This window comes from Cervus elaphus, chromosome X, assembly GCF_910594005.1.
Source record: "Cervus elaphus chromosome X, mCerEla1.1, whole genome shotgun sequence".
NCBI lineage: Eukaryota > Metazoa > Chordata > Mammalia > Artiodactyla > Cervidae > Cervus > Cervus elaphus.
The window spans coordinates 110,789,542-110,905,738 of record NC_057848.1 but is presented as its reverse complement, the minus strand read 5'-3'; the positions used below and the strand labels follow the sequence as shown (position 1 = coordinate 110,905,738).

At 39.3% G+C, this 116,197-nt stretch overlaps 2 protein-coding genes across 11 annotated transcripts; both read left to right on the top strand.

Moving 5' to 3' along the window:
* Positions 1-8,994: 8,994 nt before the first annotated feature.
* LOC122690027 (rho-related GTP-binding protein RhoG-like) lies at positions 8,995-18,016 on the top strand. Of its 4 annotated transcripts, none has more exons than XM_043896958.1 (4): positions 9,034-9,213; positions 9,887-9,982; positions 14,036-14,136; positions 14,320-18,016. In XM_043896958.1, the coding sequence occupies exons 3-4, from the start codon at positions 14,125-14,127 to the stop codon at positions 14,908-14,910; spliced, it is 603 nt and encodes a 200-aa protein (XP_043752893.1). In that variant the 5' UTR covers positions 9,034-9,213; positions 9,887-9,982; positions 14,036-14,124; the 3' UTR covers positions 14,911-18,016. The 4 variants fall into 4 exon arrangements, with proteins under 4 accessions (XP_043752891.1, XP_043752893.1, XP_043752892.1 ...); XM_043896957.1 differs by having other exon boundaries at positions 9,035-9,213; positions 9,887-10,113; XM_043896956.1 differs by lacking the exon at positions 14,036-14,136 and having other exon boundaries at positions 8,995-9,213.
* A 12,738-nt stretch (positions 18,017-30,754) lies between these two features.
* Positions 30,755-107,374, top strand: TAF1 (TATA-box binding protein associated factor 1). 7 transcript variants are annotated; one of them, XM_043895816.1, is made up of 39 exons: positions 30,755-30,981; positions 32,041-32,155; positions 32,294-32,410; positions 42,497-42,616; positions 43,714-43,955; positions 44,352-44,570; positions 44,960-45,190; positions 45,535-45,742; positions 46,943-47,119; positions 47,479-47,606; positions 47,704-47,811; positions 47,928-48,101; positions 48,837-49,010; positions 49,241-49,345; positions 51,749-51,949; positions 52,119-52,260; positions 52,639-52,769; positions 53,444-53,524; positions 57,520-57,669; positions 57,849-57,968; positions 58,242-58,417; positions 59,183-59,361; positions 60,831-61,041; positions 61,493-61,658; positions 62,978-63,189; positions 66,498-66,606; positions 66,805-66,903; positions 67,195-67,372; positions 70,440-70,507; positions 71,839-71,961; positions 72,732-72,824; positions 72,909-72,993; positions 95,857-95,924; positions 96,467-96,583; positions 100,122-100,247; positions 101,020-101,121; positions 101,382-101,538; positions 102,094-102,271; positions 105,474-107,374. In XM_043895816.1, the coding sequence occupies exons 1-39, from the start codon at positions 30,862-30,864 to the stop codon at positions 105,691-105,693; spliced, it is 5,730 nt and encodes a 1,909-aa protein (XP_043751751.1). In that variant the 5' UTR covers positions 30,755-30,861; the 3' UTR covers positions 105,694-107,374. The 7 variants fall into 7 exon arrangements, with proteins under 7 accessions (XP_043751751.1, XP_043751755.1, XP_043751756.1 ...); XM_043895820.1 differs by having other exon boundaries at positions 60,828-61,041; positions 103,188-105,616; XM_043895817.1 differs by having other exon boundaries at positions 30,756-30,981; positions 43,777-43,955; positions 60,828-61,041.
* Positions 107,375-116,197: the final 8,823 nt, after the last annotated feature.

Here is a 116,197-nt window from a genome sequence, read left to right as displayed (position 1 = left end):
ATTTGCCATGAAGTGATGGGACCAGATGCCATGATCTTTGTTTTTTGAATGTTGAATTTTAAGCCAGCTTTGTCATTCTCCTTTTTCACCTTCATCAAGAGCCTCTTTAGTTTCTCTTTGCTTTCTGCCATAAGGATGGTGTCATCTGCATATCTGAGGTTGTTGATACTTCTCCTGGCTATCTTGATTCCAGCTTGTGCTTCATCCTGCCCAGCATTTCTCACAATGTACTCTGCATATAAGTTAAATAAGCAGGGTGACACTATACGGCCTTGATGTACTCCTTTCCCAATTTGTAACCAGTCAGTTGTTCCATGTCTGGTTCTAAATGCTGCTTTTTGACCTGCATACAGGCTTCTCAGGAGGTAGGTCAGGTGGTCTGGTATTCCCATCTCTTTAAGAATTTTCCACAGTTGGTTGTGATCCACAGAGTCAAAGGCTTTAGCGTAGTCAATGAAGTAGAAGTAGATGATTTTCTGGAATTCCCTGGCTTTTTCTATGATCCAATGGATGTTGGCAATTTGATCTCTGGTTCCTCTATCTTTTCTAAATCCAGCTTTTACATCTGGAAGTTCTAGGTTCACATACTGTTGAAACCTAGCTCAAAGGATTTTGAGCATGATATTTCTAGCATGTGAAATGAGTACAATTGTGTGGTAGTTTGAACATTCTTTGGCATTTCTCTTCTTTGGGATTGGAATGAAAACCGACCTTTTCCCGTCCTGTAGCCACTGCCATTCCAAATTTGCTGGCATATTGAGTGCAGCAGTTTAGTATCATCATCTTTCAGAATTTGAATTAGCTCAGCTGGAATTCCATCACCTCCACTAGCTTTGTTCATAATGATGGTTCCTAACGCCTCGGAAGCATCAAGGGTAGTGACGCTTGACTTGACACTCCAGGATGTCTGGCTATAGGTGAGTGATCACACCATCATGGTTATCTGGGTCATTAAGCTCTTTTTTGGGTAGTTCTTCTGTGTATTCTTGCCACCTCTTCTTTATATCTTCTGCTTCTGTTCAGTCCATGCCATTTCTGTCCTTTATTGTTCCCACATTTGCATGAAATGTTCCCTTGGTATATTTGACTTTCTTGAAAAGATGTCTAGTCTTTCCCATTCTGTTGTTTTCCTCTACTTCTTTGTATTATTCACTTTAGAACACTTTTTATCTCTCCTTGCTATTGTTTGGAGCTCTGCATTCAGATGGGTATATCTTTCCTTTCCTCCTTTGCCTCTTGCTTCTTTTCTTTTCTCAGCTATTTGTAAGGCCTCCTCAGACAACCATTTTGCTTTTTTGCATTCTTTTTCTTGGAGATGTTTTTGATCACTGCTTCTTGTACAATGTTATGAACCTCTGTCCATAGTTTTTCAGGTACACTATCACATCTAATCCCTTGAATCGAAAAGATTTGAACATGTACTATACAGGAAAGCTATATCAATAGCAATTAAGTAAATGAAAGCTGTTCAAATCATTGGGCATCAGGGAAATACAAGTGGAAACCCCCATGAAATACCACTATATATACCCACCTGAACTGCTAAATTAAAAAGACAATAGAGGACTTCCCTGGTTATCCCGTGGCTAAGAATCCACTTGCCAATGTAAGGGATACTGGTTTGATCCCTGGTCTGGAAAGATCCCATATGCTGTGAAGCCACTAAGCCCGTGTGCCAGTTACTGAGCCAGTGCTCTAGAGCCTGTGAGCTGCAACTACTGAGCTCGTGTGCCTAAAGCCTGTGCTCTGCAACAAGAAAAACCACTGCAATGAGCAGCCTGGACACCAAATGGATGAGTAGCCCCTGCTCGCTGCAATTAGAGAAAACCCACATGCAGCAAGGAAGACCTACCATAGCCACCCCCCCAAAAAAATATTTTTTTAAAAAAAGACAATAAGAGCTTCCCTGGTAGTCCAGTTGCTAAGATGTCACATTCCCAATGCAGGGGGCCTGGTTTCAATAGCTGGAACCCAAATGCCACAACTAAGAGTTCATATGCTGCAACTGAGGCTCCCACATGCTGCAATGAAGAATGAAGATCCCAAGTGTCGAAAGTATGACCCAGCACAATCAAATAAATAAATAAAGACTTAAGACAAGACTAAGTGATGGTGAAGGTGTGGAGTCACTGAGACTGTCATACATTAGCATTTTAAATGGTAAAACCACTTTGGTGTGCTATTTGATAGTTTCTCAAGATGTTAAATATTCAAAGTTAAACATACACCTACCCAATGACCCAATAATTCCACTCTTAGGTATCCCTCTAGAGAAGTGAAAATATATGTTTAAAAACAGACTGATGAACGAAATGTCCAAGCACTGAGGTATGGGGGGAAGTGATTCTGGCTTACACCTGAGTTAACTTGAATTTTATACACACAGCCTGTTTGTGGCCTATCAAGCATACATTGTAACTCTGCTTTAAGGATTAAAGAAAAGGACGCATTGACAAGAAGTAAAAAATGTCCATGTTAAAAATAAAGATTAAATTCCTCCCTTCCTTTCAAGATAAGACGTCCTTACTGGTGCTAAGGCCACTAAGGTGTGCATGCTGATCTGTTTTATTGGTTTGTTTTTGAAAGCCTTAAAAGAATGTATCCATGACTTGTTTGATGTTCTTTGCTCTGGCAAGATATAAAATTGTGCTGAAAACCATACTTATCTGGAGCAGTTCCTCAGATCTGAGAAGCTGTCTTCAGGGCTACAGTTCTCAGTTTGGCTCAAATAGAACTCTTTTCTATTCCTATTATTGTTTATTATTTTCGTCAGTAAGACTTATACACAAATATTCATAGCAGCTTTATCCATAATGGCCCCAAACTGGAAATAATTTGCATATCCTTGCTACTAAGCAATAAAAAGGAAGAAACTACTATTATGCTCCACAACATTAATAAATCTCAAAAATATGCTGAGCAAAAAAAGTGGACACAAAAGAGTAAATGCTTTATGATTCCATTTATATGAGGTTCTAGAAAAGTATAATTAATCTTTAGTGATAGCAAGCAGAACAGTGGTCGACTGGGGGTGGTAAGGATTGACTGCAAAGAGAGACAAAGGAACTATTTGGGGGTAATGGAAATGTATGTCTTGATTGTGATAGTAATTACATGGTGCATACATTTGTCAAAAGTCATCAAACTATAAACGTAAAATGAGCTTATTTAATGTCATATAAATTATACCTATATAAATCTGATTTAAAAAGAAAAAATATAATTTAGCAATAAAAAGGGATGAAGTATTAATACATGCTACATTGTGGATGAAACTCAAGAACATCATGCTAAGTGGAAGAAGCCAAAAACAAAAAGATAATATATTGTGTGATCCCATTCATGTGAATTGGTCAGGAAACACAACTTTAGAGACAAGTAAATCAGTGGTTGTTGCCTGGGGGTTGGGAGCAGGGAGTGACTGTTACTGGGCATTAGAGATATTTTGGGGTGATGGAAATATATTAAAATCAAATTGTGATGATAATAGCACAAAGTTTTAAATATACTAAAATTCATTTAATTGTACACTTAAAATGAGTGAATTTATGGTATGTAAATTATATTTCAATATAGCTGTTTTAAAAGATAATTGACCAGCAACCACACTCCTTGATATCTGTCCAACTGAGTTGAAAACTTATGTCTGCACAAAAACCTGCATTTAGATGTTTATATTGTTTTGTTCATAATTGCCAAATCTTGGAAGCAACAAAGATGTCCTTCGGTGAGAGAATGGATAAACTGTGATACATCCAGACAATGAAATATTCAGTTCAGTTCAGTTCAGTCGCTCAGTCGTGTCTGACTGTTTGTGACCCTATGAACTGCAGCATGCCAGGCCTCCCTGTCCATCACCAACTCCCGGAGTTTACTCAAACTCATGTCCATGGAGTCGGGGATGCCATCCAGCCATCTCATCCTCTGTTGTCCCCTTCTCCTCCTGCCCCCAATCCCTCCCAGCATCAGGGTCTTTTCCAATGAGTCAACTCTTCGCATGAGGTGGCCAAAGTATTGGAGTTTCAGCTTCAGCATCAGTCCTTCCAATGAACACCCAGTACTGATCTCCTTTAGGATGGACTGGTTGGATCTCCTTGCAGTCCAAGGGACTCTCAAGAGTCTTCTCCAACACCATAGTTCAAAAGCATCAATTTTTCGGCGCTCAGCTTTCTTCACAGTCCAACTCTCACATCCATACATGACCACTGGAAAAACCATAGCCTTGACTAGACGGACCTTTGTTGGCAAAGTAATGTCTCTGCTTTTTAATATGCTATCTAGGTTGGTAATAACTTTCCTTCCAAGGAGCAAGCGTCTTTTAATTTCATGGCTGCAATCACCATCTGCAGTGATTTTGGAGCCCCAAAAAATAAAGTCTGTCACTGTTTCCACTGTCTCCCATCTATTTCCCATGAGGTGATGGGACCAGATGCCATGATCTTAGTTTTCTGAATGTTAAGCTTTAAGCCAACTTTTTTACTCTCCTCTTTCACTTTCATCAAGAGGCTTTTTAGTTCCTCTTCACTTTCTGCCATAAGGGTGGTGTTATCTGCATATCTGAGGTTATTGATATTTCTCCCAGCAATCTTAATTCCAGCTTGTGCTTCTTCCAGCCCAGCGTTTCTCATGATGTACTTTGCATATAAGTTAAATAAGCAGCGTGACAATATACAGCCTTGACGTACTCCTTTTCCTATTTGGAACCAGTCTGTTCAGTTGCTCAGTCGTATCCCAACTCTTTGCAACCCCATGGACTGCAGCACACCAGGCTTCCCTGTCCTTCACCATCTCCCAGAGCTTGCTCAAACTCATGTCCATTGAGTCGGTGATGCCATCCAACCATCTCATCCTCTGTCTCCCCCTTCTCCTCCTGCCTTCCGTATTTCCCAGCATCAGGGTCTTTTCCAATGAATTTGCTCCTTGCATCAGGTGGCCAAAGTACCAGAGCTTCAGCATCAGTCTTTCCAATGAATATTCAGGGTTGATTTCCTTTAGGATAGACTGGTTTGAACTCCTTGCATTCCAACTGACTCTCAAGAGTCTTCTCCAATGCCACAGTTCAAAAGCATCAATTCTTTGGCGCTCAGCCTTGTTTATGGTCCAGCTTTCACATCCATACATCACGACTGGAAAAACCATAGGTTTGACTAGACAGACCTTTGTCAGCAGAGTAATGTCTCTGTTTTAATATGATGTCTAGGTTGGTTATAGCTTTTCTTCCAAGTCTTTTAATATTATTGCTTTTCTTCCCAGTTTTAATTTCATGGCTGCAGTCACCATCTTCAGTGATTTTGGAGCCCCCCTCCCCAAAATAAAGTCTGTCACTGTTTCCATTGTTTCCCCATCTATTTGAAGAGATGGGACTGGATTCAGTGATCTTCATTTTTTGAATGTTGAGTTTTAAGCCAACATTTTCACTCTCCTCTTTCACTTTTGTTTCAGAGGCTGTCATTTGTGTATCTAGGTTATTGATATTTCTCCCAACAATCTTGTTTCCAGCTTGTGCTTCATCCAGCCTGGCATTTCACATGATGTAATCTGCATATAAGGTAAATAAGCAAGGTGACACTATACAGCCTTGACGTACTCCTTTCCCAGTTTGGAACCAGTCTGTTGTTCCATGTCCGGTTCTAACTGTTGCTTCTTCACCAGCATAAAGGTTTTGCAGGAGGTAGGTCTGGTGGTCTGGTATTCCCATCTCCTGAAGAATTTTCCACAGTTGGTTGTGATCCACACAATCAAAGGCTTTAGCATAGACAGTGAAGCAGAGGTAGATCTTTTTCTGGAATTCTCTAGCTTTTTCTAGGATCCAACTGATTTTGGCAATTTGATCTCTGGTTTCTCTGCCTTTTCTAAATCCACCATGTATATCTGGAAGTTCTCAGTTCACGTACTGTTGGAGCTCTGCTTGAACAATTTTGAGAATTACTTTCCTAGCAGGTGAAATGAGTGCAATTGTGTGGTAGTTTGAACATTCTTTGGTATTGCCCTTCTTTGGGATTGGAATGAAAACCGACCTTTTCCAGTCTTGTGCCATTGTTGAGTTTTCCAAATTTGCTGTCATATTGAGTGCAGCACTTTCACAGCATCATCTTTTAGGATTTGAAATAGCTCAACTGGCATTCCATCACCTCCACTAGCTTTGTTCGTAGTGATGCTTCCTAAGGCCCCCTAGACTCCACACTCCAGGATGTCTGGTTCTAGGTCAGTGATCACACCATCATGGTTATCCGGATCATTAAGACCTTTTTTGTATAGTTTTTCTCTGTATTCTTGGCACCTCTTCTTTATATCTTCTGCTTCTGTTAGGTCTATACCGTTTCTGGCCTTTATTGTGCCCATCTTTGAATGAAATGTTCCCTTGGAGTCTCTAATTTTCTTGAAGAGATCTCTAATCTTTCCCATTCTATTGTTTTCCCCTATTTTTTTGCATTGTTCACTTAGAAAGGCTTTCTTATCTCTCCTTGCTATTCTTTGGAACTCTACATTCAGATGGATGTATCTTTCCTTTTCTCCTTTGCCTCTTGCTTCTCTTCTTTCCTCAGCTATTTGTAAGGCCTCCTCAGACAACCATTTTGCTCTTTTATTTCTTTTTCTTGGGTATGGTTTTGATCACTGCCTCCTGTACAATGTTACAAACCTCCATCCATAGTTCTTCAAGCACTCTGTCTATCAGATCTAATCCCTTGAATCTATTTGTCACTTCCACTGTATAATTGTAAGGGATTTGATTTAGGTCATACTTGAATGGTCTAGTGGTTTTCCCTACTTTCTGCAATTTAAGTCTGAATCTAGCAATAAGGAGTTCATGATCTGAGCCACAGTCAGTTCCCAGTCTTGTTTCTGTTGACTGTATAGAGCTGCTTTATCTTCAGCTGCAAAGAATATGATCAATCTGATTTCAGTATTGATCATCTGGTGACATCCATGTGTATAGTCATCTCTTGTGTTGTTGGAAGAAGGTGTTTACTAGACCAGTGCATTCTCTCGACAAAACTCTGTTAACCTTTGCCGTGCTTCATTTTGTACTCCAAGACCAAACTTGCCTGTTACTCCAGGTATCTCTTGACATCCTACTTATTCATTCCAGTCCCCTATGATGAAAAGGACATCTTTTTTGGTGTTAGTTCTAGAAGATCTTGTAGGTCTTAATAGAACTGTTCAGCTTCTTTTGGCATGCCAATGTTTATCACAGCATTATTCACAATAGTCAAATTTGGAAATGACCCAAATGTCCATCAGTAGATAAATAGCAGCCAGAAAAGTTCAATCCATGGAGAGAGAAAGTAGATTATAGGATGACTTACAGGGGCTGTGGGAAGAGGGGAATGAGCAGCTATTGCTTAGTGGGTAGAGTTTCTGTTTGGGGTTGTTAGGTAGTTAGAATAGGAAAAAGGTGTCCAGAATGGCAGTGGCTAAAAGACAAGGAAGGGAAAAGCCTGGGAAAATAGAACAAAGGAAGGTCCAAGGACTGGAGTGAGGACCTCAGGTAAAACAAACAGCACTCCTGGCTAGCCCAATTTACATAGGGCAGGCCCAGGGGGAGGAGAAAAAACATATAAAAAGAGGAGCCAAAACTGGGCCGGGGGCCTCTCTTCTCTTGGAGTCTTTTGGGTAGGCATGCCCTCATGCCTTGAGGATGTATTTTTCCTTTAAATAAAACTGAGTTGTAACATGGAACTGTAACACTGGTCCATCCAAGGGTTGTATTGCTGGTCCGTCCATCACTTCAAATTTTTGTTGCGATGAGACAGAATGGAGGAAATTACAAACTCCCTGACATCGTGACAAAAAAGTTTCAGAAACAGACAATCCTGATGGTTGCACACATTGTGGATGTACCAAATGCCACTGGATTATACACTTTAAAGTGGCAAATTTTGTGTTATATATATTTACTACAATTTTTTAAAATTAATAGTGTAGTATATCAAAAGCTATCTAATTGTACAATTTAAATTGAATGAGGAAACAGACAGAACAGGCTCCATCTTGAGAGCAGGACTCCATCTTGGGCCAGACTATGGACTTTGAGCTATATGCCCAGTATCTATGGAAATGACATACCAATGGAAAACCAGACCCCCTGGATGAAGGAGCCTCAGGACTTGTACCTAGATACTCTGTCACCTAAAATAATATACTAATTATCTCTGTAACAGAGCAAAGTCATAAATCCCATTATGCTTATCAGTGTATGACCACAGGCCTATTGATAAATGTTCACTGTTTAACTATCTAGGCTTATGACACATGAATCATGGGTTAACTTCGATCATATCTCTCTTTTACCTTGTCCAGACTAGTTTCAAGGAATTTGGGGAGGTGGGTTTGAGCACATACACTTAAGGTATATAAGGTTTTCACAAAAACTGGTCAGGGTCCTTGGCTAAGAGGATATTCTGCCTTGGGCCCCACGGTGTAATTAACTGCACTCCACTATCTGCATTGTCCTTCTGAGTGAGTTTGTTTCCCAGAATGCGTGGCTACAAAAAAATGAGTGAGCTGTATGGTATGTGATTTTTTTTTTTTTTATAATATACAGAGAATTTTCTTTTATTTTCAAATGATTCTGACTACCTTTTCTCGTGATTCTTTAACTAATAAAAATAATTGGGAAAAAATAAAAATAAAAAATAAATAAAAAAAGAAAAAACAATGTTATGTGAATTTATATCTCAATAAAGCTGTTAAAAAAAGACTCCATAGTTTATGATTTCATTTATATAAAACTCTAGAAAATACAAACTTATATATGGTGACAGCTGCCTTAATTCACTACCACATTTTCTTTTGCTGCTTCCATTTTTCCTAACACTTTTTCAATTCCCTGATTGCCTCTTTATGTTAATATTTGTCTTGAGAAAACACGGGTCTGCGGAGGAGGAAGTGGTCTCATTTTGCCACAGGAAATGTGAAACTTGGGGACTTCTGAACCGAGGAACTGGTATTGGGTTCCACACCCCAATGATCCTTGACTACCCAAAAGTGTAGTTTAAAAGCTAGTGGCTCGCAGACCACGCGGCGGGCGCTAGAACTCCATTTCCCAGGAGGTCTTGGGGCACAGGGTAGCGACTGCGCCTGACGACACGGGTGGGACTTGGTCGCTGCCGGAATGAAGCCGGGCTCCCTCCTTGTTCGCTCAGCCTTGAGAAACCTGGGAGGCTATGTGAGCTGCGGTTGAACGGCGCAGGAGGACGACCGCTTTGCCAGGTAATCCTTATCGAGAACCACCCGCTAGGCGGGCCCCTTGTTCGCTGTTTTCTCATTGAGTCTCCCCATCCCCAGGACGGTTGGTTGCCTTAGTATGTGATCCACTTCCTTGGATGGAAGGGATTTGAGAATGGGATGAATTGTATATATTCGGGGGAGATTGAGCCTGCTCTTCCTATTGCGTTAGGCACTTATCTGTCCCAGGATCACGAGTCCAACCGAAGTTCCAGAAGCAAGTACCCCTGGTGGAAAGGCTCCGAAGGAAGTGCCGAGCGGGCTTGTGGTAGCTATGGATGGGTCACTACAATTGCCTCTCTGGTTTAAGTTTCCAGGCACGGGATAGTCTCCCCTGGCTCCGAGTTGGGGAGTGTTCACATGGCTTCCTTCCTCCCCGAGATTCTCGAAGTTGTCTTTGACTGGACTTGAACCAAAAGAATCAGTCTTAAATGTGAAAAAGCTTCCTGGACTTAGATAACTAAGTTGCAGAAAGTAGTAAATAAAAACGAGAGTCTTCTGAATTGTTTTGTTTCAGAAAGTTGCAGAGTGATTTAAAGTGGATTAGACTTCTGGAAAGGGTGAGACTTAGGGGAGAATGTGCTAGAAATAGTAACACTTTGAACTGCGTTCTTGTCCTGATTGTTACTGTGTCTTTTATATTGTGTGCCTAACCTAGGAGAAAATTGACTGCTGAGCAGTGTACATCTGAAGAAGGATGCTTTGTCAGATGAGATTGGAAGATTTAGAAGAAACTATAATTCCAAGGTTAAAAGTGAGTGCCTTCTCAGATGTTGATCTCTGCAAATTGAGGCCACTTCCAGTTTCCAATCTTAGAGGCATACTTAATGATCTCTGAACTGAGCTGGTATCTACTTCACATTGCTACTATGAAACTTAAATAAGGTATGTGGAAGTATTTTACACAATGCCTATAACAGGCTTTGTTTTAAACTTCCTCTTGCTTCCTCATACCAACTATTTCCTCTGGGCCATGCATTACTGTGTATTATTGTTTACCTTTTTATAAAAGTCCTACCTTTACCATAAAACTATAAGCTTCTATTATCATTTGTTGTTTTTAACCCTTTTTTGAGTCCCTTCTAGCAGTACATTGTGCATAGTAGTACCGGGGAGAGTAGGTGGATAGTGGTGGTGATGAGAGGAAAGCTATGGGTCATCTGTAAGGAGAAAGCATTGTGCTGGATCCTGGAGCTGAAAGAAACAAGCTTTTCTCCTAACAGTGATAAACAGAATATTTGCCTCCTAGCCTTCTCTCAGAGCTCCCAGCCCTTTAAAAAGTATTGTTTTTATTTTCAGTATTTTCAACCATTTTAAACTGTACATTAACTGTATGCACATTTTTGTGCAACAGATCTTTAAAATTTTTTCATCCTGAAAAATTGAAACTCTATACCCCTTAAACAGCTCCTCATTTCCCCTTCCCCCAGCCCCTGGCAACTACTATTCTACTTTCTGTTTCTATGAGTTTGGCTATTCTAGATACTTCATATAAGTGAAATCATGCAATATTTGGCTTTTTATGACTTGGCTTATTTCACTTAGCTTAATGTCCTCAAGGTTCATCCATGTTGTAGTGTATGAAAAGATTTCCTTTTTCTTTTGAAGGCTGATCTATCTATCTATCTATATGTGTGTGTGTGGTGTATATAGATAGATAGATAGATAGATATTTCTTTATATGTTATCCATCGATGGACATTTAGGTTGCTTCCACCTCTTGGCTATTGTGAATAATGATGCAATGAACATGGATGTGAAATTATCTTTTTGAGATCCTATCTTCAGTTCTCTTGGATTATATTTTTTAGTATTATTTTTAAACTTGTTGACTATGGAGAAGTTCAAATATACACACAAGTAGAGAAAATCGTATAATGAATATGTGGGCTGGATAAATGAATCAGCTGTACAAAGCACCTCCCTCCTTTTGCTGAACCCCTCCCTTTCATTGAGAGTCTGCTCCAGGTGATTATGTTTTGTTTTGTTCAGACCTGCGATATTCTAGGTACATTTCATCATCTAGGCCCACCATCAGTGTGACTTGAGTGCCTATCTGCAGATCATTTTATTATAGATACCAGGAATACTGGTAGATGTAAACTAGTAGAAAAGAGTGTAGTTAACTTTTCCCAGTTATAGAGATGAGGAGCTAAACTTAGGGTGCAAAGTGGTCTTTGTGCCTGAGAGTTTTGCTCTGGTTCAGTAGCACTGCCCCCCCCCCCCATCAGATGCACTATTGTCCTTAAAGCAGTTACTCTGAATGGTACCTAGAGGAGGCTGAGAAGATGAGTCACACAGGCAGTAATTGCTATCAGAGGAAAAAGAAATTAATCCAAACTGGGAAAGCCAAGGAAGGTTATTTTCAAGGAATGCGATGGTGACTTTGCCCTATTTCCATTGTTGTTGTTCAGTTGCTAAGTGTCCAACTCTTCACGACCCCATGGACTGCAGCACGCCAGGCTTCCCTGTCCTTCACTGTCTCCTAGAGTTTGCTCAAATTCATGTCCATTGAGTCAGTGATGCTATCCAACCATCTCATCTTTTGTTGTCCCCTTTTTTGCCTTCAATCTTTCCCAGCATCAAGGCCTTTTCTAATGAGTTTGCTCTTCACATCAGGTGGCCAGATTATTTCCATTGACTTTGTATGTTTGATCCTCATGTCTATTCCTAGATGGAAAAAGACAGAGCTGATGATCAGTGAATACTCTGGGATGGTTGCCTACTAGACTCTGGACTTTTAGCTGTGGGACCTGTGCCAAGGAAAGGAAGACTTCTAGGGGGAATGCCTCACTGGTCAGAATTGGCTGTGTGAGCGAGCAGAAAGCCATTCCTAGTGGGCCTGTGCAAAGCATACTGAGAGGGCTAACTTTTCTTTAAGGGAAAGTGAAGTCACTCAGTTGTGTCTGACTCTTTGCGACCCCATGAACTGTAGCCTACCAGGCTCCTCTGTCCATGGGATTTTCCAGGCAAGAGTATTGGAGTAGGTTGCTATTTCCTTCTCCAGGGGATCTTCCCGACTCAGGGATCGAACCCGGGTCTCCTGCATTGCAGGCAGATGCTTTACCCTCTAAACCATCAGGGAATCTAACTTTTCTTTACCTTGACCCAAAATGAAGTGTTTGGTTTGGTTTGGTTTTTGGCTATGATATGGGCCTAAAAAGACAACAGGATGGAGGATATATCTATTCCTCTAAGTTCCCAAGGTGAGAAACTGATTCTCAATTTTTTTTTCTGTAATCAAATACATATGATAATGTATCCCCTTTCCTCCATGTTCTGATACTTGAAGTTAATGCTATGAGGATCAGGTCTGAAATTAGGGCAGTAGTTAAGAAGCTAAAAAAATGGAGTGCTGTGGGGGCACTGACACAGCAGGACATTGACTGGATATTAATATGGGGGTATAAACATGGATGTGTGCATGCTAAGTTGCTTCAGTCATGTCTGACTCTTTGCAACCCTACGGACTGTTGCCCGCCAGCTTCTTCTGTCCATGAGATTTTCTAGGCAAGAATACTGGAGGGCTTGTTATGCCCTCCTCCAGGGTATATTCCCAACCCAGGGGTCGATCCATATTTCCTGTGTCTCCTGCATTGGCAGGCGGGTTCATTAACACTAGCACTACCTGGGAACATGGGAGCTCATAGTAAACATGTTCCTTGGAGATCATCTGTGTTTCATCATTAACTCGCAAATACTCGATTCATGAAGAAATGGACAAGAATATAGTGGTGTTATGAACTGTAGTTTTACTCAGATAAGGACAGAAGGGATGAGACAGAAGGGTTTGTCTAGCGTTGTAATCACATTATATAACTTTTGCCTTCCCCAGCAGAATAGTAATTTTTGCGAAGTCATAGTAGCTTCTAACACTTTAATGAGTACTTCCTATGTGGCAGGCACTAATGAGTACAGCACATGCATTCTTTCATTTAAGCTTCAGGTTAAAAACTTGCCCAAGTTCACAGAGCTTAGGAAGAGAGAGGACTGGTTTTTGACTCCAGGTGATCTGACTTCAGAGTCTGCACTCTTAGCCACTTCTCTCTATGGCTGAATCTGACTGGCCTACTTTTCTCTCCAGTATTTTGATGCCACTATGGTTTTTGCAGTAGTCATGTACAGATGTGAGAGTTGGACCACAAAGAAGGCTGAGCGCTAAAGAATTAGTGCTTTTGAATTGTGGTGCTGGAGAAGACTCTTGAGGGTCCCTTGGACTGTAAAGAGATCAAACCTGTCAGTCCTAAAGGAAATCAACCCTGAATTTTCATTGGAAGGACCGATGCTGAAGCTCTAATACTTTGGCCACCTTATGCGAAGAGCTGACTCACTGGAAAAGATCCTGATGCTGGGAAAGATTGAAGGTGGGAGGAGAAAGGGGTAACAGAGGATGAAATGGTTAGATATCATTGATGGACATGAGTTTGAGCAAACTCCTGGAGATGGTGAAGGATAGGGAAGCCTGGCGAGCTGCAGTCCATGGGGTCGCAAAGAGTCAGACATGCTGAGCGACTGAACAATAACAAACAACAGTTTTTCAGGAACAGAGTGTATCTTTGCTGAGTCTAGTCACAGATCTGAAGTGAGAGCTGTCTTTCCTTTTGTTTCAACCTTGGGAATCTTCTTTCTGCACTGATTTTAAAAAATTAGTTAACATTTATTTAGTACCTATAATATTTTAGTAGCTTTGATACAGTGTATGTGAGAACTTATGACAATACTGTAACCTTTGTATATAATAGTTTTTAATCTTGTGGGGCTCACAGTCCTTTTTGAGTCTGATGACAGCTTTGGATCTTCTTTCCAGAAAAATTTACCTATGCACATACACATAATATTGTGCACAACTGCAGAGGTGGCTTCTAGAATCCTCTGAAGCCTATCTTCTAGCAGGCCATGGACTCCATGGTAAGAACTCTTGCCCCATACAACCTTTCCCAGCTTCTATGGTGTTAGGAGGCCAGGTAGTGGGGGTGGAGGGGGGAGGGTCTTATCTCCTTTCTTTCTTCTCAGGGAGAAATATTTATATAGCTTAGGCTCCCTAGATTAACCAAATTCTATGAACATTCTTTCCTTCTCTCTTATACATAGGACTCCAAGGGAAGAATGCAGACGATCAAATGTGTGGTTGTGGGAGATGGGGCTGTAGGTAAAACCTGCCTCCTCATCAGTTATACAACAAATGCCTTTCCTGAGGAGTATATCCCCACTGTCTTTGACAACTATAGTGCCCAGACATCTGTGGATGGCCAGATCGTCATCCTGAACCTGTGGGACACAGCAGGCCAAGAAGAATATGACCGACTGCGAACACTCTCCTACCCCCAGACCAATATCTTCGTCATTTGCTTTTCCATTGGCAACCCATCTTCTTATGCCAATGTGAGGCATAAATGGTACCCCGAGGTCTCCCATCATTGCCCCAACGTACCTGTTTTGCTGGTAGGCACCAAGAGGGACCTGCGGAGTGACCTTGAGACAGTTAAGAAGCTAAAGGAACAGAGCCTAGTGCCCACAACTCCTCAGCAAGGCACTTCCCTGGCTAAGCAGGTGGGGGCTGTGAAGTATCTGGAATGTTCAGCCTTGATGCAAGATGGGGTCCGTGAGGTATTTTTGGAAGCCATCCGGGCTGTGCTTTACCCTGCCACAAAGAAGAACACCAAGAAGTGTGTCCTCCTATAGCTTTTGGGATGTTGCCTGGGGACTGCACCCACAGAGAAAAAGGGGAAATTCCCTTGATAGCATTTAACATTGCCAGCATAAGCCACTTATCTCTTCTCCTGGAAACCCTAGGCTCCAGGTTATTTGGTTTTTGGAGGAATGAAGAGAGGCTAGTTTGTACTTGGCTGCTTTGAAATTCAGTCTGAACCTTTTAGAGAAAGTTTGAGAGTGAGAGAGTGTGTCTCTCCTGTCGAAGTGATGAGAGGAGACGTCACCAGATGTTCTTTTTGGCACTGGCCAGGCCACAACTAAGCAGATCAGCCTAGTACTATTCTTTGTAGGCTTTTGCCTGACTGTTTGAAATCTAATTTCAGCTTTCCTGGATGTGTTTATCGTTGAGCTAGTACCTCACAGATGGACAGGGTTCTCCAAGTTTTCAAATCATTGCCTGAGGCTTTCTGATAAACTAATTTTTGGAAACCATTTTAGGTGTGATTCCTGGGTATTCCCAGTGTTGACATGTTCTTTCCATTCTTGAGATGAGATGCTTTTGCAATAATGGTTAAGCACCATTTCTAGAGTTCTGTGAGATTGTAACAGATGTTTCTTAAAAGGGTTCTATGGGCCTCTGGCCTTTTGAGATGGCTCACGCTCCATCTGTGGAGTGTGTTTCTCTCTTAATAAATCTGCTTCTTACCTAAAACAAAAAGCGGTTCTGTGGTCAAATAAGGCAAGAATCATTGATTTAAATAATGCTAAATAGTTTCTTTTACTGCAGGAAGTTTTGTAACTTTTAATAAGTATGCAATATTCCCCAAAGTTATTTCACTGAACTTTTTTTTTTTTTTTGGCCCCATGCAGCACCTATTAACATCTCTGGGAACACAGTTTCAGAGATGCTGGGTTACTGGGGACTGGGTATTCCAATGGTGGAGACTTAAAAAAGCATAATGTGGTCCTATTCTTTGTGATGTTTCCTTCTCCGTGCCTTTGAGAGGAATGTTTACCAGCCACGGCCATGTTATTGATTCCTCTTCCAATCCTCAGGAGGTGGGTTTGGCACTTAGTCATAACAGTACATTGGCTGTGGGATCTGATGTTAAGATTTGCTTTCTGATTCTGCTAGCACTCTGGGCCCTGTGAAGTGAAAAACTGTGTCTCTGAGGCTTCTGTGTGGCCCTTTCTTCTCACATCACCCTTCCACTGTAAGGAAAGACCACTGAAGATTAACCCTCTAAATAAAACCAATGAAACAATCAAACAAGTAAGATGTCCTGCCAGTCCCTCTCAAGGGGTTCTGTGATTCCCTCTGAGATGTCTCTTCTGCTGTCATTCCTCTGAGTCATAAAGTCATTCCTCTGAGTTATAAAGGCTACTCTGCTCTCTTCCTGTTCCTCCCTCCTCTGTATGTCTCCCTGTTTGTGTGTGTTCAGCCCTGTGTGCCTTTTGAGTTTGCTCTAAGAGTGTTGGAGTTTGTTGGGTTTCCAGGCCGAAGGGGCTGTCCTCACCCTTGTGGCAGTTTTGTTGACTTTCCTCAGTCTGCTCCGGGGTGAGATGAGTTGACTTCTGTATCCCCGTGGACCTGCTGCTCCTTCCCCCAGCTGTATTTTTGACCTTCTTCATTTGATATGGAAGGAAAACTTCTTTACCTGGCAGATAGTGGTCAGGAACTCCACCATGCACATGTCCTCTCATCCTGCCAGAATAGCATGGGATTTTTGAGAGTTTGGGAAATGGAGCTAAAAGGATCTCATACCTCCCCTTGGGGTGGGTGAAGTGCCTGTGCTTTGCTCTGTGATTGTCTTGCTGTTGCTCTTTGACAGGATATGATCAGAGTAACCTCAAGCTGACTGAACCTCCTGGATAGGGTTGCCAGATAAAATAATTTTTTTAACCAATTTTTTAGTGTAAGCGTGTACCGTGCAATATCTGGGACATACTTAACACCAAAAAATTATTTTGTTTATCTGAGATTCAAAGTTAATGGGGCATCCTGTATTTTTATTTGCTAAATCTGTTAACCCTACTCTTTGAGAATCTGGAACCTGGAGGTCAAGCAAATATCAAGTATTGATAGAAGATAAAAGGTTATTTAAATACTCTATTCTTCCTCCTTTTCTTCTGGTTTCCCTTTCCCCTCACAGTGGACTAAAGTGCTTTTTCTTTTTCCTTCATCACTGTACCCGCCACTTCATGCAATATTCCATTGGTGTGTATGTCTACAATGTTAATTGTCTGAAGCTGTGGAGGATCCAGGATGAATACTGTTGTCCAGCACTTCCCTTCTCAGTTCCAATGTACTGTATCTATTTTCCAGTGTGCAACTCAGGTCTCCTGAGGCTGGCAGGGATTCCGTATGAGCAGTGTGTTAACTGGAAGAGGGTGAGCGTGGCCCTCTTCAACTAAGGCTCAATAGCACTTTGGAAAGGGGGGCTATTACCATAATGTGGCTACTGTGGAGGTCAACTGGCTTCTGGGCGCTGTGCCCACTGCCCTTTTGTAAAGTCACTGGGTTTTTCCAAAGACAGTCAAATGGAAGTGTATTCCAATCTCATGATGTTCTGATTGATGCCACTTTGGGTGCTCATAGGACTTCATGGTTGAAAGGGGCTAGAAACATGACTGTCACCTAGGTCTCTGGGAACTTTCTATTTAGCTACTGAAATCTTTTAAGTTAGCTTTTAATAGTGCCTCCTGCTCCTCCTTTCCCTGTCAAATTCCCAAATGTAAGCCTGGGTTTGGTTTGGGCAAACTTGTGTTCTCTAATAAATGGAGGTGTGATCCACAAGTCTGAGTGAGTGGTCTTGTATTGCTCTGATTTAATAGTCTTTTTTTTTAAAGTCTTTATTTAATTTGTTACAACACTGTTTCTGTTTTATTTATTTTTTTATTTTTTGACTGCCAAGCATACGGGATCTTAGCTCCCTGGCCAGGGATGGAACCTGCAGCCCCATGCATTGGAAGACGAAGTCTTAACCACTGTGCCAACAAGGAAGTCCCTGATTTAATAGTCTTAAGTATACACTGACATCTTGGTTTTTATATTTAATTTATATGAAGACTAACATGCTAATATCACTTTTAAATTTTTTCATAAGGAATGCTAATAAACTTTTTTCTGATTTTACTGGGTCTGTTGCTTTCTAAAAATCCAAGCAATTCCTCACCACCACCCCTTTGTCTTGTGTATGTGTTAATTGTTATCTTGTCCAACTCTGCAACCTCAGGGACTGAAGCCCACCAGGCTCCTCTGTCCATGGAATTCTCCAGGCAAGAATACTGGAATGGGTTGCCATGCCCTCCTCCAGGGTATCTTCCCAACCCAGGGATCGAACCCAGGTCTCCTGCTGTGGCAGGCAGATTCTTTACCATCTGAGCCACCAGGGAAAGTGAGTGGTTTTTAAATGCTTTTCAGCTTGCAAAGGATGAAATAACTATAATTGTCATATTGCACATGGCACCTATGTGTAACTGTACTTATTTTTCTACATCACATAATCAGCGTAAGGAATTGTCTGTCCTGCTAACACTGATTCTCTAGTTCCTGCCCACCCCTCGCCTATTCATCTCCAGGATTTAGCTTCATATCCTGGTTTTCAATAGTGATGGACCAGTTAGTTCCCTGTTGGTGATTTTTCCCACTTATTACACTATATTCAGTAAACAATTATCAAGCTCCTATTATGTTACAGGCTTGACTGTGCTAGGGGCTAGGAAAGATTTTGCATTTAATATCTTTTGCCTCTTCCACTTATCTCAGGAAAATCTCCTCCTGTTTGTTTTAAAAATGAACTAAGGAATTCCCTGGTGGTCCAGTGGTTAAGACTGTGCTTTCACTACTGAGGGCACAGGTTCGATCCTTCCTCCTCCCCGCAAAAGACCTAATCTTGGCTGGCAACTGTAAATAATGCTGGTATACTAGTAAGTGCACAAGGAAGAGCAAAACCATGTTTTTTGTTTTTAAAAACCACTTTATTGAGGTATAATTTACATACTGTACAATTCACCCATTTTAAATGTACAATGTAACAATTTTGAGTAAATTTACTGAGTCATGCAGCCATTACCAAAATTCAGTTTGACAACATTTCCATCACTGCAAAGAGATCCCTCATGCGGTTAATCCCCTGTTCCCACCCCCAGTCCTTCATAAAAATGGAATCAAATATGTGGCCATTTGGAACTCTTCTTTCATTTACCAAAATGTTCTCAAGGTTCATTCATTTTGTAGCAAATATGGGTAGTCATTTCTTTTTATTACTGAATAATATTCTACTGTATGGGGTACACCATATTTTATCTACTCATAGTTGAGGGACATTTGGATTGTTTCTACCCTTTGGCTGTTACAAATAATGCTGCTGTGAACCTTCATGTAGGTTTTGTGTGTCCACTGTCTCAGGTATATACCTGGGAGTGGAATTGCTGGGTCATATAGTAAATTAATGCAAAACCACATTTTGAGTCAAGAATGGCATCTTTAATATTTATAGTAAGTGAAATCCCCTTCCACATTCTACAAGTCTCTACCTCATTGAACCTGCTTTTCCTTAAGCACAAGATTCAAGGGACTATATAAGATACATTAAAAAGCATTCCACTTTGCTTTTTTTGTCTTATTAGTTAGGCAATAGTATTCTATCAACTTTTCATTACCAAAATGCATTTCAGCTACATGCAGGTTTTGGCAGACTTGTCATCTGGTCTAGAAATGTAACTACTATTAAAATATTCCAGTCTCCTCCTGGGTTTGTTTTCTGTTTTCCTCTCTTGTTCTGACCCAGACCAACATTTGTCTCTGAGAAAGAAAAATTCCACAGAATATTCATACAATGAAGTAATAAGCAGACATAAAAAAACCAAGGAGGAATGCTACTAAGTGGCACAGTGTGGTTTCCAGACTATATTAGTAAGTGAAAAAAAAAGCAAGGTGAAAAGAATATATATAGTATGCTATCTTTTGTGTTTAATGACAACAAAAAAAGAATAGATACACTCATTTGCATATATTTGCAGAAAGAAACACAGGAAGTATAAGTAGTGAATTATGCTGTATACCTGAAACTAATGTGTTAGTGTCGATTATACTTCAACTGAAAAAAAAAATAAACACAGGAAGGATAAACAAGAAATTAATGAAAATGGGTACTTACAGGGAGTGGATGGCAATGGGGCACAGGGCATGGGAGCAAGACTTGTCTGGAAATAGCTTTTCTTTTTTTTGGAAATAGCTTTTTATATAGTTTTGACTTTGAGCCACATGAAAGTTTACATATTTTAAAAATAATGTATCATTTTTACTAAAAAGGATGATAAAAGCAAATCCTAAACTTGAATATAAATGGAAAAAAACTCCACAGAGGAAAAAAATGATTCATGTAATTTTAAAAAATTTCTTTCTTATTTCTGGCCAGGATGCAAGGCATGTGGGATCTTAGTTCCCCAACCAGGGATTGCACCTGCGCCCCCTGCAGTGGAAGCATGGAGTCTTAACCACTGGACTGCTAGGGAAGTCCCTGATTCACATAATTTTTTTTTTTGATTCACGTAATTTTTAAACAGTACACTGTATATCCTTAATAGGATATAGTCTAAGGACAGAAGACTGCAAAGAACTAAGGAACTTTACTTAGGTTAATTGTTGGTAGTGGTGTTGGTCTTTTTTTTTTGTTTTTGTTTTTGTTTTTTTGGTATTGGTCTTATAATTCTGAAGAGTATATATATATATATATTGGTGTTGGGGACCAGAGTTTTCATTGTAAGAGAAGCAAGATACAAATACGAAATGGGGGAAGACGAGGGGGCACCCTATGGTGTTAGATTTGAATTGAAGGTATTATTATAAAGTCATTCTTTTTTTTAAGCTCTCTCCACTGAAAGGGCCTAAAAGTGATGACGATCCAGTTTCTAAACACCATTCCCCACTAAAAGGAACCAGGGCTCCTTGGACAAATAACATACCAGGTCCGGGACAGGGAAGGCAGAGTGAGCCTGGAACATCTTGTGTCAAAAAGCAAGGAAGTGCTCAAAGACTAATGGAGTCATGCCAAAAGGACACAGGAGCCAGAGTGACAAATTTGGAACAGTTTGAGGATCAAAAAGGAAAATGATGGTGTTAGACTGTAACACATTAAAATAAAAATGCAAGAAAGGAGGTAAGAAAAGGGAAAGTTCTTCTTTACTGAGTAAGTCCGATTAATAAAGGTAGGAAGAATTAATAAATGTAGAAGGAAAAATCACCCTTTGGCACTCACACTCTGTTGAGTCCTGTCCCAGGCCACAGGTGTGAGGCCACCAAGGCCTCAGCAGAGCCCAGAACCAAGGTCACCTCCAAAGCTGACTGAACCCCTTTGTAACCTTGCCAAGAGCCCCCTGATCATCACTAACAAGCTTCTTTACTCCCACTTAAGCAAAGATGCCCACGCCAGTAAATACTCTATAGTGTCCCAATCAATCACCTAACGTCAACCTTCTAGCAGGAATTTTGTCTTGAGGCTATCTGTACAAATTGGCTATTAACCTATGAAAAAACCATCAACTCTCCCTGGTCTGTCAGGAGGTCTGCCTGCTTCACTTGCAGTGCCCACTTTATCTCTGTTCTTTGTTTTTAATTAATTCACTCCCTTCTGAAATGCTCTGTGTCTGGAAATTCTTTTCCAACCCGTGCTTGGAGTGTCTCAACATCTGGTGGCCTGTACAGGGACTACTCTCCCCGTGAGAGAGCCCCCACTCTCCTTTCCTCTTTCCTTTTTCCTTGGGCCCTCTGCCAACAGGCAAGTGACTGTGGAAGCAATTAAGGAACTCTGCCAGTTACTCTCTGGTGTGTTCCAAAGGCTCCACTGCCCACAGTACCCCAGTAGCTACCACCCAAACGGGTGAGGGCTCTCTTTTCCTTTTTCCTCCTTCTCCCTTGAGCTGAGGACCAGGCCAATAAAACTGTGCAGGCACAGGTCAGGCACTTAAAAGCCACTAGAAAAGACTCCCATGGCAGGATAAGGGGGTCACGGAACAGACCAGGCTATCAGAGCATCTGCCCTCAGCAAGACAACTTCTATGCATCATGTCAGGCACATATTGGTTCAAGCAAAACACTGAGCCCATTCCCCAGGCCACCGCCTTCCTGGCAGGACTACAAGGTGGATTCCTCAGCCTGTCTTCCTTCTCTGTCGCTTTCACTTTTCCTCTCTCTGTCCGGATTAATTTACAGGAACCTAGGAGCAACCTCTGAATCATCCTAGAGAGTGCCTTCCATGTTTCAGAGAATTGCTAAAAGGTGAGTCACTGTTGGTTCTGGGAAACTCTTTTCTGTCCTTTCTGGCCCTAGTCACCATGTACATTTTCACACTGTTTGTGCCTAGGCTTGTTCCTAGCCACAGGGTTTTGTGCCACTCCGTGTCACATGTTCAGGGGTCACCTCTCACTACTGGACGCAACTGTTGGGACAGTTGGCCATTAGCCACACGGTGCCTTCTTGCACGCAGAGGGTTCACTGGGACATGTGGGACTCTTTCTGTGGCCAGTGAACTCTTGGTACCCCTATTCCAAGAATGGGCTCAGGTATGTCTCAAGAACCACCTTCAGACTCACCTCTGGGTTGTATTCTCAGGACCTGGAAAAAATTTGACCCTGAAAATCCTAAAAAAGAAAAGGCTCACATTCTTTTGCAAGAAAACTTGGAGCCAGTACAAATTGGGGAAGCAAGAAAAATGGCCTCTGAATGGCATGCTTAAATTAGAACATAATTCTCCACCTTGACCTCTTTTGCTGTTCCTTATGCTCAAACCTTTATGGCACTCAGTCAGAATCTGGACCTAAAGGATTCATGCCACATGTCTTTCTGTTGCTGCCCTATCCCCTTGTCCCCCTCTGTCTCTCCCTCTCCATCAGACCTCCTAGCTCAGGACTTTCTCCTATAATCAAAAGCCAGGAAAAAAACTCTCCTAACATTCTAAAGAATCCCCTTCTAACTCCTCCTATCTCTAGGGGTGGGGGCGGTGGGGGGAGGAGAAGAAAGTGGGAAAAGAACCAAGCTTCCCCTAATCCTTCCAGTTCTCTTACTCCTTCAGATTCTTCTGATCAAACTAAGACCCTACCTCCCCAGAGAAAAAAGTCCCTGCGGGGACACCATCTTATCAGTCAGTCTGCCCCTGTCATCAGAGCCAATTTGAGCACTCTAATTTAAATTTAGCTATGAAACTATGACTACGAAAAGGAGAGATGACATTTTTGACACTGGATTGCCATGATATTCTTTAGACCCAGGGGGGAAAAACTGGTTAAAATGAAATCTTTTTGAAATTATAAAACTGGTTCTTTTTGTACATGCAATTAATTAGGAAAAAGCCGGCTTATTAAAATACCTTTTTTTTTTTTTTTTTTTTAGAGCTCTGACCCTACCTGAGAAAACAGAAACATACCTAGGAAAAAAAACCGAGGTTAACACCTATCATGTCTTTGAGATACAGAGCCCACTCTGCCTGAGACTCCAGCTGTGAGCAAATTAGTAGAACTTCAAGCCAAGGCGAAAAAAAGGGCAAACAGACATTTTAAATCTGAAGTGAAAACTGTGAGATCTTGGTCCAGATTTATGTATGTCTCAGTGTGTGTCTTTATCTTTGACTAATACTGCTGAGGTTATTTTGTCAATGAGCTCTATTTAATTGGCCTAAAGACAAGTAAGTGCTTATAAATAATTCTAAATTCAAGAAAAATGAAACTAAATGAATTTCAGGTTCATGTGAACTGGGAAATATTCACTATTAAATTAATACCTGGTATTAACGTTTGTTAATCTGATTAACATAGACGTATCTTAAGAACTCACTGTGAAGAAACTTTAAGGAAAGAAAATGCAAATAACATAAGAGCTTTGGGTGATTTATGTTTACCAATCTACAGAATGATGATATAAAGGACAGTTCATGGTTGCTGAAGGAAAGTAGGATGTGTGTTTTTAATAAAATGGTATAAGGAATGGAATTTAATTCTATTAAGGGAAAATCAAGCAGGGCAAAGGCTAATAAGAGTTCTGCCAAAAGAACACACTGGTCATAGCAAACACCCTCTTCCAGCAACACAAGAGAAGACTCTACACATGGATATCACCAGATGTCAATACTGAAATCAGATTGATTATATTCTTTGCAGCCAAAGATGGAGAAGCTCTATACAGTCAGCAAAAACAAGACTGGGAGCTGACTGTGGCTCAGATCATGAACTCTTTATTGCCAAATTCAGACTTAATTGAAGAAAGTAGGGAAAACCACTAGACCATTCAGGTATGACCTAAATCAAATCCCTTGCAATTATACAGTGGAAGTGACAAATAGATTCAAGGGATTAGATCTGATAGAGTACCTGAAGAACTATGGGCGGAGGTTTGTGACACTGTACAGGAGGCAGGGATCAAGACCATCCCCAAGAAAAAGAAATGCAAAGGCAAAATTGTTGTCTGAGGAGGTCTTACAAATAGCTGAGAAAAGAGGAGAAGCTAAAGACAAAGGAGAAAAGGAAAGATATACCCATTTGAATGCAGAGTTCCAAAGAACAGCAAGCAGAGATAAGAAAGTCTTCCTCCGTGATCAATGCAAAGAAATAGAGGAAGACAATAGAATGGGAAAGACTAGGGAAATAGAATGGGAAAGAATAGGGAAAGACTAGAGATCTCTTCAAGAAAATTAGAGATACCAAGGGAACATTTCATGCAAAGATGGGCACAATAAAAGACAGAAATGGTATGGACCTAACAGAAGGAGAAGATATTAAGAGGAGGTGGCAAGAATACACAAAAGAACTATACAAAAAAGATCATCATGACCCAGATAATCAGGATGGTGTGATCAGTCACCTAGAGCCAGATATCCTGGAATGAAAAGTCAAGTGGGGCTTTGGAAGCATCACTGCAAACAAAGGTAGTGGAGGTGATGGAATTCCAGTTGAGCTATTTCAAGTCCTAAAAGATGATGCTGTGAAAGTGCTGCAGTCAACATTCCAGCAAATTTGGAAAATTTGGCAGTGGCCACAGGACTGGAAAAGGTCAGTTTTCATTCCAATCGCAAAGAAGGGCAATGCCAAAGAATGCTCAAACTACCACACAATTGCACTCATCTCACACGCTAGCAAAGTAATGCTCAAAATTCTCCAAGCCAGGCTTCAATAGAACGTGAACTGTGAACTTCCAGATGTTCAAACTGGTTTTAGAAAAGGCAGAGGAACCAGAGATCAAATTGCCAACATCTGTCGGATCATAGAAAAAGCAAGAGAGTTCCAGACAAATATCTACTTCTGCTTTATTGACTACGCCAAAGCCTTTGACTGTGTGGATCACCACAAACTGTGGAAAATTCTTAAAGAGATGGGAATACCAGACCACCTGACCTGCCTCCTGAGAAATCTGTATGAAGCTCAAGAAGCGACAGTTAAAACTGGACATGGAACAACAGACTTATTCCATATCAGGAAAGGAATACGTCAAGGCTGTATATTGTCACCCTGCTTATTTAACTTATATGCAGAGTATATCATGAGAAATGCTGGACTGGATGAAGCACATGCTGGAATCAAGATTGCCGGGAGAAATACCAATAACCTCAGATATACAGATGACACCACCCTTATGGCAGAAAGCAAAGAAGAACTAAAGAGCCTCTTCATGAAAGTGAAAGAGGAGAGTGAAAAAGATGGCTTAAAACTCAACATTCAGAAAACTTAAGATCATGGCATCTGGTCCCATCACTTCATGGCAAATAAATGGGGAAACAATGGAAACAGTGACAGACTTTATTTTTTTGGGCTCCCAAATCACTGCAGATGGTGACTGCAGCCATGAAATTAAAAGACGCTTGCTCCCTGGAAGAAAAATCATGACTAACCTAGACAACATATTAAAAAGCAGAGACATTACTTTGCCAACAAAGGTCCACCTAGTCAAAGCTATGGTTTATCCAGTAGTCATGTATGGATGTGAGAGTTGGACTATAAAGAAAGCTGAGTGCCGAAGAATTGATGCTTTTGAACTGTGTTGTTGGAGAAGACTCTTGAGAGTCCCTTGGACAGCAAGGAGATCCAACCAGTCCATCCTAAAGGAAATCAGTCCTGAATATTCATTGGAAGGACTGATGCTGAAAACTGACTCATTTGAAAAGACCCTGATGTTGGGAAAGATTGAAGGTGGGAGAAGGGGACAACAAGAGGATGAGATGGTTTTATGGCATCACTGGCTCAATGGACATGAGTTTGAGTAAACTCTGGGAGTTGATGGACAGAGAAGCCTGGCATGCTACAGTCCATGGTGTCAGAAAGAGTTGGACATGACTGAGCGAGTGACTGAACTGAACTGACTGAAGGGAAAATGAAGTAAGTCTGAACTTACTGGTGGCTGTTCTCTGAATGGGCAAATAAAGTGATGAATACAGAAAGTGAAAGAAAGTTTTGTGGGAAGTGGACTCCGGGAAGAGAGTTTTGTGCATGGTACAAGTTTCTTAAGACATTAAACTGCTTTTGAAATCTTTTATTGTTACTGTGGCTAAGTGAGTAACTATTGTTTCACAGTGAATATAAGTTGGTACCAAACTGGAGTTTGGTTTTCTCTCCCTGTTAAATGAATGAAGTTTTCTTAGAATGCTGCTTTTTGATAACAGACTATTTAACTTTCTTTGCCTTTAAGTGATTTATATTATTTTTTTAAATCTTTTGTTACTTTGGTAAACTGAGTATTATTTCACAGTGATCTGTGAAGACTATGGCACACATAGACAAAGCTCATTCCACTTCTACAAAAATTAATCCCTCATCTACTCCTAAATTAGGGAATTTAAAATGCATAAATAATGGCTGTAAATCAGGGTTATGGGAAATCCAAGACAGCCGCTTGGCTTTTCCTGGCCCCCTGACAAACCTCACTTTTATTTGATGGGATAAAGTCTTTCCTAACTTCAGGGTTAATGCTTTCACAACAGAGGAAAAAATGGTTAAAAATGTGCTTTGCACTTTGGGTATACTTTCTACAATCTCCAGTGATCAAAGCACACACTTCACTGGGCAAATCATACCATCATTAACAAAAACTTTTCAAACTTCTTAAAACTATCACTGTCACTATCAACCTCAATCATCAGGCAAGGACAACAGAAGAAAAACTAATTACATGAGATTAAATAAACTGCTAAATATGATTACAATTTTCATGACTTTTCATCTGACATATTACTGGCTTCTGATCTTTGTTTTCAGATATCAAGAAGCTCTCCTCCTCAAGCTACTTATGGTTTAAAACAATTTGGTAATCTACACCTGTGGGTAACATTAAAACATTTTTCTTTTCTCTCTGCCTTGTCCCTCTAGATATTGGAGACACTTGAGTTCTGAATAGATTTATCAGGTAAATAAAAAGATTGTCTCCTGACATATACAGACATCTCAAAGTATAGTGGGGACCTCTAGAAGAAAAAAATCCACCTCGACAAAAACTGATGACAGGCCTATGGCATCTATAATCAATGGACCAAACTTATTTTAGAAACAAATTAGTCTTGGCTGTGTTTTAAAAAAATGGGAATAATTTTAGAAAAAAATTATATTTCACTGAATATTAAATTCTAGTTTTGTTAGTTAAGGTCTGTATTTACTAAATACTCACTTCTCATTTAGTCCCTTGCTGTTATGTTATACTGTTACAAGATAAAAACCAGATGCTTCATGATCTACAACCAGGAGATTAACATCAGACTATAGTCATTCAACAAACTAAGTCAGACAACATGGTATATACTGAACTACACCTAAAAAAGTTCTTAAATTCTTACTTGTGAACTTACTATTACTGCAAACTATATTATTTTCCATATTGCCAGTTTTATAAGACTATTCTCTTACATTACCAAATGTGTGACTGGGCCTCTAATAAAATGATGATACATAGTTTCATATGAGATCAATGATTGTAATAATGTAACTCTAGATGGGAAGAAGTAACAAGAGGGAATATTTTCCTGGACTATAAGAAACTATTAGTAACACAGATAAGGTGCAGGACTTTTGCTACTTTCATGGCCTAGTCCAGTAACAGCACATTGAGTGGCCAATCAAAAAATCTTCGCTAGACTTGGGATGAGCATTCCTAGCAACGTGGGACAAAATGATCATAAAATGCCCCTAAACCAATGGTCAAATTTAAGGCAGTGAAGGGGCCCTGCCGACTGAAAACTGGCACTTGTCACCTGCCTCTACAAAGAGTAAATCAGGAGCCATTCCAGTTGCTGACTTTCAACACCCCCTGAAAGGAGTTCGGGGTAGAAATCATGAATGAGGCATTCTGTGCTCTGGGGAAAACTGGCAGGACAGGCCTTCAAATTGTTATATATTTTCAAGAAAAGATTTTCATGAGCCCAAATTCTTGCATCTTCTCATACCTAGAGAAATACCAACATCACAAGCCAACATCTAGCCCTGGTTCTTCTGGCTAGCCCCTCTTCCAGGCCCCTTAGCAGCTTTTCTACTTCTGTTCATCTTGGGGCTATGTATCTTTAACTTCCTGTTAAGTTTGTCTCTTCTAGAATATGATAAATAAATCTCCAGATGGTACTACAAGGATATCAGCTGGCTGACATATGGATTATGTTGGAACAAGTGGTCTTGTCATTCCATGGACTCTCATCTCCCTCCAAATGCACACTCTGACAGAGAGTGGGTATCGGGACCCAGACCCCATGATGCCCCTGTCCAGCAGGAAGAAGCCAGAGCAGTCTCTGCCTCTTTCCCCAGTGACCTGCGTCCCCATGTCCCACAGAGATAGGCAGGTAGTTAGACACGAGCAGGGTGTTAAGGGGCCAAAGATTTGGCCCATTAATAAGAAGGGGGGAAATGTTGAATCCTGCCCAAGGTCATAGATGTGAGGCCTTGCACCAAGGCCTCAGAAGCAGAGCCCAGAACCAAAGTCATCTCTGAAGCTGACAGAGCCCCTTTGTAACCTTGTCAAAAGTTCCCTGATCATCACTAACAAGCTTCCTGACTCCCAATTAAGCAAAGATGCCCACTCCAGTAAATACCCTATAGCATCCCAGCCAATCACCTAACGTCAACCTTCCAGCCAGAATTTTGTCTTAAGGCTATATAAATTGGTTACTAACCCACGGTCTGTCAGGAGGTCGGCCTGCTTCACTCATAGTGCCCACTTTTATCTCTCTTTGTTCTTAATAAACTCACTCCCTTGTGAAATGCTCTGTCTGGAAATTCTCTTCCAACTGTGTTCCAACTGCCTGAACACTCTCCTAATATAATTGATTCAGGAAAGGATCATCGACAGATTATACAACCTTTGGGTATAAGGACAGTGGGGAACATAATGTTCACACAATTTCAAAGGATCACCCCCATGGATTATTTACTAATTACAAAAGGAAAAATGTGCCATTGCAATGGAGAGATCTGTTGGGCACCACTTTCCTGAAGTGCTCAAATTTGGCATTATCAACATTGGGACAACCTGACATTGTGCCTTCTGATGGCCAGTAAGATATTTAACCAGAATCACTTTGAAGAAAAGACTACACGAATTCATAGTATAGAATATTTTCAAGACAATTCCCCTGGATTCTTTCAAATAGGTAGTGTCATGCAATACAAAGAAAAATGCTGGTGGATTCTGAATTCAGAGGCTAAAGAAAGATAAATGCAATGGATGAAACTTGAGTTGATCTCGGGTTGAAATGTAAAATGCTGCAATTAAGACAACTGAGGAAATTTAAATGTGGATTGTATGTTAAATGATATGGACTTAATGTTAAGTTTTAAAGATGTGCTAATAGTATTATGGTTATGTAGAAAACTGTTAGTCACTCAGTCAAGTCCGACTCTTTCAAGCCCATGGACTGGGACCGACCAGGCTTCTCCATCCATGGGATTTTCCAGGCAAGAATACTGGAGTGGGTTGCCAGTCCTTTCTCCAGGGGAACCTTCCCGACCCAGGGATCAAAACCGGGTCTCCCGCATTGCAGGCAGACTCTTTACCGTCTGAGCCACTTAGGGAAGACTATTTTCAGGGTGAAGAATCACAGTATCTGTAACCCACATTCAAATGGTTCAAGGAGAAAAAAAATAGCAAAACGTTAAAATCGTGAATCTAGGTGAAGGGTCGGCTGTTCATTTTACTCATCTCTTACTTTCATATTTTCCAAAAAAGGAGGGGAGGAAGTCTATTTTTATAAGGGAATGTCAATTCAAAACAACTAACTTGCACGAGTACCTTTGGCACAGTGCGATACACGGCCAGTTTCTCTTTGGGACGGTGCAATAAAGGCGCCGACAGCACAGACGGGAAGAACGTGAACGTGCGTGCTCAGTCGTGTCCAACTCTTTGCAAACTCTCTGGGCTGTAGCCCGCCAGGCTCTTCTGTCCATTCCAGGCAAGAAAACTGGAGCGGGTACCATCTCCTCCTCCAGGGAACCTTCCCAACCCGGGGATCGAACCCACGTTTCCTGTGTCTCTGTATTGCAGTCAGAACATTCTTTACCACTTGAGCCATCCTGGAAACCTACAGAACCGAAAAACCGGTTCTAATTCTCACATAGTGTCTTGAAGCGTGACAACGAGGAGGTCACGTGACCCATGAATCACCTTCTGATTGGAGAAAGATCCGTCGCTCTTCCCCAAGGTACTGAGACAGCGCCTGCGCAGATACGCAGAGGCAGGAGGGACCAAACAGTCTCTCCGACCAATATTTTTTCACAGATCCAGCCTCCTGATCGCGTATTGTCCAATCAAAAGCCCCTAGTAACGTTGTGTCACCAATTCTCCCTTTCTCATAGGACGGGAGGTCTTTCCGGTTCTTTATTCCGCTTCCGGTGGGAGCTGGTCATATCCAGGAGCTCAGTGAATTATTTCTGGGCGATTGGTTTTTATTTCCGGGCTATGGGACAAGGCAGTGCCTAGCGGCCGCCTGTAGCCGCTAAGACAGCTCCGCCGCCGCAGCCATCATGTCAGACACGGATAGCGATGAAGATTCTGCTGGAGGCGGCCCATTTTCTTTAACTGGTTTCCTTTTCGGCAACATCAATGGAGCCGGGCAGCTTGAGGGAGAAAGCGTCTTGGACGATGTGAGGGGATGGGCGTGGGCATAGAGCCAGAGGGTGGATCGGCTGAGGAGAAGGTGGCGTGAGGAGAGTTTGGGGTGCTTGGAGAGTTGAGAGGGCTTAGGAAACTAGAAGAGAGGACGATGTGACCCTCCCTTAATGAGAGGGCGCACTTAACGTACGCGAAGAGAGAAGCGGTTGCCTTGCTAGTAGGTTGTGTAGTAACAATCTACTGGCAAGAGAGCGAGGGGGCTCAGTTCTGGGCGAGGGTGGGGACAAGAGGTGAACGGTAGGCCAAGCGGCGCTGATATCGGTGGCTTTGGAGGAAAAATAGCCGAAGCTACTGAGAGTACTTTCAGATCGTTGCTATGAGAACCTTCTTGGAGATTCTTTAAACTGTCTCCATTTGTGACATCACTGACTAGAGATGGCTCTAGAGCGAGAGGACAGACCGGCACCAAATCCTGTGGTTCAGGCCCCGGTTCTTAGAACAGCCAATGTTCAGACCATACAGGGCAGGCCCCTTCTGGTCTCAGTGCACACTTGCTTACATAGTTTTTCCACCATTCACTGACATTCATGAAATTGTTTCCTGTGCCCAGTCGACACTTAAACCTATCATCATTAAAGTTCATTTTCTCAAGGAGAAAATACTGACCAGTATTCCTTCTTCCCTGCAACACACAGTAAAGATAACAATAAAGTTCTTGATTTGTTTTCTTTCTTTTTTAATTTTTTTTTGCTTATAAAGATTTGTTTTCTCTAGTCGGAATTACCTGTTTTCTTAGACTTTATTCACGGATCTGCTATTTAATTTATTTAATCTTGGTGGTGGTTCCTTGAATAATTTTTCCTTACCTTACTTTAAAGGATGGTGATGAAATCGAATATGATGTGTTATATCTGATCAGTGTGGATGTGGAATATGTACTTCCCAGTTCTCAAATGTGATGCTTCTTTTAGCATGCTGTGGAGTCATTTATATGGGTTTATAACTTTGTTGTGGATCTGGAAATAAACCTTGTGGTGTGGGAAACTTAGGTTTAGTTATTGTGTTTAACTCTGGTGCTGTCCCTTTTTCAGGAGTGTAAGAAGCATTTGGCAGGCTTGGGGGCTTTGGGGCTGGGCAGCCTGATAACTGAACTCACAGCAAATGAAGAATTGACTGGTACTGATGCTGCCCTGGTAAATGATGAAGGTGAAGTCTGGGTCATGGGGAGTATGGTGGGGGAGGAAGCTAGCCACTTACTATACATGTATTTTTCAGTGGGAATTATATAAGGGACTGAGAGTTACTGGCACATTGTTTAGATCTACTCTCCACTTTTATTTATAGGATGGGTCAGGAGTACAGAAGATGCTGTAGACTATTCAGACATCAATGAGGTAGCAGAAGATGAAAGCCGAAGATATCAGCAGACAATGGGGAGCTTGCAGCCTCTTTGCCATGCAGGTGATTCTTCAGTGCTATCAATAAGAGCATTCCAGTACTTTTTTTCCTTTTTTTAAAAAAAAGATTTATTTATTTATTGTTTTTTGTCTGTGCTGGATCTTCATTGCTGCATACCAGCTTTCTTTGGTTGTGGTAAACAGTGGTTACTCTTAGTTGTGGTGCGCCGGCTTCTCATTGTAGTGGCTTCTCCTGTTGCAGAGCACAGGCTCTAGTCACAGGCTTCAGTAGTTGTGGTGCATGGGCTCAATAATTGCGGCTCATGGGCTCTAGAGCAAGGGCTCAGTAGTTGTGGCACACAGGCTTAGTTGCTCTGAGTCATATGGAATCTTCCCAGATCAGGGATTCAACTCGAGTCCCCTGCCTTGGCAAATGGATTCTTAACCACTGGACTACTAGGAAAGCCCCTAGTACATTTTCTTGCTGTGTAGTTCAGTTTGTTTCTATCCAAGCTTTCTGTCATTGTTCTTGCTCTTTATGTCTTTGCTTCTCTCCCTTTGTCAGCTCAGTTCCAAGTAGCTGCTATCCTTTTTTGTGTTCTGGGACAGCATTATTATACTTAGGCTTTTATTCCTCATACTGGTTAGTCCCAAATTCTTAGTGAATGCCAACTAAGAATGATAATGCTTTCCTCCTTATAATCTGGTATTTGAGTTCCTGTGGGGTTCACAGTACTAATTTAGATGCTATTTGAACCCAGTCTTTGCCCTCAGGGAATTGTTAGTTCAAGAAGGATTAAGTATCCAGTTTATATATAAATGAGCACATGTATTTATTGGTTCAGCTTCTGTTGATCACTCACTACCTGTATGCTGACACAGTGCACTTAATGCTTGCTCACAACATTGGTTTTCCTTCCTGGTATAAGGTGCTACATTATAGAATCAGAATGTTAGAGCTCAGAGGGGTTTTAGTGATTATTTATTCTTAACCTCATCATAGATAGACTTGAACTTCAGAGAACTTTAAAAAAATGTGGAACTTTATTAAAAGTTCTGTAATTAGTGGCAGGCCTTGACTAATTAAACATTTCAGTTTATTAGACACTGAGCACCCATTATATGCTATAAACTGTAATAGTATAGTACAAAGATAATAAAATCCATTTTCTGATTTTTGAGGAGCTCGGTTCTGGTCATAGTTCATTCTTTCCACTGCCCTATACTATCTTTGGACTTTTTTTTAAATATTTATTTTTATTTATTTAACTTATTTAGCTGCACAGGGTCTTAGTTGTGGTACATGAAATCTTTTAGCTGTGGCATGTGGGATCTAATTCCCCGACCAGGGATCGAACCTGGGCCCCCTGCATTGAGAGCTCATAGTCTTAGCCACTGGACCAGCAGGGAAGTCCCTATCTTTGGACTTTTGTATGAAGTTGCTTATTGTTTATTCATTATCCATTTCTTTAAATTAGATTTCAGCTTGCAGAGAAATGTAGGTAAAACCTTGATAAATAGCTGAACTTAAGTTTCTTCAGAGTCAGTTAATGAATTTGGGTGCTTCTTTTTTTTAATATATTTATTTTTATTTACTTATTTGACTGCCAGAAGGAAGAGGCTAATATTCCCTGGGTTATGCAGCCGGCTTTCACGCTCCAGGGAATCAGCCAGAAATAGAGAAAGAAAGAAAGAAAGACACGGGGACCAAAGCTCTGATGGAGCAAAGGTGTTTTAATCAACATGGTGTGGGCATATATACTGTCTTACAAGGTAGTTATTCTCAGCAAAGATAAAGATTAAAATTACAGACTTACAAAACACAAGGCGATCCCTATTAAAGAGAGAAGAGGGTACTTATCACCATGAGAAACTAACAAAGGAAATGCTCGGATTCCTCAGCCCCGGGAAAGGTGTGCCTCTCCTCTTAATTCCTGAATATTCAGGAATTAATAAGGGCAAAGGTTTCCTGACAGATCCAAAACAGCACACAGGAAGCCTCCTGTTAAATGCTTCCTGACAATTCCCCCTATTTTATTATATTTGTTAAAAAAAAAAAGGTCCTGACCAAATGAGTTTGGTTAGTATTGACCAACCTTATAGAAAGGCAACAATAAACAACAAATACAATTATCAAGACAATCACCAAAGTTACAGTCCCAGACCCGATGCTTTGGGTAATACTTTGAAACTATCCTCGTGGGTCTAGCCTGGATAATTTGTTTCAGCTAAAGTTTCCAAATTGGTGGAAGAGGGCAGACGTTTAGAAAAAGTTTCAAAGATTCTCTTTTGCAGTAATTGTACATTCAGAGAGGCATTATCATGTAAATGAAATTTGATTTGTTCCCAGTTGTAGGTACTATGATTGAATTGAACAAGAGTAACACAAAATTGGCAATTAATACAAGTTACAGATTAAATTGTAAGTGGGACACAGGCCTGTATAAAATATGACTGATTATAGTGAAAGAAATAGTTCCTATGACCACGACTAGTCTCTGTGAAATGTCTAGTCCAAGTTTCAAGTTCTAAGGTGCTGGCAGCAAGTTTCCTGATGTCCCATTGTTTAGGCCCACTTTGTTTATCCAGGACGATTTGAGGAGGAGGGGGCGATGCCATTCTGTGTCAAGCCAGCCTAGAGGTCCTTTGTCATGGTAATATTTCAACCTCATGTTAGTAACATTTTACATAATGTTTTTTGTTCTTTCCCTAACTCTTTCACTAAAGTTTCAGTAGTAAACGTGGTTCACAGACAGAAGAAGGGCAGCAATGTCCGAAAGTCTTCTTTTGGAGGCAGGAAGCCCGTTTGTCAGCCAACTTTTATGCGTAAGCCCAGTGGAAGGCCTAAAGAAATGTTAATTAGTTTTCCCTCTTCCCCAGGGTGTGAGGGTTTCAGGGAGGGGGCATATGGGTGGAGTCATTGGTTGATAGGTCTTTTCTCCATCTATTTTATGACCTGTAATAAAGGGGGGTTGGGTAAGTAAATTAGTTAATCCACCTCGAGCAGGGGTTGCGCAGGCCAACAGAGCCTAGCGATAAGAAGGTTTTCAGGACTCTGAGGCATTCCCTGTTGAGAAATCATATTTTTAACTTGATTAGTGAGGGTTTTTATTTGTCCCCAAGCGGGAAGATCATAGGGTTGATGTCGCCGAGGGCGGTGCTTTCTGGAGATCTTTAGAGCTGTCACGGCCCATATTGGAATTTCTTCCTCCTGGGGTTCTTGTTGTTTCGTCTCCATTTTGAATGTTGGGGGCCCCCTTGGGTCGAATTTTCCGAGGAAAAAGTTTGTTGGATCCATCTGGGGAAATACAAGCATATCCCTTTCCCTGTAAGATTAGTTTCCCAGATTTCCATTGTTTGTGAACCCGTCTTGATACCAAATGGGCAGAGGAAGAGAAGTGTCCTTCAATTCCTTGAAATGTCTTTCTGCTCTTGTTAAAATATTTCCCTGTGGTAGGTTTAAAAAATTTAAAACAAATAAAGCTGTGTTAACAATAATTGTAGGTTTAGAAAATATCTTATGTTGGAATCTAGTAAAGTCTGCTTTAGATAAGGAAGACAGTAGTGTACCTGTGTATTCCCCCTTCTTTAATTTTTTATTTGTAACTTTAGTGTGTGATGTGTTCGTTCAACTATGTCTTGTGTCTGTGGATTATAAGGAATACCTGTAATATGTTTAATAGAAAAAAATTGTAAAAATTGTTAAAAGTGTCTAGAAATATAGGCAGGGCCATTGTCTGTTTTAATAGAACTAGGAGTTTATGGTGGAGTTTTCTATATTTTTTAATACAAAAACTGAATATATAGAATCAGAGACTATATTAATGGGGTAAGGATGTAGGCAAAGAACTTGAATAAGAGCATATAATTCATTTTGTTGAGCAGAATGAAATTTAGTATAAAAGACTTTATATTTTTTAAGAGACCAGAATGAAGCTTTGGCGTTTTGAGTCCCATCTATATAAAAGAAATGTGAGAAATAATAAATTCAGTGTTTTTGAAGAAATTCCACAGCTTACCAGAAGGATAATGAAATGATATTTTTCCAAAATATTTTAGAAAAGCTAATTGGAAATCAGTAGAAGTTTGTAATGTGTTCTCAAATTGAGATTTATATGTAATAAAGTTTTATTAAAATATAAAGGAGATACAGAAAGCCTCTGACATAGGCATCAGAAGGGGGCAGAAAGAGTGCCCTCCTGCTAGTCTTTAGCCAGGTGTCATATAACTACTAGCAGTCTGCTAATTAGAGAAAGGAAATATCTCAAAACCGAAGAGAATAACACCAGGCCTCTCATACACAACATGCATTTTGAGATAACTTTGGCACCAGGTGAGTTGTCCCGGGCCACAAAATGATTGACATGAATCTTGAAGGAAGGCAGGTTTCCAAGCAAATACAGTTTCATTAACATAGCTTAAGAGAACATTTGCATGAGTAAAACATACTGGTTTGTCAAGTCGGTTCTGAGTCTTAGGCAGAACCGACTTGAAGAAAGAATCTAGGGTAAGACAAACATTTCCATAAGAAAAATGCATTGGTTAACTCAGGGTTTGAGAATAGTTAACTTCAAGTGAAACCAGGTGTCATTATGGCAACACAGTATTTTAAGAGAAACCTCCTTTTAATTTTGTATAGAGAAGGAAAGTTTGTTTCCTTCTAGTTTCCTTCCTGCTAGTTTGTTTCCTCCTACCGCTTAAGAGAGAGAAAAATGTCTGACACTTGCAGCCTATTTTTTTCCATTTGGAGACCCCTGGCCTTCCTGCCTGTTAAGTCAAACTATATTGGCCACGTAAAAGACCGAAGGTTTGTGGGAGCAGGGGCCCAAAAAGTCTGGTAGGTATTCTAGAGGGGACTGCTTGAGGGTAAAGGAGAAGTCATTTAGGGCTGGTATATCGATGGCAGCACTGCCGGATGTTGAGGGTTTGAGGGAAAAGGTGGAATTTGCCCCTGGTTTTTGTTGAAGGGGACCTGGGGGGTCTCCTGCTTGGAGTTTTCATTAATAGGTTTCCCTTCAATATCAAATTTAGATCTACACTCTTTGGCCCAGTGCATTTCTCTACAGCAGCAAGGGCAGATTTTTGGAGGTTTTTTTATTAGCTTTCTTAGGGCAGTCCGTTTTTAAATGGTACTATCTCCACATGTAAAGCATCCTTCATTTTCTTTTCTTAAAGCAGCAACCATTTGAGCTAGCATTTGCATCTTTTGAGTTTCTGGTCTTAGATTGCAACAAGCCTTCAAATAATCAATAATAGTCCCTGTCTCATGAATTGGAGCTATAGCCTTTTGACATAGTTGATTTGCATTTTCATAAGCAAGTAATTTTTTAGTTGCCTTTTATCTTTTTGTCTGACTATAGTACGGGAAATAGCAGTTTCTAATCTAGCTAAAAAAATAAATAAGTGATGAAGTAAAGTAGAAAAGTGAGGGGGCTTTCCAGGCGATTGACCCATGTCTTAGTACTTACTGGCCTCAATAGGCCTTGGGGGTCACTCCATCCGAATCTGTCATGTGTACCAACTCCCTGTTTCTGGGTGCCACTTGTTGGTCCTTTACTGGACCGGAACCTGGTGGTCCAGAGTCGGCAATGAGAGAGTGAAAGAAGGAAAGAGGCTAATATTCCCTGGGTTATGCAGCCAGCTTTCACACTCCAGGGAATCAGCCAGAAATAGACAGATAGAGAGTAAGAGAGAGAGAAAGAAAGACACAGGGACCAAAGCTCTGATGGAGCAAAGGTGTTTTAATCAACATTGTGTGGGCATATATACTGTCTTACAAGGTAGTTATTCTCAGCAAAGATAAAGATTAAAATTACAGACTTACAAAACACAAGGCGATCCCTATTAAAGAGAGAAGAGGGTACTTATCACCATGAGAAACTAACAAAGGAAATGCTCGGATTCCTCAGCCCCGGGAAAGGTGTGCCTCTCCTCTTAATTCCTCAGGAATTAATAAGGGCCAAAGGTTTCCTGACAGATCCAAAACAGCACACAGGAAGCCTCCTGTTAAATGCTTCCTGACAGATACTTAGTCGCAGCATGTAGGATCTAGTTCCCTAACCAGGGATTGAACCTGGGCCCCCTAAATTGGGAGCACAGAGTCTTCACCACTGGACCACCAGGGAAGTCCCTGGGTGCTTCTTATATAAAGAGATTAACTGCACTGTATACATAAGAAGTAACTTAGAAAAACTGAAGATACAAGCTTTGCTTTCAGGGATATTATTATCATTTGGGAAAGGCAAAATAAACGAATGCTAAACATAATTATTCACAATAAGAAGACATAAACCAGTTGCCAGCTCATATTTCTGTATAGAATGCTTTATTTAGTTCTGAGAGGCTGCTAGACTAGCTAAGTCAGAGCATAGCTATTAGTTTTAGCATCCTGACAGACTGAGGGGAAGGTGGTAGCAGCTCTGATTTTCAGGGAATGTTATAATTTTCAAATTTGGATTTGTTGTTGTGGCTAGGGATAGTAAGGAAGAAACTAGATAAGGGGTTCTGAGTTGGGTTGTATGAGTTGATTTCCTGGAAAAGGAGGATGCTATATTTGATAGTGTTGGTACTCTGGAAGCTCATTTCTAAGTTATCTTGTCTTCCGAGGGTACCTTCATCTATGCCCTTAGTTTCCTCCTTCCCTGGCATTGGCCCCTTCACGTGGCTTGATTTACAAGAGTGTTTCTTTGGAATAATTAGAAGTAGGTATAAGTCATTCTAGAGGCTTCATGGAGGTGAATTTTGAAAGATAAGGTTTGACAGAGAGGAGCAGCAGGACATTCTGGTTTGGTAAAATGGCTTCTTAAAGGTTTGGAGATAGAAATGAGTAGTGTGAAGGTAATTGGCCAGCAGGTTTTCTTTCTTTCTTTTTTTGGGTATTTATTTTATTTATTTATTTTTAGCTGTATCAGGTCTTAGTTGTGGTGCGTAGGCTTAGTTGCTTTGTGCCATGTGGGATTTTAGTTCCCTGACCGGGGCTTGAACCCACTTCCCTGCATTGGAAGGTGGATTCTATGGTGCATGGACTTATTTCTGGATTTTCTGTCCCAATCCATTGATCTATATTTTTATTTTTGTGCCAGTACCATACTATATTAATGACTATAGCTCTGTAGTATAGTCTGAAGTCAGGGAGTCTGATTTCTCCAGCTCCCTTTTTCTTTATCAAGATTACTTTAGCTATTCAGGGTCTTTAATGTTGCCATACAAATTTTGAGATTTTTGTTGTTGTTGTTGTTCTAGTTCTGTGGAAAATGTCATTGGTTATTTGATAGGGATTGCATTGAATCTCCAGATTACCTTGGGTAGTATAGTCATTTTGACAATATTGATTCTGGAAGGCAGATTTCTTTTTTCTTAAATTAATTAATTAATTTTAATTGGAGGCTAATTACAATATTGTAGTGGTTTTTGCCATACATTGACATGAATCAGCCATGGGTGTACGTGTGTTCCCCATCCTGAACCCCGCTCCCACCTCCCTCCCTATCCCATCCCTCAGGGTCATCCCAGTGTACCAGCCCTGAGCACCCTGTCTCATGCATTGAACCTGGACTGGCGTTCTTTTTCACAAATGATAATATACAGGTTTCAGTGCTGTTATCTCAAATCATCCCACCCTCGCCTTCTCCCACAGAGGCCAAAAGACTGTTCTTTACATCTGTGTTTCCTGCTGTCTCGAGTATAGGGTCATCATTACCATCTTTCTAAATTCCATATATATGCGTTAATATACTGTATTGGTGTTTTTCTTTCTGGCTTAACTTCACTCTGTTTTCATCCACTTCATTAGAACTGATTCAAATACATTCTTTTTAATGGCTGAGTAATATTCCACTGTGTATATGTACCACAGCTTTCTTATCCATTCATCTGCCGATGGACATCTAGGTTGCTTCCATGTACTGGCTATTGTAAACAGTGCTGCGATGAACCAATTGGGGTACACGTGTCTCTTTCAATTCTGGTTTCCTCAGTGTGTATGCCCAACAGTGGGATTGCTGGGTTGTATGGAAGTTCTATTTCCAGTGTTTTAAGGAATCTCCACACTGTTCTCCATAGTGGCTGTACTAGTTTGCATTCCCACCAACAGTGTAAGAGGGTTCCCTTTTCTCCACACCCTCTCCAGCATTTATTGTTTGTAGACTTTTTGATAGCAGCCATTCTGACTGGCGTGAGATGGTACCTCATTGTGGTTTTGATTTGCATTTCTCTGATAATGAGTGCTGTTGAGCATCTTTTCATGTGTTTGTCAGCCATTTGTATGTCGTCTTTGGAGAAATGTCTGTTTAGTTCTTTGGCCCTTTTTTTTTTTTTCTTTTTTTATTAGTTGGAGGCTAATTACTTCACATGGCCCATTTTTTGATTGGGTCATTTATTTTTCTGGAATTGAGCTGCAGGAGCTGCTTGTATATTTTTGAGATTAATTTTTTGTCAGTTGCTTTGTTTGCTATTATTTTCTCCCATTCTGAAGGCTGTCTTTTCACCTTGCTTATAGTTTCCTTCATTGTGCAAAAGCTTTTAAGTTTAACTAGGTCCCATTTGTTTATTTTTGCTTTTATTTCCATTATTCTGGGAGGTGGGTCATAGAGGATCCTGCTGTGATTTATGTCAGAGAGTGTTTTGCCTATGTTTTCCTCTAGGAGTTTTATAGTTTTTAGTCTTATGGTTAGATCTTTAATCCATTTTGAATTTATTTTTGTGTATGGTGTTAGTGTTCTAGTTTCATTCTTTTACAAGTGGTTGACCAGTTTTCCCAGCACCACTTGTTGAAGAGATTGTCTTTTCTCCATTGTATATTCTTGCCTCCTTTGTCAAAGATAAGCCTTGGGGCAAGGAAGCCCACATGCCACAGCTATTGAAGCCCTCTTTCTCTGGAGCCTGCATGCTTAGAGTCTGCTTCGGGATGAGAGATGCCACCACAGTGATAAGCCTGTGTGCTGCAATTAGAGAAGGCCCACACAAAGCATCAAAGACTCAGTGTGGCCAAAAATAATAAAGGAAAAGGATAAAGAGGCCAACTGAGAGACTGTTTTTGTGAGCTAGATGTAAAGTTACCAAAAGTTACCAAGGTCTGGAGTAGGGTGACAGTTGTGGAAAATGATAGGCAGGGTCAGACTTTAGAATTGCTGATAAAACATCAGTAGAACTTGGTAAGAGAGGAAGTGTGTTGGAAAGACACTTTGTTGTTAAACCAGGCTTAAATTCTGACTTTGTCGCTTAAAATTATATGACCCTAAGGAAGTCACTTAACTTCTGTAGCTCAGAATAATTTCTGCTTTGTAGCGTTACTGGGAGGATTATAGATAAAATAACTAAAAATATCTGGCACATAATACCTGGAGCTCAATGAATAGAAGTTGCCTAATGATTGCTATTAATGATTGATTGGAAAAGATGTGTTGGGTGTAAGAAATTGATGAAGGAGACAGGAGGCTAAAATTGTAAGCTGGGAAAATGAGGATGGAGGTGGTATTGATAGTAACAAAAGGGAAATAAAAAAAGTTTAAGGATATTTCAGTATGATAGTGAAGTATAATTGTTGAATATCTGAATGGAAAAGCTCTTTAGGCAGCAGAACATGTAGTACAATTGTAGAGGGGCTAAGTCAGGGCGAGACATACAGGTTTGGATTTAGTCTAGATAAAGGCGATTCTTGAGAAAAGGAATGAAGAATTTTATAGAGGAATAAAAGCAGAGTGTTCAGAACGAAGTACTGAGTGATGCCAGTGGTTGAAGGTTAGTGGAAAGAATAACGGGCTACAGAAGTCAGACAGAAAAAAATGTGTCAAAGACTTGGGAGGTGAGAAGAAAGTCCAGTTTTAAACTGACAGAGAAAGAAGATTGTTAAATTTAATTATGAGGTTGAGCAGGTTGAAAAGAAACAGTGTTTGACCAGGAGAAAGAGCAGAGGTTTTATTAATAAACAGTCCTTGGGGGCTCCCTAAATTCCTGTATGAGATATACATAGTGTTACAGCATTTGGCGATACGGCGTCATCTCTTTCTGAAGGCAGAAGCTGTACCTCTTGTGTGTTCTCAAGGAATCTGCATAGTTCTTCATATGATGCTTTAAAATATTGAGTGACAAGGGAGCTCAAGGTTGTTGTGTGACATTCTGGATATTGAAATCACTTTCTTGGTTTTATTAGATTATGATGAGGATGACTATGATGCTGATTGTGAAGACATTGATTGCAAGTTGATGCCTCCTCCACCTCCACCTCCAGGACCAGTGAAAAAGGATAAGGACCAGGATGCAATTGCTGGTGGTAAGTAGAGACTTACTTTTATCTAAGGAGCAAGTTCTATTTCTGGTCCAGATTTTTGGCATGCTCACAGGGGGCTATTCAGATTAAGCGGCTAGGAAATGATACAACTTCTATAAGAGATTCATACAATTTTCAAATTTCAGTGTTAAAGGGAAACTTTAAAACATTTGACAACAGTATTTTAACATGGGCTCAGGAAAAAGTAGTTTAGGTTGATGTGGTTCTCAAATCTGACTGCCCATCATAGTCACCTCAAGTCTTCAAAAAATTGCAGGTTTCTGGCTCTCACCCCTGGAGAATCTGATCCAGAAGATCTGGGGTAGAGCCCAGGGATTTCACAGAATTTCCTCAAGTAATTTCTGATGCAACTGATCTGTACTGGTATTTGGAAACTACTTGTCTAGATGATTCTCTTTAAAAAATGATTAAATGAGAAGGCACCTAGAATGGGTATAAATCATTTACAGTCAGCTGTCAGATTCAGAGATTTCAAAGGCAGGGACTTATCTCACCTATTCCTATGTCTGCAACTGTGGTAAGTAATCCTGTTCTAGGCTGGAAGGTTGGGGAAGAGCAGTGTCTTTGATCTCTAGTGTTTTGAGGCTTATGTCAACCTAAATGTCTCCTAGTAGAGTTTTAAGCCCTTTCCTTTTTAGTGTGCAGGCTAAGTAGCATTTGGTAACTTTGTGTCTTAGATCTTGTTTTACTCTAAGTAATTTCATCATTACCCCGTGGGCTTAAATGTTTCCAGTTTATGAGTCCCTGAATCGGACATGATAAGGCCTGATTGGTATAAAAGTGTTATGTAATTTTTCTATTGGTCACATTTCTTTAACCTAATATAGAAAGTAGTAAATGTAGTAATAGTGTTTGTTTTCTCTTATCACAACCCCAGGGTACCAGGTACAAGGTGAGTTGTGGATGGTGGGAGATAATGAGTTGGAATGAGTTTTCCGGGTTGCATACCTCGTAATCTGGGTGCTTAGAACTGTATTCCCTGCCATTGAGCCATGCTTAAGCCTAGAGTGGGTGTTGGCTGAATTTGAGGAAATATGCTCACGGTTACATGCCAAAGGGGTTTCTCTTCCTTGTTGCAGTGTCTGAAGATGGAGAAGGCATCATCTTGCCCTCCATCATTGCCCCTTCCTCTTTGGCCTCAGAGAAAGTGGACTTCAGTAGTTCCTCTGACTCAGAATCTGAGATGGGACCTCAGGAAGCAACACAGACAGAATCTGAGGATGGAAAGCTGACCCTACCATTGGCTGGGATTATGCAGCACGATGCCACCAAGCTGTTGCCGAGTGTCACAGAACTTTTCCCAGAATTTCGTCCTGGGAAGGTACTTTCGGTGGGGAATGCCCACATTCCAAACCACTGCCCTCTTGTAAATACTGAGTTGTGTTGTTGAGATATTGAATATAGAATAAGCAGAAAGTAAAGGTTTCCTTATTCAGTGATATTGTATTGGGTCTTTTTTAAAGGTTTATGCCTTGATCATATTAATACATGTGATTTATATAGTTCTCGTTAGGAATTGTCCTTTCCATCTTAAAGGAACTAGTCCAAATTATTAAGGAATACTTTACTTTCTTGGTTGGTATTGTAAATCTGAGTTTGGCATTTCTTGATCCCTCCCTCACAGTTGAGTAGACTTCTCAAAGGAGTTCTAGCTCAGAGCTACTGTCTTCCTATCTGACATTGGGTCTCTTACACAGAAACATGTTTTGTGTTTTAGGTGTTGCGCTTCCTACGTCTTTTTGGACCAGGAAAGAATGTCCCATCTGTTTGGCGCAGTGCTCGGAGAAAGAGGAAGAAGAAACACCGTGAACTGATACAGGAAGAGCAGATCCAGGAGACGGAGTGCTCAGTAGAATCAGAAGTCAACCAGAAATCTTTGTGGAACTATGACTATGCCCCACCACCACCTCCAGAGCAGTGTCTCTCTGATGATGAAGTAGGCAAAATAGAGATCTGGAATTAAGACCCAGGAGGGCAACAAATGAGTTCTTCCTAGCTTATGTCTAAATTGAAAGTAACACCTTAGTGTCCTGTGCCGATTATCGTTAAGTAATCATGATTTCAGCCCCAGTAGCTGTCCCTTCCCTGTTGTATTAGAGAAGTATTGTGGGCAGGCAGATGGTGATATACTGGTGAATAGGAAAGTTGAATGATAGGCAGAGTGTGCCATGATATACCTCCATTGTTTGCATTTTAACCCCAGTCCTGTTCAAGAATCATCCTTATGGCTCCTCTAAGTTCCCCCTCCTGCCTGTTGACTCCCTATAGCCTTAGGGCATCTGGGATCAGGATGTCTACCTCCCCTTCTACTTTGTTCTGTTACAGATCACAATGATGGCACCTGTGGAATCCAAGTTTTCCCAGTCAACTGGAGATACAGATAAAGTGACAGACACCAAACCAAGAGTGGCTGAGTGGCGTTATGGGCCTGCTCGACTGTGGTATGATATGCTGGGTGTCCCTGAAGATGGCAGTGGGTTTGACTATGGCTTCAAACTAAGAAAGATGGAACAGGAACCTGTGATGAAATGTAGAATGATGGACGTAAGCAACACGGTATGTAAGAAAGGAATCACTGTGCCCAGAGCCCTATCAGTATTACTTTACAATTTGGGAGACACTGAGTAGGGTTTCTTTGGTGGGAGATTGAGGTGTCTAAACCTTTTGTTTGGTGTGGTATATCACCCTGGCAACTTGGCCCTATTGCAAGGATTCTTGTTTGTGAAATGAGTGTTGTGCCAGACTAGGAGTGGGAGGAGGCAGATACTCCTTCATTATCAGGTGTGTCTCTCAAGTCAGGACCACATTTGATGTATCTGATGTATCTGTTGTGGGATTTGGAGTGGGAACTCTGACCAGTGACCATTCAGGGATTTGTTGTTCTTCCCCTACTTCTGTAGGAATACGGGATACCTGAGGAAAGCAGTGGCACTGATCTTCTGGCCGATGAAAACTTCCTGATGGTGACACAACTGCATTGGGAGGATGATATCATATGGGATGGGGAGGATGTCAAACACAAAGGGACAAAACCACAGCGTGCTAGCCTGGCAGGCTGGCTTCCTTCCAGCATGACTAGGAATGCCATGGCTTACAATGTTCAACAAGGTTTGCATCTGTGCCCACTGTGTCCAGCACACTGTCCTTCACCTCAGTCATCCTAAGTAAGCTTAGCTGTGATCTTTGCTGCTGAGAGACAGTGAAATGTTTTGGATCTGAGCCTTGATTCTAGTCTGTGATTTTTTAACACTATTAATGAGCTAGGATGGACTCTGATTTCTCATTAGAAAAATGTGAAAAGTACTTTGAAGTTAAAAATATTTCTGAGATATAATAATGGTTTTATCTTTATAGTCTACTTTTGTTTCCAAAGACCCCTTTATCATTCTAGAATTTGCTTTTTCCCTCCTTAACTACACATGCACACACACAAAAAGGTATGCTATGCTTAATGTAGAAAACTTTGAAAATATAGTGCAGTGTCAAAAATAACTGGTAATTCTAGAGACAGTCAGCTGTACCTTTTTGGTGTATTATGCTTTCAGTGTTCTATCTTGTATGTGTATGTAGCTGAGCTTATTCCTAGAGGTACAGTTTTACGTGTTGTGCTTTTTACTTAACATTATTTTATGTCATTTAAAATTCTTCATAAAAATGTTTAATGACATGGGAAACTCATTTTAAATGGAAAAAAAAAGCCCAGATATGAAGTGGCATATTTAATATCCTGTTTGCATAAGTGAAAAAAAAGCACACTATATAAACAGAAAATTTACTGAAAGGGAAAATACCATGGGATTCACAGTGGTTCTTTCTAGTTTGTAAGATCACAGATAGCTGTGCAGTATTTTTTATATCTTTTCTGTCTTTTCTAAATTTTCTTGTGTTAATCTGGATTTCTTTTGTAATTCACTGGAAAACCAAAAATGTCTTATTTTTTAAATATAAGAAATAATTTATTGATTGCATAGTAGTCATATATGGATATCTTCATAATTTTTAGTTGTTGTATTTTAAATATACTTTGTTACACTTGTTGTTAGCATATCTTGCCGTATTATTTATTACCATAGTTCATTTAATCAGTCTGATGTTAAATATTTGGTTGTTTAAATTTTGACTATTATAAAAAATACTGCAGTGAACATTTTTGTCTGCAACATTTTTTAAAAGTGAGAAATACACTGTTGCAGTAGGTTCCTTTTCAGTAGCTACATGAGTAACTACTAGCATTTACTCCTTTTCCCTTTGCTAGAATTGAAGGGAGCATGAAATGTTTTGTTTATTCTTTCCTCCTGTTTTGATTAGGTTTTGCAGCAACGCTGGATGATGACAAGCCTTGGTACTCCATTTTTCCCATTGACAATGAGGAGCTGGTATACGGACGTTGGGAGGACAATATCATTTGGGATGCTCAGGCCATGCCCCGGTTCTTGGAGCCTCCTATTTTGACACTTGATCCCAATGATGAGAACCTCATTTTGGGTATGGTACTGGCTGGGTCAGTGTTCCTTCTCCATAACTGATAGCTTGCTGTCCTAATGTCAGCGGGCAGGAGGAAATCAGAAGGGTTGGGAAGGTCAAGACTGGAAGCTTCTAGATAGCAGTTTGAGACAGCAAAGTTGTGGCTGTCAATTTCTAATATTGTGTATTGTTTTAGGGAAAACTCATAACGTAGAAATGTTGGAAAGTAGTGCCTTGGAGATGTCAGGAGTGTAGTTTGATTGGTTGGATTAGAAGTGGTCTTGGGGGAGATGAAAATCTGGTTAGGAATTGCAAAGGTGTCAGTAGGAAAGGTGAATCTTCAGGGATAACAACTCCAGGGTAACTTGTTTCCTCCTTAGAAATTCCGGATGAGAAGGAAGAGGCTACTTCGAACTCTCCCTCCAAGGAGAGTAAGAAGGAATCATCTCTGAAGAAGAGTCGAATTCTGTTAGGGAAAACAGGAGTCATCAAGGAGGAACCACAGCAGGTCTGTGAAGGGAAAAGGGATTTGGTGTTTAGAAGAACAAAGAAAGGTAATGAAGAAGGGTAGTCTGACTAAGGTTTATTTGATAACTTGTCATTAGAACATGTCTCAACCAGAAGTGAAAGATCCATGGAATCTCTCCAACGATGAATATTACTACCCTAAGCAACAAGGTCTTCGAGGCACCTTTGGAGGAAATATTATTCAGGTAAAATTAGCATTTTTTTCTGTGGTGAATGGGAACCACTGTTTTGTTTTGGTGTAGACATGAGTAAATCTTGCTTTGACTGGAGTTCAATTTGAACCCTTATATTTCTATCTTAGCATTCAATTCCTGCTGTGGAATTACGGCAGCCCTTCTTTCCTACACACATGGGGCCCATCAAACTCCGGCAGTTCCATCGCCCACCTCTGAAGAAGTACTCTTTTGGGGCACTATCTCAGCCAGGTCCGCACTCAGTCCAGCCCTTGCTAAAGCACATCAAAAAGAAGGCAAAGGTATGATTGAATCTTGGTTAGGAAAAAAAAAGCTATAAAAGGCATTGGAATACCAATGGGTGAAATGGACTGGATATTAGATACTTTTAGGAAATTGTCCATTTTCTTAGAAGTGATAAAATATTATTGTGGTTATTTAGGCGAACATCCTTATTCTTGGGAGATGCATGTGAAAATACAGTAAAATGTGTCATGATAACTGCAACTTTAAAAAATGGTTCATGGACTACTCTGGTGGTCCAGTAGTTAAGAATCCACCTGCCAATGCAGGGGACATGGGTTCAATCCCTGGTCTGGAAAGATCCCATATCCCACAGAGCTGCTAAGCCTGTGCACAACTACTGAAGCCTGCGTGTTCTAGGTCCAGTGTTCTGCAACAGGAAAAGTCACCCACAGTGAGAAGCCCACACACCACAGTGAAGGAGTAGTCCCCACTCACTGTAGCTAGAGAAAGGCTGTGCACAGCAACCAAGACCCAGCTCAGCCAAAAATAAAAAAAAGGAGAAAGGTTTCAGCAAAATCTATTGATATAGCTAAAACAAATATGCTAAAATATAAAGTAATATATAAGTGGTGGGATAATAAGTGTTCATAGTTTTGACTTTATGCATAAACATTTTTGCAATAAAATAGAAAAAAAAGCAAGTAAAGTTTTTGATGTCTCAATGAACAATATCACTGTGTGTAATTATTGTCCTGTCAGTAGCTGTACTGTATTCTCCTTGTTCTTGGCAGATGAGAGAACAAGAGAGGCAAGCTTCAGGTGGTGGAGAGATGTTTTTCATGCGCACACCTCAAGACCTCACAGGCAAAGATGGAGATCTTATTCTTGCAGAATATAGTGAGGAAAATGGACCGTTAATGATGCAAGTTGGCATGGCAACCAAGATAAAAAACTACTATAAGCGGGTGAGTCTTCTCAGAAAAATCTTTGTTGTTAATAAATAATTGTAGTTAAATATTCAGTGACCATAAGTGAACATATATATATTTTTAATATTAGAAATTTACTGGGAGAAAGGAATGGTATCTGTTTTGCAGTTAGTAATATTAGTAGAATGCTATGCTCATGGAATGTTTTATTTAGGCTTATTGATTATATTCTGGGATAGTAACTCGGTCTGTTGCATTCCTTATAGAAACCCGGAAAAGATCCTGGAGCCCCAGATTGTAAATATGGAGAAACTGTTTACTGCCATACATCTCCTTTTCTAGGCTCACTCCATCCTGGACAGTTGCTGCAGGTGAGGAATTATTTCCTGCTATATCTTTTTCCTAAGGAAATTGACAGATGAGCTAGTCAGCTCAGAAAGAACCAATTCTATTTGATTAAGATACTGTTTAACTAAAGTATGGGAAAGAACATAGCCTCCAACTAATAATAAAAAAATTTAAAAAAAAAAAAAAGAATAGCATAATTAAATTTATTCAGCAAATATTGATTGAGCATCCAGCATGTGCCAAGCACTGCCTAGGGCATTCAATGATGAGCAAAATACAACGGTCCTTTTCTCAGAGCCTGCAACTTAACGAAAGATGCTGACAAGTAAACAGACAATTACATACGAGTGATAAAGACTGTGGCTGAGGGCGCTATGTGAGAGGCACCTGGCCAGAGTTTTGTAAGTTGGGGTAGACATGAGGCATCAAGGAAGACTCCACCAGGAAGAATGGACCTGATGTAAATGCTTCCTTAAGCACCAAGGGGGAAAAAATGTTTTCAGATTAAAGAGAGTGATTTTTGGTAACTTTTCTGTCTGGCAGAGAATTTTGCTTTTAAAAAATTAAGAAGATTGGGGGCTGAATGGGACAAATTGAGAGATTGGGATTGACATATATACACTATTGATACTATGTGTAAAATAAATAATGAGAACCTACTATCTAACTCAGGGAACTCTACCCATTGCTCTGTGGTAAACTAAATGGGAAGGAAATGCCAAAAAAAGGGGATATATGTATGCGTATAGCTGATTCACTTTGCTGTACATTAGAAACTAACAGTAAAGAAACTATACTTCAATAAAAATTAATTAAAAAAAAAATAAAGTATGGGAAAGAACAATATAAGCCAAAAATCATTATAATCCAAAAATTTGTTTTTGCATCTTTTTATTAAAACTGGCTCCTAATTACGTTATTCTATAAGTTAAATTTTAAATAGTCTTTTGGAAATACATAGTGGTAAGAAGTCCAGAAACATCTGGGTGGCATAGGGAAGTCAACTGGATTAATAATTTACTATAGTTAATTTATGAATGTTTCATTTGTATGTGTAAGATTGGTGTGTTTCGATTATATTAGTTGTGGTCATTTTGAGTATTGAACCACACCCCAGCTATAGTGAAATGGTTTTTCCCCTCTCTGTTCTGATGGGTATGGAAATGCCTTCTGGTAACCTGGCTTTTACATACTTTGTTAAGGGAAGGTATAGAGGTCCACAAATGATGTGAGGAAATCTTTAGCACTCTACTACCTTGTTTCCTCCCTCACCCCCTCCCCAGTTTATTTCCCTTGGCAATCTTAACCAATTTAACTGTTCTTGTACCTAGTTTATCCCATTGTTTCTATTGCTTATTCTCTTAAAGCATCTACAAAGCACATTTTTTTTAATCCTTTGCATCTGTAATCCATTTCCACCAGATTTTGAGTTATCACCTTCATACTGTTCCTAGAGTTCCTGTCCCTATAACTTTCTGTTGAAGTTTTCTACCAGTTCCTACCCTTTTGTGGCTACTTTTGTAGTCTCTCAGATATCTTTTTCATCTTCCCCTGTGACTCTTTCCACATTAGAATGTTCTTTCCACACCTATGTACTGAAGATCCTCCCTCTTTCTGTCTACTTCTCTGATTTTTTAGAGAAGTCTTTCCTTAGAATCTTAATGACAGGTTCTTAATGACAGTTTGATCCTCATCTGGCTGCCACTTAAACAAGCTCAAATGTTTCCGTCCTGCATCTTCAGTTTGTCTTTTTTAAGCATAGTTTCTAATTGATTAGTTGTTTTTTAATTAATTTACTTAACAAATGTTTTGATTTCACATATTATGTCAGGGGTTCTGCTGGGGTCCAGGATAAGCAGTATGGTACTTTTTAGATTATAAAGTGATTTTCAGATGTAATCTTCATGGTAATCCTGTGAGTATAGGAGTTTTAAGTATCTCCATTTTGTAGATGAGGAAAATTGAGCTCATAGATATTAAGTGACTTATCTGACATCATACAGTGAGCTAGCATAGCCAGTGTCATCTATAGTGTCAAATCCTATAATTTCCCCACTACTGACTCTTAAAGGTGACCAATGGGTAAAAAATTATCTGTCTAATCCCATTTGATATTCCATATTTTAATTTATGTTAATCGATAGACCTTAGATGGTATAATGGGGATGGAAAATTATCTGTCTAATCCCATTTGATATTCCATATTTTAATTTATGTTAATCGATAGACCTTAGATGGTATAATGGGGATGGAAAATTATCTGTCTAATCTCATTTGATATTCCATATTTTAATTTATGTTAATCGATAGACCTTAGATGGTATAATGGGGATGGAGAGCCAACAAGCTTGATTTTCTGTTCTCATGAGTTTACTAAATTTCCAGGGCTTCTCTTTATATTACTTTTGTGTTTTTATTTTTGTTAGGCATTTGAGAACAACCTTTTTCGTGCTCCAATTTATCTTCATAAGATGCCAGAAACTGACTTCCTTATCATTCGCACAAGACAAGGTTACTATATTCGGGAATTAGTGGATATTTTTGTGGTTGGCCAGCAGTGCCCTTTGTTTGAAGTTCCTGGGCCCAACTCCAAAAGGGCCAATACTCATATTCGAGACTTTCTCCAGGTAAGAACGGGAGGATAGGGAGGGGGTCTGGATGTACATAAAAGGATATTTGGATTTGGGGCCATATCAGGGAAGATAAAGCATATCACGGGCTTAGCAGGGGAAGGGGCCCTGGTGAGGAATTTTATCCTTATTTTGCCAAATAAAAAAAATTTGGTATGTTGAGCAGGTTTTTATTTATCGCCTGTTCTGGAAGAGTAAAGATCGCCCACGGCGGATCCGAATGGAAGATATAAAAAAAGCCTTTCCTTCTCATTCAGAAAGCAGCATCCGGAAGAGGCTAAAGCTCTGCGCTGACTTCAAACGCACAGGTCATCAGTTGTGACTGATTATATGTTCTCTCTGCCTCTTTCCAAGAAAGGATTAAGGCTTCCAGTTAAAGGATAAGCATACAACTAATAAAATAGAAAAAAAAATTGAAGTCATCAAAAAGGAGGTAGCAAATCTTCTAATTATGGAGGCTCTGATTGCTAATTTAATTTTGCCTGTCAGGAAATTCAGTGTGATTGTTGATGTCTTAGACATAGGAAACCTAGCAGCAGGATTTTTCTTGGCCAGACATTCAGACTGGCTAAGCCCGATACCTTCTGGGACATTGCCTGGTTCAGTCTTGGTTTGCTGTCCCTGTTAATGGCAATGAAAGGGCCTTTCGAATTCCGAATGGTCTCATTTTCTCTTATCTTTTCTAGGCATGGATTCAAACTGGTGGGTGCTGAAGTCTGATTTTCGTTTACCAACTGAAGAGGAGATCAGGGCTATGGTGTCTCCAGAGCAGTGCTGTGCTTATTACAGCATGATAGCTGCAGAGCAGCGACTGAAGGTGAACACTTTCCTTTTAGGCACCACCTATGCCTGTGGGTGTTTTTCAGAGAGATGAGGGTGAAGAACTTTTCTCACTAGCTTAGGAATGATGCATACTAGATTACTACTAATTATTTCAAAAGTCAAACTGTATAAGGTACTCCGTGTATACCCATTCTGGGGTAAACTACATTGTAGATAAATACCAGTGGAAAGGCTTAGTGAAGGACTTAGGGAATATTGTTTTGCTTTTGAAAATGGTTGCTCATTCATTTGGGTGATGGCTTTAATCTCTATTCTTTGTAAGACAGGTGTATAAGCAAGGAAAGCGCTTCTTAGTTGTTTTCCACAGCCTTCCAGGTGGGCAGAGATGCTGATTGTGCTGGACGTGTGGTTTGGAGAAGCATAATGTCCTTATAAGGCCAAAATAGGAAAGATCTAGCTGGGGTGGGACAGCACAGTTGTCTCCCACTGAGTTAATGAGCATCTCTATTCAGCTTCCTCATGGGCCTTAACTATCCACATATGTTAGCTTAAGGATGTAGAGTGGTGATAGGTATACCTAAGACTTTACAGATTCCATTCTCTATGCAAAACTGTGCGTTGGTGTTCTGTACTTGGTATTTGGTGAAACTTGTGCTTTGCATTTTCCAATTTATCGATTGACTTACACACGGATTTGTCCTCTTCCAGGATGCTGGCTATGGTGAGAAGTCCTTTTTTGCTCCAGAAGAGGAAAATGAGGAAGATTTCCAGATGAAGATTGATGATGAGGTGAGATTTTAATCTTTATTAGTATATCCCATTTATCCTTAAAAAAAACAGGCTTATTGAGATGATTGACATACAGTAAATGGCACATGTTTAAAGTGTACTATTTGATACGTTTTGATGCATGTTTATACCTGTGAAATTGTCATGACAAGATAATGAGTTTATCTGTCACCTCCACAAGTTTGTGCCTCTTTAAAATCCCTTTCTCCCCTCTCCTCCTTTCTCTCTAACCCTCCCTGTCCCCTGACACCCACTGATCTGCTTTCTGTCACAGATCAGTTTGTATTTTTTAGAGTTTTAGATAAGTGAAATCATACAGTTATATGTACTCTTTTTTTAAATTGTGGTAAAATACATGTAACATAAAATTTATCACCTTAAACCTTTATGTGTGTAGTCAATAGTGTTAAAGTACATTCACACTGTTCAGCCAATCTCCAGAACTCTTTTCATCTTGCAAAACTGAAACTTGATTACTCATTAAGTAGTAATTCCCCTATTTTTCCCTCCCCCAGTCCCCAGCAACCACCCTTCTACTTTCTGTCCCTATGAATTTTGCTACTCTAGGTAGTTCGCCTAAGTGGAATCATACAATATTTGTTTTTATGTCACTGATTTATTTCATTTGGCATAATATTCTTAATACTCATTCATATTGTAGCATATGTCAGAATTTCTTTCCTCTTTTACGCCGAGTAATATTCTCTGGTATATATGTACACACACACAAACCATGGAATATTGTTTTGGTTATCCATTTGTCCATTGATGGACATTTGTATTATTTCCATGTCTTTTTTTTTTTTTTAATTTCCATGTCTTGGCTGTTGTGAATAGTGCCGCTGTGAACAGGGGCATGCAAATATCTTTTCAAAACCCTGCTTTCAATTCTTTTGCATATCTACCCAGAAATGGAATTACTGGATCACATGGTGGTTCTATTTTCAGTGTTTTGAGGAGCCTCCATAATGTTTTCCAAAGCATCTGCACTGTTTTACATCTTATCAATGATGTATAAGGGTTCCAGTTTCCTCACACTTTAACCAGCATTTGTTATTTATTGTTTTTTTAAAAGTAGTCATCTCAATGGGTGTGAGGTGATGTCTTGGTGGTGTTTCAATTTGCATTTCCCTGATAGTTAGAATCTTTTCATGTGCTTGTTGGCTGTTTGTATGTCTTATTTTGAGAAACGTGTATTCAAGTCCTTTGCCCATTTTTGAATTGGGTTGTTTGTTTTTGTGATTGAGTTAGTTGTAGGAGTTACATATTCTAGGTATTAACATCTTTTCAGGTGTTTGTTATGCAAATACTTACTCTCATTCTGTAGGTTGCCTTTCACTTTGTTGTGTCCTTTGATGCAGAGAAATTTTACATTTTAATGTAGGCTAGTACAGTTTACCTATTTTACTTTTGTCCCTGTGCTCTTGGTTCCACATCTAAGAAATCAATGCCAAATCCAGCGTCAGGAAGCTTTTTCTCTGTTTTTTTTTCTTCTAAGAGTTTTACATTTTTAGTTCTTACATTTCAGTCTTTCTCACTTTGAATTAATTTTTGTATATGGTGTAAAGTAAAGGTCCATCTTTATTATTTTGTACGTGAGTATTCTGTTTTCCCAGTACCATTTGTTAAAAGTATACATTCTTTCTTGTCTGTGTTCTTCACTCTAATTATGCTGAGATTCATCCAGGTGGTTGTGTGTATTAATAGTTTGTTACTCTTATTGCTGTATAATATTCAATAGTATGGATGTATCACAGTTTGTTTAATTACCTGTCAAAGGACATTTTGGTTGTTCCCAGTTTTTGGCTATTATGAATAAAACTGCTATGAATATCTGTGTATAAATCTTTATATAGACATATGTTTCTTTTTTTTTCCCTTGGGTAAATATTTAGAAGTGGAATTGCTGGATTGTATGGTAGCTCTGTTTTACCTTTGGAGGAACTGCCAGACTTTTCCACAGTGGCTACACCATTTACATTCCTACTAGCAGTGTATGAGCATTCCAGTTTTTCCACATCTTTGTCGACACTTGTTATTTTCCATTTATTATTATTATTGCCCACCTATAGTGGGTGTGTCATTGCAGTTTTAATTTGCATTTCCCAGATAGCTAAAGATGTTGAGCATCTTTATGTGCTTATCATCCAGTAATCTTCTTTGGTTGAGGATCTATTTATCTCTTGCCCATTCTTATTTTTAATTAGTTACTTGTTTTCTTCTCGAATTTTGAGAGTTCTGGGTCCCAGTCCTTTATCAGATATATGATTTACAAAGATTTTCTCCCAATCTAAGGCTTGTCTTTTAATTATCTTAGCAGTGTCTTATGAAGAGCAGAAGTCTAACTTGTAAATCTTCTCCTTTGATGCGTATGGATTTTGTGTCAGGTCAAAAATTTTATCTAATTCAAAGTCGCAAAGATTTATTTTCTTCTAAAGGTTTTATTGTTTTAGATCTTAGGTTTAGATTCATTTTGAGTTAATTTTTGTTTAGAGTGCAAAGTGTTTAGATTAAGGTTCATCTTTTTGCATATGAATGTCCAGTTATTCTAGTACCGTTTGTCAAAAAATTAATTGATCTTTTAAAACAAAAGTTTGATCATATCACTCTTGCTCAAGGACTTCCTTTGGGTCCTCATTTGTTTTAGGAAGTAATCCGTAACGTTATTCACAAGACTTTATGTGATTTTGGTCTTGTAATATAGCTCTCATCTCCTCTCATCTGTCACTGACCATCTTATACTCTTAAGCTCCAAACATACTAAAGTTCATTCAGTTCCCTAAATTTATTTCTGCTGCTTTCTAGTATTTTGCAACTGTTATTCCCTCTGCCTAGAATATTTCCTTTTCACTCCTCTATCATCTGACCTTCATCTGGAAGTTATATTCTTTTGGAAGTTTTCCCTGACTCTTGCCCTCACTCCTACCCTTAATTTAGATTGGATCACCATCCTTTCCTTCTTTGTATACATATCCCAGGGACAGGGGAGCCTGGTGAGCTGCCGTCTATGGGATAGCACAGAGTCGGACATGACTGAAGTGACTTAGCAGCAGCAGCAGCACTTTTTGTTTTCCTGTCATGGCACTGATCATGCAGTATTGGATCCGGTTGGTTTATTTGTCTCTCCCTCACTGACATTAGGCCCCTGAGAAAGTAGTGCTTGACATGTAGATATTCAATAAATATTTGTTAAATGAGTGAATGCTTGTCAGTGAAGTCAGGCAGAGTGAGTAAAGAAGCATTGTTGTATGTACTGTACTTTTGAGGTTGGAGTGAACAATGAGTGGATGTCAGAATCTCCGAAATGAAAGATTCTTTTGAACGGCCTTCAAGATTGAATCTTGAATAGAGAATTGGCCACTTTATAGCTAAGCTAGTTATATAAACCTTCTCTGGTCTGTTTGGACAAGCACATTCCCCTTGTCTTAATTGCCTGCTTATTTTATGTGTCAGTAAACACCATTTATGGTTCTAGGAGAGGACAGGTCTTTTTGACCAAACCTGTGGCAGAGGTGGAATACACTTTGGTTTATTGCTACTGAGATTGGGGGCAGTACTTTGTAGAGCTTGTTTATCATCTAATTGGGAGAGTATGTATATGGGTCATTCTAAAGAAGGTATTTGAGCAATTAAACAATCAAATGTGGTCATCAGTCTAACTTAACTCTTTGAAAATCATGAGGGTGGGGACAACACTATCTTTGAGAACTCTCAGTCAAACCCAACGGATATGGAGCTGAAGAGGAGGGTACCGCTTTTCCATATATTCCTACTTAAACTGACTGAGACTTTGACCTCTTACTTATTATCATGATTTAAGTACCATAGAAAAGAACAGGCTGTGTCCTAGGCAGCTTTATGTAGCTATTGATCTCTGTGAACAGTTTAAGAAAGCATCAGATTGTACATTATTGTTATTATCCCCACCTTCTAAGTGTGGCTAAATATATAGCAAATGTTTTTCACCACCCCTTGAATCTTTTTTCATACCTCAGGTTCGCACTGCTCCTTGGAACACCACACGGGCTTTCATTGCCGCCATGAAGGGCAAGTGTCTCCTGGAGGTGACTGGGGTGGCAGATCCCACAGGATGTGGTGAAGGATTCTCCTATGTGAAGATTCCAAACAAACCAACACAGCAGAAGGTGAGACTGTCTGAATTTCTGGAAGGTGAAAAATCAGGGAAGGAAGAAATAGAGGTTAAGGGATGGAGATGAATGGATGGTGATCTGGGAAGCCATGGAAATGTTAACAGTATATCTTAGATGCCTATTATAAAGAGTTCAGCTTACTAGGATTCTTTCTTGTTTTGTTTCTGAGGTAGGATGATAAGGAGCCTCAGCCAGTGAAGAAGACAGTGACAGGAACAGATGCAGACCTCCGTCGCCTTTCACTGAAAAATGCCAAGCAACTTCTACGTAAATTTGGTGTGCCTGAGGAAGAGGTGGGCATGGAAGAGGAACACTTAGAGGCTCCCTGGGGCTCTTTATAGAGAGGGGAAAGCTTGGAGGCAGATATTAGGAACTATCTGGAGAATTTTGTAGTTTAGGTTGTGGTAGACTGAATCTTAGAGACTTCTTCAGGAGTTAGCTTTCTCAAAGCTTTCTGTCTAACCTGCTTTGGGTGATTTTTTTTTTTATCTAGCTTTCTAACCATGTGCCCTGGTTTTTTCCTTTGAAATCTCTGAATGATTTGTGTGTGTGTCTCTCTCTTGTAGATTAAGAAGTTGTCCCGCTGGGAAGTGATCGATGTAGTACGCACAATGTCAACAGAACAAGCCCGCTCTGGAGAGGGACCCATGAGTAAATTTGCCCGTGGATCAAGGTTTTCTGTGGCTGAGCATCAAGAGCGTTACAAAGAGGAATGTCAGCGCATCTTTGACCTGCAGAACAAGTGTGTTGTTTTAGTACTGCAGGAGATCTAAGCTGGAAAGGGGAGGGGGTCTCAGACATTATTTTATAGGGGAGAGAAGGTCACCTAAAATGTGACTAGGTGGTCAGGTATCTGAGATTTCAGGGTGATATCTATTCATGATAGTGCTGTGGTACCTACTCTCTTCAAAACAATAGGCAAAGTTTTTGTTTTTTGTTTGTTTTGCTTTTTTAAATTTTGTATTGGGATATAGCTAATTAACAATGTTGTGATAGTTTCAGGTGAACAGCGAAAGGACTTAGTCAGCCATATACATGTATCCATTCTTCCCCAATCTCCACTCCCATCCAGGCCTGGCAGAGGTTTTCAGTGGCAAGAAGTGCTAGGTTCCATGGCAAATCTTGTGGCCTACTTGAGCCTGGCAGCCATTACAGTGGTGATAGGGGATTGTGGGGGTTTTTTTTGGAGGCTTAGTGTTTAGAGGATGATAATGCCCTATTAAAAATAACCACTGTGCTGATTTGTTGTTTCTCAGGCTTTTTCCAAGAATTCTGAAAGAGTTGCTATACTATTTCATATTTTGAACTTGCCTCATTGACTGAATTTCTAGGAAAACTTGTAGAGCTTTTCTGTTCAGGGTCCCATGTCTTAGTGGATTTTGAATATTTCTCTTTTAAGGTTGATTTCTCAATTTCCTACTCTTGCCTAAACTAAAATTGTTTCTTCAGCTTTTTAAAAACTTATGTTTCCCCTCCTTTTAAATTTAATATTATTTTGTCTTTTTAGGGTTTTATCATCAACCGAAATCTTATCAACTGACACAGACAGCAGCTCAGCTGAAGACAGTGACTTTGAGGAAATGGGAAAAAACATAGAGAACATGTTGCAAAATAAGAAAACCAGCTCTCAGCTGTCACGTGAACGGGAGGAGCAGGAACGGAAGGAACTACAGAGGATGCTATTGGGTGAGGGTAGTGACTTTACAGATAGACAGACAAAAAAAAGAAAGATTGAAAAATTGTAAATAACTGCCCACTAATTAATAACTAAGGTAAAGATGGAGGCAGGAAAAGTAGGAGATGAGTATAGAAAAGCCCATAGATGAAGTAGAGAGATGCTGCAAACTGGACTCTAGATATGTCTGTGGGGCACAAATTGAAGAGATGCTGCCAGTCTGCTACTGCCTTTGTATCAGGCCTGGCCAAACCAAGACGATCATGGCTGTACATCACTTGAGCTTTCTGGGCATTCATCCTAGAGGGTAAGAGTTTTTAATAGATTTGGGGGTTGTTCATGAACCCTCTGAAATCACATGTAGAAATCAGTACAGGTGTACTTTTTCTGAGGAGAAGATCCATGGCTTTCAGAAGATTCTCAGAGGAGTCTTAGATTCTAAAAAGAGTTTAAACTCACCAACCCTAAATTGCATAAATTGAGGGTGGGGATGATGAAGGCCTGAACTGGTTTGAGATGTGGTCATTAGGAATGACCTAAAAAAGGAGAGAGATCAAAGTCATGCTAAGGTTTCACTCTGGCTTGCTGTAAAGATGGTGGTACCATTAATTAGGGTAGTACATTTCAGAAAAAGAAGCAGGTTTAAGAAGGAAAGGTATAATATGTGGATTTTGAGGTCCTTATGACACTCCCCAGTATAGATGTCAAAGAGGCAATTGAGAACTTGGATGTAGATACTGAGAGAGGATAAAGGCTGAAGATGAACGTTTTAAATGACTACACTTACAGTAGTCTTTCCTTTGTTTTCCCTTTGTAAAAGCTTTGTGTGATTCAGTTGTTCTGACTACTTTGTAAAGATGTGATAAAGCCTTTCCTCGAATTGTGGTCTTGGACCAGCAATGTCTACATCATGTGGAAGCTTGTTAGAAATGCAGTCTCAGGTTTCACTCCAAACCTGCTGAATTAGAATCTGTATTTTAACACGATCCTCAGATGATTCCTGTTCATTCATATTAAAGTTTGAGAAGCATACTCTAGGCCTTAAGACTCTGGAGTTTTTCTGTGGTGTCATTTCTGCCTGCCGCGCCCTAGCCCCTACCCCCGCCATCCCCAGTGCTTGGGTGCTTTTCTATAATGTGATCATCAACTACTTCCTGCTTGGATTTTCCTTTGGTGCATTTGTTCAAAGAAATCAAAATACAGCTACTGCTCTGCTGTCCTCCATATGACAAACGTGTGTCTTTGAGATCCTCTCAGAACTTTCTGTACTTATAAAAATGGGAGCATTGACAGTGATAAAATGAAAATGAAGTCAGGAAAGGACAACTAGTGTATCCTTGGGGCTGGTGGTGACTTTGATGCTTTCTATAGAACAATAGTTCTGTGGCATGTTGAGTTTGGGGGTCTCCACTCAACCCCAAGAAACTAGCCATTTAGGTGGTAGGGGGACTGTGTAGAAATCTTTTTCTCCTTGCAGCAGCAGGCTCAGCAGCATCAGGAAACAATCACAGAGATGATGACACTGCTTCTGTGACAAGCCTTAATTCTTCTGCCACTGGCCGTTGTCTCAAGATTTATCGCACGTTTCGCGATGAGGAGGGGAAAGAATATGTTCGCTGTGAGACGGTCCGAAAGCCAGCTGTCATTGATGCCTATGTGCGCATACGGACCACAAAAGACGAGGAATTCATGTGAGTTTGACTTCCCACTCGCCAGTGTGATAAGGAGAATGATAATGATGGGGAAGGGGGTGAGGATGGATACTTGATTTTAGTGACAAGATTCTGCACAGTTGTCCCTGGAAATCTATGTTAATTGAGAACCATCTTGCCTTTAGAACTTTGGGTTTGAACAGAGCCAGACCACAGGGAGAATCCCCAGTTTGCTGTAAAATAAAGGCATGTTTTAAGTTCTCGCTGGGTCCTTTGTGTTTTTGTTGGTTGATTGGCAAAAATCTTAGGGGGTCCTCATTCTGAGAGAGGTACCTCTGCACATGGAAGACTGATGAGCAGGTTAAGTGGGAATGCCATGTAGCCCCTTTTGTTTCAGTATTATTTTAGTTCTGAGATGTTTGCTATCAGGACAGTTTTCTTGGTTTTAAGTTTGCTTATGGATCTGTGAATTTTTTTCCCCTTTATATAGTCGAAAATTTGCCCTTTTTGATGAACAACATCGAGAAGAGATGCGAAAAGAACGGCGGAGGATTCAAGAGCAACTGAGGCGACTTAAGCGAAACCAGGAAAAGGAGAAGCTTAAGGGTCCTCCTGAGAAGAAGCCCAAAAAAATGAAGGAGCGTCCTGACCTAAAAGTAAGTATAGTGTAATATCATAACTAACAAAGCAGAGAAAGAAAGCATACCTTTTCCCTTAGCTTTTGGCATCCTACCTTACTGCGAATGAAGGCAGTATTATGGAAAGCTAGTTTGAACTGATGTGGCCACTTGGGTGTTATAATTACAACTGGAACTGATAATACCAGATTTAATCTAGTGTCACTGGGTGTCATTTTATGCTTCATCCATTGAAAATATTTTCTATGAGTTGAGACAGGTGTGGTGGGTTTTTTTGACATGTATATTTATGTACATCTGTAGACACATCTTGTTTTTAAATTGCATGTATTAAAAGCAGTGACTGAGAAAACATACAATACAGGTTGCTTTGCATAGTTTAGGTATCACTGTGCAGTGCATCACAAAATGAGGCAACTGTGGTACAGTGGAAAGAGCCGTGGACTTGGAAACAGAAGATCTGGGTTCAGGTTCTTGTTCTGCCATTTAGTAACTCTGTGACCATAACCTCTCCAACCTATTTTTTCTTCTTTAAAATGATACCTATCTCACAATGGTATTGTATTAAGGAATGTAATACATGGGAAGCATTTTATACCTGGTAAAATTCTCAACAAATGTGAACTGCTGTTGACATGTACTGAGCTCATTAAGTATTCTAATGTTTCTTGTATGTGATATTATGTGATACAGTATTGATCCCATTTTACAGATGACAGGGCAGTTGCACAACTAAGATGGAGACTTGTTTTGTTGTTGTTGTTTCGGCTTTTTATGTGTGTGGAGTGTTGTGTGTGTTTTTTCACTCTCTCTCTTTTTTTTTTTTTTTTTTTTTGGCTGCACTGCATTGCCTGTAGGATCTTAGTTCCCTAACCAGGGATTGAACCCAGGTCCTCTGCAGTGAGAACAGAGTCCTAACCACTGACTGCCAGGGAATTTCAAGAGACTTAGTATTATTAAGCCTTTTCCTTGAGACTGGGAATATACTCATTCTGGCTGCCTGTGCTTCTGAATGCAACCTTGGGCTTCCAATAGCCTTCTGCATTTTTAATGTTTGCATAGTTTACAACTTAAGTTGGGTTAAAAATCCTCTGCCTTTTCTTCCTCATTTGATTTTTAAAGTAACGTTCAGTCTCTGGATTTCATTTTGTTTTTAATATGTTATTTCCATACATGTACTTTTGTTCGGTGGCTTCTGGTTGAAAGGTGTGTACCGAGTCTGTGAGAATAAAAGTTCTGGGCCTGCCTTTCTTTCTCTTCTGCCTTCTGTGTATTTCTTAAAGCTAACATGAAGAAGCCTGCTTACCTCTGACATGTTGATACTTTCCCTTTTACAGCTGAAATGTGGGGCTTGTGGTGCCATTGGGCACATGAGAACAAACAAATTCTGCCCTCTTTATTATCAAACAAATGCACCGCCTTCCAACCCTGTTGCCATGACAGAGGAGCAGGAGGAGGAGTTGGAAAAGACAGTCATTCATAATGATAATGAGGAACTTATCAAGGTTGAAGGGACCAAGATTGTCCTAGGGAAACAGCTAATTGAGAGGTAAGAGCAGTGGGAGAGATCTGTTGGAGGTTGGCGATATTGGTGGGGGTCAGGGGTGGATGTGATGTGTTCTCTGAAGTGGAACTGAGGACATAGGAACTTTAATGGACTTCCCTCAGTAATTGTTGCCAGTAATGGAAATTATAGTCTTGTAAAGCACTCATTAGGCTACACCACCCACTTGCCCTTGGGCACGCTACTCAACTTTTCTGAGTCTTAGTTTCCTTATTTGCAAAATAAAATCATCCTTTCAAGGGTAGCTATGAAGATAAAATGAAGGAGACTATATAAAGCAAGTAGTACAGTACCTGGTATGTACTAAATGCTCTTCCTGTTCTGATTCCAGGCACTTGTAATATTTGTAAGGTCCCTGATCTCAGATGTTCTGATAATGGACCAGCCAAAAAGATTGAGGAGACAGACTATGCTTACACTTACCTAGCCCTTGTCCTCAGAGAATTTGATAATCAAGTAGAAAAGTTTTTTTCTAACTGAATATTTATTGCCTTCGGGTTCAAACAAATCAGGCAAAAACCACTACAATATTGTAAAGTAATTAGCCTCCAACTAATATAAATAAATGAAAAAAAAAAGAATAGAAAAGTTTTTTTTTTTAATTCATTTTTTACAATGTTGTATTGGTTTCTGCTGTACAATGAGAAAAGTTTTTAAATTAAAAAAAGAATCCCCCCAACTTTTTAGTTTGAAAATTGCAAACCTACAGAAGAGCTGAAGGAATAATATAGTATGTTTTTTCTCTAAATTCACCAGCTGTTAACATTTGTCACATTTGTTTCATCTTTTTGTATCTAAAACGTTTTCTTTTTTGCTGAAACATTTGGAAGTTGTAGGCATCATGACATTTCTCTCAAATTCTTTAGCACACATCTCCAAAGAATAAGGATATAACAAACATGATACTTGGAGAAGGAAATGACAACCCATTCCAATATTCTTGCCTGGAAAATCCCATAGATAGTAGAGCCCGGCAGGCTGTGTAGTCCATGGGGTCGCAAAGAGTTGGACATGACTGAAGTGACCTAGCATGCACAAACATGATACTATTACTACACCTAAGAAATTTAACATTAGTTCAGTAGTATCTAATATTCAGTCCTTATTCAGATTTCCCCAGTTGTCTCAATATTCTTTATTGCCTACACCCTACTTCCATTCAGGATCAATTCCAGTTCAAACATCAAGTATTTTGAATCTCTCTTAATGTAGAACTGTCTTCCCCACCTTGTTTTTCATGACATTGAATTTTTCGAAGAGTCCAGGTCAATGGTCTCATAAAATATTCCACATTTTAGATGTGTCTGTTTTTGTGTTGATGTATATTTATCTTTGGCAAGATTGCAGCAGAAGTAATATTATGCATTTACCGCACCACATGAGAAAGCATATAATGTCAGTATATGCTCCTCAGTATTTTGATCATCTTATTAAAGTGGTAATACTCAGATTCCTCTATAATAAAGATACTTTTTTTCCCATTGTAATTAATTTGTGGGTGAATATCCTGTTCTCTTACAATATTTCTCTCAATAGTTTTAACATCCATTGATGATCATTACCTAACTCATTTATTACATAGGGGGTTGCTTCATTGTTTTTCTAATTCTATCATTCTTTACACTAAGTGGCATTCTGTAAAGCAGGGCTTCTCCCTCTTTTTTTGAATATTACTATGGATTCTGAAATTCTTCCTTTTGTAAACTATAATATATTAAAATCTGTTAACATCATTATTAATTTGGTTGCTCAGATTGTCCCAGATTTGATCCCTTCAAGCCAGAACCTGTGTCCTTTTGAAATGAACCTATAAATTTTGCAAACTTCTTTGCTTTCTGGCACTAGATGTCAGGCTTTCCTTGAAATTTCTCTGTCCCAGACCCAGAATCAGCTCTTTCTCAGGGAGTCCTGGTTCCTTTTATTGGGGAATAGTATTTTGGAACCAATATCTAGGTGTTAAGTATCCTCATTGCCACTGAGATGTCACTGCTTCTAGGTTCTTAGTAGATAGAACTAGGAAATATACAAATATTGTAAGTCACAACCTCATATCAATACTTCCAAAACAAATTATATCTATTGATTCTTCATCTTTTTCTGTTTTTTAGCTATAGTTTGCATTTTATTTTTAGCTTACACTTTTTAGGTTCTTGATTTAATTAAAATCAGTGAAAACATTGTATCACCTCTATTTGTACATCATTTAGTTTTATTCTTTTTCTGTTTTATATTTATATCCTCTTGGTTCCCAGCATCAGTGTATTTATACATTTGCCCATCCTGTGATATGTGCAAGATAGTTTGAGAATTTGGAGAAGGAAATGGCAACCTACTCCAGTATTCTTGCTTGGAAAATCCCATGCACAGAGGAGCCTGGCGGGCTACGGTTCATGGGGTCGCAAAGAGTCAGACACGACTGAGCAACTGAGCACACATACTACTACCAACAACAAACATGTAAAGTAGATTCAAGATATTTTCTGTAATTTGTTGTCCTTGGATTATATGCCACAGGACTTGACAGTCAGGGTATTTTTTTTTTCTTTTTTGACAGTCAGGGTATTATATTCAAAATATATTTATTTTTTGAGTATGTAATTTTTAATTTAATATGTAGTTATATTCACTTATTCTGTTTAGATTTGAGAGTTTTTTCCTATCCTTGTTAATTTATCAACATCTATAGTAGTCATGTTTTAAAGCACATTAGAAAAAGGAAATATAGTATCTTGATCTCATATGATTAAAGGGAAGTAGGTAGTTGGGCTTTTAATGATTGAGGGAACTCAAACTATTTTTTTCTCTTCTTTTCGGCCACTCCGTGTGGCATCCGGGATCCTAGTTCCCCAACCAAGGACTGAACCCATGCCTCCTGCAGTGAGAGCATGGAGTCCTAACCACTGGACCATTAAGGAAGTCCCTAGTTTTTCTTTTCAAACAAGCTTTAATTTCTTCCTTGTTTCTATTCTGAATAAGTTAAATTTCCTAGCCCTTTTATCCTGAGATAGAATATTCGAGATGGAAAGACTCTGGAAATTCCTTTAGCCTAGTTCCTTTATCTTCCAAGTAGGAAACTGAGGTGAACTTGTGGCTTGCTTAGTTCTTTATTTATTTGGAGATACTATGAGGTCTTGCCCGATCTGAGCCTTAGGATGTGGATGTCTGGCCTTTAGTTTGGCTTTTTACTCCCCAGGCTCATGCTCAGGTACTTTGGGCTTTTTCTTTGTGGTTGCTTTTTTTCTGGGGGCTAGAAATAGGGACTGCATGCTATGAAAGTGTTATGATTATTACAGCGCAGATGAGGTTCGCAGAAAATCTCTGGTTCTCAAGTTCCCTAAGCAGCAACTTCCTCCCAAGAAGAAACGGCGAGTTGGAACTACTGTTCATTGTGACTATTTGAATGTGAGTATCTGCATTGCTGCTTTCTGACCAGATGGGATTCTCATTAATTCCCCCAGTCCTAAGCCCTGGCCCTGATAACAGCCTTAGATTCTCCTTGTGGTATTGCCCTGAGAATTACATGTACTGCTCATTACAAGGTTTCCAAAATGTATTTTTTTTTTATTTAAAGAAGCATTCTGATATTTTGTTTCTCCTTAGAGACCTCATAAGTCCATTCACCGGCGCCGGACAGACCCCATGGTGACATTGTCATCCATTTTGGAGTCTATCATCAATGACATGAGAGATCTTCCGAATGTGAGTTCACTGCATTCAGGTCTACAGTATGGATGGCAAGGCCCTTTGTTCTGTCTGATTTCAGATAGAGGCCAGTATAATCCTAAGAACCTCAAACTCCTTATTCTTTGGGATTTAGTTTGTTTATTTTTTAACAGTTAGTAGAGGAAACAGTCAGACTTGCTCCATCTAGAGAGATTCCTTTGAGAGTTGATGGCCAGGTAGAGGCAGGTAAGATGTGAGAGAGTCTTGAGGAATTGGTTATGGCAAATGTTCTTTGCTCATGGATGGTGCTGGCTCTTGTTTGCACAGACATACCCTTTCCACACTCCAGTCAATGCAAAGGTCGTAAAGGACTACTACAAGATCATCACCCGGCCGATGGACTTACAGACACTCCGTGAAAATGTGCGTAAACGCCTCTACCCATCTCGGGAAGAGTTCAGGGAGCATTTGGAGCTAATTGTGAAAAATAGTGCAACCTACAATGGTAAGAATCATCTGTCTTTGACTGCAAAGGTCACCTTTCAGATCCTTTTTTAATTCCTTACTAGTCCTAGATTCAGACTAGATTGGACTGATGGAAAGGACCTACAATGTACTAGTGAATTTGAGGGTTATGAAAATCAGATAACGTATGTTTTTAATCATTTAACAGATATTGTTGCTTTTTATTCCCACTTAATGTATCCTCTGGAGAATTTGGAGTCTTAATCTGTTGAAACAATTGCATGGGGAGTATGGGAGGAAGAGGTGAGCCTAGGTAGATAGAAGAGGCATTCAGTGTGGATGGAACCCCCATAAAGTATGTGCTTGTGACTCTATTTATCTTTGATTTGATCTACAAATATGTTATAGGGGCTGTTATATGTCCACTTTGCTCAAAGACTGAAAAGACAAGGAGGAAGAAATCTATTTTCTGAGTCTTAAAGAGTTCAAGATATAGTACATACAGCTTCTGCATGTAAAGGATAAAATTTTCTGATTTCCAGTTGTATCCTTGAGCACAGATTCGTCTATAAGTGTAGAGATTAAGGGTACAGATTAACTATGGCACTTAATAATTGAATTACCTTAGATGTCTTATTTAACATCTTATAACCTTTTCCATTTTCTTACCTGTACACATGGGACAATAGTGTACCTAGATTTTAATACCTTTCACAAGCAGGCCTGACCCATTTATCTAGTCTCATCTCCAGTGACTGGCTCCTATACCTACTATAGATATAGATTCCTGCCACACTCAGCATTGTATTTCACTAAATATCCTATCCCATGTCTTCATTCCTTTGCACAGTCTTTGCCCTTTGTAAGGAATGCCCTTTATTCTCTTGCCATTCATATTTCCAGACCAGCTCATATCATCGCTTCATGAAGATGTATTCATATTGCCCACGGTACCCATTTTTCAATCATCTGTGCCTCCTTAGCACAATTAAATCAACTTTTATAGCTCTTATTGTGTTACATATAATTGATTATATATTTGATTTTCCTACCACTTTGTGACCTCCTAGAGAGACTATTCATCTTTCTATTCCAAGCGCCTAGCAGAGTACCAGACACATACAAAGAAAGAATAAATTTGTTAGGCCCAACTATCATTCAAGTTGGCAAGCATAAATGCATAAAAAAAATCTGCTTGGAAGGGGAATGGGAGGTAAGAGCTGACATTGAAAATGCAGAGCTTGAAGTACCTGTGGGTCATTTAGAGGCAATGTTAGTAAAAATTTGGAAATGATTTTCTCCTTCCATCTCCCTCTATCTCAATCTTCTTTCTTCCTTATACCCAAATGATGATGATAATAGTACCACCATCAGTGGTATTACTATCCTTCTAGTTATACAACCTAGAAATATTGGTCATCGTTGATTCACTCTGCCTCTCCTGCACTCGTAGATCACTAAGTTCCATAAATTGTACATTCTAAATTTTGCTGGAACAAATTCCCTTCCTTTTGGTCTCCATTGCTACTGTCTTAGTTGAAGCCCTTGTCATCTCTTCTTTGACCTCTTGCAGTTGCTTCCAGACTTTCTCTCTGCTGCCTGCCTTAATTCTTCACACTGTTGACAGGGTATTTTTTTTTCTGATATACAAGTTTGAAAAATTACTCTCTAGCTTAAAATCTTCAGTGCCTTTGTATCTCCTATGAGACCATTGTAATATGTCCCATTCAGCCTTTCCAAGTTCCATTTCCGGTTTCTCTTCCACACACATACCTGTATTCCAGTTGTACAAAACTACTTGTAATTTCTGTTGTGAAATGTGTTGCTTCATGTTTCCATGAATTTGCTTACTTAAATGTTTTTGCACACTTCTTCCTCCCTCTGGAATGTTTTTCTACAATACTATCTACCTGGTGGACTTCTCTTCATTAATGATACTGCTCAAGTGTCAGTCACAACAAGCCTTTCCTGTTCCTTCCTGGTACTCAGATTTAATTGTTTTGAAACTGTTACAAACCCTCCACAGTTCATAGTAATCAGTATATTCCTCTATTTGCACTTACACTCACTTTTTAAAAACTTTTATTATGGAAATTGTTAGGCATATACAGAAGTAGAGAGAAAGTAAATAAACTTCACTGCACCTATTCACGCAGTTCAGCACTTACCAACATATGGCCAGTCTTGTTCATTATTTATATTTCCAGATATCATATCATTTCACACATAGATACTTCAAGCACTTATACCTTGTCATATAGCAATTTATTTTCATGTCATTTTCTTTGACTAAACCAAGAACTCTCTAAGGTAGGACTTGTGTCATATTTTCCCTTTAATCTCATCATTGAACATGTCACAGTCATTAAACAATTGCTGAATGAATAAATAAATGCCTGCTAATTAATTAATAAGTAGTTGAGGATAGAGCTGAGGTTTAGGCTCTGGGGAGCACTTACTTTGAAAGAATTGACAGGAAGATAAACAAAGGATACTGCAAGGAAACAGAATTACTGTTTAGAAGAAATGTTTTGACTTTCCCTATGATGAGCTTAAATTAGGGTAGCCATAAGCAGGGAATGTAGGTGATAGTTGGAGGATTTTGTGAAACTCTTGTTAGGGACTTCAGGGAAACTAAAGTAGTAGTCTGAGCTAGGATGGAGATTGTTTTCTGACAAAGGCTTTGGATTAGCCATATGTTAGACGGACATCACAAACCACGAGTTCTGCAAACAAAAATTGCCGTCACAAATTTTGAATGCTAAATATGGAAAGATGATCTCCTTAGTCATCTTTAAATAAATTGTCATTTTCCTATCAATGGTATTATTTTCAAGGTATTAAAGGCAGCAGTATCGAAGGTAGTATGCTGTGTATCAAAGGTAGTACTGCTGTGTGTGGATATACACAAATAAGGGAGAGAATTAAAATTAGTTTATTCATCCATATTATGTATCTGCTATGTGTTAGACACTGAAAAATGGAGGTAAGACTGATGTATCTGTCTGACTCAGCAGCTAGGTTGGTGCAAGTCTGGAGAGGTGCTGATACTCTTGCCTCCCATGTCCGTGGTCTCATCTCTTCCTGTTTGTTTCTCCGTAATCTAGGGCCAAAGCATTCACTGACCCAGATCTCTCAATCAATGCTAGATCTCTGTGATGAAAAACTTAAAGAGGTAAGACATTTAAAATGAGAGAGAGGTGGTAGAATTTGAAGCTGGCAGGTACCAGAATTGAGGAAGTAGGGAATGTAACAGAAGATTAGAGAAATGAGAGAGAAGCAGGTCTTTCGTACATTAGAGTCTGGAGGGGACCTTAGAAATCATATAGTCTAATTCCCTCCCTTTTGTTGATGGAAAAACTGAGGTCCATAGGAGAAACTAACTTGTCTTGGGCATCATGGCTGTTAAATAGTAGAACTAGGATTAAAATCTAAAATCCACATAACACTTTAGAAAGGGCTAAGGAAATTGACTTCCTGGAAAGCCAGCTGAAGCTAAGAGACTATTTTGCCAGGGAGAAATTTTAATTTTTAAAAGATAATCTCTATTTTATCTTCTTAACAACAACAAAATATGGCAGCTGTACAGGCCTAAAAAATATAAATGTGATGATGTTAATATTGAAGTAGAAATTTCATAAAAGATTGCCAAATGGCCAATAAACATGAAAAGATTATAAGTTTGGTTGATCATTGTGGAAATAAAAATTTAAACCAGTTAAGCCAGTTAATACTTCACACCCACTTAGAAAGGCTAAAATTAAAAAAAAAAAAAAACTTAAAAGACATGGTCTTCCCTGGTGGTCCAGTGGTTAAGAATCCAACTGCCAATGCAGGGGACACGGGTTCGATCCCTAGTGGGGAAATATTCCACATGCCACAGGGCGACTAAGCCCACACACCACCGCTGCTGAGCCCAAGCTCTAGAGCCTGTGCTCCACAACAGGAGAAGCCATTGCAATGAGAAGCCCATGCACTGCAACTAGAGAAAGCCCTCGCACAACAACAGAGACCCAGTGCAGCCAAAAATAATTTTTAAGAAGATTTTTAGTGGGTTAGGACATGAAGCAATTGATACACAGACTTTTTCATAGTATAGTCTAAAATGAATTTATTGGGTTAGATTCCCTTGTACAAAAGTTACTAATCAACAATAATGTGTCCAGTGTTTTCAGTGATAGTTTTACAGCAAAAGCAGTGTGATATTAAAACTTAATTTGGTGAAGATGTTTTTGTTGAGGGAGCTAAGCTATTGTTGCCCAAGAGTGTATATTTTTGATCATCTACAAGAATAGAAGGTAGAATACCTATAAGAGTGGTTGACACATCTCTTTTGATCCTTTTACTGGAGTATTATTTCTTATCTGAATTTTTGTCTAGAACAGATGAGTTTACAATTCAAAGTTAGACTTTTTGGGACAAGAGAAATATTAATTGTCCTTAATACTCTATGATGATTATACCTCAGGGAAACCTTTATGTTTCCTTTGCTTTGTTTCATGTCAGAAAGAAGATAAATTGGCTCGTTTAGAGAAAGCTATCAACCCCTTGCTGGATGATGACGACCAAGTGGCATTTTCTTTTATTCTGGACAACATTGTCACCCAGAAAATGATGGCAGTTCCAGATGTAAGTGGTCTGTATGTTGAATATTGTGAAGACAGTACAAAGGAAAGGAAAGGACAAAAGAGTGTTTGCATGTGTGTGTATGACTGGGGAGTCTGGAGTGTGGTGTTTGTCAATTCAAACTGGTATGTAATTCTTTTCTTCTTTTCAAGCTGGTATATAATTTTAAAAAGAAACCTTTTTGCTGTATGAGTGCATTATCATTGAAATCAAAGAGGCCAGGAATCTGTGATATAGAGAGGTTCTTTATTCCTGTTGACATTCAGGTAGCTCGAGAGAGAAATTAGGATGCCAGGTAACATGGGAGGCTTTGGATTTAGAGGTGCTTCTTGACAAACGAGAGTTTGATAATTACCCAGCATTTGTTGTCTTTTGTTTCAGTTTTTCCCTTTTGCAACTTTATGACAGGGCTCCCATGTTGGGTCTCTATATCATTTTGTTATAATGATCTTCCCTAGGGAATTCTGAACTGAGTTTCCTTTTGTGTTTTAGGCATATGTTGTGTATGCAATAATGCTGTGAACCCTCTACATGGGACTAGGGGATGAGAGATTTTAATTGTGAATATAGAGCAGGGGTCCTTACCCTGTCAGGGCACATGAACCCTTAAAAGAATCCATGAACACATGCAAAGTTTTGTGTGATTATGTGTCTTTCTGGGGAAAGGGTCCATAGCTTTTGTCAGGGTCTTAACATTATGATCCAGTGAAGGTTGAGAAGCTCTGATATAAAGAATGGTTTCTATTTAATTTCTCATGCTTTCTTTTTACTAGTCTTGGCCGTTTCATCACCCAGTTAATAAGAAGTTTGTTCCAGATTATTACAAAGTAATTGTCAGTCCAATGGATTTAGAGACCATACGTAAAGTGAGTGATTTGGTTTAAAATGTCTTTTTGGAAGCAAGTAACTTTATATGTGTATCTCAGTCCCTTGATCTCTTTTAATCACAGAATATCTCCAAGCACAAGTATCAGAGTCGGGAGAGCTTTCTAGACGATGTCAACCTTATTCTGGCCAACAGTGTTAAATACAATGGTGAGTATTTCTCCTTTTTTTCTCTTTCCATCAGTATATCCACCCAACATTAGTTAGCATTATTAAAAGTTAAGTGCATAAAGCAGGCTTGAGCTGTGATAGTCAGCAGAGTCAATCAAGTGACTTAACTCTGCATTTTAAAAAAAGACATCTTTTAGTGTGTTCTATAAAATTTGCTAATAATGTTTAATGATGACAAAGCAATGTGCATTTATTTTCTAAACTTCAAAAGCACAGAAAAATGAGATGAGAATAAAAATCATATAGATGTCACTTTGGGCCATCACTACTTTCCATGAGTTGTGAAAGCTTACCTATTCCCCAGGCCCTTTGATGGAACTTAGGGAAATGTGTTAAAATAGACCATGGTGTGCTTCCTCAGAGCATGGAATTCCTGCTCAGTATATGAACTGATTGAATGATATGTGTCAGGTTCTATGCTAGCTACTCAATCTACTGATGGGAAAGACATCACTGTCCTCATGTAATTCACAGTCCAGTCGGTGAAGAGAAACAGTTAAAATGCAGCTTATCAGGGGCTATATTAGAAGGATGTATGAAGTGCCCTAGAGGAGAGGAAGGAGCACCTTCACCTAAGGGTTAGGAAGGCTTTGTAAACAAGTTAATAAAGTTCAGTTTTGAACAGCTCACTTGTTAAATAAACATCTATTGAGCACCTAGTATGTGCTGGCACTGATAGATATTACAAATATAAAATAAAATTAGATATGTTCTCTGCCCCCAAATTGGTTATAGTTTAGTTGGGAAAACAAAAGAAAAATCACAGAACTTAGATGTAATGCTGGATGCATGCACAGAGTGCCAAAGTAAAACAGAAACAGAATATCTTAATCAGAGTGGAATGAGAGGAAGCTTCCTATAATAGAATTTTCTTAAGCTGAGTTCTAAAGGATCAGTGGAGTTTACGAAGCAAAGGATGTGGAGGAGACAGCATTCTCGGCAGAGAGAATAGCAATATGTGAAGGCACAGAAGCCTGAAATTACATCTTGGGTTTAAGAAACGAGTTATTGGGGTTGCAGTTAAGTGTAGAGTTAAATTTAGTGAATGACTGGTTATATGTAGAGAAGTAGATGTCAAATCATAAGAGGACCTAGTGTATGCCATATGCCATACTTAAAAGTTTTTCAGTTCAGTCGCTCAGTCAATGTCCGACTGTTTGCGACCCCATGGACTGTAGCATGCCAGGCTTCCCTGTCCATCATCAACTCCCAGAGCTTGCTCAAATTCATGTTCATCGAGTCAGTGATGCCATCCAACCATCTCACCATCTGTTGTCCCCTTCTCCTCCTGCCTTTAGTCTTGCCCAGCATCAGGGTCTTTTCCAATGAGTCAGCTTCTTGGCATCAGGTGGCTAAAGTATTGGAGCTTCAGCTTCAGCATCAGTCCTTCCAATGAATATTCAGGACTGATTTCCTTTACTTTATCCTAAATGGAAGAATACTGAAAGAATTAAGCAGCAAAATGACAGTCCCATGTAACTGATGAAGCAAAAAAGAAGAGGGCGCTAAGGGAATTTAAGAGCATTGCCTAGGTTTCCGGCCTTCCCCAGCTTAGGCTGAGGCAGCGGCTGACAAAGGGCTCGCGCCGGTGCCGCCGCCCTTCTCATGTAGTAAGATATAATCTGTCCTAATCAGAGATACAGACAAAGCTATTCACAATAATGTCATTTATATTAATGAGAAATAACTTGAATGGTTAATGTAAAGGGAATGACTAGTTAGTGTACCAACTGCATGATAGATTATTGTGTAAAGATGGAAAGCTTATTCTAAAAAACTAATGACAAAAGTGCTTAGAATATTAAGTGAGAAAAGTAAAACACCTAACTTTAATTTCATCTCAGTTATGCTTTTTATGAAAAGATACATTAAAAAGTGATGATAATAGTGGTTATTTCTGAGATGTAAGGTTAGGATTATCTTCATGTTCATCTTTTGTAGTTTTCCAAGTTTTCTACTGGTATGGAAAGCAGGAAACTCTTTCAAGAGGAGGTGGTTTTTGAGCTAAAATTTAAAGGATGATGATTATTGCAGCTAATTCCTTATTGAGCACCTGCTGTGCTGAGCAGATAGTCAAGTGGAGAAAGGTAGGGAAGAAGTTCCGGATTGAGAGTGCAAATGCTAGAAAGATGAGAGCACCTTGAATAGGGAAGTGCAAACAGTTGAGTTTGGCTATGGTGCAGAGTGGGAGCTAGTTTGGCTGTGAATAAAGGAGTTCTTAAAGTTAGGTGGGGCCAAATCATGACAGGCACCTAGTATGTCTCACTAAGCCTTTAAAAAGACAGATCACCAATAAAGAAACTATTGACAAGAGTCCAAGTTAAAGTACTGAGAGCTTGAACTAAGTTACAAAGCAATAAAAATGGAAAGATGGGGACAGAAGGTAGAGATATTGAGGAACTAGGCTTGATAACCTTCATAAATGGTTGGAAATTCAGGGTATAAGTAAAGGACAGGGAGAATTTAAAATGATGCCAAGTACTCCTATTCTCTTGGTGAAAACATAAATTGGTACAAACTTTTTAGAGGACTATAAATGTGTATTCCTTTTGACTAAGCAAGTTCATCTCAGGAATATTCCGTACAAGTTTGCAAAGGCATATGTGCCAATGTACATGTGTTTGTAATTGCAACTTTGTAATTAAGAAAACAGCATTCTAAAATATTCAACAATAAGAAATTATTAGTAGTTAAACTATGGTATATCTATATGATGGAATACTGTTTAGTCATCAGAATGGTAGATTAGCTAACAAATAAAGCTGTATCTTGTATATGCTGATACCCAAATATATCCAAGATATATATTGATGAAAACTAGATCACTCAACAGTATATACAGAAGAATTTGTAAATTTAGATCTTATGGAGGCCAGACAGGTAACATAAATGAGTGAAATGGGCTCAGTAGTAATGATGAACTGAAGAGCCCATCTAAAGGGCTCAGTCACTATTTAGTTCAATTGTTGTCATAAGGCAGAATTACTAAAGGGAGAGGTGGAGTATAATCTTCACTTTATGCTTTTTTGTACTTAGGTGTTTGAATTTTTAAAATTGAGCATGAAGTGCTTTTGTTAATTTTAAAAATCTGGTTTTTGGAAGGGTGGATAAGTCAGATGACATTCAGAATTCTGACTTGGGCAAACTGGTGGAATCATTGACTAATATAGTCATCCCTCGATATCCACGACTCCCAAGGATACCAAAATCTGTAGATGCTCAAGTCACTTGTAAAATGGCGTAGTATCTGCATCTAACTGTCACACATTCTCCCATATACTTTAAATCATCTCTAGATTACTTACAATACTTATACAATGTAAATGCTATGTAAACAGTTATAAATACATTGTAAATAGTTTCCAGTGTGCAGAAAAATCAATTTTTGCAATTTGGAACTTTCTGAAATTTTTTTCACAAATGTTTTTGCCCAATGATTCCATCATTGTGGAACCCATGGATACAGAGGGCTGACTATAATAGGAAATAAAGGAGGAGTAGTTTTGGAGGAAAAGTGGTAGAGTTCAATTTGGGCTGTGTTGTATTGAGGTAGGACATCCAAGTAAAGACTTTGAGTAGATAATAGAGGTCCAGAGCTTAGAGGAATAGTCTGTACTGTTTGTATATATGGATATTTTTTCAAATCATCAGCATATACAAATATAAGTAGATGAGTTCAAATAGGGAGTCAGGTACATTCCTTGAACCCCCTGATGCTGTAGCTGAAATACAATTGTATGTTTTTCTGGGTAGAAAGACCATAGCTTTATCAGATTATCAAAGTTATATGTGTCCCAAAAAAGTTAAGAACCACTGTTAAGAGAGAATGTAGGATGAGAATATATTTGACAGATACCAAAGCAGCATTTAAGGGATAGGGTGGAGAATACTGGGGAGTGACCAGGATGAAAGAAGGAAAACCAGAAGAGAGTAATGCCCTAGAAACCTAGAGAATAGGAAAATGGCCAGCAGATAAGTGCTACAGAGAAGACCAAAGAGAACGGTCATTAGAAGAGCTAGTTCAGTACAGTGGTAGAATCAAAAGCCAGACTACAGAGGATATGAGTGAATGAGAATTTAAAAAGTGGAGGCTGAAATTTGCCTATGAAGGGAAGAAGGAAGACTGTAATCAGTGTGTTAGAAGGGATGAGTCAGTTGGACAGAGGGGACCTTTGTATAGATGAAAGAGAAGAAAATAAAGAATATGAGATAAGATTCCTGTGAGAATGGTAATATAAACATTGAGAATTTCTCTGCCCAGTAGCCTCTCATTTTCTCTGCAAAATAGCAAACATGGTCTTTTGCTAAGAATGAGTAAGGTGGTGGGAGAGAGAATTTGAAGAGAATGAATCAGCCATGGTTTTACATGTGTTCCCCATCCTGGACCCCCCTCCCACCTGCCTCCCCATCCTATCCCTCTGGGTCATCCCAGTGCACCAGCCCTGAGCACTTGTCTCATGCATCCAACCTGGACTGGCGATCTGTTTCACACTTGATAATATACATGTTTCAATGCTCTTCTCTCAGATCATCCCACCCTCGCCTTCTCCCATAGAGTCCAAAAGTCTGTTCTATACATCTGTGTCTCTTTTTCTGTCTTGCATATAGGGTTATTGTTACCATCTTTCTAAACTCCATATATATGTGTTTAGTATACTGTATTGGTGTTTATCTTTCTGGCTTACTTCACTCTGTATAATGGGCTCCAGTTTCATCTATCTCATTAGAACTGATTCAAATGTATTCTTTTTAATGGCTGAGTAATATTCCATTGTGTATATGTACCACAGCTTTCGTATATGTTTGGCTGGAATGGAGGTGCAAACCATTGGCATGAAGATTTGCAAGGATTTTGGATAGGTGGTACATATGAACATTAGAGTAACCCATCATAGTGGAGAGGGATTTGGAGCCAAGAAGATTGTGCCAGGTGTGTAAGTCCTTGGTGAATGTGAGTTGGTTAATGATGGTGAGTAAAGGTGAAGAGCAGAGATCTCAAACTCAAGTGGCCTATAGGGGCCAGGCAAGTAATGTAAATGAGTTGAGGTGGGCCAAGTGTGGATTGTGGTAAACTGGAAGAGTATGTATATTCCATCTAAAGAGGCTTGTACTTTACTGCATCTGATTGTTTCCTAAGGAGATGAGTATCCATGTCACTTGGTATCTTAATTTTTCAGGAGAAGCTGAAAATCTGGATTTTGTGTACGTGTGACATTTCCCATTTTTACATATTTGCAAATTGTTTAGAAAAAATTTTTAACTCTGAAAGCCAAGTAAAAACATCTATCTGCTGGCCAAATCTAGCTCCAAGGCAGCTCGTTTTCAACCTCTGGCATGGTAGAGAACAAGCCTCAAAGTAGGAGGAATTTTTTTTCCCCCAAGGGGAAGTAAATAATAATTTGGTAGCAGCAGTAGACAGCCTAGAAGGCTGTCTTCCCCTCATCCTTAACCAGTGGATGAGAGTATAAGAAACCTCTGAATAGGGCAGAAAGGGTTAGTGGTGTCATGTGATAAGAAATGTGCCCCTTTTTTGTGCTAAAAGGATATCCATTATGGAGTTGAAGGCACATATGAGATGTTTCCTACCATCAGGTACTATATACAAAATAATACTTTTATTTAAAACTGTGTTGGTTGGCCAGATATGAACCTGCCTCTATTTCTAATTAATAGTAATAAAATGTGGAATCTATTCCCTGCTTTAACCTTTTTATTTCAAAAAATTTTACTAGCAAAGTTAGAATGGTATCTCTGGTTAACATTATTTTGACCCTTTCCATTCAAATTCTTCACACATATCACACTGCATAATGGCATATTTCTATAGCGTTTTACATACTTTCATTATCATGTATATAACATATGAGCTAAGTTGTACATAGCTAGAATGCTTAGCACTAAGGTCAGGATCATCGAGCAACAAGTGAAAGATAAGTAATACTTCACCTAGAAGTATGCAGTATATGTTGGAGGACTCAGGTCTTGTACTAGAGGTGGTGGTGATAGACTGCACACTAGTATTAGAGTTTAAGCCTTTAGGTCTGTTCAGCTACCACATAGGTGCTGAATCAATCGCAGAGCCTCTGTTCATGTTCAGATTACATTTGAAGGAACATTAATAATCAGAGAAACCCAAAACTTGGGATCAGAACTATTCGCAATAAAAGTCATATAACATTCCATGTTGGTGAGAATAATACAGATAAAGAAATCCTGTCTGAAAAACACAACCCAAACTTTATACCAGTCTTAGCAAAACCGTAAAGTAGTTGGCAGAGGCCTTAATACTTAATGTTTGATTAAATTTAAGATAAACTGCATAGTCTATGGGCTTCCCAGGTGGCTCAGTGGTATAGAATCCGCCTGCCAATGCAGGAGACAGGAGACACAAGTTTCATCCTTGAGTCGGAAAGATCCCCTGGAGGAGGGCATGACAACCCACTCCAGTATCCTTGCCTGGAGAATCCCATGGACAGAGGAGCCTGGCGGACTACAGTCAATGGGGTTGCAGAGAGTTGGACATGACTGAGCATGCACACACGCCCGCATAGTCTGTACCAATAGATGATGCCAAACTATTCGTGATGAAACCCCTTTTCCCAAAGAATTTCCTAGCAAGTTCCTCCTCCAGTGTTCTTCAAACCAAAAATTAATAAGAAGCCATCTTATCTATGATAAATAGATCACATATCATAAAATCTGAGTGCCTGAAGTTTTAGATTAGATAAAACAATAAATTTACCCTAAAAATCTCCAGGGAAGTTTTTTTCTACACTTTTGTTTGAGTAACTCCCAACCCTGTGTGATCTCTAATAGTTCTGTGTATAGGACTCTTTTGTGGAGCTCATCGTATACACATGTGCAGCTTAGCATTCAGCTGAAGATTTAAGAGAGCTTTTCTGCAGATCTTAGATTGTCTGGAGTTCCCTCCTCTCCAGTTCTGTCCTGCAATTTCCAACTGTTCTAGCCTCCTCAGACTCCAGTATCTGTTTCTATGGCTTAGTCAGACTGCTGTGCTTTTCTTGGATTCAGCAGAAAGCCAAGGACAATTGTAGGGCTCACTTCCTTTATTTCCTTTCTCTCAAGAATGACAGTCCTATACTTCTTGGTCAGAAACAGTTGGTTCATTTATTTTTTTTGCAGTTTTCTGGTTACAGTGGGAAGACTAATTCAGTAGCAATTACTCTATTGTGCCCAAGAAGGTCTTTAGGTTTATTGTATTTTCTGAGATAGAAATTTCATTTTTATGTAGTTATATTTATCAGTCTTTGCTGTTTAGATTTCTGTATAATTGTTTAAAAGACCTTCCCTACTCTGAGATAGCCAACTATATTTTCTTCTAATATGTATAATATTTAAACATTTACTGATTTTTAAAAATAGAATCTAAGATATAAGGTAAATATCTAACTTACTTTCTCTTCCAAAGAATTAGCCATAGTGTCCAAGTTGTACTTATGGAATGGTCTGTCCTTTTGTACATTAGTACAAAATGCTACCTTTATCATGTAGTAGATTCTTATATATTCTTTAACCTATTTTGGAGCTTTCTGTTTTATTTATTTATCTAATCTGCACTATTATCACCAGATAGTGTCTCTGATTATCATTTAGACATTATAATTTTAAATTCCTCTGATGTGACTATCTTTCCCCAATTAGCCTAAATAAACTCTAGGATCATTTTTGTTAAATTCTAACTTGTCAGTGACAGATAATTTTGAAATCTTATTTTAATTTATGGATTAATTTGAAGAGAATGTATATCTTTGTAATATGTTTCTCCATCTAAAAGCTCATGTTTCTTCATTTATTCACTTGTTCTTTTACCTTTGTCAATAAAGACTTTTAGGTTATGTTGTATAATTTCTAGGCATCTTTTGTTTATTTCTTTATGTTTTATAGTTTTTATTGTTATTGAGCATCTACTGTTTTTGTTGTTGAGTTTATTCCTGGCTAATTTAAGAGTTTTGCTACTATTGTACATGTGCTCCCCTCCTGCAAAGTGGTTATTAAATCTAAAGGTTTCAATCAGTTTGAAGAATAGTATTGTTAACAGGTTAATATAATGCTTAAAGTATTTTTGTATACTAGTTTCTAAGTCTGTCTGTAAGTTTGGCCATTAATAAATATTAAGGTTCTTTTTTTCTGTCAATAACTTTCCTTAGATTGGGGCCAAGGTATAAGTATTCCTACATGGAGGTTAAGTCTCACATCATTAAAGAAAATAAAATCTCTTTTGATACCGCTTCAGGCCCTTGCTGCCATCCATTCTTTTCATAACTGACTTTTTGTTTGTTTTTATTGTGGTAAAATATACATGACATAAAAATTTACCTTTTCACCCATTTTTAAATTTACAATTCGCTGGCATTAAGTACATTCATAATGTTGTGCAAGCATCACCACTATCGGTTTCCAGAACCATTTCTTTCTCCCAAACAGAAGCTCAGCATCCCCATTCTACCACCCCCAGTTCTTGGTAAACTCTACTCTACTTTCTTTCAGTGAATTTGCCTCTCCCAGGAACCTTATATGAGTAGAATCATACAATAAATAAAATATTTGTCCTTTTGTATCTGGCTTTTATTTCACTTTGCATAATGCTTCCAAGGTTCAACTATCCATGTTGTAGCATGGATCAGAATTTCTTTTTTTTTCTTTCTTTTTAAATGAACATGTAATGTGTCTCTCTATTCTTTACCTGCCATCCGTGTCTCACTCAGCTTTAATCTAGTTTCTACTCTGCCAAGCATACCAAGTGAACAGGATCACATAATTGCCAGGTATAGTGGGCACTTTTCAGTCCTTATCTTTACCTCACCCCACTCTTTGACATCATTGAGCATTTCTTCCTTGGAATTATAGTATGATTGGCTTCATGACAACTTTCAGCTCTTACTTTCCTTCTACCTCTTAGACCATTACTTTTTTTTTCCATTTATTTTTATTAGTTGGAGGCTAATTACTTTACAATATTGTAGTGGTTTTTGCCATACATTGACATGAATTACCATTACTTTTCAGTCTCCTTTACTGAATGTTATTCTGCTTGTTACTACAAGTTTAACCACCACCTCTTTCTGATGACTCTTAACTCTATTCTGGGCAAAGATCTATATATATCCCAACCACCTGCTGAACATTTCCTCTTGGATGTCCCAGTGGAACTTGAAACATGCTTCAAACTGAATATTCTACTGTCCTTCTGCATTCCAACTTTCTCCCTGTGTCCTTTACTTGACTCACTCCTTTACTGTTTCCAGTCTGGATTTAATGGGTTACTAGCATCACTGAGTAGCAGCTGGAAACCTCACAGGTATTTTTGATTCTTCCTGTTGAATAGATCCCTGACTTCCAGCATATCACTAAAACCCTCATTATATTTTGCCTAAATTAGTACAATAAATAGTCACCTGGCCAATATCCCAGCCTCTAGACTTCTAGACTTACCTCTTTCTAACCTATCATTTGCATTTTTGTCAGATAAACCTCTAATTGGAGAGGGAAATGGCAACCCACTCCAGTATTCTTGCCTGGAAAATCCTATGGACAGAGGAGCCCGGTGGATGGTCCATGGGGTCATGAAGAGCCAGAATGACTGAGCGACTAAACAACAGACCTCCTTAGTAATTCATACTTCTTATAAAAAAAGGTCAGATGATACAGAAATAGATAGAATTAAATATTAAAACTTCCAGAGACACTGCTTTGGGAAAGATCCCCAGTGTTCTTACTTGCTGCAAGTAATAAATCTTTCCTTCTGCAAAAGAAGAGAAAAGCTTCTTCCTACCCGCACACTCCTATTTCCATGGTTTTATTCCCTAGAGGTAACAGTTTGGTGTATATCCTTTAATCTTTTTTTCTGTACTTACTCAAAACATGGTAAATAATTACACATTAGTTTTTAACTGTTTGTCTTTTTTTTTTTTTTTGGCAAAAATGGACATTTTTATAGATACTTACCCTTTAATTTGCTCTCTTTGTTCATGAATATATCCTGATCCTCTTTTTTTAAGCTTCTATTTTGAAATAATTTAGACTCAAGAAATTACAAAAATAGTCTGTAGAGACCTGTATAACCTTTATTTTATGTACCTTCCTCCAATGGCAACATCTTAGATAGCTGTGGTTCAATATCAAAATCAGGAAATTGATGCATTATCATTAACAAGATTACAGACTTTATTCAGTTTGCACTTTGAAAAAAATCTATATTCATCTGTGCATGTATATTTTTTATCCAGTTTTATGCCATCACCTAACCACCACAATCAAGGTTTAGAACTGGTCTGTCATCACAAAAGAACTCCCTGATGATACCTCTTTGTATTCCTGTCCCTCCACGTGCACACACCTTTCTCCTGGTTCCTTGGCAACCACCTAGCTGTTCTCCATCTCTATACTTTTGATACTTGAGCATCTTATATAAAGAGTAGTACAATATTTTTGAGATTGCCTTTTTTTTCATATGCCTATGAACTAGGCATAATTCAAATTATTGTATGTGTCAGTAGTTCATGTTTTAAGTTGTTGAGTAGTGTTCATCATACCAGAAGTTGGTTCAGCTATTCAGTCATTGAAAGATATTCAGTTCTCCAGTATTTTGCCATTATGAATAAAGCTGGTATGAACATTCATGTACACGATTTTGTATGAATGCAAAATTTCCTTTCTCTGAGATAAATGCCCAAGAATGAGATGGTAGATATATGTGTAGTTTTCTGAGAAACTGCTCTACTCTTTTCCAGAATGCCTGTACCATTTTGCATTTCCTCCAGCAATGAACCAATCATAGTTTCTCTGCAGTATTTAGTATTACCACTATTTAAATAAATTGTATCTGTTCATCTTTCTCATTGTGTTTTTACTTTGCATTCCCCTAATGGCTATTGATACTAAATATCTTTTCATGCGCATATTCACCACCCATGTATTTTCTTTGGTGAAGTGTCTGTTTCTTTGCCACAGGTTTTGTTTTGGCTGTACTGGGTCTTTGTTGCTGCTCGGGCTTTTCTCCAGTTATGGCGAGTGGGGGCCACTGTCTGGTTGTGGTGTGCCAGCTTCTCATTGTGGTGGCTTCTCTTGTGGAGCACAGGCTCTGGAGTGTGTGGGCTTCTGCAGTTTCAGCACGTGGGCTCAGTAGTTGTGGTGTATTGGCTTAGTTGCCCCACTGCACGTGGGATCTTCTGGGACTTGGGATCAAACACATGTCTCCTGCATTGGCAGGCGGATTCTTTACCACTGAGCCATGAGAGAAGTCCTGCCCCAGTTTTAATTGCATTATTAAGATTAATGAGTTTTAAGGGTTCTTTATGTATTCTAGGTACACTTCCTTTATTAGATATATGATTTACAAAGAATTTTTCTAGTCTGTATCTTTTCAGTCCTTGGACAGTATTTCTGGAAGAACAGAAATGCTTCATTTTGATGAAATCCAATTTATCAGTTCTTTCTTTTTGGATTGCGCTCCTGGTACGTCTCTAAGGAGTTGTTGCTTTACTCAGGATCACAAAGGTTTTCTCTTATATTTTCTTTTTTAAAAAATTTTTATTATTTATTTTTGGCTCTGCTAGGTCTTCGTTGCTGTGCAGGCTTTTTTCTAGTTGTGGCTAGTGGGGGCAACTTTCTAGTTGCAGTGTGCAGGCTTCTCATTGCGGTGGCTTCTCTTGTTGCAGAGCAAAGGCTCTAGGCTCTTGGGCTTCAGTAGTTGCAGCACATGGTCTCAGTAGTTGGGGTTCCCAGACTCTAGAGCACAGGCTCAGTAGTGCGGTACATGGGCTTAGCTGCTCTGCAGCATGTGGGATCTTCCCAGATCGGGGATCGAACCTGTGTCTCCTGCATTGGCAGGTGGATTCTTTACCTCTGAGCCACCAGGGAAGCCCTCTTATTTTTTCTTTTCTAAAAGTTTATAGTTTTAGTGTTGTACATTTAAATCCATGATCCATTTTGAATTTATATACAATATGAGATTTAGACTGAGGTTCTTTTTCTTTTTGCCTATGGATGTTCTACTGTTCCATTATTGTTTGTTGAGAAGGCTATTGTTACATCAGTAAATTGCTCTGAGCACCTTTGTGAAAAATCAGCTAAGTACATGGGTCTTCTGGGTTTATTTTGTTCTACTGACCTATCCCTCTGCACACTGCCGTGATTACTGCAGCTAAGCTACTGTAAGTGTTATCATCAGGTAGAGTGATTCCTCTCACTTTATTCTTTTTATAAATTGTGTTCTTATTCTTTTGCCTTTCCACATAAATTTTAGAAGAATTTTGTCTATATCTACAAAAAAAAGTCTTGCTGGAATTTTAATAGGAATTGAGGTAAACCTATAGATCAATCTAGAGAGAATTAACATCTTTACTGATCCTGTCTTATTGTTGGTACATAGAGATCTCTATCATTCTTTTTAATGTATTCCATAGCATATATTTGTATCATATTATATATACATATATTATATGATACAAATATATATATGATACAATATATATTGATAATATATATACATATATTTGTATCATAATTGATATCCTTGTACATTTGTAGGAAATTTTGATAGATGTTCTAAAATTGTGTTCTAAAAGGGTTGCACCTGTTTATAATAAAAATGACAGTGAAGGAGAATGTCTGTTTCCCTACAATCTTTCCAGCTCTGGGAATTATCAGTGTTTTAAAATCTTTGCCAAATTATGTCTGTAAAATTCAAGTATATAACTTACACTGGAATTTTCCATCATAAAAAGTTACATGTGCATTAAAAAAAAATCAAACCATATAAAATTGTATAAAGTGAAAGGGAAAAATCTCCCTGTCCTTCTCCTTTTCCCATCCTGTTCTCCAGAGTACCATTAGGTTTGGTGTGAAGCATCTGGGCCTTTTTTGTACATACCATATATTTTTTTTCTTTTTTACAAATGAAAGCATATATTTGGTTGTACAATTTTTACTTGACATTGTTATGGACCATTTTTCTTTCATCTAAGTATGTGATATTGATTAAGTAAATTCTGTTTCTATATGACTCAAAAAGGCAAAGAATGAACTATGTAGCATTATGAATGCTTCAGAAAAAAATTGAATTTCTGCTTTGCTTTTAAAACTGCTGTGGCTGCTGATTATGGATAACAGTATGGAGATTCCTTAAAAAATAAAAATAAACCTGTTTGCAAAGCAGAAATAGAAACACAGACTTAGAGAACAAACATATGGATACCAGAGGGGGATGGGGGGAAGGGCGGGGTGGGTTGAATTGGGAGATTGGGATTGACATATATACAGTATTGATACTATGTATAAAATAACTAATGAGAACCTGTATAGCACAGGGAATTCTGCTCAATGTTCAGTGGTGACCTTAAGTGGGAAGGAGATAAAAAAAAAAGAGGGCATATATATACATATAGCTGATTCATTTTGTTGTACAGCAGAAACTAACACAACATTGTAAAGCAGCTATATTCCAATAAAATTTTTCTAAAAAGAAAAAAGAAAAATAGAGTTACCATATGATCTAGCAGTTGTACTCCTAGGCATTTGCCTGGAAAAGATGAAAACTCTAATTCAAAAAGATATACGCACCCCAGTGTTTATGGTAGCACTGTTTACAACCAGCCAAGACATGGAAGCAACCTAAATGTCCATCAACAGATGAATGAATAAAAAAAGAATTTACACACACACACAATGGAGTATCACTCAACCATAAAAAAAGGATCATATGATACTACTTACATGTAAAATCTCAAGTGATACAAAAGAACTTATTTACAAAATAGAAATAGACTCACAGACATAGAAAACAAACTTACAGGGCTTCCCTGGTGGCCCAGTGATTAACAGTCAGCCTGCCAGTGCAGGGGACACGGGTTCAATCCCTGGTCCAGGAAGATCCTACATACCATGGGGCACCTAAGCCTATGCACCACAACTACTGAGGCTGCATGCTCTGGACCCTGTGCTCTGCAATAAGAGAACCCACCACAATGAGAAGCCCATGCACCATGAAAAGAGAAAGCCTCTCGCAGCAGCAAAGACTCAGCACAGTCAATAAATAAATAAAACATTAAAAAAAGAAAACAAACTTACAATTACCAAAGGGGAAAGGTGGAAGAACGGATAAATTAGATGTTTGAAATTAATAGATACACATTGCTATATGTAAAATAGCTAAATATCAAGGATCTAGTATATAGTACAGGGAACTATTAATATATTCAATATCTTATAAAAATCTATAATGAAAAAGAATCTGAAAAAGAATGTATATAAATAAATGAATCACTTTGCTGTATACCTAAAACTATCACAATGTTGTAAATCAATTATACTTCAATTAAAAATATGCTGTGGCCTCTACTATGTATAAAAAAGGTACAAGGATATATTGTATAGCACAGGGAACATCAGCCAGTATTTTATAACTAAAGGGAATATAATGTATAAAAATTTTGAATTACTATGTTGTACACTTTAATATAAATCAACTATGCCTCAATAAAAAATATGTGGGTGTCTACATATATATTATGGAGAAGGAAATGGCAACCCACTCCAGTATTCTTGCCTGGAAAATCCCATGGACGGAGGAACCTGGTAGGCTGCAGTCCATGGGGTCGCAAAGAATCGGACATGACTGAACGATTTCATATTAAACAAAAAACTGTGTCTGAAGTAAAGGAAGAATGCCCAGTGGTAATTGTCACTTGACATTTCTGTGAGAATATTTATTTGTTGTTCAAGAATTCAGGTTCTGCTTAAATTTGACAAGGAGTAGACATATGATGTCCATAACTTATTAGTCCTCTTTTCTGATGTACTGTATTGAGCTAGTAAATAGTGATATAGCAGTCTGTTACAAGGCAACATCTCACTGAAAGTCCTATGCTTATGGTGAGTGAGATATTATAATATGCTGGTAAACAGATATGCACCAGAAAATGTTAAGGCTTCAACAAAGCCCACATTTTCAAAAACATTGTTTGGGAAAATAAAGATGATCACTTGTTAAAAGAAAAAGGAGACATGGAAAAACAGGCTTTCTTTTTAGCCTGGGAGTTTTTATAATATATTTTCAAGGCAATGTGTTTTCTGTGGTGCTAGTAGAAACAAAACAAGACCTTGTTACCATGAGGGTTATAAATCAATGTTAACTTTCCTCATTTATTCTATATAAGCTATTATAGTTGGTATCATGTACAATTAGGTGAGGGCTTCCCAGGTGGTGCTAGTGGTAAAGAACCTACCTGCTTATGTAGGAGACATAATGAGATGTGAGTTCAATCCTTGGGTCAGGACGATCCCCTGGAGGAGAGCATAGCAAACCACTCCAGTATTCTTGCATGGGAAATTCCAGGGACAGACGAGCCTGGCGGGCTACAGTCCACGGGCTCGCAAAGAGTCGGACACAATACACACACACACACAGAGTTAGGTGAAGAATATAGAAGAAAAATGGGCGTAGAAAGACTTAATGGCCTAAATCTAATAAGTGATTGCTGTAAGCTCCATGGAAGCAGAAACCATGTCTGTTTTATATCCACAGTGTGTAGGATAATGCTTCGCACATAGTAAAGACTCCATAACTATCTATTGAATGAACTAATGGCCAGAGAAAGAGGTGCAATACCAAGAAAAATTGGAGATGGTGCTGTAGAAGCACAAGTTTAGAGAGTTTCAAGGAAGAAGTGAATGTCAATTGCAAATGTAACATGGTACTGCTTGGATTTAGTCTGAAAAATATTCAGTGGATTTGGCAGTTAGCAGTTTGTGTATATGTTATATTCTGTGAAGCCATGAAAGGACATCAAGGACAAGGACTTATGTCTTGGCTTTTGTCTTTTTTTTTTTTTTCTTAATCTTTCTATCATCAGAAGCTGGCACTGTACCTGGCTGATAGCAAGTACTTAAAAATGAAGTGTTAAGATGTTATAAATTTTACGCTACAGGAAAAGGTGTTTTGAATTGTCTGTATTGTTCTTTTTCTGATTGTAGAAATATTAGATGAACGGGTTTAGCCAAGGTTATGTGTATATTTTTTAAGTTGCTAAACGGAATGGTTCATTTGGAGGGGAAGTATTTTAACATTCTTTGGGTCTTTTTATCAAGTAGGTCCTGAATGTAAATCCTTCCCATGTCCAGTGAGATTTATTATCCCAATTCCCCTCTGGATAGTTTCTAGCTTCTTGAGTTTCTAGTCCAGATTCTGAGTTTTGTTACTCTGGTTTGAGAGCTCAAACATCTTATCTTGGAAACTAAACATCTTAATCTGCATTTGATCTTAATGTAAAGAGCCTAACTACAGTCTGCAAGATTAAATTCACTTCTCTTTTTACCTTTTCTGGACCTGGGTGTGTGTTTGTAGCTCAGTTGTGTCCGACTCTTTGCAACCCCATGGACTGTAGTTTGCCAGGCTTTTCTGTCCATGGAATTCTCCAGGCAAGAATGCTGGAGTGAGTTGCTATTCCCTTCTGCAGGGGATCTTCCCAACCCAGGGATCAAACCCAGGTCTCCTGCATTGGCAAACTCTTTACTGTCTGAGACACCAGGAAAGGCTTTTTCTGAACCTAATTTGAGATAAATATCTATCTCAGAATTGAGAGAGCCCAAGCCTATCTTTTAGGGATCTGTTGACTGTGCATAATTGAATTTAGTAATTCTAGTTTCTTCAGGAATTAGCTGTGCAGATTTTTTTTCTTTTTAAATCTGGCACTGATTTTTTAAAGCTTTCTACTGCTACTGAGATTTTATTTTTTAATTTTAATGATTCACATTGCAACACATGCATGTCCCCTACACTGTTATGCTTGTTTTGACACAGTGCTCATCTTTTTAGGAGGAAAGTTATTTTTAGTATTTGTGGAAATGTTCTCAAAGGAAATGTGAGCTTGAGAGTGATTACAAACCCCCTTCTCTTGGTTGTGCAGGACTGCTAACTCAACTGGTATTTTTCCTCTGAAACCTTTTAGATAGCAGTAATACTTGTTTGCTGTCTCACTGCTAGAACTACAAAGCTTATAGCTTTCCTTTCTTCTCCTGACATTACTAAAGAGTGAAATTAACTTAGAAATGACAAAAGGAATTTTCTTTGATTTTAGTAAAGTATCAACTTTCCAAAGCTGTCACTGGAATTATCACTATTTAGGGACATTTGAATTTGAATTACATATGATTCTGTGCCGAGGTCCAGCCCCAGCAGGATCCAGGGGAACCCTCAGGATGAACAACGTCGGGGAGAGAGAGACACGTAGGACCGGCCTTGATAGGGTCAAGTCTGCTAGAGGGAGAGAGAGAGAAAGAAAGAGACCAGACCAGGAATATGCAGCAGAGTCTGGCAGTTGCTTTATTTTTCACCGTAGCCTTTATACCCTAAGTTGATACATTTCTAAGGGGCAGATAAGCATACAGACTTAGGTTAACATTACATCAGCTTGTCCTTCACGAAACCAGGTGTGCTCTGTATGTTTTTTGTTTATGAGAGTCTTTTCCCATAGATTTTTTGTACATTATCTTCTGGCCTTGAGGTTAGCAGAAAACAGAAAAGTGGCAGTCTCATGGTACAGCAAGTTGTAACATAATAGACATACAATCTTGTTAACATAAAAGTCAGTCTTTTTGCAGAAATTCTCAGCTAAATTTATCTATAAAAAGTTTAACACACAAAGACTCTGTGGCTCTGGTGAGGCAGCCCCTGTTTAGCGCTCTTGGTTAAAATTAATAATTATCTTATTGTTTTTACACTAGGGCTAAACTCTTATTTTACTATATCTTTAACCATATTAACAATAGTGTCCACTGCATAACCTCAGCACGTTAACATCAATCAAATGTTGATCTAATAACCACTTTTAAAACAATATTTTTTGTATTTTCTAATAGGGCTTCCTCACCCCCCAAAGGGCTCTGTGCCTATTAGGGCCTTTTTAATGGTTAATCTCTATGTATAATATCTTTTGGCTTTCAGGCCTGTTGACAATTTATGGTTTGCACCTGGTGCAACTTTAAGCAACTTCAGTAGCCGACCCTGTCTTTTTTGTGGTTAATCTATTTTCTTTCTATTAGGTGTCATCTCCAAGGGAACTAGATAGGACTCCATTTTTTACAGAACAGAAATGCAAAGGATTTCAAAAACAGCAGATATGGCACAAAACAGGCTCTTAGTCTAAAAGTTAATTACCTGCAAGAAGTCGCCAGCTAATCTCTATCTAAACTATTTTCTATTAGGCACATTTGTGGCTATAATATTTGTGGAGCTTTTTTCACCCCGCGAAGGGGCCTATGCTTAATAGTTTCTTTTGTTAGCGTACTGTGCTTAGGATGTTTAGAACAATCATGAGCACTTTGTGCAATGAGAGCACACATTTATCAAACAAGCCAGAATGCCAGTTAAAGGGTTTGAACTGAAGCATTTCCTTCATCCCTGGCCCCTTCATAGGGTACCAGCGTCCAGGAGATTTATTAATTAGGGTTTTAAGTTGGTTCTCATTCAGTGAAAGAGGAGCAGGAGAGCTCTCGGCAGGCAACACAAGAATCCGCAGCAGGGCAAACAAGAACAACAGCAGAAAAGAGGGGAGGATATAGGGTAGGGTAGAGGCCGAGGCCAACCTGGAGGGTCCCTTATCCTAGACGGCCTTGCCTGTCAGGTATTTTCCTCATGACCTCGTCATGGATGGGGTCTCAGACGGCCTTGCCTGCCCGGTATTTTCTTCATGACCTTGTCACGGGCGGGACCTCCCATAACGGCTCCCGACAATTCTGTAGGCCACTGCCAGTCCTTATGAATGAGGCAAAGTATAAATATAAATATATTTGTTTACATTTGCAGCTGCTTTGCCATGATTACTAAATAAGGAGAGAGGAGAAAAACAAAACTTTTCTTTTTTGCAAACAAAAGTAACGTTTCTTTTTTGCAAATGGGTCACTTGTTCTCTCGTAAGGCACAGTGGTAATTCATAGACAGCCTTATATTTCATATTCATTTTCATGCCATTCTGAGAATTATTCTTGCTAAATTCTGATTTTCTGTATAGTAATTCTTTAGGGACTGGGAAATTGAAACTCAGTTTCTATTTACTCTCTTCTCCCCCACAACAGCCCCAGCATCTTTATTATTCCTGCAGAGGCCCTGTTGTCTGTGTATGTCTTTTCATTGGATGACTCTTTTCTTCCTAAGCTGTGAAACCTAAAGCTGATCATCCTACTTTTAGTAAGCACTTGATTACTGCAGACTATAGAGCACAATTTTTAGCTTTATGGAGGTGGTTATGGACCCCTTTGAGAATCTGATGGAAAAGCGTGGATCTTCTACTCAAAAAAATACATATTACATACAAAATTCTGTTTGCAGTTTCAGGGGGTTCATGGATCTCTCATTTCCTCCCCATTCAAGAATTTCTGGTATAGGCATAGATATCTGGGTGTTTTTATCCTTTTTTGGTGGTGTTAGCAGTGGTTTGCCAACTCCGCCACCATCTTTCATCAAAAATACTTCAGTGCTGTGGAGCTCTACTCAATGTTATGTGGCAGCCTGGATGGGAGGGAAGTTTGGGAGAGAATGGATACATGTATATGTATGACTGAGTTCCTTCAGTGTTCACCTGAAACTATCACAATATTGCTAATTGGCTATACCCCAATACAAAATAAAAGATTTTAAAAAAACATTAAAAAATACTTCATTGTTACTTTTCATATATGTAGAGTTCAATAGCTGAAATACTTGTAACTCCTGAGAGCATGGACTGTCAAAAAACTGAGAACAGACACAGCTAGTAATCAAAACACATAGAGAAGTGTGTTAGCTATATAAATAAGTATATTTTTTATATTCTGGAGTATTATTAGTGGATATTTCTTTAGAGTTATGTGTTGCAAAGAAAATGGGGAATGAAGAAGTCACATCTTTAACGTGGTTTAAGGGAGAAAACTTTGCAAATGTATAAAATTAATTTTTCCCTGCATTATAAATGAGAACATTGAGATATTGAAAGGGTTGGTTTATGGTTCAGTTTCAAAACTGAAGAGCTGAATTCTTAATCTGTAGGCTGGAATTTTAGCGATGAGTCAGGTTCTTGTAGGTGTATGAGCCGGGATACTGCCATAAGCTGCTGATGTACTTGCTCAGTAAAGGAAGCCTGTGACTTGTATGCAGCCTGTTTTCTCTAGCATCATGCATTTCTAATCAGCATGAAAGCTTGTGTGATAACTTTTGCAGTCTGTCTCCATCAGTACTTTGAGGACCAACCTACTGGTGGCTTTAGGAGATTAGAACTCAGAAACTTCAGCTGTGGACTCCTATCTCTCAAAACTATTCCTGACTGTGAGCCAGCTCTGGCTGTCTTTATGTCCTGAATATCTTTTAGTTGACTTAAGTTTTCCTTATGGTTTGGCACAGGCAACTTGTGTGAGGACACAACTTTATTTTACATCTTTTATGAAGAATAGATGGACCTACGCTGTGAGAAATTTAATCTGAAGTGAACTTATTTGTTTCTATAAAAAGTATAAAGTGTTAGTTGCTCAGTCATGTCCAGCTCTTTGCAACTCCATGGACTGTAGCCCACCAGGCACTTCTGTCCATGGGATTCTCCAGGCAAGAATACTGGAGTGGGTTGCCATTTCATTCTCCAGGGGATCTTCCCAGTCCAGGGATTGAACCTGGGTCTTCCTCATTGCAGGCAGATTCTTTACCAGCTGAGCCACCAGGGAAGAATAGCTTCATAACAATACTCAGAGTAGTTATGTAGTTATGGCATGAAAATGTCACATGGGGTCTATTTTTTATACTATACATCCTGATAAATAGTAGGTTTAATTCAAGGATTACCTCCTCTATGAAGCCTTTCCTAATTCTTCTTTCCCTCTTCCATCCCAGCATTGGTCACTTCCTCCTCTATACCTCTACTAAACCCTCTTAGGTATTTTTTCACTGCGTTGTATCACCTCATTTGTTTATAGTCTGTCTCACCCTGGTAGCTCAAACTGTAAAGAATCTGTCTTCATTTCAGGAGACCCGGGTTTGATCCCTGACTTGGGAAGATCTCCTGGAGAATTCCATGGATAGAGGAGCCTGGCAGGGTGACAGTCCATGGGGTTGCAAAGAGTTGGACACGACTGAGTGACTAATATACACACTGTGCTAGACCATAAACTTCTTGAGGATATAGTCTGTATCTTACTCATGTCTGTGTATTATGCCTGGCACCTAGAGGTGCTCAAAAATGTTTTACAAATGAAGAGGTAAATAAATAGTATATTAAAGAATATTATAGAGCACTTAAGACAGGGAATAACAACTCAGATGCCTTCAGACTCCAGGCATAAACAAACAAAGCAGACCTGGTAGGGGCTGTGTGAAACACTTGCCTTATCTAAAAGGGGCAGCTGCTACTCAGATCCAGCCCATTGGTGCTTCGTGAGAATGCTGACTGTGTGTTGCCACCTTTTAATTTTTTGAGAGAAGCCAGACATTTGGGTTTTTATATGAAATCTCTTGATTGTTAAATGTTGCCACTAATTAAGCTCTTTTTAAGCTTTTAATTGAGATATAATTTACATACAGAAAAGTGTATGAGTACACAGCTCAGTCCATTTTCACAGACTGAAGTGATTTTTAAATTGAAGTATAATTGACCTACAATATATTAGTTCCAGGTATATAATGCAATAATTTGGTATTTCTTCACATCACCACCTGAACTGATTTTTTGTGAGTGAAAAAAAAACTGGATTGACCTGCAAGCCACCAGTTTACAACTTATAACAAAATCTGTATGGGGAACTGTGTAGTTTGCTTAAGAATCACCCAGTTGGTTAACTATCTTAAAGAGACACATCTGTCAAATGCAGTGTGTGGACCTTATTGTGTGGACCTTATTAATTGGATTATAATTCCAAAAAAAGAGCATTTATAAAACAATTGGGGAAATGTGAATGTTGACTGGCCATTTAATGATATTAAAGAATTATTGTTAGCTACCTTAGGTGTAATATAGTTTTTTTTTTTTTTTTTTTAATTTTTAAAAAACATTCATTTATTTATTTGGCTGCACTGGGTCTTAGTTGTGGCATGCAGGCTCTTCGTTGCAGCACATGAGGTCTAGTTCCCTGACCAGAGATCAAACCCAGGCCCCATGCTTTGGGAGTGTGGAGTCTTAGCTGCTGGACCACCAGGGAAATCCCCAGTAGATGTTTTTTTTAATAGTTCTTACTGTGTTTTATTTTTTAGAGCAGTTAGAGCAAAATTGAACAGAAGGTACAGAGTGTTCCCATGTACCCTGTGCCCCTACAAGGTGCACAGCCTCCCCTGTTATCCACATCCCCCACTAGAGTGATACATTTGTTACAACTGATGAATCTACATTGATGAATCTACATCATTAGCACCCAAAGTCCATAGTTTGCATTAGAGTTCAAGCTGGGTATTGTACCTTTTATGGTTTTGACAGATGTATAATGATATGTATCTACCATTATAGAATCGTCCATGATCATTTCTTTTAAAAAGTCCTTTAAGACACATATTGAACATGTTATTTATGGATGAAATGCTAGAATTTGCTTCAGAATAATTTGGGAAGACTGTGAAAGTTGGTGTGTAAATGAAACAGGATTGACCATCTATTGATAATCGTTGAAGATGGGTAAGAGGTACATGGCAGTTCATTATGTTAGTGTCTCTGGTTTTGTATGTGTTTGATATTTTCTGCCTCCAAAATTAGAGCAAGAGTCCAAGTTAAAGCTGAAGCATGATTTTTTGGACCTAGGGCAAGGGGACACCACTGCTGGTGACAGGAAGTGCATTTCTGGAGCTGAAGTAATGACATTGTCTTTTTTCATTTATAGGGCCTGAAAGTCAATACACTAAGACTGCTCAGGAGATTGTGAACGTCTGTTACCAGACACTGACTGAGGTAAGTGAAAAAGAGGAGGTCCCTGTAGGATCTAACTTTTTGGAATCCTTTTTGGAATCCTTTTGTTCCCTAGGCCTTCTCTGCCTGTCCTTTTTTAAAATGTAATATTCCACCCCAACCCTCAACCCACAGTCTGTATTCCTTCCCTGCTTTATTTTCTTACCCAGCACTAAATGTTTTTAATAAGCTGTATAATTATTTACTTTATTAACATATGTATCCTGCCACTAGAATAGAAGCTTCATGAAGACAGGGATTTTTTTCACAGGCTGGCATCACTTTAGTAAGTTCATCAGAAAGTGGTTTTTATAAACATATTTTTCTGTGCTCATCTTTTAACTTTTTAAATTATATTTATCTTTAATTGACTGATGATTACTTTACAATATTGGTTTGATTTCTGCCATACATCAACATGAATTCGCCAAAGATGTACACAGTCCCCTCCCTCTTAAACCTCCCTCCCACGAAGACAGGGATTTTTGTTTGCTGCTCAATGTCTAGAACACATATTGAATGAATTCACTACTTTTCTTTCTCAGTATGATGAGCATTTGACTCAACTTGAGAAGGATATTTGTACAGCTAAAGAAGCAGCTTTGGAGGAAGCAGAATTAGAAAGCTTGGACCCAATGACCCCAGGGCCTTACACACCTCAGGTAAGTCTGAGGACTAGAAACTTCCTCTTACAGTTTTCTTATTGATTTTGGAAATTGGGAGCATGTTAACAGATGTATTTACTGAGATACCCTTCTTCTCTGTCCTTCCTCTTCATATGCCTTTCGTGTGCTTTCTTGTCTTCTCAAAGGCTAAGGTGAGTGAGGGCCATGGGTCTTGGTAGCCTTGTTGAATCCAAAAGAGGCAGGTGTGGGATGTATGAATGGGGTGGGGTCTTAGTTGTTTAGGCAGTATTTAGGAATACCAGACTCCTGACTACCATGGCCAAAGGCATCCTCTTGAATCCCTGGAGTTCCTTTGCCCCCAGCATTGGGGTTCTGTGTATGCTGTGCTAAGTCGCTTTAGTCGTGTTCAACTCTTTGTGACCCTTTGAACTGTAACCCACCAGTCTCTTCTATCTGTGGGATTCTCCAGGCAGGATTACTGGAGTGGGTGGCCATTCCCTCCTTCAGGGGATCTTCCTGACCCAGGTATCAAACCCGCATCTCTATATCTCCTGCGTTGGCAGGTGGGTTCTTTACCACTAGCACCACCTGGGAAGCCCCATTGGTGTTCTATGACATCCCAAGAGTATAGACATGGGCCACATTATCCCCTCTGAAATATCTTAGTATAGCTCAGACGTCACCCATTTTCCTGGCTTGACTTCCTCTCCGTATAAATGAAGAAGGTAATGTTTATAATGTTCTTAAATTTCCATGTCAAAGACTAGAGAGCAAGATTAATAAGAAATTTTTAGTCTTTCTGATCTGACCCTTGAATATACTAAGAGTATTTCATCTATACTGTACTCTTAGAGGGCCAGCATATTTGAAGACTAGGACTTTACCGGACTATAACTGTGTTGGAGGCACTATGGTAAAGTGGAAAATACATGAAGTTTGGTATAAAACAGTCCTGAGTTTGCGTCTTAGCTCTGCTGCTATCTAGCTTTGTGAACTTGGGAAGTTGAACCCTCTAATCCAGTTTCCATTTCTCTAAAATGTACTTTTCAAGATTTTTGTAAACATTAAATGAGGCCATTTGCCTAGCACACAGTAGACATTCAGTAAATGTTTATTTCCTTATCTGTATGAAAGTCATCTACAGGGTTCTCAGAGGTTCTTTCAAATTTAACCAAATATTCTAATGCAAGTTTCTCCCAATTCCCACTGGAAAACTTTTTCATTCTGTTCAGGTTTCACTCTGAACTAATAAATGCAGCCTGTGTGATCTCTGTTGGATAATTGCTGTCTATATCTCATTCATACAGTCTCCCTATCTATCTTTTACTCTCTCTTTCACCCTAAAACCTAGGTCACTGAGGGGCCAAATACAAAGAGCCCTAAGATACTTCCTCCAGGCCCAGAACAAGGAAAAGCTCTAGGAGTATGTGGGCAGATTGGGTCAAGGGGGCTTGGGTGAGTGATGTTCCCCAGGAAGGTCCTATTTGCTAATAGGCCCAACAGCTTCCACAAGACCCTTTCTGGTAAGTTAAAGCCTGGGTTTTAGCCATCATTCTTCAGGAGAGTCTAACCACTGAGCGACACATGGTTTGCTCTGGTCTATGATAGCATCAGTCTAGCCCTGTGGTGAGTCCTTCCCCTCCCATACTGTCTCAAAAATGGCTGAGGAAAACCTGGCAACTGTGCTCCCTCCTGAGCAGTAGCTGTTTGGTGCAGTGAGAGGATCTCCTGGTAAGAGTAGGATGTAGGTATTGCCTCTTCATTATTCCAGTTCACTCTCTTATCATTGCCTTCACTCATATATACACATTTAGTAAGCCCAGTTCATACCTCTGAACATGAGGAAGATGCATGTGAGTGATTGTTCTTACTTAATATTACTCTCAAGCCCAAATTCTATTAAATATTAAAATGTGTATAAGTTTAACCTGTCATAATACAATTTTGTTGTGTAGAAATATGACAGTAATCATACTTTACTTCCACCTCTAAATGGGTGGTAATAAATGTATTTTCACTCAACTATTTCTACCCAGCTTATATTGCACTATACATTCAGCTTGACATGTTATCTAAAATTGCTTGCTTTATATTTTCCCACATAGTGTTTCATTCCCTAATTTTCTCTTCTTTTGTTCCACAACTACTTTATCTGCACTTGTAATCCTTTTGAATTCAGTTTTTCCTTTCTCCAGAACCCTGTTCCCATTCAGCCTTGTTTGTTTGCTTTAAAAACAAAACCAACAGCAAAGTAACATATGTGGGTTCTTTGTTGATAAAAGTAACATGTTCATTGCGACAAATTGGAAAACACACAGAATAAATAAATTACTTAAAAATCAAGTCCACCACTGAGAAAGAACCAAACCACCGTGAACATTTTGGTGTGTTTCTTCAAATCTGTAATGTGTATGTGTGTGCATTTATAATGTGAAATTGGTCATCATTATTTTGTGTCTTGTTTTCGCTTCACATTATATTATGAGTATTTTATTTCATTAAATGGTCTTTGAAGACATTTTTAATAACTGCATGATATTTCTACCCTCAGCCAATTTTTAAAGAGCCCTTTCCTAAATGAGCAGGCTTTGCTAGCCTGTTAAGTTTTAGTCCCTCCTGCCCTCCTTTCCCAGGTGGTGTTAGTGGTAAAGAACCCACCTGTCAAAGTAGGAGACATAAGAGACTCGGGTTCAATCCCTGGATCAGGAAGATCCCCTGGAGGAGGGCAACCCACTCCCGTATTCTTGCCTGGAGAATCCCCATGGACAGAGTAGGATCTCAAAGAGTCAGACACGACTGAAGCTACTTTGCACGCCCTCCTTTCACTGAATAGTCCATTTGCTAAATCCCTCTTCACTTTAGGAGAGGGAAGAGGGACGGGAGCTATAATTTTTTGACTGCCATGCATGGGGTAAGGAGCATATATACACATCTCTTAATTTTCCCAACAACCTTGTGAGGTGCACATTACCATCCATGTTTTAAGGTTGAGGAAACTAAGACTTAGAGACATTAAGTTATTTGTTTAAGTTACTCAGCTAGCAAATGGTGGAGCCAGGACTCAAACCTAGGGCAGTTTACTCCAAAGCCCGTGGTTTTTCACCATGCTATTTTGCCTCATATTATCCTCTGGTGAGCTCATAAGCTATTACCCCTTTCCGTGTTCTGGTTGGAATTGACATTTCTTTATCCCATTTTAGATGTCTCTACACCAAAACAGTCAGAATAGCAGTGGTGTGGAGCCCTGGGCCTAAAAACAATAAGACCACGCTTAGAAGAAATTAAGGTTATTGACCAGAGAGGCTATTAGGACACAGAATTGTCCCATAGCTTGGATGCTTTTCTGCTTCAGGCTTCTGATCATATAAATCAGATGCCTCTTTGCTAGAATGAGCAATATTTGTGAGATCCCCCAAAAGTTGCCCATAAAGCTGTGTCAAAACCATGTTTTTTTTTCCCTTAAATGGATTGTTCTGCATGACCTTTTTCTACAGTGAATGGTCTAAAGGGGAGTTCTCTGAATTTTTTACTCCCTTTACTAAATAGAAGCTAAGTTGTATGATTTGTGCCACAGCCTCCTGATTTGTATGATACCACCACATCCCTCAGTATGTCTCGAGATGCCTCTGTATTTCAAGATGAGAGCAATATGTCTGTCCTGGATATTCCCACTGCCACTCCAGAAAAGCAGGTGACGCAGGTAGGATAGTCTTTTTCTCTTAGTGAGATTGGTAGTATGCTTGGGGATGGGTGAGTGATGGTGGTGATATATGACGTGCGTCAAGGATGATGATCAGACCCCTTGGCCCTGGGAGTGAAAGCCTGGAAATGTGATTTCAAGGTGGGATGGTGGCAGGTCACATGACTGGCTTGTCTTCTGTCATCATGGGCAGAGTCAGGCACAGCAGAACTTAAGACACAAGTGTGAAAAGTGTGTGAGGCATCAGAGTAGCCTGACTGGAAAGACCAGCTGCATTCAGAGACATAGTTCAAAATAATTGCCCTGCTACTTTACTGTACATGTGTTATCAAAGTTGTTTTTAAAATTAAGTTTTTTAAATTGGCCTTTTCTAGAGGTATCAGCAGATACTCCTGATCTGAAGCCAGAAATCTTATCAGCTGATCTCGGTCAAGGTTCCACTGGCGAGTGCAAAATCCAGGAGGGTTTTTCTGTCCCAAAGAGTCCAACACAAGCTAGGGAAAGCTTGTTTAGAAAGGAAGTCTCCTTGTGATGCTATACTAATAACAGACCAAGGACCTTCCTATTCTTTGGGTTTAATTTTTACCCTACCTGTGATTTCCAAAGCATGAATGGGGGAAAATGCACATGCTTTGAGCTGTGTAACAGCCCCTACTAGCTGTGGGGTTGGCCGGGATATCAGGGAGGAGCATCTGTCCTGGGTGAGAGCCCCTGGTTAACTCCTCCTACCGGCATGTCCCTCAATGATGTGCTATTTGTGTTCCTTACTCAGATGCGCCAGGGCCGAGGTAGGCTGGGCGAGGAAGACTCTGATGTAGATATTGAAGGGTATGATGATGAGGAGGAGGATGGGAAACCTAAGACACCAGCCCCAGTGAGTATGCTTACAGAAAGCTTATGGTTACATTATACCTTTATATGGTAGGTGCCCCAGAAGTACAGGACAGGCCAAGTCCCCAGGCGATACCACAGAGTCTCTACAGTGAGGCCCAGTATGACTTTAATCCGTGGAACCAGCTGACCAAATCTATCCACCAAATTTATTTAACATCTTGCAAGGCAGCAAGGGGGCGGCTGGTGGTGGCTTCTGGTCTCTTAGTTGATCAGTTAATGGTCTCAACTGGTCTCATTTAGGAATGTGAAGATGCAGATGGTGATCTTGCAGACGAAGAGGAAGGAACTGTGCAACAGCCTCAAGCCAGTGTCCTGTATGAGGATTTGCTTATGTCTGAAGGAGAAGATGACGAGGAAGATGCTGGGAGTGATGAAGAAGGAGATAATCCTTTCTCTGGTACATAGCTCACCATAGCACACTCAGGGCTCAGAGGAAGCTCTGGGCCACATACGCTGTTACCAAAAGCTGTTCTTTTATTGAAGTCCCATTAATAGACCTCAGGGTGCTAAGCATTCACTCATAGGATGATTAAATTCATTGGTCTTAGAAGAGGTGAAAAAATACAGCATAGGTAGAAAAAGATGACAGTCAGAAAAGCAATGCCGAAGCAGCAAGTTTGATTTGAATACTTGATAAAAATGAGAAAGATGTGTTATATGTGGCATTAGGGAAAGAAAATTAAGAAAAAAGAGATGTTTTGTGAATTAATTGCAGTGGTAGGGGGAGAATATAGAAGGAGATGATAGGGGAAAAAAACAGATTGCACTGAAATGGTTTTTTGATATATTTTCCAAACTATAAATCTTGTCAATGTTGACCCTAGGCAGTCCTCTGAGGTGAAGAGTCCAGGCAAGATACCTGTGTAGATGCATGGGATTAACTAGTTCTGGAAGACTAAGCCAAAGATGTTAATTCTGTCAAGCTTATCTCAGGATTTCTCTCTTTTCATAGCTATCCAGCTGAGTGAAAGTGGAAGTGACTCGGATGTAGGATCTGGTGGGATAAGACCCAAACAGCCCCGCATGCTTCAAGAAAACACAAGGATGGGCATGGAAAATGAAGAAAGCATGATGTCCTATGAGGGAGACGGTGGGGAGGCTTCTCATGGTTTGGAGGATAGCAATATCAGGTAATCGATAGCAACATGCTATGGGAGCTGTGGCATCAGTGCTCAGCTATGATGTCAGAGGGCCCAGCATCATATTACTTTCATCCATCAAACATTGCTTGAGCACCTACTAGGTCCAGGCACTATGCTAGGCCCTTGGGGATACACAAAGGAGCAAGACATATCCTGCCCTTGAGGAGCTCACAGTCTAGTGGAAGAGACTGATACAAAATCCTTGCAATACAGTGTGAGAAGAGCTATATAGCGTAAGTTTAGTACAAAGTGCCAAGTCACACTGAGGAGAAGGAAGTGTCTCACTCTGCTTGGAGTAATCAGGGAGTGTCACAAATGAATAGAAGTCTGCTAAATATATAAGTGGTAGCAGGTGAGGAGATCCTTAGAGGTGGAACAGTATGTTCAAAGGCACAGAAATATAGCAAAGAAATTCCAGACCAAAGGGAAGTTGTTGGGAGTTGTGACTCTAGAAGCAGCAAGGGATTATGTTGTTAGAGGACCTTAACTGGTGTGCCAAGACATGTGGATTGTGGTTAATGAGAATCATCACTTTAAGGAAAAGAAAGTAACATCAAGTTTATGTGTTAAATAACTCTAGGCCAATGATTGGGCTTCCCTGATAGCTCAGTTGGTAAAGAATTGACCTGCAATGCAGGAGACCCTGGTTCGATTCCTGGGTTGGGAAGATCCTCTAGAGAAGGGATAGGCTATCCATTCCAGTATTCTTGGGCTTCCCTTGTGGCTTAGTTGGTAAAGAATCCTCCTGCAATGTGGGAGACCTGGGTTTGATCCCTGGGTTGGAACGATCCCCTGGAGAAGGGAAAGGGTAACCACTCCAGTATTCTGGCCTAGAGAGTGCCATGGACTCTATGGGGTCACAAAGAGTCAGACATGACTGAGCAGCCTTCACTTTCACTTTCAGGGCAATGATAAAGAAATTCAACTAGGATCTGTTAGGAGTGGAAGAAAGGGAAGGGACATATTTAAGAGCTGTTTAGAGGACAGATCATTTGGATTTAAGAGGTAAGGAGATTAGATACATAATGAATGGGAATGTCACTGACATAAGAAAGAGGGAAAACAGGTATTAGATGGAGTGGGAAAGGAGGCAAAAAATGAATTTGTCTTTGGATACGTTAAGATGCATATGATACATCTAAGCCAAAGGTATCTAGCAAGCTTCCCTGGTGGCTCAGACCAGGGAAGAATCCACCTGCAATGAAGGAGACCCAGGGTTCAATCCCTGGGTTGGGAAGAGCCCGTGGAGGAGGGCATGGCAACGCACTCCAGTATTCTTGCCTGGAGAATCCCCATGGACAGAGGAGCCTGGCGGGCTACAGTTCATAGAATCACAAAGAGTCGGACATGACTGAGCAATTAAGCACACATCCGTCAAACAGTTTAGAGTCTTAATTCATCGAGCAAATATTTGTTACAAGTATAAAAGCAACTAGGATGTTATCCCTTCCTTCAAGGAGTTCGGTTTAGTGGGAAATCTAAAACAGGCAAACAGATGATGATCACAGTGTAACATGAAAAGTGCTGTGATAGGAAACCACAGGATTTTTCTGGGGCTTGGGTAGGAGTGGAGTAGGGGAGCTGGTTAGAGAAACTGAGCTGAATCAGAGTAGGAATTAGCTAAATGAAGAAGAAAGGGAAGGGCATTCCAGAGACCAAGAAGAGCATGTATGAACGCACAGAGACATGAAACACTTCTCAAGAATACAAGTAGCTCAGTGTGGTTGGTGCTTTTCATCATGATCCGTGTAATAGAGACAGTTTAAAGAGGTAGGTAAGGGCCAAATCATGAAGGGCCTGAGAATTTTGGGCAGACATTGAATGAGAGTAGTATGATCAGATCTGTATTTTAAAAAGATTGCTCTCTACCCCAGAAGAAAGATGGACAGAAGCCATGAATTAATTCACAGAAGAAATGCAAATGGCCAATAAATTATGAAAACTTAGCTTCCCTAAGAATCAAAGAAATGCAATAAAACAACCAAGTGTAATTTTTTACCTATCAGATGGGCAAAGATTAAAATGAATAATAATGTCCAGTGTTGGAAAAGACGTGAGTAAAAGGATATTCAGAAACCACTGGTTGGTAATATTAATCAAAAAAATGGGGTAGGTGAGAGAGGTACAGCAATTTATCTTACAAATCAGAAACTTAAAAAATGTACATCCTCTTTGGCCTCCCAATTCCATATCTAGGGAGTTATTCCATGGGAATAATAAAATAACCTTCATCGAGATGTTTGTACAAGGATGTTTATCACAGCATTGTTTCTAATAGTGGAATAATTGAAGACAGGTTAAATGTTCTAGTGAGAAACTGAAATAAATCATGTTACAGCCACACAGTGGAATACCACACAGCTGTTAAAATGATGCTATCGATGTATGTTTATTGACTGGGAAAGATGTTCATTATAAACGTTAGTGAAAAAGCAGATTCCTGAAGAGTATATAGAGCATTCCAATTTTGTAAATTAAAAAAAAATGTTTATAAGCATCGAAGTAAACTACATAGAAAAAAATTTGGAAGGTCATATACCAAAAGATTATCTCTGGGTAGTAGAGTTACTGGTGATTTTTTTCTTTTTTTTCTGGTGTATATTCTAATTTTTTTTTAAACCAGTAAACGTGCATTACTTGTGTGATTTTTTTAAGTAAAATTAAGAATAAACAAACAAACAAAAATAAAGAGCACTCTGGCAGAAATGTGAAGAAATTAATTGGGGAGAGCAAGACTGGAAGAAGACTGATTGCAGTGGTGCAGGCCAGAGATCTCAAAGAACGAAGCCAAAGCAGGCAGAATAGGGCTGGAAAGATGGGGATAAAGGTGAGATGTATTGAAGAGGTAGAATCTTTAGGACTGTTGACTAATTGGATATGTAGATGAGTGAGGCTATAAGTAGTCAACAAACCTACAAGGCTTATCAGAGCATTTATGGCCATGTAAGCTGACAGTGTGTTGTTCAAGTGTAGGGGAGTTTCATTCAGATTCTTGTGTATATGAAGTTGGCAAGTTGATGTTTTAGAATAGGATCATTTTTCTCTCAGGTACCCGTAGAACAGTCCAGAGCCATCATTTTAGTGGCCAGGGGAGGTGATGATGGGCTGATCCCTTGGTGGCACTGAGAACGGGACTGGTCAGCTAGAGGATGGTGTCCGAGCTTGAGAGATGACATGTTTCTTTTCTCAGTTATGGGAGCTATGAGGAGCCTGATCCCAAGTCGAACACCCAAGACACAAGCTTCAGCAGCATCGGTGGGTATGAGGTATCAGAGGAGGAAGAAGATGAGGAGGAAGAGCAACGCTCTGGGCCGAGCGTACTAAGCCAGGTCCAGCTGTCAGAGGACGAGGAGGACAGTGAGGATTTCCACTCCATTGCTGGGGACAGTGACTTGGACTCTGATGAATGAGGCTTCCTTTGGGCCTCCTTGGTCCGCCTTCCCTGTTCTCCAGCCTAGGTGGCTCACCTTTCCCCCATTTGTTTATATTTATTTGTTACAGTGTCTGATCCTGAAACTACCAAATTAATTAATACTGTAGCTTTTTAAAAAATAATAAGTATATGATAATAAATTAACTCTTATGATCTTCCTAGGGCAGTGCCACCCTTTGATTTAAAACCAGGCGACCCCCTTCCCCTACCACTAACAAAAAGAGAGCACTCTCCTCCTTCTGCAGTGCTCTCCTTTAACTCTATTAATTGTTCTTGGTATCATTTTGTTCCTGGGGAAGGAAGAGATATTATGAAATAGCTAATAACTTTATGTCCTCTTGATGTATTAGAAAATTTCCAAGCATGATATCATTTCAGTTTTCTAATTTGCAGGCTGTAACCATTGACAGCCCCCTGTTGGGACAGAGAATTGTGTTCTGGTGGACTCTGTGCCACACTAAAACCATAAACCTATTGGACAAACTGAACTGCCCATTATTTATTATTTATTTGGTTATGAAATGCCTTGTTCCTAAGTGGATTGGAGGCAAATAAATTATAAATCTTTGAAACAGCATATATGTCATAAATGATATGTCGCCATGTAAATGTGTTCTGTCCCTCCTCCCCCCAGGGGAAATGGTAGGGAAATGGTAAGTTCTTTAGGGCAAAGACTATGTCTTCTGTTTCTTTTTATGCTTAGGATATGGTTCTGTGCAGAGTAGGTACTCAATAAATGTTCCTAGAATCATAAAATCCTCAACAGATTTTTTATTAAGCATCTGCTCCATGATAAGCATTCTATCAGCTCCTTGGGATGAAAAATTAAATAAGACACATTCCTTTTATTGAAGGATCTCACCATTAAGTTGGGGGAAGGGGAGTGAAATTCAAAACATGTTAATAAATCATTACAGTACTGTAAGATAAGTGCAATTAAGCTAGATATAAAACATAGGAGAAAATAGAGGAGCAGTCATGTCTGAAAAAGTCAGGGAAGTCTTCTTAGAGATAATTTTTAAGCTGACTCTTGAAGAATTAGTAGGAGCTTGCCAGATGGAAAAGTCCAGCCAGAGTGTCACATGAAGTGAAAAGGCCAAACTCCATGGCAAATAGCAGAGTGTGTTCCTTGTTTGTTTGTTTGTTTGTTTGTACCTGCCTTGTTCCAGAAAGGATTTAAAGTGGTTTATGTTCCAGTCCCTCCATGCTGGAATGGCTCTAGGTGAGACTGAAAGATGGACAGGAAGCATATCATCAAGAGCTTTGAATTTGATGCTAATGAATGTGAATTTTATATTAATGAGAAATGAAATGTTCTAGTGGAGTGATAAAATATGATATGTGTTTTAGAAATTCTCAGTATATTGAATGAAGAAATAAATTGAAGAATCATGTGTAACAAGTGTGATCCCATTTTTGTAAATGATAAAACCACATGTATGTATTTATATGTGTTTATATATACTTGTATATGCAAAGGAAAAAGTCGGAAAGGATTTACACAAAATGGTTCACAGTGATAACCTCTGGGCAATGAGATTGGAGGGGAAGGTGCTATATGCTTATTTGTATACTGGGTGGGGCACTGTGCTTTTATTTCTGTATTTGAATTTTTATAAGAACGTATTATTTTTGTAATAAAAATTTTTTAAAAATAATTTCAGTGGTAGTGTGGAGAATGGTTTGGAGGGTGGCAAATGTAGTTGAACTAGGACTGTGGCATTAGGATAGGGAGGAAGGGTGTGAATTTGAGAGATATTTAGGGGACAGATCAACAGGACTTGATGACCAGTTGGCATTTGGGGGAGTGGAGAAGGAAAAATGGAAGGTGACTTCCAGAATTTTGGTTTAGGAGATTGGATGGGTACATTCATTCAGCATTTATTCATTCATTCATTCAGCATTCAGCATTTATTGAACCACTGGGCTTCCCAGGTGGCACTAGTGATAAAGAACCTGCCTGTCAATGCAGGAGACATAAGAAACCCACGGGTTTGATCCCTGAGTCAGTAAGATCCCCAGGAGGAGGACATGGCAATCAACTCCGGTATTCTTGCCTGGAGAATCCCATGGACAGAGGAGCCTGGCAGGCTACAGTCTATGGGGTTGCAAAGAATCTGGCATGACTGAGCCACTGAGCACAGACGAAGGTCCCAGAGAGCTCTATATGCAAAAGAATCTGGACTTAATCCTAAAGACAGTAGGAATCTATTGAAGGATTTGGATAATTTTAGCAGCAGTTTGGGCTATGGACTATAGAATAGGACTGGATATGGTTGTGAGTCATTTAAGCAAAGTATGAGTCAGTTCTTATGCAAGAACAGGCAAAGATTTGAGAGAATTGAGGGGAGGTAGAATCTACAAGTAAGTGATTAAATGTGAGGGATATTTCAGTTAATTAGTGAAGAAACATTGATTGAGCCTAGTGAGCACCAGGCATTATTCTTGGTGCTCTGAATATAGCAGTGAATAAAACATACCTCCTTCCCTCATAGAGTTCTGGATCTAGTAGAAGAGGAAGATAGACAAGTGAATGAGAGTGAGAGAAGTACTCTGAAGACAAAGTGATATGAGAGGGTTTGGGGTGAAGGTTCTAATTTAATGGTCAAGGAAGACCTTGCTGAGTAGCTGTCATCGATGTATAAATAAGCATGTGTTGCTGTCATAAAACATTTTTTAAAAGTCTGAAAAAGCAATGAAAGAACCAAGAAAGTTACTTTGAAAGACTGGCCAGAAGTATAAGGAAATCAGGATACACTTTTGTTATTGTTGTTCAGTTCCTAAGGTGGGTCCAACTCTTTGTGACCTAGCGGATTGCAGGCTTCCCTGTCCTTCGCTGTCTCCCAGAGTTTGCTCAAACTCATGTCCATTGAGTCAGTAATGTCATCCAACCATCTCATCCTCTGTCTCCCCCCTTATTTGCAGAAAGGTCAATCAGATAAAGACTGAAATTTGTCATTTGGACTTGGCAGTTGGTGAGCCTTGTGAAAATAGTTTCCTTGGAGTGGTGGGTGCAAAAACCAGATGGCAGGTGGGTTGAAGAGCTGAATGTGACGCAGTAGAAACAGAGCTTGATTTGATTAAATAATAGCTGCCATTCACTTTGCCAGCTTCTTGTACAGAGAGCTCTTATCTGATCTCATTTGATCCTGAACCATCTGAGATTGGTGTTACTATTCCTGTTTTACTAATGGGGAAACTGGACTGGAGAAGGGTCACCTTTAAGACCAGAAAGATGAGTATTGGATAGAGAAGCAGTAAGAAGGAAACCATACCTCTGGGCATTTGTAGACCCTGGTAAGAAGTTTTGTCTATATCTTGAAAGTAGTGGGAAATTTTTCAGTGGGAGTAGAATTGAGCTTGAAAAGGTGACCTCAAGATTGTGTTTCCAAAACATGAGTTCCATATCAGTGTAAAAATAGCCAGTCTTTTCCTATTGGTTGTTAAGCTTCTTTGGCAATTCCAGGGTCTTAGGAATTTATGTTGCAAATATTTGCTGAATATAATAATCTAATATTCCCCCCTGACTTTGAAGATAAATCACTGGTGTGCTTAAGGAACACTGATTCCTAGGCCCCAGTTCAACCTTCTTGAGTCACAATGCCTAGGGAAGATTGGTGGTCTGTATATTTTACAGATACCCCATGTGATTCTTTTCTTTCCAAGTGATTTTTCCCCCCACACCACATGGCTTGAGAGATCTTAGTTCCCTGTCATTGAGTCCCTAAGTCATGTATGACTTTTTGTGACCCCATGGACTGCAGCATGCCAGGGCTCCCTGTCCTTCACTATCTCCCAGAGTTTGCTCAGACTCATGTCCCTTGAGTTGGAGATGCCATCCAACCATCGCATACCCTCTGTCGCCCCCTTCTCCTCCCCTCAATCTTTCCTAGTATCAGGATCTTTTCCATAAGTCAGCTCTTTGCATCAGGTGGCCAAAGTATTGGAGCTTCAGCTTCAGCATCAGTCCTTCCAATGAATATTCAGGACTGATTTCCTGATTTGATCAGGACTGATTTGATCTCTTTGCAATCCAAGGGACAAATTCTCAAGAGTCTTCTCCAGCACCACAGTTTAAAAGCATCAATTCTTCAGTGCTCAACTTTCTTTATGGTCCAACTCTCCCATCCATACATGACAGCTGGAAAAACCATACCTTTGACTAGATGGACCTTTGTCAGCAAAGTGAAGTCTCTGCTTTTTTTTTTTTTTTTTTTTTAATTTTATTTATTTGTTTATTTACTTCTAACTGCACTGGGTCTTGCTCGCTATGCACGGGCTTTCTCAAGTTAGGCAAGCGGGGGCCACTCGGCAGTCTCAGGGTGTGGTGACTTCTCTGGCTGTGGAGCACGGGTTCTGGGGCACTCGGGCTCAGTAGCTGCGGTGAACAGGCTTAGTTGCTCCACAGCATGTGGGATCTTCCCGGACCAGGGATCGAACCTGTGTCCCCTGCCTTGGCAGGCAGATTCTTAACCACTGGGCCACCAAGGAAGTCCCAAGTCTCTGCTTTTTAATATGTTGCTAGGTTTGTCATAGCTTTTCTTCCAAGGAGCAACTGTCTTTCAATTTTATGGCTCCAGTCACCATCCACAGTGATTTTGGATCCCAAGAAAATAAAATCTGCCACTGTTTCCACTTTATCCCCATCTATTTGCCATGAACTGATGGGATCTGATGCCATGATCTTAGTTTTTTGAATGTTGAGTTTTAAGCCAGCTTTTTCACTTTCCTCTTTTACCTTCATCAAGAGGCTCTTTAGTTCTTCTTCACTTTTTGCCATTAGAGTGATGTCTTCTGCATATCTGAAGTTGTTGATATTTCTCCTGGCAATCTTCATTCCAGCTAGTGATTCATCCAGCCCAGCATTTCACATGATGTACTCTGCATATGAGTTAAATAAGTAGCAACATTCCCAAATTAATGCTATCCTTTGTATCAGCTGTTTTTAAAACAAGTGTTACATCAATATGGAAATAGGGGTTGCTTATTGTAAATTTAAATTCCTGGGCTTGAAATGTTCATTTTTAATATGCATACCTATAATTCTGATGCACATAGTCCTTGTAACAGTATTCATAATGATCCTTTGGTAAACACAAGTGTTTTAGAAAAAATATAGAATTGCAATTTTTTAATTACAGGTCATTGGACAAGGGAATGGCAAACCACTTCAGTATTCTTGCCTTGAGAATCCTATGAACAGTATGAAAAGGCAAATAGATAGGACACTGAGAGATGAACTCCCAAGGTCGGTAGGTGCCCGATATGCTCCTGGAGATCAGTGGAGAAATAACGCCAGAAAGAAGGAAGGGATGGAGCCAAAGCAAAAACAACACCCAGCTGTGGATGTGACTGGTGATGGAAGCAAGGTCTGATGCTGTAAAGAGCAATATTGCATAGGAACCTGGAATGGTAGGTCCATGAATCAAGGCAAATTGGAAGTGGTCAAACAGGAGATGGCAAGAGTAAACGTCAACATTTTAGGAATCAGCAAACTAAAATGGACTGGAATGGGTGAATTTAAACCAGGTGACCATTATATCTACTACTGTGGGCAGGAATCGCTTAGAAGAAATGGAGTAGCCATCATGGTCAACAAAAGAGTCAGAAATGCAGTACTTGGATGCAGTCTCAAAAACAACAGAATGATCTCTTTGTTTCCAAGGCAAACCATTCAATATCATGGTAATCCAAGTCTATGCCCTGACCAGGACTGCTGAAGAAGCTGAAGTTGAATGGTTCTATGAAGACCTACAAGACCTTTTAGAATTAATACCCAAAACAGATGTCCTTTACATTATAGGGGACTGGAATGCAAAAGTAGGAAGTCAAGAAACACCTGGAGTTACAGGCAAATTTGGCCTTGGAGTATGGAATGAAGCAGGGCAAAGGGTAATAGAATTTTGCCAAGAGAACACACTGGTCATAGCAAACACTGTCTTCCAGCAACACAAGAGAAGACTCTACACATGGACATCACCGGACGGTCAACACCAAAATCAGACTGATTATATTCTTTGCAACCAAAGGTGAAGAAGCTCTATCCAGTCAGCAAAAACAAGACCGGGAGCTGACTATGGCTCAGATCATGAACTCCTTATTTCCAAATTCAGACTTAAATTGAAGAAAGTAGGGAATACCACTAGACCATTCAGGTATGACCTAAATCAAATCCCTTGCAATTATGCAGTGGAAGTGATAAATAGATTTAAGGAACTATATGTGATAGACAGAGTGCCTGATGAAATATGGATGGAGGTTCGTGACATTGTAGAGGAGACAGGGATCAAGACCATCCCCAAGAAAAAAAATGCAAAAAAGCAAAATGGTTGTCTGAGGAGGCCTTACAAATATCTGTGAAAAGAAGCGAAGCGAAAAGCAAAGGAAAAAAGGAAAGATATACCCATTTGAATTCAGCGTTCCAAGGAGAACTCTTGGAGAGATAAGAAAGCCTTCCTCAGTGATCAATGCAAAGAAATAGAGGAAGACAATAGAATGGGAAAGACTAGAGATCTCTTCAAGAAAATTGGAGATACCAAGGGAACATTTCATGCAAAGATGGGCACAATAAAGGACAGAAATGGTATGGACCTAACAGAAGCAGAAGATAATAAGAAGAGGTAGCAAGAATACACAGAAGAACTGTACAAAAGAGATCTTCACAACCCAGATAATCACGATGGTGTGATCACTCACCTAGAGCCAGACATCCTGGAATGTGAAGTCAAGTGGGCCTTAGGAAGCATGTCTATGAACAAAGCTAGTGGAGGTGATGGAATTCCAGTTGAGCTATTTCAAATCTTAAAAGATGATGCTGTGAAAGTGCTGCACTCAATATGCCAGCAAATTTGGAAAACTCAGCAGTGGCCACAGGACTGGAAAAGGTCAGTTTTCATTCCAATCCCAAAGAAAGGCAATGCCAAAGAATGCTCAAATTCCTGCACAATTGCACTCATCTCACACACCAGTAAAGTAATGCTCAAAATTCTCCAAGCCAGGCTTCAGTAGTACGTGAACCATGAACTTCCTGATGTTCAAGCTGGATTTAGAAAAGGCAGAAGAACCAGAGATCAAATTTCCAACATCCACTGGATCATAGAAAAAGCATGAGAGTTCCAGAAAAACATCTATTTCTGCTTTATTGACTATGCCAAAGCCTTTGGCTGTGTGGATCACAATAAACTGGAAAATTCTGAAAGAGACGGGAATACCAGACCACCTGACCTGCCTCTTGAGAAATCTGTATGCAGGTCAGGAAGCAACAGTTAGAACTGGACATGGAACAACAGACTGGTTGCAAATAGGAAAAGGGGTACGTTACACTCTGCTTATTTAACTTATATGCAGAACACATCATGAGAAATGCTGGGCTGGATGAAGTACAAGCTGGAATCATAATTGCCAGGAGAAATATCAATAACCTCAGATATGCGGGTGACACCACCCTTATTGCAGAAAGTGAAGAAGAACTAAAGAGCCTCTTGACGAAAGTGAAAGAGGAGAGTGAAAAAGTTGGCTTAAAACTCAACATTCAGAAAACTAAGATCATGGCATCCAGTCCCATCACTTCATGGCAAATAGATGGGGAAACAAGGGAAACAGTTACAGACTTTATTTGGGGGGGCTTCAAAATCACTGCAGATGGTAACTGCAGCCATGAAATTAAAAGACGCTTGCTCCCTGGATGAAAAATTATGACCAACCTAGACAGCATATTAAAAAGCAGAGACATTACTTTGCCAACAAAGGTCCGTCCACTCAAGGCTATGGCTTTTCCAGTAGTCATGTATGGATACGAGAGTTGGACTATAAAGAAAGCTGGGCGCCGAAGAATTGATGCTTTTGAACTGTGGTGTTGGAGAAGACTCTGGAGAGTCCCTTGGACTGCGAAGAGATCCAACCAGTCCATCCTAAAGGAAATCAGTCCTGAATATTCATTGGAAAGACTGATGTTGAAGTGAAACTCCAGTACTTTGGCCACCTGATGCGAAGAGCTGACTAAAAAGACCCTAATGCTGGGAAAGATTGAAGGCAGGAGGAGAAGGGGACAACAGAGGATGAGATGGTTGGATGGCATCACCGACGTGATGGACATGAGTTTGAGTAGGCTCCGAGAGTTGGTGATGGACAAGGAGGCCTGGTGTGCTGCAGTCCATGGGGTCGCAAAGAGTTGGACCAACTGAACGACTGAACTGAACTGAACTGAATTATCAGGTACATAGTATTACAAATTTGCTTTTTGGTTCATAATAACTTAATATTCAAGGTTTTAAAAAATAATAAATTACCCTTAATGGTATGCATTCAATCTATCATTTTAAATGTTATGCATAAAGTGACAGTTTATATTACATATAAATTATAAATTCTGAAAGTTGTTTTAAATAGATGTGAGACTTTCAAAATCATTTTTTTAACATTTTGCCTGTATAGGTTTGGATTTTCCACATTTGAGGATCTCGAAGTGCTGTATTTTTCAGTCAACTCTATATTATAGCTTTTAAATAGCCATTCATCCTGATTTACAGAAAAGAAATGTGTGATTGTATCCTGTCACTTATATAGTACAAATAAGACCTTGTATTAACCAAAATTTTGACTCAATTATCTTTAAAAGTGGTCAAATAACAGAATAAGCAGAATTAAATCACATTTTAGTAGGCAGAGGGTATGTCATATTAATGATCGCAAAACTATTCACTTTTTGCGTGTTTCCGTCTTTTGAAAACATGAATACTTTAAAGGGAGAAAATGGTTATGTGGGAAAGCTGGGAGCAAATAAATGCTCAAAACTGGAGAAATAGTTAAATACTTAGAAAGGAAAAAGAATTTGTCAATGAGAAGTGAAGGTTGGTTGGGTGCCGATACATTTTGCTTCAGTTTTGACAACTGTACCAGGAGAAAGTATATTAGAAACTTTATTTTAGACAACTCACTTCTTAAATTTCTTTATGCTAAATTATGACAGTCTGCCTATCTTTGAAAATAACATCAGTTAAGTGCTAGGCACCTATGACCCTGAAGGCAAGAGTTTAAACCAGTCTTTTTGTTTCTTTGTTTCTTCCTCAAATACAGTGGGAGTTAGGATAGGCTTTTATTAGTAAACAAAGGTTCTAGATTCTGGGAGGGGTGTGTGAGGTAACTCCTAGGTATGTAGTGGTGAAGCTCACCAGTCTAGAAGGAGATTTTTTTTTAAAGCCTCCCAGGTGGGCTTCCCTGGTGGCTCCGTGGTAAAGAATCTGCCTGCCAATTTGATCCTGGGTCAGGAATATCTCCTGGAGAAGGAAATGGCAACCCACTCCAGTATTCTTGCCTGGAAAATCCCTTGGACAGAGGAGCCTGGCAGGCTACAGTCCATGGGATCACAAAGAGTCAGACAGGACTTAAATCAAAAAAACAAGTGATAGGGAGACTTGTTCCCAGCCCCCGACCCAGGCCCCATCCTTGTCTAATCCCTGATTTAGACAATTTGATAAAACTTTTCCAGTATTACTGATACATTACAAAAATTCCTAGGCCAAAAAAAAATTCCTAGGCCTCAATATGTAAACTTAAAACTAATTGATTTCTTATCAGTAAGGAATTTTCAGCCTTTTATCATTGTTCTCTTATCAAACAATGGTTAAAATAATGGATCTTACTCAGTTTGGGGAGTATGGACAATTTTGAAAATAGGGTAAAAACTGAATTTTCCCTCCACAAAAAATATAAATACATGTAAAGTTTTTTTATTTAAAGAATTTTTTAAGTTTTATATTGGAATATGTTAACAGTGTTGTGTTAGTTTCAGGTGTGCAACATAGCGATCCAGTTATACATATATATGTATCCTTTTTCAAATTCTTTTCCCATTTAGGTTATTACAGAGTATTGAGCAGCGTTCACTATGCTGTACAATAGGTTCTTGTCAGTTATTTTAAATATATCAGTGTGTGCATAAGTTATGTATATAATATCAGGTGCTTCTTAGACTCCTGGTTAAGAAACTAAAAAGAGGTATAGTCTGTGATTTCATGTAATTTACTCTCCAAAAGTGTCTAAGTTGCAAATCATAAGCTAGTTATAGGCTGGATAGTCAATTTACAATAGAAAAGTTGGGGCAATGCATTTTCATTCTCTTAAGGGAAATTTACATGTCATTTCACTTCCTGCAACTTTCTAATTGCCAGCTGTAACTCCAGATTCCAGTAGAATTTCTTTGTGGACTACAAGGGAAAAGAAAATGTCAACAAAATCCCACATTTCAGATCCAAGTATCTTAGAAATAGTGTGGTGTGGTGGTTTAAAATACAATCTTATATGTTATATTTGTGGCTTCCACAGCTTACTAGCAATTAAGTAACATTCAATTTCCTAAGGTTGTGGTGAGAGTTAAATGAGAGTGCTTATGAAGTGCTCAGCACAGTGCCTGGCACATGGTTCACACCCAGTAAGTGTTAGCTGTGGTTATCATCTCTTCTGAATAGACAGTAGTTCACACA

Coding starts and splice junctions, on each gene's coding strand:
- LOC122690027 (XM_043896956.1), top strand. CDS start 9,926: ATGCTTTGTCAGATGAGATTGGAAGATTTAGAAGAAACTATAATTCCA. Junction 9,983..14,319: donor CTATAATTCCAAGGTTAAAA/GTGAGTGCCTTC, acceptor TCTTATACATAG/GACTCCAAGGGAAGAATGCA.
- TAF1 (XM_043895815.1), top strand. CDS start 30,862: ATGTCAGACACGGATAGCGATGAAGATTCTGCTGGAGGCGGCCCATTT. Junction 32,411..42,496: donor GCAGCCTCTTTGCCATGCAG/GTGATTCTTCAG, acceptor TGGTTTTATTAG/ATTATGATGAGGATGACTAT. Junction 52,770..53,443: donor CTGCAGAGCAGCGACTGAAG/GTGAACACTTTC, acceptor GTCCTCTTCCAG/GATGCTGGCTATGGTGAGAA.